At 34.5% G+C, this 113,502-nt stretch overlaps 8 protein-coding genes, 1 long non-coding RNA gene and 2 pseudogenes across 9 annotated transcripts; 8 read left to right on the top strand and 3 right to left on the bottom strand.

Annotated features, from left to right (window-relative positions):
* The first annotated feature begins 2,742 nt into the window (after positions 1-2,742).
* Positions 2,743-3,426, top strand: LOC120210292 (FCS-Like Zinc finger 17-like). Its single transcript, XM_039209055.1, has 2 exons — positions 2,743-3,066; positions 3,176-3,426. Exons 1-2 carry the CDS (start codon positions 2,780-2,782, stop codon positions 3,399-3,401), a joined length of 513 nt encoding a protein of 170 aa, XP_039064986.1. The 5' UTR covers positions 2,743-2,779; the 3' UTR covers positions 3,402-3,426.
* A 5,431-nt stretch (positions 3,427-8,857) lies between these two features.
* On the top strand, positions 8,858-11,248 carry LOC120210297 (annotated as a pseudogene).
* Positions 11,249-29,150: 17,902 nt separating this feature from the next.
* On the top strand, positions 29,151-31,454 carry LOC120210295 (ethylene-responsive transcription factor RAP2-12-like). The gene is made up of 2 exons (XM_039209056.1): positions 29,151-29,568; positions 30,558-31,454. The coding sequence occupies exons 1-2, from the start codon at positions 29,295-29,297 to the stop codon at positions 31,451-31,453; spliced, it is 1,170 nt and encodes a 389-aa protein (XP_039064987.1). The 5' UTR covers positions 29,151-29,294; the 3' UTR covers position 31,454.
* A 2,333-nt stretch (positions 31,455-33,787) lies between these two features.
* LOC120210380 (histone H3.2-like) lies at positions 33,788-36,408 on the bottom strand. The gene is made up of 2 exons (XM_039209132.1): positions 36,282-36,408; positions 33,788-34,191 (listed from the first exon to the last, which is right to left on the bottom strand). Exons 1-2 carry the CDS (start codon positions 36,406-36,408, stop codon positions 33,788-33,790), a joined length of 531 nt encoding a protein of 176 aa, XP_039065063.1.
* Positions 36,409-36,648: 240 nt separating this feature from the next.
* Positions 36,649-40,773, bottom strand: LOC120210379 (histone H3.2-like). Its single transcript, XM_039209131.1, has 2 exons — positions 40,764-40,773; positions 36,649-37,188 (listed from the first exon to the last, which is right to left on the bottom strand). The coding sequence occupies exons 1-2, from the start codon at positions 40,771-40,773 to the stop codon at positions 36,707-36,709; spliced, it is 492 nt and encodes a 163-aa protein (XP_039065062.1). The 3' UTR covers positions 36,649-36,706.
* Positions 40,774-42,145: 1,372 nt separating this feature from the next.
* On the top strand, positions 42,146-48,903 carry LOC120210294 (annotated as a pseudogene).
* A 2,720-nt stretch (positions 48,904-51,623) lies between these two features.
* LOC120210296 (40S ribosomal protein SA-like) lies at positions 51,624-53,381 on the bottom strand. Its single transcript, XM_039209057.1, has 5 exons — positions 53,158-53,381; positions 52,500-52,762; positions 52,212-52,409; positions 51,914-52,130; positions 51,624-51,825 (listed from the first exon to the last, which is right to left on the bottom strand). Exons 1-5 carry the CDS (start codon positions 53,303-53,305, stop codon positions 51,710-51,712), a joined length of 942 nt encoding a protein of 313 aa, XP_039064988.1. The 5' UTR covers positions 53,306-53,381; the 3' UTR covers positions 51,624-51,709.
* A 989-nt stretch (positions 53,382-54,370) lies between these two features.
* LOC120210378 (CCAAT/enhancer-binding protein zeta-like) lies at positions 54,371-71,801 on the top strand. Its single transcript, XM_039209130.1, is given in 22 exon segments — positions 54,371-54,815; positions 54,818-54,916; positions 54,919-55,044; positions 55,464-55,539; positions 55,917-56,036; positions 56,355-56,430; positions 56,806-56,874; positions 56,991-57,071; positions 57,373-57,444; positions 57,986-58,404; positions 58,533-58,995; positions 59,112-59,159; positions 59,244-59,265; positions 59,354-59,541; positions 59,638-59,721; positions 59,812-59,955; positions 69,342-69,431; positions 69,596-69,678; positions 69,778-70,137; positions 70,404-70,626; positions 70,727-70,893; positions 70,895-71,801. Coding segments are annotated over 22 exon segments (4,038 nt in total). The 3' UTR covers positions 71,478-71,801.
* Positions 71,802-74,478: 2,677 nt separating this feature from the next.
* Positions 74,479-74,950, top strand: LOC120210286 (auxin-responsive protein SAUR78-like). The gene has a single exon (XM_039209051.1). It carries the CDS (start codon positions 74,555-74,557, stop codon positions 74,921-74,923), a length of 369 nt encoding a protein of 122 aa, XP_039064982.1. The 5' UTR covers positions 74,479-74,554; the 3' UTR covers positions 74,924-74,950.
* Positions 74,951-104,414: 29,464 nt separating this feature from the next.
* LOC120210281 lies at positions 104,415-105,699 on the top strand. The gene is made up of 4 exons (XM_039209046.1): positions 104,415-104,530; positions 104,609-104,672; positions 104,794-104,847; positions 105,434-105,699. The coding sequence occupies exons 1-4, from the start codon at positions 104,430-104,432 to the stop codon at positions 105,641-105,643; spliced, it is 429 nt and encodes a 142-aa protein (XP_039064977.1). The 5' UTR covers positions 104,415-104,429; the 3' UTR covers positions 105,644-105,699.
* A 5,629-nt stretch (positions 105,700-111,328) lies between these two features.
* On the top strand, positions 111,329-112,468 carry LOC120210282. Its single transcript, XR_005524495.1, has 3 exons — positions 111,329-111,579; positions 112,096-112,262; positions 112,346-112,468. It is a non-coding gene; the product is annotated as an uncharacterized LOC120210282 (long non-coding RNA).
* Positions 112,469-113,502: the final 1,034 nt, after the last annotated feature.

Genomic DNA, 113,502 nt, shown 5'->3' with positions numbered 1-113,502 from the left:
CATAAACGGAGATTCGATCCATAATATACAACTAAAACAGTTTTGGGATCATATTTTATCATATCTCAATTAACATGTTAACGCCCAACTCAGACGATCACCAATATTTTAACGAAAAATGATGAATTTGAAACATATGAACAGTCGAGTGACCATTTTATAACTTTTAATAGTCAAGAGACTCAACAAAGATGCGCTCTATAGTCGAATGATCATTTGATAACTTTTGATAGTCATGAGGCTCAACAAAATAATACCCTATAGTAGGGGGACCATTTGTGTAGTTTACCCTTTGTAATGTTGATAATTTAATCAGAGCTGCATAATCTTCGTTTTCGTCTGGTTAAGGAAACAAGCTAGGAACCCACATATTCTAATGCTTGAAGTAAGGTTAATGTAACTTTTAATCCCTAATGTTTAGGTTAATATATAATTAATGATACTTGTAGTATGTCCCCGCAATATAATTCACCTCTATCCCTTAACTCTGTTAAGAATTCCAGCTGGGTTGTTCAACGAAGTTAGGGATTAGGGAGGATTGTATCTAGAAATATACTACAAGTACCAAATTATACATTTTTATACACCTGCCCCAATTGTATGTTTAGTTAACTTTGGGGACCAAACATGATATTAACAATTTAAATTTATTAATTTTATTATACTTAGGGGTGGTTATTTTACTCAAACTTGAAGGTTCATATTTAATTTTACATAATAGAGTTTTTTTAAAATTTGAGTTCATTTTGAATCGATTTTTTGAAGAATTAAGTCGGAATGGATTTAAGATAAAAAATATTTGACCTGATTCGGATAATAATATAACTATCCTCTATACTTTTAAGGATAATTACTATAATGACTCTCTCTCTATATTTTTTATTTTAATTAACTCTTTATTTTATTAAATAATTTTTTTATATTTATATTGAGATAACTTGAGGACAAATTTTAAATTTAGAAATTAAATCATATTTATTCTTTAAATATAAATCATATCAAATTCAAAATAAAGAAAATATAATTTTCAGATCATATTGGTCAAAGGCCTGATCCAAATTAACTTGTATCCATGGTATGCTGATAAGGCAAGGACGTGATGTGTATCTGTATTACTATTAAAATAATCACAAGCCTACGAACAATAAATATTACAGATGTAAACAATGAATAATAAAAATAATAATAATAATAAATAAATATATTGTTTATTTGAGCACGTTTCTCATGTTTTGCAAAATGAATGGTACGCAAAACAAAAGTCCAAAAGGTCTTATTCGTGGTGGGCCAGATACAGTTTAGAAAATAGAAAAAGTACCTAAAAAGCTTCCATCTCTCTGATTATTTAATTTTACTCACGTGTTATATTCTACTTTTTTTAGTTTTTTTTACCAACATGTTATATTTTTTAATAGATACTTTCATATTTTTGTATTAATTATATCATTGATACATTTATAAATTAAAAAAAATGATACTACACATTAAACATATAAAAATACTCTTTTTAAAATGTATTTTATAATTTTGATAATTAAGTATAACAATAAAAATGTAAGCGATCGAATCAACTCTCGTGCCACCAAATACAAGTATGTTACCATTGAATAATTAGTGATAATTAAAATAATGTCTAATTATGAATTTCATTAATATTTATATAAAATTGATAATTTGGTTTATCTATTTCAATAGATAGAAATTTCGTTTTTATGTTTTATGAAGAGATGAAAGGTATTTAAATTGAGGTGAAATGCAATATCATATATTACAAGATAATTTTTTTTCGTTTCTCTTTATTAACTAAATAAGTAAAATGAGTGGATATTTGGTGAATTTTATGTAAAATATAAGTTTATTCTTGAGAATAGTTTGAAGATGTAAATTATTATATTCATTAAGGTTGATATCAAACAAGAGAAAGGATTGTCGCCGATTGCATTTCACATTTCAATGTAGTAGAGACATACGTTTTCCCTTTGGTTGGTGAAGGTGAACACTAATACATGATGACAAATAAGCAACATTTTATGACGATGTCAAATCTAATTTTTTTTTAAAAATAAACTAAAATAACGGCCAAATGACTGAAAACTATAAAAAAAACAAAAAAAAACGTACTATAAAAACAGAGTAAAACATGTCGTGAAGACATAATTATTAAAAAATAAAGGAAAAATAAGAAAATAGATGAAAAAATTAATAGTGGCAGGGATCAACATTAAATTTGTGGATTTTTATTAAATTTTGTGGGGTTCGAGTAGGTGGGGTTTGATAAAATTTTGAGGTTAAATCGGGATCATTTTATGTTTTCATTAGGTTACATTAAACTAAATTAGATTAAAATTAAGATAAGATGGAGACTTTTAAGCTTCAATTAGGTTAAAAATTTGATTCACTTTATTTGGAATAAAAGAAATAAAAAAATAATGCAAATAAAATAATTTTAAATAATGATGATTTCTTTTAAAGGTAAAAGTATATAAATGATCATTGAAGTAATTTTTTTTCTTAAATTTCAAAAGTAACGCGGTAAACAGTAATAATTAATTCTCACGTTTAACATCAAGACATGTCCCTACATGGATCAATACATTATTTTTAAAATTATTTAATTTCCCTATATGCTCCAAAACAAATGTGCCTTTAAATATGCGTCACTCCTTCAATTCTCGAAATCTCTCAAATTCACTTCAATTTCCTCATCCACCTTCTTCTTCTTCTTCTTCTTCTTCCTCTTCCTTTTCTGTTCAAATCATTGAAATAAACAGCAGTAACTATGAAGCTGGAACAAGAACACAGCACTACAGAGGAAGAAACAAGCAATGACACTGAAAACCCTAGCAAGATCAGCTCACCAGTTGTTGTTGGGCTGAGAATCCTTACAGATACTTCACTGGGAAAATCTAACGTCCTTGTTAAACCTGCATTCAAAATAAGCCTACCCGGTTCTCGAAACCATCGCCGTCGAAGCCGGTCACCGCCAGCCGATGAATCTTTCTTCCTCAAATCTTGTCAATTGTGCCACAAGAAACTAAGCCTGGAAAAAGAAGTTTATATGTACAGGTAAACAGAATAATTTCAATGATTTTCTTAGGACATACATATATACACAGAAGGATTAAGTGTGGATTTTGTATGCTAATTTTCTGATAGAAAATTTTCATAAACGCAGGGGTGACCAAGGCTTTTGCAGCATAGACTGTAGAGAAAGGCAAATCGTTTTGGATGAAATGAGGGAACTCGAACTGTCTGCTAAAACAATGCTTGAATCTCCTAGGCATTGTAGCACCGTCGCCGACACCACCGACCGACAAGAGATTCGTCGCCTCATAGAGGATCTCCGCCGGAGAAATAAACCACCTCATCAAAACCAAAACCACCGGGCAATTGCCTCATAATTATTGAAGCTCATATAAACTCTAAAGTGATACTACTAAATTTACTTTTTAGTTAAGTTCTAAAATCTTTTTTTGTATGAGAAAATTGAAAGATATGAATTGATCTTTGATAATGGTAGATGGGATGTTTTTGTAAATTAATGTATCTTTATTAGAGACTATAGTGGATAAATTCCAACTCATTTTCTTCTATGTTTCCTTTCTTATGTCCACAATTTCATTATCTATAATTTTGAAGTAAATTGATTCTAATTGAAAAATTGGATGATAATTTGAAGTAGGCTTGTAAATGAATCTGACATATTCAAGAGATTATTCGTGAATTGTTCAATAAGAAGTTCGTTTATATTTGTTTATTTATCAAACGAACGAGTATGTATAAGAGTTTATGTTTGCTTAATTAAATGAACAAATATAAATAAACGGCTTGTTCGTTTATTTACGTTTGTGAACGTTCGATAATCTGTTCATTTATGTTCGTTCGTTTATATTTAGCTCAATCTCTAAACCCTTTTAAAATATTAAGACCTAATAAATTTTAACCAACTCATTAATATTTTAAAGCACAATTAATTTTAAACTCAAATAAAAAAAATACCCAAATCAATTAAAGGAAATATAAACCCTAAAATTATTTAGAAAGAGTTTTTTCTCAAATACAAAACCAATTAATTTATGTCCATTTACAATAATTCACGAACTTTTCTCAAATGCAAACCCAACTACAATTTTATTAATTGTTATTATTACAATGCTTATAAATAAATAGAGGTAATTTGCGTCAAAATTTATCATAATAAAAAGAAAAAAAATTAGTGATAAAATTTTTTATTTTCACAACAAATAACAAATAATAGTGACCGCTTTATATGTCGTCATTATCGTATTATTTCTCATCAAAAATAATAATTAGTGTCAATTTAAATATTTTAATGGTATCAAAATTTTAATAACAATGAAACTTGTATCACTATTATATACCTATAGGGATAATTTAATTATGAAAAAATTTAATAGTCACAATTACTACTATAATAATAACGAAATAAAATTACCTTACAACTATTTTTAATATTAACGTTATTTACAATTGCTTCAAATATGTCACTAAAAACCTTTATCCTTTCAGCGTGCAGTGTTTACCTATAATGAGAGATGCACAAAGTCGGATTTAAATTCGATTTAGATCGGATAAAAATTGATCCGGTTTTTCCACCTAGCCAAAAAATCAGATTTTAAAAAAATTGATTTGGAGGACCGGATGGTGTAACCGGTTTCAGTTTGAAAAAAAAAACTGTTTAAAAAAGATCGGTTTTTAATCTGATAAAAAAAACTGGTCGTCAAATTTTTCTCCAAACCGTTTATATTAACGACTAGATTTTAAACCCCATATCGGATTTTTTTCCAATAAAAAACCGGTTTTTTATCCGGATTTTTTCAAACCAGTTTTTATCCGGCTTTTTTCAAACCAGTTTTTAATCCGGTCAAAAAACCGGTCGTCCAATTTTTTCTAAACCCGATTATACTATCCTGTTTTAAAATATCCGATCCGGTTTAAAAAACCGGTTTTTCCCGAATCAAATTTCGAATATTTTTTACGAAAAATCAAATATTCGAATTTTTTGTGCACCTCTACCCACAACCCTCTTAAAATCATAGGCATAGCAATGGTTTACCTCTCTCAAACCATTTGATCTTAATAACTCCTTAGTAATTTTACTCGTTTGCATGTCAATATCATCGACATTATCAGTGGTGTGCACTTAACTTTATAAAATCACATTTTAGAAATATTTCTTAACAATATTTTGTAAAATAATTTTTGAAAAATAATATCAAATTCACCATTAGTGTTTCTCCTCTTCTAGTTTCTTAATTTCGATCCGTTAATGATCCCGACTGCTTTTTAATATTTTGGCCTTCTTTATTGTATGTAATTTTCAACACTTATCTCTATTGAAAATAATATATTTTAATGAAATTATTTATGCCTGAACAACATTTTATGCACATCATCACACTGTCTAACCTTGTTGTATATTATCTCTATCTTTTTAATATTTATATCTGACATGTGACACATAATCATTTTAAATATATAAATAAAATTTAAAAATATTTACATTAAAATAATAATCACTAGAACAAGCGATTAAAAGCTCTCAGATGACATTTCTTATCTCCTTTAGGTTATGGGAAAAATCACTTTATGGATGAAACTAGTCAACAAACAGTCGATACTCCAAAATATTAAAACTTTTATCCTAAAAATAAACGTTAGAGGCCAAAGTACTGAAAAAAATGGCTAAAATAATTATTTAATCGAATGTTTAATGATCTTTTATCCTAAAATAAAATGTTGAGAGTTAAAATACTAAAAATAAATAATAAAATAATTATTTAATCAAATATTATGGTGTTTTTAACATTATACATTTGTTAAACTATACTTTTGAACATAACTTTAATTGTAGTCGAGAAAACAATAATGGAAAAATACTTGTTAAGTGACTTCAATAGTCAGAAAATATTATACTCTCTAAAGGTTTGAATTTAAACAATTGAATTTACAAAATATATGTGTTGTCAATTATGAAGAAATATTATAATCATATATTATTTTATAATTCACATGAGATTATTTAAAAAAAATAACAAAGAATGTACGTTTGTAATTTTGGAGGCATAGAAGAGATACGCCATGGTTGAGATTTCCATAATTGTAAAGAGGGCAAAATTTTTACCACCGAAAAGGTGATATGGGGGGGGGGGGGGGGGGCTTATAATTCAAAGGTCCAACCACGCCATTGATGGCTCTTTGATCATTTGACAACTGTCCTTCATGCCATGCTTTTGTCAAATTGGTCCCCAGCAAGCTGGCTACTTAAGATCAATCTTTATAAAAGTTTTAAGTATTTCAATTCAAATTTTAGAGGTAAGAGATTGTTTATTTAACATTTTGATTTTCAAATACCTAAGTTATTATTACACTAAAAATTATTATGAGGCAAAGTCCCCCAACTCATGCTTATTTTAAGTGTGTTTATTTTTATTTATCTTTTCACAAGTTTATATAAATATTAAATAGAATAATAAAACAAATATAATAAGGAAAAGGTTAAAATTTTATATAAAATTTATTATATTTAAAATTTATATAAAACTATAAAAAGATAAAAATATATAATAAATACATTTTATAAATAACACAATAATCTAGTCAATTAAGATCATACAAAAATGACAAACTAAATCGTAATGCGATCGATAATTCGCAGCTAGATCTCCGGTATCGCAAATCAATTTCCAGGTTCGCAACGCGAACTTCGACTATCGCATTGCGATTTACATATTCGCATTGCGATAGTCCAAGTTCGCGTTGCGATTTATTCCAAGTTCGTTGCGATAGTCGAAGTTCGCGTTGCGATTTATTCCAAATTCGTTGCGATAGTCGAAGTTCGCGTTGCGATTTATTCCAAGTTCGTTGCGATAGTCCAAAATCGCAACGACGGTATTACATTTGTTTCTTAAGAATTTTCTCTAAAAAGATAGTATTCGCACGGACGTGTCGAAGACACGTATTACCACGACCACGACCCGACCCGACCCGAGACGGACCCAATACTATGTGGAATTGAGCCTTAAATAATTATATTATTTTTGAATGTTTTGCTTAAAATTGCAATAATCGCGATTGATTGTAGATTGACATTTAATTATGACATATTTAATCGTATAATACTAATGCAATTGGTTGCTGATTCAGTTGTTTTAAGGTGCATGAATGTTAATTGTTTCCTAAATAATCACATTGTATTTGAAACAAGTGTTGGTAATGCTCAATCCCACATAGTATTGGAAACAATATTGGGAATGGTATTTAAGGTTTGGCTTTCTCACTTCCTTGTTGAGTGATAGAGAACAAGGGGGACTCTCGCGTGCCGCCGCCGCCGCCGTCTGTCTCGTCTCGGGTCGTGGTCGTGGTAATACGTGTCTTCGACACCTCCGCGCGAATACTATCTTTTTAGAGAAAATTCTTAAAAAACAAATGCAAGACAACCAGTCGTTGCGATTTTGGACTATCGCAATGCGATAGTCGACTATCGCAATGCGAATATGTAAATCGCAATGCGATAGTCCAAGTTCGCATTGCGATAGTCGACTATCGCATTGCGATTTACACATTCGTATTGCGATAGCCGACTATCGCATTGCGATAGTCCAAGTTCGCATTGCGATAGTCCAAGTTCACATTGCGATAGTCGACTATCGCATTGCGATTTACATATTCGCATTGCGATAGCCGACTATCGCATTGCGATTTACATATTCGCATTGTGATAGTCCAAGTTCGCATTGCGATAGTCCAAGTTCGCATTGCGAATCTGGAAACTGATTTGCGATACCGGAGATCGCGTTGCGAATTTTCGATCGCATTTCGGTTTAGTTGGTCATTTTGGCAAATCCAAAATAAGTTGGTTAAAATCGTATATTATAAGGCATTTTTGGTCAATGAGGTTATTTTCTTTAATAAATAAGTGTTATATTTATTAGTCGTGACTATGTTAAATACAACTATGAGAAAAAAAAATAACAAAAACAACATACAAACGATAAAAAACGTATCAAAAGATAGAAGAAACCATGCCATATAAATAAAATTATTAAAAATTGAAAAGAAAAAAAATTAAAGATACGATATAATAAAATAAAAATAATAAATACTGACAATGGACGACCAATACTAAAATTAATATCATCGCATAAAGAGGTTTTTTTAAAAAAAAAAACTAGAAACAACACAAAGAAAGAAAGGAAGCTAGGATATAATGTAATCTTATTGTTTTATATTATATGAAAATTTTAGGTATATATATTATACAATCATTTGATTGTAATTTTAGATAATTATTCTCTCATATTTTTTAAGTCATAAATTTTAGATTTATTAAAAACACTTTCATTCTTTTCCTTTTAATCCTCTTTTTCTATCATTTAGATAAAATTAATATTAGATTTAAAATTTGTTTTATCAATCACAAGGTAAAAAATGAAAACACGCTACATGATGACATGTTAAATGGTCCAAAAGCAGCTTTAATAGTTGATCATTGCATTATCTATACTATATATAGTTATTGCAGTTTAATTACAATAAAAGTTTTAACCTTTGCCTAAGCTTTGAATAGTACAGATCTATAGTAATAATTACATTGCATTACGTCCAAATCCAGGCCAGGTTTTTTCAACTGTCAATAATAACAATAAAATCCAATTAACATATGTAATAGAATAAGAGGAGGTAGAATAATAGATTATCCCTAACGTCAAATTAAAAGTAACTTTCATAGAATAACTCCTGCATTCAAAAAATAAAAAATATAAATAAAATTCAAATATATCTCCTTTTTATGCACATTTCGATCCACACCCACCTGAGTAGTTAACTCCCAATACCTCCTTCAATGGCTTTCTTCCTCTTCTTCTTCCTTTCCTTACTCTCTTTAGCTTCATCCGCTTCAAGGGACCATCAGAAAACCTTCATAGTCAGAGTCCAAAACGACGCCAAGCCCTTCATTTTCACCACCCACAAGCACTGATACGAATCTTCTCTCTCATCCATCCTCTCCCCTTCCACACCAACACAAGTCCTCCACGTTTACGACACCGTTTTCCATGGATTCTCCGCTAAGCTCACCCCAACTGAAGCCGTCAAGCTCCAAACACTCCCCAATGTCGTTGCTGTAATCCCCGAACAAGTCCGCCGCCTTCACACCACGCGCTCTCCTCAGTTTCTGGGTCTCAAAACCGCTGACAGCGCCGGGCTTTTGAAGGAATCTAACTTCGGGTCGGATATTGTATCGGGGTGATCGATACGGGTATTTGGCAGGAGCGTCAAAGCTTCAACGACCGTGACTTGGGTCCTGTTCATTCTAAATGGAAAGGCCAATGTGTGACGACAAGAGATTTTACTTCTGGTTCTTGTAATAGAAAGCTGATCGGAGCGATGTTTTTCTGCAATGGGTACGAGGCAACGAACGGGAAAATGAACGAGACGTCGGAGTTTCGTTCCCCGCGAGATTCCGACGGTCACGGGACCCACACGGCTTCCATTGCTGCCGGAAGGTATGTGTTTCCCAGCTTCTACATTGGGTTATGCTAAAGGTGTGGCTGCCGGGATGGCGCCAAAAGCGATACTTGCCGCTTATAAAGTTTGCTGGAACGTCGGTTGCTTTGACTCTGATATCCTCGCCGCCTTTGACGCCGCCGTGGCTGATGGGGTTGATGTGATTTCATTGAGTGTCGGCGGTGTTGTGGGGCCGTATCACCTTGACGCCATTGCTATCGGTGCTTTCAGTGCTGCTGATATGGGAATATTTGTTTCTGCCTCCGCCGGAAATGGCGGTCCCGGTGGATTGACTGTCACCAATGTGGCTCCTTGGGTGGCTACGATCGGTGCTGGGACGATTGATAGGGATTTTCCCGCCGAGGTCAAGCTTGGAAACGGTAAGGTCTTGCCTGGAGTATCTACAATGGGCCGGCTTTACTTCGGGTCGGATGTACCCGTTAGTATATGCAGGACTTGGCGGCGGCGATGGGTATTCCTCTTCTTTGTGTTTGGAAGGTTCATTGGATCCTGAGTTTGTTAAGGGAAAATAGTTTTGTGTGATAGAGGGATTAATTCAAGAGCTGCTAAAGGCGAAGTTGTCAAAAAAGCCGGTGGCATTGGAATGATTTTGGCAAATGGTGCTTTTGACGGCGAAGGGTTGGTCGCCGATTGCCATGTCCTGCCGGCAACTTCCGTTGGCGCTTCAAATGGTGATGAGATTAGAGGCTACATTGATTCAGCATCTAAATCCAAGTCACCAGCCACTGCCACTATAGTCTTTAAAGGGAAGATAGGGGTCCAACCAGCTCCGGTTGTGGCATCATTTTCAGCTCGAGGGCCTAATCCGCAGCCACCCGAAATTCTGAACCGGACATAAACTCCTGGATTGAACATCCTCGCTGCCTGGCCGGACAAAGTCGGCCCATCCGGTGTTTCCTTAGACAATAGAAAGACAGAGTTCAACATTCTTTCAGGCACATCAATGGCTTGTCCCCATGTTTCAGGGTTGGCCGCATTGTTAAAAGCCGCTCACCCTGATTGGGCTGCCGTAAAATCCACCCTGATGACCACCGCTTACGCTGTCGACAACCGCAGCGAAACCATGATCGACTAATCCAACGGGAACACATCCACCGTATTGGATTTCGGATCCGGACATGTTCATCCCACGAAAGCCATGGATCCCGGCCTTGTTTACGACTACATCGATTTCCTATGCAATTCCAATTACACAATCAACAACATCAAAGTGCTCGCAAGAAAAACCGCGGATTGCAGCGGCGCCAAAAGGGCCGGACACGCCGGAAACCTTAATTACCCATTGTTTTCGGCTGTTTTTCAACAATACGGCAGACACAACATGTCTACACATCTCATCAGGCAAGTCACCAATGTTGGGGACCCAAATTCAGTTTACAAAGTCACAATCAACCCACCAAGTGACACAGTGGTAACAGTTGAACCACAAGAGCTTGTATTTAGAAGGGTTGGCCAAAAATTGAACTTTCTGGTGAGAGTTCAAGCCATGGCAGTGAAGCTATCTCCTGGTGGGAGTAGCATGAAAGGTGGTTCAATAGTGTGGTCTGATGGGAAGCATAATGTCACTAGTCCCTTAATCGTGACAATGCAGCAACCTTTGTGAACTTGTGTTTGTTAATTTATTTATGGATTTCGGATCACCTTTTTTTCCAAAGAAATGTCTCTTTTTTTGCTATGGGATTTTCTGTATCAGAAAGCTGGTGGAGTTTACTTGTTATGCAAGGTGAAGGGTAAGTGTAATTTTTTTAGTGTAAAAGCCGTGAATGTTTTGTAAATTGTGTTTTTGATAAGGTTATGTTACTCGAACTTGGAAGTGAATGTTTAACACAAATATATGACGGATAGGTCAAACGCATATAAATGAAGATTATAATCTTCTTGTCAGTAAGTGTATGTGTATGTGTGATTTTAACATATTAACAGCAATGGCATCACAATAAGGCAATGATTAGGACAAAATATCATGTGGTTTGGCTGATGAAGTAAAATTGGCAATTCCTGCACAAATTTAGGGATGTAATTGTGTCCTAAAGACCAGAGATGAGAAGACAGAGAGCAATGAATAAATCTCTTTTGAAGCACAGACTAACTGTAAGATTTTATATCAATGGGTGTACTATTAAAATTTTAAAATGGATTATCAATATAAAATATAAATAAAATATTTAAAATATATAATTTATTAAATTTTTTAAGAGAGGTTGAGGGTTCATCACTTAATATGATCATGTATGAATCAACACCTTATATTTGATTATGGATCGAGTTTGGAGATTAAACAATAAAATTGATTAATCTTAAGTTCATGTAAGATGAAATTGAGCTTTTATATTATTAGACAGAGAACATAGGTTCGAATCTTAAAACTAAAATTGGTAGAAGGGCAACCACAATTTCAAAAAGGATCGGTCTTCATAGATGTAAAACGAACATGAAAAATAACCCATTTCGAACAATAAAGGTTTTGACCATTCAATTGTAACTTATCCAACAATGTGCTTTTTCAAGATTTTTTTTATCAATTTGATAATTCAACTATATTTCACACGATATTATGACACTTGAATAATTTTTACCATTAATTTGGTATCTCAACTATTTAATAGTCTTACGTATCACCTATTGTTGTTACAATTGAATAACGTAGAGTAATGAATCAATAGATGAGTAACACGTGACACATGATTTAATTACAATTTACAAAAAAAAAATTCATTTTATCTTTTAAACTAATAAACCAATAAACTAACAGGAAGAAGAAGAAGAAAAAGCCAATAACATGTCAGCCCACATTTTTTTTTATTTGGTTACAAGTAAAACTGCTAAGCAGTAGAAACTTCAGCTTCGCCTATAGTCATGTGTCTGTAAAGAAGCCGCTGGAATCCATCTGGCGGCTGTCTCAAGATGGTCAGACCCAAGCTATATGATCTTCCGGACTGAGCAGGCGAATTGGCCACGTTGTTCACCTCACGACTGCCGTAAACGATATTGACTTTCCAATTGAGTTTAAGGAGCTCGCGAATCCTACGGATATTTGTAGCATCATGTGATTGGGAAGAAGTGTTGAGAATTCGCACAGCTTCACTGTTATGGACCTCCACTTCGATACATCTTACGTCACACTCCGAGGCTAACTTGAGTCCATCTAAAATCGCCCAAATTTCAGCGTGGAAAGCTGAGCACCGCCCAATGTTGCGAAAAAAGCGTCCTTGGGGATGCCGCATAGCATTGGTTTTGTTCCAGAGAGCCCTTTATCCAATCGACATCCCCAGCAATCTCACAATAACAGTTTGACGCATGTTTGGATCTATCGATTCATGAATTCGGTTGGAAAACCTAATGATATGGTATGTTCCGTGTCATGACCCATGAAGCAAAACTGAAAGCTAATGAGGAAGAAAGGGGAAACACGGGGGATTTAGGGATTTCAAATGAAAAGGGAATTGAGAAAATGAATGAGCAGAAGAATTGGGTGAAGAATTTACCTGATGGGCAGCTGGATCAGGCGTGGGAAATGGGTAAGGAAGCAAAGGATCAGATGAATGATGGGCCAGAACATGAAACAAGCCCAACAGCCTGAAATCACAAAAAATAATAAAACGGTTTAGGAATCAAATCTGTTAGAGAAGAGTACAGCTAGCAGTCTGTTATGAGCTATTTTCTATAAAAATCAGTGTAACCAATTGAAAACTTATCAATGAAAATGTTATGATTCTATTTCTTCAACCTAAAATTCTTTATTCCTTAAATCCTTTCTTATTTTTCTTGAGCAGTTCATCACAATTGGTATTCAGAGCAAGGCCATTTTGATCCAAAAATACTAAATTTTTTTTCTCCAAACTAGGTAAAGCACGGAAATTACAACAAATGGCTCACAATGATCAGCCGCCGGTCATTCCTGTTGATCCAGCAGAGTCTTCTGAGGTGGAGCCAGTTCCAATTTGGTGGCTTCATCAGCAGAGTGCTTTAGAGCAGAGGATGCAACTACTGGAGGCCACAACAACTGACACGAAGAACATGCTTCAGTAACTATTGGGGTTGATGTAGAAAGCTGAGAATGAATCTGGGCAATCTACTCCTGCAGAACGACCACAAAGCACCACCAACTCAGATTAAGGATGCAACTAAAATGCCATTACAGGTTACAGTCATTGATGATAAGGAGAAATACTCATTTCAACCAGGACAACCGGGAATCTTAGCATCTAAGCCTACCTTGCCACATGATGTTTTTAAGATGAAAGCAACAGCAAATACAATGGAATCCGGGGAGCAACCTATCATTAAAGGATATCCATTCATGGAAAAACATTCCAGTAACACTAACACTGGTATGTTTATTCTAAAACCGAAAATAGAGCTTCAGTTTTTTGATGGCACTAATCCTAGGAGTTGGATTAGAAAATGTGAGAAATATTTTTCTATCTTTGATGTTCCTGAATTACAGAAGTTAGAAATAGTTGCTATGTATTTCACTAGCAAGGCTGAGATATGGTTTGATGGGTATATCATGAAAAAGAGTAGAGTTACTTGGCATGAATTTGTTTCTGACATGTGTCATAGATTTGCTGATAAGGGTTATATTGACGTTATTGATGAATTTAACAAATTAACTCAATTATCTTCTGTTGAGGAGTATGAAGCTCAATTTGAAGAACTTCAACCCTACCTTCTTCAGATTAATCCTGAATTAGGAGAGGAGTATTTTGTTTCCAGTTTTTTAAGTGGTCTTAAAAAGGAATTGAAACATAAGGTAAAGGTTTTGGAACCAAAGACTGTAGCTGAAGCTGCTAGAAAATCAAAGTTATACGAGCTGTCCTTGGAAGTGGAAAGTAAAAGATTTAGAAGCATTCCACGACCAATACTACCAGGAAATACTACCAGTTCCAGAACATTTTCTTATTCAATAAGTCCAGCCTTGAAGAGCAATCCAGGGTTCAATCAAAATAGACAACAATTATTGGAGTATAGGAGGGCAAACAATTTGTGCTATAAATGTGGTGATAAATTTACTCCTGGTCATCATTGCAAACTGAAGCAATTGAATTCTATGGAGGAGATGGTTGAGCAAGAGGAACCAGAGGATTTACATGCAGTTCAGAATTCTGTTGATATAATGACAATGGAGGAAAATGATCCTGAAATTTCTGTCAATGCCATAACTGGAAGTTCAGGAGGAAGCACTTTGAGAATCCAAGGATTCATTAAAGGAAAACCACTCAGTATTCTGATTGATAGTGGCAGTACTCATAGTTTTGTCACTAGCAGGTGGGCTAAGGAAGGATTAGAGTTGAAGGAAACTAATCCATTAGTCATTACAGTTGCTAATGGTGATAAGCTTTATAGTACAGCAAAGAGTAAACAATTGAGTTGGGAAATGCAAGACTTCATTTTTATTCATGATTTCAGGGTGTTAAACCTTGGAGGTAGTGATATGGTCTTGGGAGTTGACTAGATGAAGAAATACAGTCCAGTTTTAATGAATTTTAACAGTATGACTCTCATTTTTAAGATGGATGATCAAGACATTATGTTGGAAGGAGGGTTAAACAATACTGCAATGAAGATAATTTCAAGCAACAAGATGCAGAAGTTGATGAATAAAAATCCTGATTTGGTAGGGGAAATGTATATGTTAAATGCTGAAGTTGGTGGCAATGTAATTCCTCCTACAATTCAAGCTGTAATAGCTGAATATAAGGATGTGTTTGAAGAACCTACTGGAATGCCTCCAATAAGGAAGCATGATCATTCTATTATTCTTAAGTCAGGTATTGACACAGTTAATGTCAGACCATACAAGATGCCTTATCATCAGAAAACAGAAGTTGAGAAACAAGTGGTTGAGATGTTAGCTGCCTCAATTATTCAAACTAGCAAGAGCCCTTTTGCTTCTCCTTGTTTATTGGTTAAAAAGAAAGATGACAGTTGGAGGATGTGCATTGATTATAGACAGTTAAATGCCCTAACTGTTAAAAATAAGTTTTCTATTCCTGTAGTGGATGATCTCTTGGATGAACTAGCTGGAGCTAAATTTTTTTCTAAGCTGGATTTAAGATCTGGTTATTGGCAGATTCGAATTAAACCTGAAGATATTCCTAAAACAGCATTTAGGACACATCATGGCCATTTTGAATTCAAGGTAATGCCCTTTGGATTAACTAATGCACCAGCTACTTTTCAAGCTCTTATGAATGATTTATTTGGACCTTACCTCAGGAAATTTGTTCTAGTTTTCTTTGATGATATCTTAATCTACAGTCCTGATTTGCATAGTCATGTAGAGCAATTACGAATTGTTTTGGAGATTTTAAGGAAAAATCAGCTTTTTGCTAAGAGAACTAAATGTTTTTTTGGCCAAGCTGAGGTGGAGTATCTTGGTCATACTATTTCACAACATGGAGTAGCTACAGATTCATCAAAAATTAAAGCTATTCAGGAGCGGTCTATTCCAAAGAATTTGAAATCTTTGCGAGGGTTTTTGGGTCTCACTGGTTATTATAGAAAGTTTATTAAGGGGTATGGTGAAATTAGCAAACCCCTCACTACAATGTTGAAGAAGGATCAGTTTGTTTGGACTGATGAGGCTAAGAAGGCATTTATCACCCTTAAGAATACTATGTGTACAGCTCCAGTGCTAGCTCTGCCAGATTTTACAAAACAGTTTTGTTTGGAAACTGATGCTAGTTACAAAGGCATAGGGGCAGTCCTATCTCAAGAGGGTATACCAATTGCTTACCTCAGTAAGGCTTTGGGACCAAAACATATTGATTTATCGATTTATGAGAAAGAGTATTTAGCTATTTTAATGGCTATTTCTAAATGGAGACATTATTTTGAAGACAGATCTTTTATAATTAAAACAGATCATGAGTCCTTGAAGCACTTGCTTGAACAGAAGCTAACTACTACAATTCAGAAGAAGGGTCTTACAAAATTGATGGGATTGAATTATTCTATTCAGTTTCGCAAAGGTAAACACAACAGAGTTGCTGATGCTTTATCAAGACAGTTTGAAGTTGATTCTGAATTTCAACAATTATCTGCTACAATAGTCATTCCTACTTGGGTCACTGAGGTGGAAAACAGTTATGAAACTGATTCTTTGGCTAAGGAATTAATTCCTAAATTGTTATTTGATCCTAATGGCATGACTGACTGGTCTTATACTAAAGGGATCCTAAGATATAAAGGCAGAGTGTATATTGGTGACACAGGAGGATTAAGGAATCAACTTCTTTATACACTTCATGATTCACCACAAGGTGGCCATTATGGCATACAGGCTACTTATCATCGACTAAAATTGTATTTTTATTGGAAGGGAATGAAGACACTGGTTAAGCAGTATATTCAGCAGTGTGATGTTTGTCAGAGAATTAAACAAGAACATGTTTTGCAACCTGGGCTACTACAACCATTACCTATTCCACAGCAAGCTTGGGAGTTCATTACCATGGACTTTATTGAAGGGTTGCCTCCTTCTAATAGATACAATTCTATTTTGGTGGTAATTGACAAGTTCACTAAGTATGGGCATTTTCTACCACTGATTCATCCTTTTACAGCTTCTGATGTTGCTAAAGTCTATTTAGAGCAAGTTTACAAACTCCATGGACAACCTAAAGTTGCTTTGTCTGATCGAGATAAGATTTTTACCAGTGTTTTTTGGAAGGAGTTATTGAAGTTATTAGGGATTACAACCCTATTTACAACTGCCTATCATCCTCAAACGGATGGTCAAACAGAAAGACTTAATCAATGTCTTGAACAGTACTTAAGAGGACTTTGTTTTTTAAAGCCTAGTTCATGGGCTAAGTGGATTTCTCATGCTGAATGGTGGTATAATACAAGTTTTCATACAGCATTGGGTACTACTCCCTTTATTGCTTTATATGGTTATATACCACCAACTATGACTTGGACTACTGACTCACAAGTAGCTAATGTGCAGCAGTTTATGAAAGACAGAGACAATATCAATAGTATACTGCTTGATCAACTTAGTAAAGCACAGCATCGAATGAAGTATTATGCAGATCAAAAAAAGAGTGATAGACAGTTTATGGAAGGTGATGAGGTTTACCTTAAGCTTCAACCTTATAAGCAGACCTCTTTGGCTCTACGCAGAAACTTGAAATTGTCTGCTCGTTATTATGGACCCTACAAAATCAAACGCATAATTGGATCAGTCGCATATGAATTGGAATTACCAAATCATTCTCGACTTCATCCTGTTTTTCATATCAGTCTTTTAAAAAGAAAGATTGGGGATAACAATGTTGCTACCAGAAACCCACCTAAACTTACTATTGATGGCCAGCTTCGTATTTATCATGCGATTGTTTTGGATAAACGAGTTATTAAGCGAAATAACAAGGCAGTTACACAGTTATTAATTCAATGGTCGAATCTAGGAGTCGAAAATGCTACCTGGGAGGATTTCACCGTATTGCATTCTCAGTTCCCTGATTTTAATCCTTGGGGACAAGGATCGATTGCTGCCGGGGGTACTGTCATGACCCATGAAGCAAAACTGGAAGCTAATGAGGAAGAAAGGGGAAACACGGGGGATTTAGGGATTTCAAATGAAAAGGGAATTGAGAAAATGAATGAGCAGAAGAATTGGGTGAAGAATTTACCTGATGGGCAGCTGGATCAGGCGTGGGAAATGGGTAAGGAAGCAAAGGATCAGATGAATGATGGGCCAGAACATGAAACAAGCCCAACAGCCTGAAATCACAAAAAAATAATAAAACGGTTTAGGAATCAAATCTGTTAGAGAAGAGTACAGTTGACAGTCTGTTATGAGCTATTTTCTATAAAAATCAGTGTAACCAATTGAAAACTTATCAATGAAAATGTTATGATTCTATTTCTTCAACCTAAAATTCTCTATTCCTTAAATCCTTTCTTATTTTTCTTGAGCAGTTCATCACATTCCGCTTCGATCTACCGTTACATCGCATTATTGGATTACGACATCATCGTCTCCAAAACTAGGAAAAGCCGATGGCCGGTTGCACTGTTTCGTTCATGCAGATACCTTACAAAAAATTAATACCTTCCTGGATTCTCAGAGCGACGATTCAATAGTTTCGGTAAAACTCTTATTTTAATCTTAGTGAGTTTAATCATTTGTTTATATTCCAATTTTATATCAAATGTGATTTAAAAACACAACAATTCATTATTAGAGCAACAACCTTCACTCTCATGAGTGGATGGCTAATAAATACTACTATTGAAACTATTTAATAGGTAAATCTACATTTTTTTATTAATCTAATCATTTTACAATAAGCATAAATATTTATGCTAACTTATATTCAAATCCGAAACCTTTAAGGATACAATCATTCTTTATATCAACATCTCTTTATATAGATTAAATATTATATTAGAGTTTTAAGTATTTATAATTTTATCTCTTATCAAATTATAACATATATAATCACTTTCTTTTTATCATATTTATGATAATATTATACATTATATATTTGACTCATAATATAATTTTAATCTAATATTTAGAATATAAATTATTTTTTTATTTATCGATATTTAATTCATGTAGAATACACATTTTCAAATAAGGTTAAACCGGATGAAATGTTGCCTTGAAAATATCTCTGATGCCAATGTGTACACATTTTCATGTCTTTGACATTAGCTAGGTGACAGCTATTTTGGAAGTCTAATCCGGTTCTGTCTTTGACCCAGACACTGACAATCTCTCGCACTCGTACTAACTCATGTGTACTACATTCATAGCTTTTATTTGGATGCTCAATTTTTATGAGCAAAGTTTTGAAGCCACTTGGCCAACTTGGATTTTAATTCATAAAATTATTAATTAATAAAATCTTGAGAGTGAAACGTGTAGACTAAACTTAAAATATATTTTTTCTTATCAAAGATAAAAAAAAACGTGTAGGCCGAGTACCCGACTTCAACCACCTTTCGCCAAATAAATCTCAATTTGATCACTAAAAAGTTTAATGGAACGGAGTAAAAGTAATTAATCAAAATTATAATAAATAAGTAGAAAGAGTAAGCTGCTCTCAACCTGACGTTAGGGGCAGTCTATTAGTTTATCTCCCCTCACCCCGTTATATATGGCAATAGGGTCATCTAATTTTTAAGTAAAAAGAGGAAGGTGAATTTTAGAAGTACAACAATGCATATTTAAATAACAATGGTTAAAATTAGTAATTAACATTTACTTGAATAATCATTTTAATCCATATTTATTTTCTTTGAAGTGTTTAATGTTTAATAATTAAAATTTTGGTTAAAATACTCATATTTGATAGAAATTATTAATTGACTAACAATCGATACATATTACTAATGTGATAATTTCAAATATGTGTTATTGTTGATGTTTCACATATCATATCATAATATTACATGACATAGCACCTGTCATGCTATCGTATTGAATAATGTGGCATGTATCATCTTATGTGATGTAGTATGTAACACATAAACAATGAAAACATTGTGTTAATAACATACATTTATGGTTAATCAACTAATTATTTTCATTTAACATGAATTATTTTGATCAAAAATTAAAACATTAGATATTAAGTACTAAAAAATAAAAATAAGAATATTTATTCATAGAAATATTAAAATCAATTATACCTAATAAAATTTAAATTTGAGCAAACAATACGAGAATTAACTCATGACTTTTTTTTTTCAAAATTGGTATCTTAAAGTTCTCACAGTCCCAACTTTATTAATGAGTTAAGATCTTGTTGAGAAAATGAAAAATACATTGAAAATATTTTAATTATTTTTTATTTTCTATAAAAATAAAAACGAAAATCTGAAGTTCATATTTCTCCCACGGTCAAATTCCTCCACGGACTCTTTGCAATTCTTGATACTAAATTGTAAACCGCACATGATCACGAGGACCTAAACCTTATATGAAATAAAATGGGCATAAGGTAAAAAAATAATATTTAATTAAATAATCATTTTATTTATTTATTTTAAGTAATTTTGCTTTCAATATTTTATTTAAAGCAAAAATATCACCCTATAATGAAAATGGTTAGTTAACAATTTGTTGACATTTTAAAAATATGAACATTTTTAACATTCTAAAAGTAAATATTTAATCAGATGTTAGAACAAATTTTGCTTTAAAATAAAAAATTAAAGAAATACTCTTAAAAAATAAATAAAATGATCATGTATCAAAATATTTGGCACTTAATTTTAGTATTATACCAATAAAATATAATTAATAAAAAAACTAACAGACTTATTAAAAGAATAAATGTCTAAATAATATCTCGAAAAACGTTTTAATTATAAATAAAATTTTGTTAAAAATAAGTGTTTAACGTTTTCTCAGTTATATTTTTAGATGTCTATCGTTATATTTTTAATTTTTTAATAATAAAAATATTATTTAAAAATCTTTTTAAAGAAACTTAATTTATTTATAAAAAACCCCTAATCTTTTAATAAAATTATAAAAAAACTCTAAAAACTAAAATATCTCATTTCAACCCCATTACCAACCGTCGCCGCCCATCTCTAGCCACCATCGTCCCGAACACTTGGATTTTGGTCGGAATTGCACGGCCCGTTCGAATGGTGGCGACGATGTGGCTTATGGACTTCGGGATCAACCGAAACCGACGAAAAATAATAACGGTGACTTAAAATCCGACGAACATTTAAACGATTCTCTACGACAAACGGTGACATTTTACGATAAAAAAATCAACGTGGGTCTGATCAGAGGTTGATGCCGGTGCCGATGAAGGTGGTGGTGATGATCACATTTGACCGACTGACAACCATGAAAAGGGAAAATAGAAAGGGGAGAGGGGAGAGGGGGGACGCAGGCAATTGTTTAGTTTTATTTTTATAATAATTTTTTTTAATAATTTAAATAAATTCTCAAAAAAATCAAAATGTAATATATGTCGCTTAACGATCAAATTTAACTGCCGTTATAATTCAGACATCAAAAAATCTCTTATGAAAACGTTATGCACCTATTTTTAAAGAAATTTTATTTAAACACTAAAATATTTTATTAAACAAAAATTAGACCCTTATTTGTGTATTAAGTTAAACTAATATAAAAGGGGAGGAAGTGATGACTGTATTGATTTGTTTGTTGGAGTAATAAAATAGAAAGATGGTTGGGTAGGGCCATCGGCGATTTGATCAAATTGACACATATTTACTGAATATTTACCTTTTTAGTACCGTTTGATATATATTTCTCGAAGTGGCACTCTTTCGGCTGAGTTGGCAAAAGGCGCGTCCCCGGGGACGCACTTTACCCGTATTTTCGCTGAGTTGGATGCCACGTGTGGAAGACGCAACCCCGGGGATGCGCCTTCCATTAAATGCCATAAATGCCCGCATCCATTTTCCCTAACTACCCCTCCTCCTCCCCTATATAAACCCCCTCAACCCTCCCTCATTCTTTACACCAAAATCATATTCTCTTCTCTTATATAACTCAAATTCTCCAACTATTTGAGTTTTAAATTTGTTATTAGTGGTAAGAAATTTATTTTTTATGTTAGTATTTTTTTAAAGAGTTATTATATTTTATATTAATATATTTATGTAAATATTATTTTTTTATTAAAATAATATTTATATAATTATTATTTATTTAGAATTATTAATTTTTTGTGTGCTAATTATATTGTTTTGTCTACAATTATAATGGAAAACGAAATGATGTTGCGATTGGATATTGATCATATCTCCAGACATTTTAGCGATATGGTAATATTTTTTTATAATTAATGTTAATATTTAAATTTATTTTTATTTTAAAGTTATTATGAATTTATATTAATTTTTATTTTTTTATAATGTATATTATTTAGGATACTGATCGTATTTTAGAGACTTTTATTAAAAATCCACGTATACCGACACCGGAACGTATTTTGCCATATTTGGCTTCTGCCGGGTTCGGGTATATTGCAACAATTATTGGCGGTTGCAAACTCGAACATGTCCTAATTTCTGCACTGATTGAGAGGTGGAGGCCCGAGACACACACTTTTCACCTTCCATGTGGAGATGCCACAATTACATTGGAGGATGTCTCTATGCATCTGGGGCTTCCCGTCGACGGAAATATGATGTGTGGTATGGCGGATGGTGATTGGCAGTCAATGTGCATTGATTATCTTGAAGCTGCTCCGCCAGAGTTTAATGGAGGTAGAATAGCTTTATCTTGGTTAAAAGCTAATTTTGAGGTTTTAAATGAAAATGATTCAGATGATCAAGCAAAGACATGTGGTCGGGCATATATTCTACGAATAATTGGAGAAATATTGATGCCCGACAAATCTCGCAACTAGGTGCATTGTATGTGGTTGCAGCATCTGATCGATTTTGATGAAGCTGGAAGATATAGTTGAGGCGCTGCAGTTTTGGCATATATCTTTAGAGAAATGTGTCGGACGATGAAATAATGGAAGGCGCGCCCCCGGGAACGCGCCTTCAAGTCCCCTGAGAAATAATAGGTACTGATATGAATAGTGTCTATGAGGGACATGAGTGACATAATAGGGCAATGATAACATATTCTCTGATAAAATAATGAAAGGCGCGCCCCCGGGAACGCGCCTTCAAGTCCCCATAGAAATAATAGGTACTGATATGAATAGTGTCCCCGAGGGACATGAATGACATAATAGGGCAATGATAACATATTCTCTGACAAAATAATGGAAGACGCGCCCCAGGAACGCGCCTTCATGTGAATAGTACTCCGATTATAGACACTATTATATGCAACATATTATAAACTTTCAAAACAAACTTCAGTACACAAGCTTTCAAATTCTCAAATTCTCTGAAAATGAGTCGTCTTTCTGCTGTTGTTTTTGTATGATGGAAAAATTAAGGAAGCTGAAGAGGGAGTTGTTTTTTAGTCAGATCATTTATATCCCCTTAACCTTGAAGAGAAACATCACAATTGAGGAGTTAATCACAAAAATTTCGTTAAAGATTCGTGTAGCAGGCCATAGAAGACTATCTTCACTTCAATACAGATTTCCTACTGAACTTTTTCCGCTCACATATACATCATTTCAGCTTTCAAACGATGATGATGTTTCTATGATGGTTGATGCTCATATGGGGAGTTCACAATCTCTTATTGAAATGTATGCCACTTTTATTGAGGTTCGTGCAACTCGTGGTCTCTCATATTCCTCTCACTTTGGCATTGCATATCAAGCTGATCAAGTTGATAGCCCAACACAACTGATCTGTAATGATTTCACATCATTAATGGCGGATCCAACGCCAGATACCATGCCATCAAGTTCAATAGGAAGGCATTCATCTGCAACTGCTTATAATCTCAACCCACGTGGCTTCACCAATAATCCATATGACAACATCTCTTATACTTCAAGGGGCAGACATTCATCTGCCAATGTTTTCGACTTAAATATGGAAATGCCAATGAGACGGTAGTCTATTCACATCCAACATGATACAATGGCCTCAAGTTCAAGGGGAGGACACGCAAGCGGGAACTTATTTGACCTCAACATTAGATTATCGGAGGAACCCTCATCTCAACTAGAATAACCTCTTCGGGAGCCAGGTGCAGATGGTGCTGAAACAAGATTATTCGTTGAACCTGACTCACCACAGTTTAACGTACATTCTGATGATGACGAGGATGACGTTCCGATAAATACAACACCAGTCGAACTTCGTGCACATATGTATGAGGCTGATTATGATACAATGTATGAGCCTGAATTTCCATATCTTCCTGATGTTGGCAACTATGGACTTCAATCATTAGTCAATGACGGTAATTTACATATTGGAATGGAGTTCGCATCAAAGGAGGAAGCAATGATGGCAATAAAGAGTTACAATATTCGTAACTCAGTTATGTCCCGAGTTGATCGATCTAAAACGGAGAAATATGTCTGCTACTGCGTCTAACGTGAAGTCCCGAGTTGATCGATCTAACACAGAGAAATATGTATGCTACTGCGTCCAACGTGACAACGGATGTCAATGGATGGTCCGTGTATCAAAGAGGAAGAACAACTTATGGGAACTAACCAGATACAACGGTCCTCATACATGTTGTGCAACAGGTATAAACCAGGATCATCCCAACTTGGACTCCAACATTATTTGCCAAGCAATCATGCCCATTGTGAAGCAAAGCTCTCATATAGCTGTTGCAGTGTTGATTTCTGCTATACAGTCACAATATGGGTACACTGTCTCATATAAAAAAGCGTTGTTGGCAAAACATAATGCCATTTGCAAACTTCATGGCGAATGGGATTCCTCTTGCAACGAGCTGCCCAGTTAGTTTCATGTTGTGCAAAGACTTAATCCCGGGACAATTGTTGAGTTCGAAACTCAACATCATTACGTGAATGATCGAATGGTTCGCGATCGCTGCCAATTTTACCGTGTCTTTTGGACTTACCCTCAGTGTATTAATGCAGTCAAGTACTGTAAACCAGTTGTCCAAATTGATGATACTTTCTTGTATGGGAAATACAAGCAAGTTTTATTATTGGTTGTGGTCCAAGATGGAAACCGCAATATTTTTCCTGTTGCGTTTGCCCTCGTTCAAGGAGAAGACACTGAGTCTTGGGTTTTTTTCCTTAAAAATTTATGTTTACATGTTGTCACCAGGGAACGAGTATGCATTATTTCAGATCGAGGAGCCGAAATAAAAGCATCAATGGACTCTTTGGGTATAATGTATAGACCTCCACATGTTCAACATCGTTATTGTGTCCGTCATATTGCTGCAAACTATTACGGAAAATACAAGAATAACGATGAACGCCAGTTAGTCGTGCAGATGGGTATGTTATTTTTTCCCAATTTTTCTATCAATTTCTTATTACTTATTTATACTTCATATTAACTATTACATATTCCTAATGGCTTAGGTTACGAACTCTTACCTCAAAGGTTTGAGTCGATGCTACAAGAGCTTTTTTGCAAAAATAATAAGGGGTGCGAGTACATTATGGACATCAGCAAAGAAATGTGGACAAATGCATATGATGGGGGGTATCGCTATGGTCATATGACAACAAACTTGGCTGAAGCAATAAATTCAACCTTAAAGGGGGCGCGTTATTTACCAGTCACGGCGTTGGTTAAAACGACTTATTTTCGTTTGGGTCAACTCTTTGCAAAGCTCGGTGGACAAGCTCTTACTTGGATGCAAAACGGTCATATTTACCACCCAAGACTAGTAGTTGATTTACAGAAAAAAGTGGCTGCATCAAATGGGATGTTAGTTACAAATTTTTCTCGCACCCGTGAATTGTTTCGTGTAACCGAAATGCCATGTCCGCTGCAAGGGATTGGAGCTAACTCTTTCAGAGTTAATCTGTAAGAGAGGTGGTGCGATTGTGGTTTCTTTCAAGCACTCAAATATCCATGCTCTCATGTCATTGCAGCTTGCTCACATTCGCATTTGGACTACAAAAGTTATGTTGTTCCCGTATACCAACTTTCACAAGTATTCAAGGTATATGAATTTGAGTTTCCGCCCATAGGAAACGAAAGAGACCCAAATGAGATTCAAACTTGGCTTACAATTGTACCAGATCCATTGCAATTGAGGGACTCAGGTCGTCCAAAATTTACTAGAATACATTGTGATATAGATATTCGGGAGAAGTCAACAGAACAAAAACGATGTGGGCATTGTAGAAACATCGGGCACAATAGAAAAAAATGTCCAGCTCTGTTATCATCATATAACCGTTAACTCTTATGTAATTAATATTGTATTTAAATGAATGTTTTTGTTTCTAATAATTTAATGTTATTGCATTTATATAATTTGTCAATGTATATACACCTAAATAATTTTTTTAACTTTTAAATACTTAAATATTTTCAATATATTTATTTAATATAATAATTAATATTATTAGTTATAAATTTTTTAAAATATAATAATAATTCCATCTTCTAAGTAGAGAAAAATATTAAATTAAACAAATTAAAAGTTATTAAAAAAATTTATGTATACGATGACACATTTCATGTTCTGATTGGAGGATTAAATTTATTAAATTAAATTTTCAATAAGACTAATTTCATAAAATATGTAAGTCTTGAAGATTAAATATGTAATTATATTAATTTATTAACTTATGCATCAACATTTTCGTTAAATATTGATAAGAGATGACTAGATTGATAACATTTAAATAATTAACTGATAAAATTAATAGATCGATAATCAAAATAAAAAATAATAATATAATCATATGTGTAATATTATAATTTCATACATTTTTCCTATAACTACAATAAAATAAAAAATGATTTTCATATATTGTTCTATCATATTAATGTAGATATTTCACTCTACCTTTAACACACATTAACAAAATACATTTAATAATTCTTACATTATAATCGAAACACTTTACATAATATATTACTAATTTATAATAAAAATAAAAATAAAATATTTATTATTAAACAAAATATCAGCGTGGCAGTCGAGTTGACGAAAGGCGCGTCCCCGAAGATACGCCTTCCACACGTGACATTTAACTCAACGAAAACACGGGTAAAACGTATTCCCAAAAACACACCTTTTACCAGCTCAATTGAAAAGATACTATTTTGATAAATATATATCTAATTATGCTAAAAAAAATAAATATTCAATAAATATATATCATCGTCAGGGTAGTACCCTTCGTAACTCAAGACCTTGTCTTTAGCAAGCCGTCCCTTTACCTTTTTTCCTCCTTGATATTTTAATTTGGAAATTTGTCGTTTTGCTTTCAAATTTTCAATTGTTCCATTGTTTACGCCATATTCCGGTGCATGCACCTCCTTTTTCCTTTTTTACAATTCGTGTTGGCCAATCGCGGTAAATTTTCTCTGAAGTATCCCGAATCATATCATCTTCCCCAACATACCCCTCCCATTTTCACCCTTGGTAATATTTTCTCCGCCTCTTTTTTATAGTTTATTGAAATAATAATTATCTTCACCCTCGGTAAATTTCTGACATTACTCTGTATGATAAAAAGTTTATCAGCAAGACTTGAACTATCTAAAACGATTTAAATTTAATATTTTATAAAGAATTAAACAAAGTAGATAAATATAACTCCAAATAAGATGCCGTATCTACCGATGGATTACATTCTAATAATAACATGTAATTAAGGCCATTAATTGAATAATCATTTGCTCACCTAAGAAGGTCACTATAATTCATCTACATACACTTATACATTGGATAATTATAAAATTATGGTGACAAATATATAATTAAATTTGGTCATACAACAGGGTGGCAATTTTGAAGAAGCAAGCTCTGTAGAAATTGTTGATCGGAAGGGACAAAAAAGAAGTGAGCAAATTTAAAACAAATGACAGGGTCGGCAGAGACATGAATCTCATCAATCAAGATTGTGCCACGTGCATTTGTTCTTATGTCCTTTTATTTTTATTTTACCTCAATAAATATCATTACTTAAATTTCATTGGGATTTTAATTGACTCACGGAGAATTTTTAGATTTTAGTTTTTAAAAAAAATATTTTAATATAAATATCATTGTATGTATACTATTTTTATATATATTTAGGGGTGTTTATTCTTCAATTAAAATCGATTTAATCGATAGAATATAAATTTAATTTAATTAATTAATGATTTATTTTTTTAATTTATTGTTAACAATTGATTTGATTTAAATCAAATAAGTAATCGAATTAATCGATAATATGAAATATTTTATTAAAAAATTATATTTTAACCATACTGGACTCATAACATTTTTAAGATCTATTTAAATTTTAATCTAAATAAAAAGTACATTTCTTAAACTTGAATTAATTTAACTGAAAAATTATAAAATACAATACAATAGATAGACGGAAAATATAAAAATTTTGATTCATCAAATTGAATATTAATTTTGTTAGAAGACTTAAATTCGAATAATTATCTTTGTAAGAAGTGTTCGTATACATATATTGTTAATAAGCTATTAAAAAAATTACATAAACTTTTTTTTTAAAAATCGCTTCAATGAAACACGTGAACACAAAATTGTAACATTTTAAAATTTCACACTATAGTTATATTTAAAACAAATTACTCACTATTTTTCCACTTGAAAAGGATTAATTTTCTGAAAATTCATGTTTTGTCATTATATTTTTATTTTCTCATTTTTAATTTTAAAATATAAGAAGAGAAAATAATATAAATTGATGATTTTAATAAAATTATTCTTATCTGTCAGCAATTTTATGAAAATATTTTTATTTACTGACAAATTTATTTATTATTATAACAGTCAACCTATTTTCTTAATCTTTTTTCAACTACACCATTTCACTAATTTAATATTCTCATTTCCAGTTTATACTTTACATGTAACTGTAAGGCTAGAAAAGAAAGCTATATGCATAAAATATATATGTAATTTCATTGATCAAACGAGGGTGAAATGGTAATAATGATGTTTGCGTAATTTCCTCCGAAAGCAATATAAAACGCACATTATTAGCCCGTTAATACCCTAAGAAAAACTATTTTTTCATTCGTCTATCCAACAACCAAACAACAAAAGTTGAAGGAATCCGTCTTCTCTAGCTCTGTTAGCAATTTGTCAATCATTTGTACGCTCAAATTTTCTCAGAATCTGTATTCCCAAGTGTTCGTCACTCTGATCAAACACCACCATGTGTGGCGGTGCTATTATCTCCGATTTCATACCGCCGGCACCGTCGTCGCGACGCCTGACGGCTGATTTCTTGTGGCCTGATCTGAAAAAATCTTCGTTTAAGAAGGGTTCCAGGAAAAGCTACTCGAAGACGGTGATCGATTTGGACGTTGATTTCGAGACTGACTTTCAGGAGTTTAAGGATGAAGAATCTGATGTAGATGATGCTTTGGCTGATATCAAGCCCTTTGCTTTTTCTGCTACAAAGAAATCATCTCCTACTGCCTCACATGGTAAAGAATAATAATTTCTTCTTTGGTTAATTTTTTGAGATTTTTTATTTTATTTTCTGGAAAAGAACATGTATTTTTTGGTAAAAAGTTTACTCTTGCTTTGCTGTTAATTCTCCTTTTTTGTTTACATTTTTTTTGAGGTTTGATCGGGTTAGATCATTGATTAATTGTTAGTGATATGTATTTTTTATTTAAAAAAAATATTGTTATTGAATTTTTATTGCTTGTTTGGTTATTTGGTATAATAGAACACGTACATTGAATAGTATTTTTTTTTGTTAAAAAGCTTGAGCTTGTTCTAGATGTTCATCTGGCCATGTATAAAAGCTTTTCCTTTTCTACCCTGCTGTAGTTCTTTGCTTTGTCTATGTTAGAAAGTTGGTTATTTCCCTTTCTACCCTTTAAGATTTGAACTTAAGATGAAAAATAGCCTGAAAGGGAAAACACTCAATTTTTGATCATAAAATCTTAGCAATTCAAAGCTTCATAGAATTCTGCATTTTTGGTTATTTGGGATCTTGCTAAAATTAAATTTTAATTTATATTGAAATCTTTGTTGCAGTTTGTTCAAAAAAAAATATGTATTAAAATTCAACTTTTTCTATTGTTTATCTAATAGTGTTAAAATAAACTTTTGCTTTTACTCAATATTAAAAAGGAAAATTTTAGTTGTTTCTATCAGACTAATCTGTATGGATTCTTGTTTTTCTACTTTCCTTTTGTGTACTGTTGCTTGAAATCTTGTTATGTATAGGATATATGATGTTTCCTATATTCGAAAGGATAAATATTTTTTTCCTTTTAATGGATTGGGAAGAAATTTTATTCGAGACGTAACGCGTCTGAGGAATAATTTCCCTATGTAGTCGTTAAAGATGTTTTTCTCATGATTAAGATCCTAATTTTTTCCCTTTTAATGGATTAGTATAATTTACTTACGGTTCATGTATCTGTATGATTACTAAAATTTTCCTTTGCAATCATTGAAGATTCGAGCTCTGGAACATCCGTACAGTTTAACGGTCAAGCTGAGAAATGTGTGAAAAGAAAGAGGAAGAATCAGTATCGTGGGATTCGACAGCGTCCATGGGGTAAATGGGCGGCTGAGATCCGAGACCCAAGGAAAGGGGTAAGGGTCTGGTTAGGAACTTTCAATACTGCTGAAGAAGCTGCGAGAGCTTATGACGCAGAGGCACGGATAATTCGAGGTAAGAAAGCTAAGGTGAACTTCCCTGAAGAGACTCCGCGTGCCTCTCCGAAATGCGCAGCGAAGACTAATTCTCAGAAACCAGTCTCCAAGTCAAACTTGAGCCCTGTTCAGCCTAATCTGAATCAGAATTTCAATTACCTGAACAATCCTGAGCAGGAATACTTTGATACCATGAGTTTTGTAGAAGAGAAGCCACTGATGAATCAGTTTGCAAGTGTGGACCCTGTTCCTACATCTATAGATACTGGATATAAACCGTTTAATCAATCTGATAATACCCATGTGTATTTCAATTCTGACCAGGGAAGTAACTCCATTGACTGTTCCGATTATGGCTGGGGTGAACAGGGTTCTAAAACTCCTGAAATATCATCCATTCTTGAAGCTACTATAGTGGGTGATGAGTTCTTGGAGGATGCAAACCCTAATAAGAGGCTGAAACCAAATTCTGATAATGTTATGCTTACTGAAGACAATTCGGCAAAGAGTTTATCTGATGAGCTATTGGCTTTGGACAATCCGATGAAGTACTTCCAAATTCCGCCACTCCTAGACGGGAACTGGGATGCCTCGATCGATGCCTTCCTCAACGGAGAGGCAACTCAGGATGGTGAAAACCCGATGGATTTCTGGAGCTTTGATGACTTCTCTTCCATTCCGGGGGCCGCTCTCTGAGTAAAATCTTTGGCCTACATTCTAGTTTTTGTAAATAAAGCAACATGTTAGTGAGTTTTCAGAAACCCTTCTGGCAGCTTGCTTTATTCTGTCTATTTTGGGAGAAAATTGTTGATTTATTTGTATATTGTGCTTCTGTTTTGTTGTTTTACTTTTCTCAGGAATTTGGTCAAAACTGTGTTGTGATGTTGAAGCAAAAGCAAGCTTCATTGCATGCTTAAAGCGCCCTCGTCTGCAGTGCTTTCAGAGGTTTATTTAAGTATGTTTTCTGTTTTTATGTCTATTTTGTAGACTTTTGGACTCGAAAACTTGTATTTTGACTACTGTATAAGTGGTTTATGCGAGTTTCTATGATGAAAATACTGAGAACATATGAATGTTTAAACTTTGCTCTGTTTCTCCCTTACCATTTCAGTTCTATATCATCCGTCTAATAATCATGATTTATTCTCTTGAAATTTACATCTTTTTATTATATTGTTGTTGTTAAAATCATAAAACAGGTTTTATATGTTATTTTCACAAAGTAAATGTCATTTGAAGATTTAGCTAACTATGATGAATCTGTTGCGAGTTGTATGGTTCAATTCTATGCAGTACTCAGATTTAAATTGGTTTTTTGGATTAAATCTTTCATTTAACATGGTAAGAGGACTTAAACAATAGTTAGAGCATTAAGTAAACATTTCGTTGGCAATGAGAGGGCAGTCTTATCTGATGGTATTTGCATATTATACTGCCGCGTATAATATGTATAGGCAGAGATGGGCTCAGTGGGAGTTGGTGTGGTAGCACAGGGCAGAGCCACGTGAAGTTATATCCCTCAGCATTCAGAAAATTATAGTAAAAAAGAATCAGCAATCTTCTGCTCTGCTCTGTGCTCTGTGCTCTGTGCAATGTTTTGCAGCTTGCAGGTGACGAGTGTGGAGAATGGCAAAATTAATTGTCGGCAAGGGGAAGTGGTCATACTCGTACCTTCTATTATGAGATTTGTTCGGTAATGATCAAGTGATATACCGCGGTGATGGTGGGCGTCGAACTCATAAATATTTAATTAATAAAATAAAACTATTGTTTCTATTATTGTATTTTAAATCTGAATTGACCAATCATTTCATTAAATAATGGGTGTTTATGAAAAAGGGTAAATTCACTTTTAGTACACCAACTTGCAATTTTATTCGGTTTTAGTCGCTTAATTATTTTTTATTCTAAAATCACACTTTTTGTTATGTCTTGGTTTCATTATAGTCATTTTCCTTCAAAAATTAACGGCGATGTTTACGTGTCACCATAAGAAAAATATCATATTATAATCGGAAAATTAAAAAAAAAATATTATGTCAGCTGTTAATTTTTTAACGTTGGATGATTAAAATGAAATTAGAATGTAACTGTAAATATAATTTATGAAAAAATAATAATTAAGAGATCAAAACAAAAATAAAACAATAATTGAGATACTAAACAGGTAGTTTATCCTAGAAAAACCAAGAAAAAAAAAACGAGTGAGATAACCCACCATTGTGGAGTTTGAATGGGGATTGGCAACCCGCAACCCACGGTGCTAAAGCAGTGAGAGAAATGACGATTGAAATGAAATCAAAATATATATTTTTTATATATATAAAGGGGGATATGGGGATTGTGTGTGTGCAAAAATCAACCCACCAGTGGCAGCAAAATCTTTAGAGGGGTCTGGTATAAGAAAACTCAATAATTGATTGTGTTTGGGGTCCCAATTATTGGTGGATTACTTTAACGTGTGTTGTGTATAGTTCAGTGTTTTCTGGGAAATCAACAACTCCTTGTACGGTATGACTTGCTGGATTACGTCAATGATAGCAAAACTAAGCCCGCTCCGTTTCTTTTTTCTTCAAACTTCCAATAACAACACATTCTCTAATACTATTGACTTCATTTCTATTTTTCTAAAATGTATTTTTAATATTATTGTTACTAAAATATAAAATTAGTCTCTGTTTCTTCAGCTTAGTTAGAATGAAGTCTAACATTGCAGTCACAGATTAGTCTCTGTTTCTTTACATAGCTGGGAAATGGATTTTTCACATGCAAATAGAAATAAACGTATATGGCTATGATAGTTTCCCGAGAAAATAAATGAACGCTTTATGGTTTCAAAACCAAATGTGGAATGGAAAAAACAATTTTCATAACGAGGGCAAACAATTTCATGGAAACATCACGAAAATACAAATCCATTAAAACTCGATCGGTTTACATCAAACATTTTCAGAGAAAGCAAATACAGCGAAATGAACAAAAGCTTAGATCTCTAATTCTAGAAATAAGACTAGTGACAAACAATCCAACCTAAGCTCTCTCACCTCTAATCCTCCTAGCAAGCTGAATATCCTTAGGCATAATGGTAACCCTCTTCGCATGAATGGCACATAAGTTAGTATCCTCAAACAGTCCGACGAGATAGGCCTCGGCAGCTTCTTGAAGAGCGGCCACGGCGCTGCTTTGGAACCTCAAATCTGTCCTGAAATCTTGAGCGATTTCCCCCACCAGCCTCTGGAAGGGAAGCTTTCGAATCAAGAGCTCAGTGCTCTTTTGGTACTTCCTGATTTCCCTAAGAGCAACGGTTCCCGGCCTGAAACGGTGAGGCTTCTTCACTCCTCCGGTGGCTAGAATGACTTCCTCGCAGCTTACGTGTAGCCTTGCCGCCGGTTGATTTCCTAGCTGTTTGCTTGGTACGAGCAATGTGTAAAGAGCTTGAAAAAGAAAACAAATAATGTTTGAATCGCCAAAAAGTGTTGATAATTTAAATTTATACTCTTTAAAATTTTTGGAACAATTGTGAGTGTTTGGAGGGAAAATATAAGGGGGATTTGCGAGGAGCGGGAATTAGAAGTTAAAGGAAATATTTTAAACAAGCCCAATATAAACCGTATATTGGAAAGGTTATCAACGGTTGATATGTTGTTGATTTCATAATCCAAGTGCGACGAAAACTGACCAATACGTTCCGTTTTTTATGCGGCACTGGTGTAGATTCTGTTTTTGGCATTGATTTAGATTATATATAAAATTTTTTTATTTTTTATTTTTCATTGATAATTTAATATTTTATCCTTTAAAATTTTATAATTTTATATTCATAAAAAAATTTAATATAAATATCGAAGATCTATCGGCAAAACTTTCGAGATAATGTTTTGAAAGAAATTAATTCACGAGCTAATGCACTCCCAAGATTAATTGCTCAAATAGAGTGAAATCCACAGTGTTAGCCGTAGGTCGCCATGCACTCCGGACGACCTTGTAGGTCGCCATGCACTCCGGGCGACCTTGTAAGTCGCCATGCACTCCGGGCGACCTACCCTTGCTCAAACAGAGAGAATGAAAGTGTTGCATGGCACATGCACGTCCCAACACATAGGTCGCCATGCACTCCGGGCGACCTACCCTCACTCGGCTTCCCTCAGATTCCCTCGCATAGCTCGCTCGGTTGCCCTCGCATAGCTCGTTCGGATGGCCTCGGATGCTCTCGGATGGCCTCAGATGCCCAACGTGTTGGGACGTGCATGGCACATGCAATCTCTTGTAGCTCACCGGGAAGACATGGCGACCTAGTAGGTCGCATCTAGTAGGTCGTCCGGAAGGCATGGCGACCTACGGCCAACACTGTGGATTTCACCTTATTTGAGCAATTAATCTTTGGAGTGCTTTATCTCGTGAATTAATTTTTTCCATAACATTATCTCGAAAGTTTTGCCAGATATATCCTTTAATAAGAAATTTTATGTCTTTTATCTTAAAAATATTTATTTTACTTTCTACATTCATTTATCTGCTCTTTTATTCCTTTTTAACTTTTTTTGTAATTCTTCTTCTTTAAAAAAAATAATATGTCGATCATCGTCTATCTTCCTCATTCAAATGTACGAATTTATAAACATTATATTAACCTTGAGGATAACGTCTATTTCACAATTACATCAATTGGAATAAAGTTACTTGTAATATAATAATTATCACAACATAATAAATTTATTTTATTTATTTACGCTTATAATTCAATTAACCTAAATAATATATCTGGTCCATGACACGTTAAAGTCTTCATCCTCAATAAAAATATTTTACAGTATTATTAGAAATTGGTGTTCATTCTCTTGTACCATCACCCTATAATATTCTTTCTTTTGTCGTTATCGCTAAACACATCATCCATCATACTCGAAAGTTTCATAATCATCCCACAAACTTTGAACAATTCATTGCCATCATTTCATCCTGTTTTCTATCATCTTCCTGTTGTGTAATAATTTCAGCTCAATTTCCTCGGATTATTATGTGCTTTCATGCAAAAGTTTCATGCTTAACAAAGTAAATCAGGGAACTTGGTGCTGAATTGTGATGAAAATGATAAAACAGACCCATCTTTAGCTATTCTTCGCCCTAGCAACGGCGAAAAGCCATTTTATCACCCTTTTAATCAGGGTCGGGATTAGGACGTTGGAGAAATTGTGTAAATTCTTAAAAAGAGACCCTTAAATCTCAATTTTTTTAAATATTGCAATGCTTGAATGCAATATATATAGGGATATTGGTGATATTACTAACTCAAATCCTATGGTGTGGGATAGAGAAATCATGAAAATGAACTCATTTATCGTAAAGTGAAGTTAGACAAAAAAAAAATAAGATTCTTATTGTAATAAATCTATTTTATTTGGGACATTTGCTATTTCGGGGCCTATTCCGTTGCTCAAGTTGTGCAGCCTCGAGCCCCACATCTGCTTTTAACCATCAAAATTTATCCTCCGTAGGACTCAATCTCAACCATCTCAAACCTTACATCTGTAAATCAATAAGAACTTGCTCACATCAACAATATTCCCAGCAAAAGAGGTGATTTCGTGACTTGTTCTTCCTCGGATTAATAATTGCAGGCAAACACCTCTTTCTTCATTCTGAGTATTCATGATACCAAATGGCTCATGGAAACAAATATATGTTTGTTTCAGAGGAAAATAAACTTCAATAAGTGAATGGAAAACTTTTTAAATAATCAAATGTGGAACCATACAAGCAATTCCCACAACGTTGGATGTCAGAAAGTGAACGAAGTTTTCGGATTTCATTAAGCAAATTTCATGCTAACATCATGCCATTACATTGAATTGCATTAATAATTAGCAGAGAAAGCAAATACACGCAAAATGGGAAAAAAAAAACTTGGATATATAATTCTAAACATCAGTGGACTAAAAACAAACCAATCTAAGCTCTCTCGCCTCTAATCCTCCTAGCAAGCTCAATATCCTTAGGCATAATCGTAACCCTCTTAGCATGAATAGCACATAAGTTAGTATCCTCAAACAACCCGACGAGATAAGCCTCGGCAGCTTCTTGAAGAGCGGCCACGGCGCTGCTTTGGAACCTCAAGTCGGTCTTGAAATCCTGAGCGATTTCTCTCACAAGCCTCTGGAATGGAAGCTTTCGAATAAAGAGCTCAGTGCTCTTTTGGTACTTCCTGTTTTCCCTGAGTGCCACGGTTCCCGGCCTGAAACGGTGAGGTTTCTTCACACCTCCGGTCGCCGGAGCTGACTTCCTAGCGGCCTTTGTGGCTAGCTGCTTACGTGGAGCCGTGCCGCCGGTTGAATTGAGGGGAGATATATATGGGAGAAGAGGGAATAAATTATCAAGCAAATGTTTTAAATCAGGCCAATACGAACCGTATATTTGAGGGATTATCGATGGCTCTTAGTTGTTTGAAGTACTAATCCGTTGGTGATCAATAGGATTCGTTCTTTTAAGCGGCATTGTGAGAACGAATCTTAGCCGTCCTTTGATTATATACAGATGGCAGTGAGAATCAGATAGCAGTCCATGAGATATCCAGTCAGCCAATGGAATTTATCCATTGCTCTATGCACTTCAAATAAAATTTCGGGAAAACTATACCATTATTCACCAATTATTATTATTTTTCTAATTTAATCAATAAATTATTAATCACTGATTATTGTATTGTATAAATTAATTATAATATAATATATATTTTAAAAAATAATTTTCTAATAATACATGTATCATATAGATGCAATTGTTCTAATTCAAAACTTTTAATAAGAACATCCTTTTTTAATTATTGAAATGGTTCCATCAATATAAATTTAAAGTTAAACTTAATGAATTGTTTGAACTTATAAACTTTTAAAAAAATAATATTTGCATTTACGTAGGACATATGTGGATCAAATGGGGGAAAAAATCATTCGTGTTGGTTAATACGGTAATTACGCGTGAAGGCTGGAGAGTGAAAGCAAAGACATGAAGTCAGTAAGCGTTGTGTGTAAAACATTAAATAATCCTTAGTTGTAGCTTTTACCTTATAAGCATTGACTAATACGACAAGAGTGAGCCACCAATAATCATTGCATCTCAGCAATGATTAGAGTCGGCTTATGAGCACCAAAATTTTCACACCAAATTTTTTTTAATGTATTTTAAAGAACTTTTTTAATAATTAGTAATACATACAAATTTTATAACTGTTTATCAGATTTAATTTTTTTTATTAAAATATGATATATTTATTTATTATTAAATCCATTTGATGAATTTTTTTTATATCTAATACCTTTTGTACGCACACTAATTCATATTCAATTTGATAATTAAATTATATGTGAATATAATTTATTATATAATAAAATTTAAATTTAACACTAAATTAAACTTAGAATGATTAGCAATTGTTGACAAATTCCCCAGCGTTAGGTTTCCGTATTATATTGATTTATTTTATTTTCTAGCTTTTCCTCAATTATTGCTACGACCTCAGAATTTCTCTCTCCGGAAGACTACAAGTTTGTCTAATACTGATGCAATTTGCATAGTCCAAAGTTAGTAAACTACTCGCTCGCTTCCTTATCTCAATTCTTACTGTTCTGTCCACTAGTTTGATTTAATCAAAATATGAAAAACATGTCAATTTTGTTATATAAAATCCCACATACATTGTATGAATGTTGAGACTAATATTCTAACTAATTTAAAATTATATATATATATATATTATACAAAATTAAGGGGTAAGCACCCTATCACCTATAACACAACTCTGACATTTAATGTAGTTTTTAAAAGTATATGATTAAATTGCTTGCATTAACAGTTTAATGATTAAATTATAATGTGTCAAAAGTATAGGAACTGGAAGCTAAATTATACCTTAAACTAAAAGCGAGTTTTGCAGTGCTGGCGGCTTGGAACACCCTCGAGAGCATCACGACCAAACACATGCTCATTCGGAATTTTGGATAACGTTTGGTTGATAGAATGTAAAATTATTAGGGAATATGATTACTGAGAATGTTGTATTTTGTGTTTAGTTGGTTTAGCAGGAATATAAGATTACCGTGTTTGGTTAAAGGAATAAAAGATTATTGGAATGTATATTTGACCAAATTGTCCTTATTATATATTTGTTTTTTAACAAGTTAAAAAATAGTTATATATTTTTAAAAAAAAATTAAATTCATAAAATTTATATAATTTTTTATAAAATTAAAAATATAAAAATGTTTAATGAAAAGATAAAATTTTATTTTAACCCCTTAATTTCATATAAAATTTTAATTATAATTTTTTTGTAAATTTAAAATAGTTTAAGGATAAATTTATAATTTAACATTTATATAATTTTTATTATTCAATGACAAAATAAGTATATTTTTGAAAAAAAAATTTAAGGGTATTTTAGTCCAACATTCATAAAATTTTTATTATTCAATGATAAAATAAGGATATTTTTAGAAAAAAAAAATAAAGGCATTTTAGTCCAAAACGTTGGTAATCCAACAATACTTAATAAAAGGGAGGTAATGACATTCCCGATAATATACCAAAAAAATCGACTATTGGTAATGTAAGATTATCGGGAATGACATTTTCAGCCAACCAAATGGAAAAATGTGGATTTTATTCTCATAGGAATCTCCCATTCCCTCAACCAAACACATCCTTGTAGTAATCTACTTTTGGACTACTAACCAATCACGTTTCAGACACGTGGCGTCACCGTATGCTCAAGGCCGCAAATTGGGAAAATGCTGGAAATAAACCCACACACATTTCACGTGCCCGGGTGTCGCAACACCCACGTTTTGCCACGTCATCCTGCCAGCTGTCTCCAACTACGACGGAGATCTTTGCCACGTTGAGTTGGCCATCAATCGTCCAATATTCATTATTTTTTTTCGCAGATAATTTCGTTATATATAATAAATTTAAATACATGATATGAAATTTATTTTCTAATGAAAACAAGGATTGTCTTTTCTGAAGAAAATAAAAGATGTGGTTGCAAAAGTGGTGACGAAACTATGGTTAAATATCGATAATGATTAATTTGTTTATATTTAAAAGAATATACATTTAAAGAAAATTTAAATCTAAAAATTAAAGGAAATTATGTATAGTTTATTCGATGTTTAAATTAATATAAAGTTAAAGTGTCATTTGACAAAAGAATTTGAGAGAGGCAAGAGCCCTTCTCTAGAATTATATAATTTCTATGAGATTCGAATATGATGAGTTTTGATATGATTTAATATAATAGGTTATCTTCTTTTTAAAAATTAGGTTCATATCAAATTTTTTTAAGAACAAAATCAAATTTGATTGAGTTTAAGGTGATTTTTTTATATGACTTGAGATAATAGTATAAATATTATTTATAAATTTAGAAATAATTGTATAATATCTTTATATTTTTAATTAGATATATGTTTTGTTAAATAAAATTTATATATTTGTGTCGGATTGAGTCAAGTCATATATGTTTTTATCCTAAACATTGAGTCAAGCAAATCTCTTTAAATTCATATTTAGTCAAATGAAGGAGTATAATATTTGGATTGAGTTTAAATAGATAAAAAACTAGACTCGACTCATGTATATTTCCTAAAGTAGACGAATAACTTAGAAATTTTAAAGTATATAAATACAAAATTTTAATAATATAAAAATAAATTATTAATAAAAGTATACAAATTTAGAGGTATCATCCTCCACGCACTTCTCCGGGAACAGCTAACCACATGTTAGGGGATCTTATAATTTTCGCAATTTCATGCACAGTCACGAGCCATTCGCTCATGATCGGTGGTTGGGTTGCAAGAGCTTAAAAAAGCATATACCAAAAATCCAGCGTGGATATCTGGTCTGTAAATTCCCATAATTAAAAGAAAGTATATTATATTATGCAATATAAAGTATCAAGTTGATCAACGAAGGTATATTAGTATATTCTTACTCACGATGAGATTACCAAACGTCATTTTTCTTCTTTATATTTTTCTGGTAAAAAATTAATTTCGTACGTCAAGAAGAAAATAAAAAGAAAATGGGAAATTTTGAAAATTAAATCACTAATATATAAATATACACATCAACCTGAGTTGGCTCGGAATCAGTTCGAGTGATTTTTGAGTATTCCGAAAGACGGGTTCATAGAATCACGCGGAAAGAGTAGAGTACACTAAACCGGCGTGGAATTAAACTGTTCTCTTCTTTTTCACATTTAAATTATATATTGATTTTATCAAATTTATTTAATTTAATTTTTTTAATAAATATAAATTTATCTAAAATTATATATTCTAAATTAATTCAACTTATCTTTTAATTCAATTTGTTATGATTGGGATGAATATTACCTTAAAATTGTCCGTGTATATATATATATATATATATGGTATTTTAAAAAAAATATGTTTAAATGTAGAAGAACACCCATACAAGTTATTGATTCTTACGTCTTACTTGTAGATTTAAAATACAACAGGTGCAAAGATAATGATAAAATATATACTTCAAATTAGATAAATTATTATTTTATTTAAATAATCCAATTTATTACCTTATCCTCTAATATTTGATTTTTCTAGATTTTTCTAGGAAAGAATGAGAGTTAGAATTTTAATAATTTTATATATTAAATATTAAATATATTTATTTATTATAATAGTCAGACTTTAATTTACTAATTAATTAATTTAAATAAAATAATGATTTTTTTTTACAAATTAACATTAAAATTTAAACTCTAATAATTATTTGTGAACTTAATTCAACTAGAATAAATGAGTGCAAGAGTTTTACTAAATAATAAACTGTTTTTAAAAATAATTTTTATAAAATTAATGATATTTGATATATTGATCTATAAGTTTTAAATTAAATATTTTGAAAAATATTATAATATAATCTTTGAAATTTAACTTTCATGTTGATTATGAGTCGATTAATCTTTTTAACTCGAAGTCAGATACACACTAGATTCCGCTCCCGCTACCGATTCAACCGAGTCAAAACGACTATGCATGTCCGAGTCATAAATAACTCGTGAAACCAATGATCAGTTGAAAAACAAAATCATAACCGAAGCTAAGTTACCGCGGAAAAACAGAAATTAATTAAAATTTAAAGCACGCCACTGCCTCGCAATTTGTTTTTTATTATCATTTTATTTTCGAAAAAATATTTATTTATAGTTTCCTATATATATTTTTAATTATTTTTAGTTTGTTTTTTGTGGTATCCATTTCTCCATTAGCTGTACGTTTCTCTTCCCTGCATCTTCTTCTCAATCTATACCTACTTTCCAGCAAGTCGCGCCGTTTTCTCGCAGATTAATACCATTTTTTTAATTTCAATTTATTTTTTATCTTCCTATTTTTCTTCAGGTCGAACTCTGTATCGTGAATTTGTGATTCGTGGCTTTATTTATTTTCCTCATTTTTATGTGTTTTTATCAGTACATGATATAGATTGAATTTTGTAAATCGAGAGAGATTTTTATAAAAAAAAAATCGTGGTTCTTCGTTGATCTGTATCTTGAGTGAACCCGAGCTTCGAGGCTCGGGATCTAAAAAAGTTAATGGCAGCCAAGAATAACAGTGATGGTGTACTCGATCCGAATCCTTGTTATTTGCAGAAATTCAGACTCTACGAGACTCGCTCGGTATTTTCCCTCTCCCACTCTTATATGATATTCGTTTTCTTTCATTTTTTCGTGTGTACGGCTGTTGGAGTTCGTTTTAGCTATTTGACTTCATCACGCTAAAACTCTTCTGATTGTTTTGGCTTTTTTAACCCCTTCGGCTGCTTAATCTTTTTGGAGATTTATTAACCAAATCTTTTTTTTGCTCGTGTATATAATTTGAGTTTTTATGATGATTTTCAGATTTAGCTGATAGCTGCTCTGTGATTTGCTAAATCTTGATTTACTTATCTCTGATATCGTATTTGTATGTTGATTTGAATTTTTTTGGCTTACGAAAGTGTATTGAACTGGTAATTTGCAGTAGGATGTTTAATTATGCAGTTTCACTTCTATCTTTAATTTCTTTTTGCTTGTTATTATAAGCCGTGGTTTGCTTGTACAATTCTCTTTTGCTGCAATCATTTCCTATGAAATGCTACGCTGTTCTTTTACATCATAAAGCGATTCATTGTTCTTGAGGTCATTGTAAGCGACTGCTAATGTGTTTCGAAGCTAGGCAAACCTTCGTTGTTCAACATAGAAATAGTTCCGTTTTTCTCTTTGATGCTGATAAGAATATTATTGCTCCTTTCGCTTTGAATCTCTGCCCTTTCCCAAAAAAATTCTTTGTACTGTAATTACGTGGCGTCCATTTCCATTACAAAAATATTAATGCAACATTTGTATATTCCTTGTGTAACAGCATTTTTATATGATTGGAAGAGACAAGAACACAACTGTTTGGAGGGTATTAAAGATTGATCGATTAGAACCTTCTGAACTTAATATTCTTCAAGATTCCACTAGATACTCAGAAATTGAATGCTCTGATCTCTTAAGACGGATACATGAAGGAAACAGGCCCACAGGTGGCCTTAAATTTGTTACAGCTTGCTATGGAATCATTGGTATGTAATATTTCTTAGGTTCTCCACCTTTTCCGTCTATCATTTTGGCATGATCTAATGAATCTCTCGTTACTTTAGGGTTTGTGAAATTTTTGGGACCTTATTACATGCTGCTAATCACGAAAAGAAGGAAGATTGGTGCAATTTGTGGCCACATTATCTATGCCATTACCAAGAGCGAGATGATAACAATTCCCAATACTTCTGTCCAGTCAAATATGGCTTATTCTAAGAATGAAAAAAGGTCTTTTGTCAATTCTTCATGTAAATGTAATTTGTCCTTGGTATTTATAAGAGAACCTATGAAATTAGCACTTAAAGTATTAATTGTCCATTTTTATTTAAATAGAATTGTGTTATGTTGTGGTTGTTTTATCTTCTTCCCAATTAGTTATGTTTTGTGGGAAATAATTTGAGTTCTGGATTTTATTTTTAAAGTAGAAGAGTAGTTCCTTCTAGTGGAGGTAATCTCTGTACTGTTTTTGTTGTATACCCTTCATGTTATTCATTGGTGTTGGTTGATGCAGTTGGAATTAAACACTTTTGTGTTTACATACCTCGCCCCCTTTTTTTATTTCCTGTTGAGCCAATAAGGTTGGCTCTGACCAGTTTATTGTAGCATCTTCTTTGTTAATACCATTTATTGAGGCTATTGCCAGTTCATTTCCTGCATATGCACAGGGGCTAACATCATTGCTTTGTGATGTTAGCATATCATGTTGAATGAGACAAGGTATCATCTGGGTTTTTTTTGGGGGGGGGAATTACTATCTTTCACTTTAATTTCCTGGTTATAACTTATAGTTCACAGTTTTTCATTGTTTAAAGTTCGTCTAGTAACTAACATTCATTAACGTGGAATACCTTTTCTTTCTTTCTTTCTTCTTTGTCATTTTTGTAATAGATACAAGAAGCTCCTGTGCACAGTGGATCTTACAAAGGACTTCTTTTTCAGCTACTCGTACAATATCATGCATAGCCTCCAAAGAAATTTATGTAAGAATGAGACAGGATTAGTACATTATGAAACAATGTTTGTCTGGAATGAGTTCTTAACTCGAGGAATCCGGAATAGTCTCAAGAATACTCTGTGGACTGTTGCACTGGTATATGGCTTTTTCAAGCAGGTATAATACACTTTAGTCTTCTTCCTGTTCATTAATTTTGCATGGTAGGTGAAAATGGAAGTATCTTCAAGGAGATTGTTAAGTTGAAGTAGTTAATATATTTTCATTCAGTTTTCTGTATTTGGTTTCTGCTTAAAAATTGTTGCTTTACAGGAATATAGACAACCTTGAACCCATTACTATGTTCAACAGTTCTGGAATCTATGATTATCAATACTAGGACCAACTGTCAGATTTGTAATTTCTTCTATTCTATTTTATTGAAGGATATATTGTAATTAATCTTAAGGATTATGAAAACTACCCCATTTACAGATCAGTTGTGGAACATGTTTAAAATGAAGTAACTTAAGCTGTTAAATATTGCAGGTTCATACTTTCAAATTATGCTGAACATTTTGCAAATATTGTTGTTTCCTTTGAGGCGTTGCTCAAAATTTTATCTGACATTTTTCCCACTTTGGTATCCAGGTCAAACTTTCTGTATCTGGCAGGGACATTAAATTAACTCTCATTGCAAGGCGTTCTCGACATTATGCTGGAACAAGGTTTAGATGCTTTACCAGCTATTGATTGAAATGTCTATCGCATTATTTGAACCTCCTTTTACCATTTATTTTGGTCCATAATCATTACAAAAATTTGCTTTATGATAGTTTTCATTGCAAATGCTTCATGGTTTGACCTACTTAATGTTTTCTTTGCCTATTTTTAGTTATAGTCTGTTTCTTCTTCCTTCATATGGTAGATGAACTTTTCTTCTACCTACTTTTGTTGCTGATCTTAGTCAGAGGTGGCTCACTTTCTTATTTCTTTTCTGTTGTGTAGATATTTAAAACGTGGTGTGAATGAGAAAGGTAGAGTAGCAAATGATGTTGAGACAGAACAAATTGTGTTTGATGATGTTCCTGAGGGATGCCCCACACAAATAAGTTCTGTTATCCAGAATAGAGGTTCTATTCCACTTTTCTGGTCCCAGGAAACTTCGCGCTTGAATTTGAAACCTGACATCATATGTATGAATTCTTTCTTATCTAATAACAAAATGAGAGCTAAATCTGTAGTTTTACGAGCTAAGAACAGTATATTTTCCTAATTTCACCTCTGGTTTCCAGTATCAAAGAAGGATCCAAATAATGAAGCCACAAAACTACATTTTGAAAATCTTGCAAGGAGATATGAAATCCAATAATCATATTGAATTTGATAAAGGTAGTCCTTGGCTGACTGGCAGTCTCCATAAGCTCTGTGATGTTCTTCTATCTGCAATGTTTCCTGATTTGTTCTGCTTTCTTTTCTGGTGATTGACAGAGGTGTGAGAAGAAACCTCGGGAAACTATTCTTCGTACGGAGTTTGCAAAGGCCATCAGATCTATCAATAAAAGTTTATCCAAGGAGAACCGTCTGAGGTTTCTTCACTGGGACTTAAGTAGACACTCCAGAAAGTACTCCTTTGTCCCTACTTGGCTTACTAACGCAAAATCCTTGCTTACCATCTTTTAAAAGATGATTGACTGAATAGATCTTTTATTTTTGCAGAGCTACAAATGTGTTGGAACTTCTAGGCAGAGTGGCTGATTATGCATTGAACTTAACAGGCATCTTTTACTGTCATGTAACACCAAATCGTATACCTCAGGGGTTGTTGAATTCATCTTGCTTGGTGTAAGTAATATGTTTTCTTCTTATTTTATGATGCTGTATTGCTTGTCTTTGTTATCAAGTCCTTTCTACTGTTGAAATATGAACATGTAAAATTCCTAATCTCTTTTGCTACTAGTTATTTGATCAAAGAAGATTTGTTTGTTCTGCCCTTTCTTTCATGAATTATCTCAACCTATAATTATTGCTAGAATGAACGTAATATTTGCATATGTAACTTATGGTGCAATTTGTTATTTTGCATTTGGGCTTTCCTTGAAAAATATAGCATTTTTTAATGTTTGTTTCACTAATGCTTTTTCTAATTATTTGCGTTTAATTATTTATCCAACTAATGCAGGCAAATGACGAGCATTTTGTTCAGACCCCTTCCAATAAAAGTGATGATATTGAGAAGTTGGAAACAAATGTTGCTAGTAATAAACAGAATTCTACCGAAATATAAAGTCCCCCATGTTCCAGGGGGAGTCCTTAGAACCAACTGCATTGATTGTCTAGATCGCACTAATGTTGCCCAATATTCTTACGGTTTGGTGGCTCTTGGACGCCAGCTCCATGCTATGGGGTTCACAGAATCCCAAACTATTGATCAAAATAGTCCTTTGGCTGAGGATTTAATGGTAGTTTATGAAAAAATGGGTGACACGCTTGCTCTACAGTATGGTGGATCTGCAGCCCACAACAAGGTGATTCTTCTGAGAGATTTAGGGAGCTTTCATAATCATTCCAAAAGAAATCGATGAAATAAAAAAATTTAAAGAACTTTATCAAATTTAATAAATGCTCCATCCATGGCCATCAAATTAGTTTTTAGGTTTTCAGATGGCATAGTAAACCCTGGAACTTTGGAGTAACATGGGAGTGACTTGCATTGTATTATGATAACAGAGCTTACTAGTTTGCTTCAGAGCAATATATCATTATCTGTCTTTACTTGCACTGAAACCCAAAAGTTCCGCCCCAAGTATGTTTCATTACTCTGCATTGGTTGTGTCAAACAGATATTTTGCCAAAGGAGAGGTCAATGGCAAGCAGCAACTCAGTCACAGGAGTTCTTTAGAACGTTGCAACGTTACTATAGCAATGCATACGTAGATGCAGAAAAGCAAAGTGCCATTAATTTGTAAGTTAAAAACAAGTTCTATAGCTCACAGAATGTAGTTTCATGCAAATTGCAGTCCCTGACAATTATGATACTGTGCTTGGTAGCACAGAGGATCCAGTGCAACGACTCACTCCCATGTTACCAAGTGCACTTTCAGTGCATAAGGATTGTGGTGTACAATAACACTTGTTGATCTTTGCATTGTCCTATGCAGGTTCTTGGGTCACTTTCAGCCTCACAGGGTAACCAGCACTCTGGGAGTTGGATTCAGACCAACACTATAGCGTTGGAAGGCATGGTCCTAACCCTCTTAACGAGGATGCTAGGTATATTGAAATTCCAAATTGCTATGAGATTTCATACCAGTCTCTAGTTCCAATGTTTTTTTTTTGAGACTACATGTTGTCAAATGATTCGATTTCCAGATACAATATGCAGGTCTAAGCAATATTCTTTCCTATTTTATACGGTAAATCAAACCTTCCTTGCAATAACCACTAAAGTGGTCACTTCCTAATATATGTAGGACATCTTTTAAAAGATCACTGTCTGATGGCAACATCCTTTCTCCCATGGGTGCATCAAATGTCGGACACCATCGGTCTCTGTCTGGAAATAGAGATAAAGCGGCTACCTATGATCTTTCAGAGTCCACTCCAGGAATGCCAAATCGTGACATTTCTTATTCCAGGTCTGTTTGAACTTTTCCCCATCTTGTTTCAAATTTCTGTTGAGTGTGTAGTTCTTCGATTGTATCAAGGAGCCATGATACCAAATCGCCTTAAATGTTTTAATTCATCAGCTGTCTCATATACCAAGAATTTTATGGTTTTCTAGGTTTACTCCAAGAATGTCTTGCAGGCAACTTTTCGGAGATATGCAGGATCAATTTCTTGAAAGTAATCGAGTATGTTATGAAAATGTGGATGAATGTAATTGCACCAATTTGATATGGACTGGCTTTCTTCATCAGGAAATTCATGTGATGATGATGTGTATGATAGGTAGTTAAAGTTCACAATATTTTTTTCATAGAAATAGCAAACACTTAAATTCTTGATTTTATATAACCCCTCTTGATTCTTTCTGCAGGTCTACCACGGGCCTATCCGCCGAAATTACTGAAATTATTGGTGCTGAACTAAGAATCGATTCAGCTACATCTCCAAGTGAATCTGGTTCTAGCATAAAGGTTAGTATTCTGTTTTCTTGTAACTAATTAACAAGAACTAAATTACTGCACCCTTCCATCATCCTTACACACACACATACGCACAGAGCACGTCTGCAGGCTGTATGTATATAAACATGGTATTTCTATATTAACTAGGGTTATAGTTGCTAGTATTTAATTTTCTCTAATACATTTGATTTTCCCATTCCTATTAGTTGAATGCAATCCCTTCTTTTCTCTTTATTTAGGGAGTCGACCGAACTGCATCCGATCTGACTTGTGATGGTATCATGGATGAATATTCTGAGAGCTTTATGGATTGGGTCATTAATGGAGATTTTCTTTTTCCACTGAACTTTAAGTTGAAGTAGGTAGTTGTAGTTTCATGATAGAATTCATTTCAACGAATCCATCCGAAGGATGTGATTCCATTTCGCAGTAATAAAAACAATAAATCGGCTGAAGATTCAGAAGAGGTGGGCTTTTGCCGAAGCGAAAGCAATTTTCTGCTCGTGTTATACCTGATACAATCGCATTAATCACGATGAGATCGTTAGGAGGGAAAAAAGGTGATAAAGATTTAGGTCGTGTAAATTGGTACCATAGCTAATTCATTTCGGAGCCGACTGCCTGCCTCGTATGTGCAGAAACGGGGTTTCAAGTTCAATGGCTGTAAATATTGATAAATAGATAGATGCCGTCTGATTGAGAGCCCTTCATGTACATTCACATTTATCTTTTCATGTTATGGATTTTTTTTTGGTATATTAATGTTAGCTTGAATATTGGAATTTTGTTTTGGTTCATTTCATGGTGTCGATCTCAGTTTCGTAGTTTTCAGAATCTGTCGAACTGTTGTCAGCCTTTAATTGAATTGCGAAGGAAATTTATCTTGGTTTTTTATTGTGTACATTACAAAGCTAAAAAAGAACCAAGTCGAATCACTTTACAAATTGATCATAATCTGAAGGCCAATTTTTTTCATTGGTCCTATTATATATAAAATTGGGAATCAGTCTCGCAAACAATATAACTATGATTAATTTGGAATAATAACTAAATTTATAATTTATGTATGTTATAGATTTAATAATAAATATTGGTTTAACATATCTAAAGATTACCTTGTAGAAGCACCTTGCAAGTGTTATATGACTTTACAACCGAATAATTAAATTAAATCCATAACAAATGGAATTAAAACGTTAAAACTATAAGTCACATATAAATACTAATAATATTTAATAATCTTTAGAGTATGTGATTAAAAATTTTCGGTTAACATTTTATCTCTTCTTAAATTTTTGTTACCTTTTAAGAAAGAGAATTTTTCTTTCCTCTCCTGATTATTAAAAAAATAATAATCAAATATAAATGTATTCGTTGCAAATGTATTTTTTTTTGAGTTAATCACTACTATTCGATTTATTGATCGATTAATTTAGATTTGGTACTGCCAAGGGAAGGGCGATCCTCCCAAAGAATCTAATACCTCATCACACTAGACCAAATGTAATTTGTCTATTAATCAACGAAAACCATATTTTTAAATAAATGAGCAAGGACTTCAATTCATATACACAATTGAAAAAATAAATTAATTTTAAAATCTTAAAATTAAACTTCAAGTATTTTTTTTAATTTTCGGTATCATTGTTGGAGGTTTTTTTAATTAGTTTACGTAAGAACAAAGATGTATATGTTCAAAGATAATTTTTAACTATAATATTAAATACTTACACCACTGACATTAATAATGCTTGAACCTGAAAACTCAAGAAATAAAAATAATTCTTTTAATATCGAAGTCGCTTGATTCGTGTCATTGTTTAGTCTCTTTAGCTCTTTTAAAGTATTTCTTTAGGTGGCAGTTTAGTGTCGTGGTCTCCCTCCTTTTTAAGGTTTTTTTTTTCTTTTGATTTAGATCTAAATAAAATATTATTTATGTTTTTTTTCTTTTTACATATCATTAGGGGACGTTTGGTTCACGGAATAAGATATCTTTGAGAATAACATTATGGAATGTAACATTACTATGGGAATATTGTATTACATTGTTTGGTTTGTTTAGCATGAATGTAAAATTACAGTATTTGATTGGAGGAATATAATACTAATTTTTTCATCCCATAAAATTGTAAATAGTAAAATATTGAATATTAAAAATATAAATATTTTAAATTCTCAAAATTATTATATTTTAGTAAATCAAACTCTTTGTATATTATTATTATTTTTATAATTTTGAGTAAAGTATAATGAATAAGAATTTAGAAAGATCATTATAAAAAGAATTCATTAGTCAAAGGGTATTTTTGTCCAAAGAGGTGAGAATATAAGATTACCTAAGAATTTGGAGGTAATGACATTCCCACCATTTTAACCAAAAAATGCTACTCTTGGGAAAAGAGTATATAAGATTCCGTGGACCAAACGTGGGAATACAATACCGGAAAAAAATTCCCCTTGATAATGTAAGATTCCACAAACCAAGCGCACTCTTAAAACGTTTATCTTTATTTGTCATTATGACATAATTATTTGTCTGGTTTTATGATACAACTTTTATCAATCTTTATAATTATTTGTCATTTCGTGTTTTTTTCATCGTAATGCATCTCTTGATCAGAAAATATGACAGTCTTGTATAGTCGATTTCTTTTTGTGATAGTTTATCAATGCACTTAATTATTCACAAAATAGTTTGTCACATTGATTCTTTCACTCCTCATGTCTTCCCCAAACTCCTAATTAAAGCTCTAAATCTCTAAATACCAAATTCCAAATTTCAAAGTCCCAATCGAATTGGAAAATCTGTTCACCGATGTTTATACAGGGAGGTGATGGTGGAGGATTAGACAACGCCACCCTGTTGGATTCACACTACGTGAATAGGGGCTTCTATAATTTGCGGTGTTGGATATCATCTTTGTTGATTGTATTGCATTATTATGACGAATCCGAGGGTAGTGAAAGAGAAGGAAATATATGGTTGAATTTCAGACTCTACTTTTCCATGTTAATTATTAGGTTGGGGGCAACACAGAGCATACTGTTCTAAACCTTCAGATAAACAACCAAGAAACCATTGCCGCATATAAATGTAAATTCATAACTTACGGTTCCAGCATTAAAATAACAAACATTCTAAAGCCATGAATGTTCCAGAAATTGAGCCAAAAACACACAATTCCATAGTTATCATAACAAAGTTCAAAATGGCTAGTTTTAAAAACAAACATTTTGTCAAAAACCTAACATAAATCCCTCTCATTCCCAACCTGTGGGAGCAGGGGCCGTGACATCACGGGTGCACCCGGGATTTGTGCTGGAGCAGCTGCAGCATCCCACCCGTCGGTTCCAACAGCAACTGCATTCGAAATTCAAAGTTATGCAAAGGAAACAATAAGATGTTGGATTAAATAATATAGACAGAAATATAGCATATATATTATTACCTTGGTCACCCCAGTTAACAGCAGCAGGGACACCAGAAATAGGTGCCTGAACCATATCAGCAGACCATTGATCACCTATTTGTGCTGGCCATTGGTCAGCTGCTAAAGCACCCATACCAAAATCTGCAGCAGGGAGTCCATAATCAGGGGCAGCAACAGCTTCTTCATCTTCTGGCTCTTTAGCTTCCTCAGGCTCCCTGTAGAAGAATAGGTCCACCTACATACAAATCATGCATCAGAACTCGTGAACTATAAAATGTACAAGTCATACGTGTTATGATAGTGTTGTATCTTTTACCATCACATCCCACTTCTGTCCAGGAGCAATTGTGCTGCGCATCTGAAGAACCATCCTTGCTAACAGCCAGAAAAGGCAACCAATGCTGTGCTTTCCCTTGTTGTTAGCAGGGATACCAATGTCAACATATCGCATTGGTGAGTCGGTATCACAAAAGGCAATGGTGGGAATGTTTCCTAGAGCAGCTTCCTTGATAGGCTGCAGAGAACAAACTCAAGTGTTCATTAATAAAAAATCATTCAGTACATGATAAAGCTCAAATCGATTCAGTTGTTGCATACAATTTACCTGGTGGTCAGTCCTCGGGTCTGTGAGGATAAGAAGACGAGGCTCACTGAAAGATGTTTGCATCTGGTTAGTGAATGTACCAGGAGTGTGCCTTCCAGCAATTGCATGACAACCAGTGTATTGTGCGAATTTCAGTACAGCTCTCTGACCATACGGCCTTGCGGATTGGACAATGATGTCCTGAGGATTCTCGATAGCAACGATTACGCGAGCAGCAAGTTGAAGCTTCTCCCAGGTCTTGCCAAGGTTAATGATGTAGATTCCTGTTGAAGTGAAAGACAATTCAATTGATAAAACAAATACTAAAACATAATTGCAAGAAACTTATAACCAAATAGACTATCATTCTCTAATTGCAAATTCAACTGGTAACATTTGCATTAAGCAAACATATCAATAACTATACATATACACTAAAATCAGATCATAGAACAGATTTCAGGTCTACAAATTGCACATGCTTTACTAATCCAATAAATCAAAGAATCCCAAAATTTATAACACTGAGAAACAACAACCCAAATCTTAATACACAATACACATTCAAAAAAAGAAACTGAGCTTAAATTTCAGCAGCCAGAACCCAACATGAAATGTATAGAAAACAGAAATAACAATAGTAATACTTAAAAATAACAATAATAAAACAAAAATTTACCGTCATTGCGACGCTTGAAAACGTAACGCTCCATTTGGAAATCACAGTTCTTGGTACCGAGATGGACCTCGGCGGCCAACATCATCTGGATGTCGGCTTCTTTAGGAGAAAGCTGCCTTGCAGATGTTGGGGCCATGGTGGTAGACATGTTGTTTCTGGGTTCCCCGCAGAGAAGAGTTTGCAAACGGGAAAAGGCAAGGAGGCACTGGCGAGAGAGAGCTTAAGCAAGTTTTCGGTTGTTTATAAACTAGGCTTTCGGAAACCCTAGTTAAAGGAAATGACACTTATAGGCTCATTGTTCTTTCGTATTTCCTATAAAAGGCAGAATAGTTATATGAATTTTGGTCAAATTCCCAAAGAAGTCCACATATTTATATATATGTATACCGTGGCGGATGTATGATTTGTTCAAGACGTGTCCACCTTAAAATCAATTTTTTTTATATATTAGTAATTTATTTTACCGAGTGTGTTTAACTTTAAATTTTACGTGTCTACCCCATATGAAAAATTGATGTTATTAATATGAATGTGTCCACCCTAAAAAATATTTCTAAATCTGTCGTTATATATATATCTAAGTTTTGTTTATGTTTAACAATAAAATCCATTAAAAATATTATTTTAAATATTTTGAGTTCGAATAATTAAATTTACAAAGATTATATTCATCTTTAATCCTCGGCAAATACTACCCTACAACAAATCGTTAACACTTAAATCATATATTAACATAGACAAAATTTATCAATATAACTATATGAATAATAAGAATAATATTATTTTAATTAAATAAAAATAATAATTCAAAGTAACATAATATTGATGACTTATAATCACCCACACCACTATCATTATTCTACCACCCAAACCTTCACTTCTCATTACTCACACCTCTAACTTGAATATTGAACTAGAAATAAAAATTTAACTTAGATTTTATTTATTATTTAGAAAGATTTTCTATTAAAAATTTATTTTAAAGGATTTATTTGATTGTGATTTTCAAAATCAATAATTGGGTCGATTTAACTGTGAAAATAAATCAAGCACATTAAATTTTTTGTTAAGTCGTTTAGTAGCGGGACTAAAAGAATAATTAGACCCAAAATCTTGCCCACAAGCACAAGGCATAATTGATCTTGTTGATTTTAAACCCTAAACGGCTAAATTCCATCCATATTGCTCTTTGAAGCCTAATGCAAAAGCAAAAATGTCGAACTCAAATGCCCCATAAGACGTTGAGCTCCTGAAATCCGATATAGCATCATTTGCTTCCTCTCTTGGCTTCACCGCCAATTCTTCCCTTCCTTATTCAGGCTTCAACGATGTTGATTTTCGAAAAGATGGTCCCCTTAAACCTCCAAAGCCTCCAAAAAACCCGAGCTCTCAACTTTAGAAGAAACCTACCGATACCCAAACCCTAAAAACTGATAAAAACACGAAAAACAACCAAAGACCAAAGCCCAATCCTCCAGTTCTGTCTCTTGAAGACGGAAACCAGAGTAATAGGTTCTCTAGAGAGCCTGATAAGTTCAAGAATTTGCCAGCTTTGCCTTTGGTGAAAGCGAGTGCTTTGAGTGCGTGGTACGAGGATGAATCGGAGTTGGAAAAGAAAGTGTTTGGAGAGGAGGGGAAAGGGAAAAAGGCTGTAGATGTTAGAACGTGGAGGAGCTGAAGAGGTTAGTCGAGAAGAAGAGGGAACTTGGGGGAAGATTGATGTGGCAGTACGCTAAAGATTATGAATCATCGAAAGGAATGTATGGGATATGAAAATGGTTTTGGCTAGTCAGAGGTCAGGGACTGCTGCTGATAAAGTTTCTGCCTTTTCATTCTTGGTTGCGGATAATCCTGTTGCTAATTTGAAGTCGCTTGATGGGCTTTTGGGTATGATTTTCCATGTTTTCGATGTTGTTAAGTTTTAAGGAGTTGGGAAAGTTATGATTGTTGAGCTTATGGTTTTAATAAATTTCATCTATGGTTGCGGTGTGTTTGACCCATCATCCATTACTGAATTTATGCTCATTTGATGTTCTTTTAGTTGCGTTCACTTGCAAAATAGGGGAACAGTTATGTTTTTTTCTTGCTGTTAATTTTTTTAAATAGTATGCTTGAATTTGATATGTGGCAATGGGTTAGTTTTACATGTTGAATGTTGTTTGTTCGAAAATATTTTCATGAGTTTATTTGAATAATGTACAAATGTCAAAATATGTTGATTTACTCAAATATTATTATATGCATTTTATTAAATTGTCCCTGGATATTTCCTCCTAGTTGCTGAACTGCTATTGTTCAAATTGCAGGGTTAGTAACATCAAAAGTAGGAAAGCGGTATGCATTTGCTGGATTCGAAGCTTTAAAAGAACTTTTTATTTCAAAGTGAGTACTCTCGCTCTCCCTCCCTTTCACTGGTTTTCTTTTTAAAGTATTTCTTTTTATTGAGTTTCTTTTCAATCTCATTCATTCATGTAGTTCATGTGCTACATTAGGATAGAACGAAAGTTATCGTTAAATAGTGGCTAAGGTAGGAGGTATAAGAGCTTTATGTGCCCAAGATTGGTAACCTCCCATCTATAGTAGCTGTCCTCTAGTGGGCGTTAAAGATTATGACATTAAAGACACGAATCCCTGCTATGCACTTCTAGAAGATATCTAGATTTAGTTGGTCCGGAGTTTTCCCAAAATCTAAGGTGTGAAGTGTATATTGACATAGTTTGATAGTTTGTGTCAATTGTTGCGCATTTCAAATTTTACAGGTTATTGCCTGATCGAAAGCTGAAAACACTCTTACAACGTCCTGTGAACGAGCTTCCAGAGACAAAAGATGGATATTCCCTTCTTCTTTTCTGGTATTGGGAGGACTGCTTGAAGCAGAGGTATGTTTGACCTTTTCCCCCTTGTGGCAGTTGTGTGGCATTTGTAAGCTTCCTAAGTTGGTCACTTTGTTAAATTTTAATGAGGATGGTCCTTGGAGCCCAGAATAAATTAGTTTAGGCATGTGTGTGATTTATGATTCAAAATGATCCAAACCAAACCATCCAAAGTATAGCTCAAAACTAATCTATTTTAATTTTCAAACTCAAAAGTTGTACCAATGACTGTAACAAACCTGAATAAATCTATTGCCGTACTGAAATGATTTGAAAAAAATAATCCAAAGGTAGTACAACTTGAGTTTTCTTCAATTTTTTCAGGTATGAGCGTTTTGTTAATGCAGTTGAGGAGGCATCGAGAGATATGTTACTGGCTTTGAAAGATAAGGCACTAAAGGTTAGTCTTATCTGCTAAGTGCTAACCTATGCATTACTTGTGAATTGTGATCATTAGCATATCTCACTTTTAGCGGAAGATTGACTACAAGGAGTCCTTGTATAAATTGTGCAATTATCAAAGCTTTTTGATCTTTTCGTTGAAGGTTTTTGTTGGAATTCCCATTTTACATGGTAGTTTAAGCTGAATTTAGTTGAATTGAAAATAGATCATAGGTCAATCTAGAGTATCTTGATCTGTGTTTTGCAAGGTCAAGGATTTGCTTTGGGGGATGGAATCTCATATCCTAAAATGAGTAATCAGAAATGTTTATTGTTCTTCAGTTCTTGTTTCCGTTAGGTTATATTACAAATGTCTTAACTTTATATTTTGCAGACCATGTATGCACTGCTAAAGAGAAAACCGGAGCAAGAACGTAAGCTGCTATCTTCTCTAATTAACAAAGTAAGTTGGTATTAAATTACTTGAACACTAGTTTTTTCCATCTATTGAAGCCTATTCACTGTAACAGCTTTTTAAGAGGTAATAATTTTGTTTCATCATATTCTGGTTATATACAGCTTGGAGATCCTCAAAGTAAGGGTGCATCAAATGCAGACTTTTATTTATCAAACCTTCTATCAGATCACCCTAATATGAAGGTATAATCACTGGTAGCTTTGTGTTTTTAAAGCATTTGTGCTTTATTTAGATGTTGCATTATGCATACCAAGTTATAGGTGAGACCTTTGCTTTGATTTGGGACATATTTCATATATTATGGCATATAAAATCAATTACCTTCCTGGCTAGAGAAGGTGATAGTATTCATAATTGAAGGACAAAAATTCAGGACTATTGAAATGAATGCAGAGGAATCATCATTGAGAAAAATTCAGATATTTTTGCACATGTTAATGTTGCATATAGCATTATGTTTTTGCTAAGAGTTTCCTGTTGCAGGCTGTGGTTATTGATGAAGTGGATACTTTCCTTTTTCGGCCTCATTTAAGACTACGTGCCAAGTACCATGCTGTATGTCCTTCCAGTTCTTGTATTACTATGATATTATAGATATTGTACTGTACAATCTTTTCTACCTTATCACTGTAGTGAATCGTGAAAGTTTGCTAATTAGCGAATGAGGTTTGCATGTTGCTTCAAGTCATTGAGGTAGAACATTTCATCTCTCCTTTGTAACCATAATAGGGTCTTCAGAAAGTAAAAGAATAAGCAAGTATTTTGTATTTATTAGCAATTATTAAGGATATTTCTTACCGTGAATAATTTGCTTTGACTTAATATGGTAGTTCTATTGCTGTCAATATATTTGGAATTGCTGTGATTGTTAGAACTTCATCGCTATATTTGATGACTTGTTTTGTTTTACCGATATAACAGTGTCTGAGCTGGTTGCATTCTTAAGAATTATCAATTGACTGTTTATTGTGGAAGGTCTTAATTTTAAGTTCTGCCAGTTACTCTTTTTAACTCCATTAGTCAAAGTTATGATGCAATTCATTTTTTTGGTTTGTTTTATCTGGGAACTCACTAATATGCCCTTTTCCATGTACAGGTCAATTTTTTGAGCCAAATTCGTTTGTCACACAGAGGAAACGGGCCAAGGGTAGCAAGTGGTGATGGGTTATTCTCAGTGAAATCGTGCAGGAAAGCTCTTGGTAAGGAAGTTGGGGGTATTGAGTTGTGGTCAAAAGGGGTGTGGTTGGGTTTGTCTCCGCCTCGCGTAGAAGCCTTCCTATGGCAGTTAGCTCATCAGAAGGTTGCAGTTAAAATGGAGTTAGTTAAAAGAGGAATGTCCTTAGAAGAAGATGTACTCTGTCCTTTTTGCAAGGAACATGAGGAAACTGTGCAACACTTATTCATTTCGTGTTTTGTAGTTTGGGAACTATGGAATAAACTAGCAAGCTTCTGGGACTTGTCTATTGTGCTACCACAGGACCCTCCTTCCTTATTTAATTCGTGGGGGAGTTTGAGGTTGAATTCATTGATTTGGAAGTTTATCCCGGGAGTCGTTTTTTGGTCTATTTGGAAAGCTAGGAATGCGATTGTGTTTGAAGGTTTAAACCTTGATAGCTGTCTCTCTTTTTCCTTGTGAGATTTAGGTTATCTAAATGGTTCCTAGCCAAGTATCCTAAATTCCCTATCCAGGAAGATCTGCTAATTGGGGATCCATCACTAGCTGATGGTATTTCTGTTCCTAAACCTAAAGATTATGATGTCATTAGCTGGCTTCCTCCACCTGTTGATTTCTTAAAGATGAATGTTGATGGAGCTGTTAGGTTAAAAGACTCGATTGGAGGTATTGGAGGCATTTTAAGGGACTGGAATTGCTGCACTCTACTGACTTTTTCTGAGAATATTGGTCAAGGTCCCCCACCAGTTGCAGAGTTAAAGGCTATTAAAAGAGGCATCGAAATTTTTTTAGCTTCAAGATGGTCTGCTGCTAGTAGATTGGTTGTTGAGAGTGATTGTAAGTCGGCAGTGGAGTGGATTCACACCCCGTCTTTGGCACCAGTTTTCATGTTGCCTCTGGTTAGAGAAATTCTGTTGATCCTTTCGGGAAAGGTGGTTTTAATTAGGTTAATTCCAAGGTCTTGTAATGGGGAGGCAGATAGTTTAGCAAAGCAGGGGATCGGTTGATTGTATTTTTTTAGTTATAGTTCATTTTCCTATAGCTGTAGGTTCTTGAAGTAGCAGAAGTGGTTAAGTCTTATGTAAAAGCATCTGCTGTATTGTTAAGTCTTATGTAATCTGGTTTGGTAATAAAATGAGGCACTCTTTTCCTCCCTCCACTACTTGATCCTTTCTATTAGGAAAGGGTCAACTATGAGGGAGGTTTTTAACGAGGCTTCCTATTCCTATCAAAAAAATATAGTATAAATATTTTTCTTTAAATGTGTGTAGTTGTAGTCTGATTAGTGAGTTTGGGGAAAGAAGAGATTTTATATTTTGCAATTTCAGGTACTGATTTCTGAGGCAGGAAAAAGTCAGCAACCAGAAAAAGAAAACAAAGCAGTAAAAAATTCTCATAGGTCAAAGGAGAACAAGAGAAAAGGTAGTGGAGAATCACATGTTGAATTGGATTCAAGGCTTCTGTCTGCTCTCCTTATGGTAAGTATTGTCTGTGTGAAAAGTTACTCTACATAATTTGAAAAAGATTTGCAACTGTTTCCAACTTCCATGATTTCCCCTTTTGCACAGCTACAGGGAGTTAATCGAGCATTTCCTTATGTTTCAAGCAACGAAGCTGATGACATAGTTGATATAGAAACGCCAATTCTCTTCCAACTGGTAGTCAGAATGACATTTTTTTTATTATTAGACAGCTAGACCATGTGGAAAGTTTACGTAATCTTGGATGTTAACATGGAGAATTTGCAGGTTCATTCCAAGAACTTTAATGTAGGAGTCCAAGCACTAATGCTTCTTGATAAGATATCTTCGAAGAATCAGGTTGTCAGTGACCGATTTTACCGTGCCTTGTACTCAAAACTCTTACTTCCTGCTGCTATGAATTCGTCTAAGGCAAGTGAAGCTGAATTTGGTTAATTTTTTTGTTTCAATGCAATATGTTTCTGATCTAATGCTTCTGGCATTTATTTTTTTTATTTTTTATTTTTTGATAAGAGTTGGAAGTCTCGTTAAAAACCTCCCTCATAATTGCCAATTAACCAAACGATAAACCGGCAAACAGCAAGAGGAAAAGAGTACCTCAAGTTTTATTAAATAAAAAAAATATAAGAGAACCCAGTTTAGTTCAACCAAGAACAGCCAAGCAATACAACCAAAACAAGATACAACAATCTTAACAAGCTTTAAGGATCCCTACATCACCCAATCCCCTTTTTAGCTAATTCATCCGCCTCCCAATTAGCACTTCTCTGAATAAGGCGAACCAGCTCCTCTTTAGAAGTAACATAAGTCAATTTCCTGAAGAATAGATTCAAAACGGGATGGACATGAATCAGAATTCTTAATCCACTCAATCATGTTCCTGCAGTCACTTTCCAAGATTAAACGGCCCTTAGACCCCCAAACTGACGAGCAGAAAAACAGTAGACCCTTTCTGATTGCCTTTAATTCAGCCAAAGCAGGAGGAACTGGACCACAAGTCAGCGAGAAGGACCCTAACTTCCTGCTGCACGTATCCCTCAGTAAACCTCCAATGCCACCCGCTTTCCAATCATTGCTCACCGCACCATCTACACTTAGTTTAAAATATCCTTCAGGAGGAGGAGACCAACCAGTAGGATCTGGCTTTCTCCTAATGAGGCTATCACACAGATGTACTAATGATGGATTACCAATAAGAGAATCCAGAGGCATCCTCATGTTTGGGTGCTTAGCCGAGAACCTCGAAGCCAGCCTGAATCTGGCAACGAAGAACAATTGAAAAGAGTCAAGCTTCTTTCCCTCGAAAACATCAGAATTCCTAGACTTCCATATTGTCCATAACACAACCCCTGAGATAAACCTCCAAATTGAAGAAAAAGGCACAAGATCAGCCCAGCCCTGTAGCAGGGAACTAGGAAGAAAGGGAACTGATTCCACAGTGTCCAAGCAAACCTGCAGTGTAGAAAAAGGTGCGCCACAGTTTTTGGATCATCATTGCACATTGGACAAATAGGCTCAACCACCCGCGGGAAACCCCGTTTAATTAATTCCATCCTAACTGCTAACTTCTGATGGGCCACTTGCCGTAAGAAGGTTTCAATCCTTGCTGAAACCAACCCCATCCATACACAATTTTGTCCAGGTATTATTTTCTCCCTCCAATTGTGACAATAATCCTCTACATGATTTTACCGAATAACAACCATTCCCATTCCCCTTCCAGATTAAACCATCAGTCTCTGCTGCATTGAGTTTAACATTGTTGAGCATAAACATTAATTCAACCCATTGTACAAGTTCCTAATCACATAGATTCCTTCTCATCAGGACATCCCATGACCATCTCGCCGACCCATAACTGCCAAACTCAGCAATCTTACCTTCTTTGTTAATTGAGAGAACGAACAGCCTAGGAATTTTCCTTTTAATAGGAGTTTCGCACAGCCATATGTCATTCCAAAAGGAAACAGACTTCCCATTTCCAACTCGGATTTGCAGGTGGTTACGGAAACACTCCCCAAAATTATCATTCTTCACACAATTGTTGATAACCCCCTTCCACATCCAGGAGGTTTGTGCAGACTGGATATTACCACAACCAGAGAATTAGTATCTAGATTATACTTGCTGCAAACAACCTTTTCCCACCATGACTCCCTTTCCATGTCAAACTTCCACATCAACTTTCCCATTAAAGCTTGGCTCAGCAAATTAAGATCGGTAACTCCCAGCACACTGTTCCTTTTCGATTGACAAATTAAGGACCATTTGATCTAATGAATACGATTTTTCTCTACACCCCCTCCCAACAAAAAAAAAATGAACCTTGCCATTGTGGAATTAAGTTTCTGTACACCGACATAGGAATCCTAAAGATTGAAAGATAATAAATCGGCAAGGCTGATAGAACCGATTTCAATAACACCAATATGCCCGCCATGGATAAGGATGCTGCTTTTTCCGGACCGTAGGATCCCACAAAGATGCAGAATTCCTCTTAGCTCCAAGAGGTAAACTGAGGTTCTCAGCAGGAAAGGCACCCACCGAACAATTAATTGTAGCAGCCTAGTTACTCAGCACTTCTTCTTCAATATTTAACCCAAATAACCTACTTTTAGAACAGTTCAGTTGAAGCCCCGACATTAACTCAAAAATACGTAAAATTCTCTTGACGTTCTTAATCTGACCAATTGAAGCGTTGCAAAAGATGATTAAGTCATCTGCAAATTGAAGGTGTGAGTTCATGAAAGTATTTTCAGATCTACTGATTGAAAATCCATTGAATAATCCCAGATTGACAGCCTTGGACAGCATTAGATTAACTCTCCAACAATATTAAACAGCACGGTGAAAGAGAATACCCTTGTCGAAGTCCTCTAGCCATCCTGAAACCCTCAGTTGGAGTTCTGTTAACAAAGACAGAAATTGTGGCCGATGAAACACATCTTAAGATGTAGTTAATATCACAAACTAGAAGAGGGAGGAAACATTTCCCCATGAGTGAGAGAAGTAGAGAGAGAAAGAGAGCGGGTGCGTTTGGTCGTTCATTCTCCGGTGAGGAATGGACTGTTTTTGTTGGAAATCTTAGTAAGAGAGTTACCAGAAGTGAGTTAAGAGAGATTTTCAACCATTATGGTAGAATAGTGAGGGTCTTTATCCCAAGTTTTATGGTTAAAACGAATTATAAGTCATCAACGTTTGCTTTTGTGCAATATGCGGTGGAGGAAGGTTGCAGAAGAGCAGTTATGAATGTAAATGGAACGTTGATTGATGGGAAGAGAGTCACTGTGGGGGTGGCTAAGTATAAGAGGGGCCGGAAGAGAGATGCAGAGGTTAAAAGATCTCAGCTGGAAGGAATTAAGCCATGTAGAGAAGCTAATGGCAGACAGCAGGTTGACTTGGAGTCACCGAGAAGTTTGAGAGATGGCAGAACGTATAAGGAGGTTGTGAATGTGGATAACAGTAGGAGTGTGGATCAACAAAGAAGGGTGAACAGGGAAGGTCAGAAGAAAGCAAAAGGAGTAAGAAATGTCTGGGATATGCACATCCCATCAGAAGATTTTTGCTGGGTGAAAAATTCCTTAACAGGGATTTTTAAAGATACATTTCAGCCTGTTATGGTGGTGCGAGCTTTGGCAAAAGAGGGGTTCCAGGTCAAGATAGTAAAGTGGGATATGTTAGGAACGCATGCATTATTATCTTCAATACAAATGAAGAGTTCCTGAAGGCGTGGTCGAGTCTTAGAGAGAAACTTTACTGCTGGTTTGATTGGGTAGATCCATTGTTGAGTGAAGAGGGAGTCCCTTTGGCTTATTGCTTGGTCGAGTTGGTTGGGTTACCGCTTCTTAGTTGGAGTATTCCTTTTCTAGAGAAGCTTGGAGGAAAGTGGGGAAAGGTTGTTTGTATCCCGGAGGGAACAAGAAACAGAGATGACCTCTCTTCGGCTAGAATGCTGCTAAGGGTGGCAAGTCCGTTCGATGTACAAGAATCTGTTATTGTAGGATCTTATGGCAGATCGTTTAAAGTTAAAGTTAATGTGGGATCCAGATCTAATGCTTTCTCTGAAGCTTATGGAGACGTGAGGCAGACTGTGTCATTTGGCAACTGCAATGACGAAGTGTCAAAGGAGGAAGATGGTAGAAACAAAGATAAGGTAGGAGACAACAGGGAGAACTCTGCGGAAGGTTTCTGGTCAAAAGTTGACACGTGGCTTCAGAAAAGTCAAGAAAGGAGGACGTTAGAAGAAGGTGGAGATCAGGATTTGGAAAATAAGTCAGACACTCTGCCCAATAGTAATGGGGTGTCAGACAAGTTTGAATTTGAATTAAATACCAGGGGGGAGTTTGCAGGCCTTGGGCTGAGAGAGGTTGCAGCCCAGAGTTCAGCCCATTCGGAGTCTAATTGGGAGGCTTATTCTCCTGTTACTAAAATTATTCCAGCTGGCCCTGCTGTGAAGTTGAATTGGGCTAGGCTAGCAAACAAGAATAAGGAGCAGAATCTGTCTGAATTTTTTGCAGAAGAAAGAAGTGTATCAATAGAAGAAGAAAAAAATGGGGATATGGAAGATGAAGATATTATGATAGGTTTGTCAATTAGGAGTGCTCCTGTTGGCAGAAGGGGAAGAGGACGTTATGCCCGAGTTTATAAAAGGTCAAGAGATAGAAGAATATGGTTGTGTCCAGCTATTGAAGATGATGTCTTCTGTCCCATGGCTTCTCCGAAGCTTAAGCAGAACAATTCTGTTCCAAGAAGTATAAAGCAGTTTCCTACGAATAGTATTGGAAAGGGACAAGATAAGGACTTCAATGGTTCTGCCGATTTTCAGAATACATCTACGGTCCCTACCATTTGTAATGATGGTGTTGAAAGGGTGGAAGCTATTTCTGTGAATGCTTCAGGGAAAGGAATGAAAAGAAGGAAGAGAAGGAAGAGGAGAGCCTTAATTTCTGAAGCTATTGACTTGGTTAATATTTCGACTGCTTCTTCTTCCTCTTTTGTGGAATTACTGAAGGAAGCAGTGGATACTTGGGAAGTGTGTGAGATGTTAGGTATTTCATTTAAGGAAGGGAATGAGGCTTTTATTGATAAATTATTATGTCTTGGTCAAGAGACAGATGCAGTTAGGGGTGGATGAAGGCTGCTCAGTTTTAGCTGAGTGTAGGGGGAGTAATTCTTTTTATGAATAATTTTAGTATTATTTCGTGGAACATTAGGGGTCTTGGGAGGAGGGAGAAGTGTGTAGCTGCAGCAAGGTTAGTCAAGAAGACGAAACCAGTTTTTCTTTTCATTCAAGAATCTAAGTTGGAAAGATGCCATGGGGCGATTTTTAGAAGGATTGGAGGTAACTTGTTAAAGGGGGTGTTGGTTTCTCCAGCACAAGGGTCATCGGGGGGATTGATTACATTGTGGAATGAGAACGTGGTTCAAGTCATTGATCAGTTTGTGCATGGTAGGTTTCTGGCGTTAGTAGGAAAATCTAAGCATGGTTCTATGGAGTTTGTAGCTATTAATGTTTATGGGCCTCCAGTCGAAGCTGAGAAGGAGGTTTTTTATGGGGAGTTGCTGAAGTATGTTAGAGCTCTAAATTTACCAGTGTGTTTAGGGGGAGACTTCAACGCGTATCTTGATTCAGAAGAAAAGATAGGCAAATCACAAAATTGGCATACTATGGATATTTTCAGGTCATTCGTACAAAAAGCCAATCTCATTAACTTGCCTATGTCAGGAGGTTCTTTCACTTGGTGCAGTAATAGAGAATCTTCAACATGGGTGAAATTGGATAGGTTCCTTATTTGCGCAAGATTCCTTAAGATTTTCCCTAACATTGTGCAGTCGATTTTACCGAAATCTATTTCAGACCATAATCCAGTCTTGCTGGAGGATAAATCTACAAATTGGGGTCCAAAACCTTTTAGGTTCTTTAATTTTCTATTAGAAGAACAAGGTTTTGATGATTTAGTTGCAGACTCACTGGAAGTAGAAGAGAAGAAGAACAATAGTGGAGGAATTTTCAGAATCCTGCAGGGTGCAAAAAATGAAATCAGAAACTGGTCTGGATTGGACATTTAGGGCTGTCAGAGTCAATTTCGTTGCTGGAAATTAAAATTAACAGTCTGGATTTAAAGTGTCAAGGTGGAAAGCAGTCTGCAGGGGATTGGGCACAATTGATTGAGTCTAAAAAGGAATTATGGAGACTGTTAAGGATTGAGGAGAGAATTTGGTTTCAAAAATCTAGAAACAGATGGATTAAAGTTGGCGACAGGAATACAAGGTTTTTTCATCTTAGTGCATTGAAAAGGAATAGATTCAACACTATTCATTCGATCAATTTTAAAGGCAAAGTTATTTCGGATCCAGAAAAGATAAAAGACAGTGTGTTTAAGTTTTTCAAGAATGCATATAATGAAAAAACTACACTGGAAGTTGAGGGCTTGAATTTTGATTTTAAACAGTTGTCTCAAGTTCAAAGTGATTCTCTAGAAGAGGTGTTTACAGAGCAAGAAGTGTGGCAAGCAATTTCATCTTCGGATAGTGCAAAAGCACCAGGGCCGGATGGTTTCACAATGGGTTTTTACAAGAAGTATTGGAATTTGTTGAAGGTGAAGATTATGGAGTTTTTTTTTCAGATTTCTACAATGGAAAGCGGTGGGTTCATGGAGTGAATCATGCTTTTATTACCTTGATTCCAAAGAAAGGTAATCCTGAGAGTATTGAAGATTATAGACCTATTAGTCTAGTGGGCAGCTTGTATAAGATTCTCTCTAAGGTTCTTTCGAAAAGACTTTCTTCTTGTGTTAAAGATATTGTTAGCCCTACACAGTTCGCGTTTATTCCGGGGAGGCAATTGTTGGATTGTGCCTGTTTAGCAAATGAAGGCATAGATTATTGGAGGAAACAAGGGCTGTAGGGGGTTGTTTTCAAAGTGGATTTTAGCAGAGCTTATGACACCGTGGATTGGCAGATTCTGTTAAGGCTTATGAAGGAGATGGGCTTCGGAGAAAGGTGGTGTTCTTGGATAAATCAGTGTATTTCTACAGCTTCTATATCTATTCTACTGAATGGGTCTCCTACAAAAGAGTTTCATATTGCTAAAGGTTTGCGACAAGGATGTAGTCTTTCTCCTCTTTTGTTTAATGTGGTTGGTGAACTCCTTCATATGATGTTAAATAAAGCTGTGGAATTAGGATTATTTCAAGGGTTTTCTTTTGGAAATGTGCAAAACAGTTTCAATTTGACCCATCTTCAGTTTGCGGATGACCTAATTATTTTTGTCGAGCCTCCATCACTCAAATTAAAAACGTTAGACGAGTGTTGATGATTTTTAGTTTTATGACGGGGCTTCATCTTAATTTAGTTAAGAGTAAATTGTATGGTATTAATGTGGAGGAGGACACACTGAGAAATTGGGCTAGGGACATTGGCTGCTCTATTGGTTCATTTCCGACAGTCTATTTAGGCCTTCCGCTAGGGGCTAAAAGAAACTGTGATAAACTGTGGGAGCCAGTCCTAGCTAACTTTGATAAGAAATTGGCGGGATGGAAAGCTTCTTCTTTGTCTATGGCCGGTAGATTGGTGCTTATTAAGTCGGTTTTATCCTCTTTACCTATCTTTTATCTCGCTATTTTCAAGATTCCAGCTAAAATCTGTCAAAAATTAAACTCTTTGATGGCGAATTTTTTATGGGGTGGAGGAGAAGAAAAGAAGAAAATGCATTGGGTGAGTTGGAATAAATTTGTAAACCGAAGTGTGGAGGTGGTCTAGGAGTTGTTGATTTGAAGCTTATTAATAGAGCACTATTGGGAAAGTGGGTGTGGAAGTTTGCCAACGAAAAAGAATCTTTGTGGAAAAAGTTCTTATGTTCTAAACATAGTGTTAGTTGTCTTTCTATGGATGTCAATAAAGTCTCCTCCCATAAGGACTCTTGGATTTGGAGAGGTATTGTGAATAGCTACATGAAGGATGATTTCTTTGGAGGATGCATTAGATCTCATGCGAGGTTACAAGTTGGGAATGGCAATTCGATTTTCTTTTGGAATGATACATGGTTGGGGGATTTTCCATTGAAAGTTCTTTTTCCTAGGATTTTTGCTCTGTCAACAAATCAAGGGGGTAAGGTTGCTGAATTTGGTAGTTTTGATTTGAATGGTTGGGAGTGGAATATTAAGACTAGGAGGAATCTATGCGATTGGGAAGTGGCTCAGCTGGTTGATCTATTGGACAAGCTCAATGTTATCAAATTAAATGAATCTTTGGAGGATTGCATGCTTTGGGTTGGTGCGGGCGAGGGTTTGTATTCCGTTAAAGCTTGCACGAAATCTTTCTACTCAGTGGATGAGGATAACTTTAGGTGGAACAAATGTGTTTGGCAAGGTCTGGTTCCTCCTAGAGTAGAGGTTTTCCTTTGGCAACTATCACTTAATAAAGTAGCGGTTAGAGGGGAATTGAAGAAAAGGGGGGTTCACTTAGGGGAGGACTCTCTATGCCCCTTTTGCAATCAAGCAGAGGAATCAGTTCAGCATCTGTTTATTTACTGCCAGTTTTCCTGGGTACTATGGAACAGAATCATAGCCTACTGGGGTATCAAGTTAGCCTTACCTAATGATCCTTCATCAATTCTAATTTCATGGTCTGTTCTTAGGCCATTTTCTAATATGTGGAAGTTTATTCCGGGGGCTGTTTTATGGTCGATTTGGAAGATGAGAAACGAAATTGTTTTTGAAAGAGGCAAGTTGGACACATCCTCATTGTTTTTCACAGTCAGGTTAAGGCTTGCGAAATGGTTCCTGGCTAAGTATCATATATCCTCTATTCAAGTGGACTCTCTAATTGGTGATCCTTCATTGGCTGATAATATTTCAGCTTCTTTTGATTCGAACAGGCCTGTGGTTTACTGGAGTCCTCCTCCAGTCGATTTTTTTAAGTTTAACGTGGATGGAGCAGTTAGTAGGGTTGGGTTGTTAGCAGGAATTGGGGGCATTCTTAGAGATTGGAATCGGATTAAATTGATGTCGTTTTCAGAAAAAATAGGGCCTACTCCTATTATTTAGCAGAGTTAAAAGCTATCAAAAGAGGAATAGACATCTTTGTGTCATCAGAATGGGTATTGAAGGGAAGGCTTATTATTGAATCTGATTGCAAGCTAGCTGTGGAGTGGTTGAAATATCAGGAGTCAGCTCCTCCTTTTCTTTTAAATTTTGTCAAGGATATTGCGGATGCGGTTTCTGAGTATGAGGTCATTGTGAGGTGGATTCCGAGAAGCTGTAATTGCGAGGCAGATTTGCTTGCAAAGGAGGGGATTGGGTAGTGGGTCATTTTTTTAGTACTGAGTTCGGAGGTTTTTAATCAAGGCGTTATAAGAGTGTGCTTAAGTTTTATGTATCTTAAAGGAGTGGTTCTAGTTTTATGTAATTTTTACATTATCAATATATTAAGGTTCTCTATTCCTCCTTCCCCTAGTAGGTTCTGACCTCATGGTAAGGGCTACTTAGAAGGAGGTTTTTATGAGACCTACTTTTCCTATCAAAAAAAAAAAAAAAACACATCTTAAGATCCACGAACGCCACTGCTTGCCAAACCCCATTTCTTTCATTATTCTTATCAAGATAGACCATTCAACAGAGTTATAGGCTCTTTTAAATTGTAATTGTGTTGAACATGATTGCAAAGTTTGTTTCTGATTATTGCTCCTTCTGAAATCATCACAATTTGCTTAGTGTAGTATATTAGCATACAGATGTTTTGTGGATTCTCTTTATTAAAAAAAAATCCCCTAAATTCACATTGGCATGTCTTTTCAGGCGGAAATGTTTATCGGACTTCTTTTGAGAGCCATGAAAAGCGACGTCAATTTGAAACGCGTGTCTGCCTTTTCAAAACGTATATTGCAGGTAAGCATTGCACTGCATTCTCTTTAACTCTAAGTAGGTGTATATCTACAAACTTTAACAATTTGAATATCTGTTGGATCTACAAATGAGCCGGTGCTGTTTGATTTCTTTAGTTTTTGGTTTCTGTACTATCTTTAACATTTAACAATTCAAACATCTGACAGGTTGCACTTCAACAACCTCCCCAGTATGCCTGTGGCTGCCTTTTCCTTATATCAGAAGTCCTCAAAGCAAGGCCACAATTATGGTAAATTACACCAGTTTCATTTAGATGTGTCATGCACCGAATTTTGTTTCGCGTAGAAGTTTTTTCTCTTCTGACCAGAAAGCTTCTTTACTTGTTCAGGAATTCCATGCTCCAGAATGAGTCAGTTGATGAAGATCTTGAACATTTTGAAGATATTGTAGAGGAAACTGTTACCAAACCTAGCTTGGCATCAAAGAAGGAAGAAAATAACATTGATATCCATGTTGGTGAAGCTGCCAATAGTGGTTCTTCAGATGATGAAGGTGTTTTGCCATCTTATTCTGATGACGATGTTTCGGAAGATGCAGATGAGTTGATTATTAAAGAGACTCCGAAGGATCTCCATGTACAGGAACTCAAGACAAAATCCGATCAAAACTCATCAAAACCTCCAAAACCCACTACCAAGTCTTTCTTGCCTGGGGGATATGATCCCAGGCACAGGGAACCTTCTTATAGGTATCTTTCAGCGTATATCTGAGGAAGCATGACTATGTTGTCTTTACATAATCGGCATCATTATCATTCTGATTATTAAGAAAGCTAGACTTTTTCTGAGTCGATGAAGAGAGGAACTGCAAAAAAATTACACTGTCTATGAGTTTTTTTCGTATTAATACTCATTCATATCCAACTGAACCAGAATTTTATCTTTGATCTTGTTCTTTATCTTGTTGGGTTTTCAGTAATGATTTTATTCCGTGACTGTATGCATATCTCAACAGCAATGCTGATCGTGCAAGCTGGTGGGAACTGATGGTACTTTCGACACATGCTCACCCTTCAGTTGCCACCATGGCTTCAACTCTTCTGTCCGGGGTCAATATTATTTACAATGGCAACCCATTGAATGACCTGTCACTTACCGCCTTTCTATACAAGTTCATGGAAAAGAAACCAAAAACAAGCTCATGGCATGGTGGATCCCAAATCGAGCCTGCCAAAAAGGTTAGTTATCTTCTGATTCAAAGTCCTTTTGCTTTGAAGTTTCAGTACTTGCTGCCATGCCGATAACTTCAAAATTTTGCTTATTTTTCTGTTTTCTTAGCTTGATATGAACAACCATTTGATTGGGCAAGAGATTCTGTCGTTAGAGGAAACAGATGTTCCTCCAGAAGATCTCGTCTTCCACAAATTTTATTTGAACAAAATGCATTCCTCAAAAAAACCAAAGAAGAAGAAGAAGAAAGCTGCAGGGGAAGAAGCTGCTGAAGAATTTTGATGTTGGTGGCAATGAAATGGATGATGATTATGTGGATGGTGATGATGAAAGTGACAATGAAGAGATCGAAAATTTGTTGGACGCAACCAATCCTTCTGTAGATTCAGATGGGGACTATGACTATGATGATCTAGACCGTGTTGCTGATGAAGATGATCAGTTGATAGGCGATGACAGTGATGCAGAGATGGATCTACCCTCGGACTATGCTGATGGAAAGGATTTCGATGCTGATGCCGGAAGTGAGCAGATCGATGATGGTGGTGATGATCTCATCGCTCTTGGAGACACAGATGATCTTAGTGATGATGAGGGTGAGTTTCATCAAAGAAAAAGGAAACGGAAGTCTGGTAAAAAGACTTCAGCTTCTCCCTTTGCTAGTCTTGAAGACTATGAGCATTTGCTAAATGAGGACAGTCTCACCGAGGAAGAACCGATGAAGACAAAAAAGTCCAAACCCGGGAAAAAGAAGTCCGAGAAAGAATCCATGAGTACGGAAAAGTACAAACCCAGGAAAAAGAGGTCCGAGAAAGAATCCGCAAGTGCAAAAAGGTCCAAACCTGGGAAAAATAAGTAATCTAAGTAACTCCTGCCTTACCCCGCTTATTCGAAATCTCACGGTATAACATTGTGAATGTTTGTTTAATTTTGCGCATGCCTCGGAACTCATAGGCATGCCTCACACCGGACAGATTAATGAACAAATATTCTCACCTTTTTAGTATCGGAATTGAAGCTAAATCCGGTAAATGATTCCATATTCCAGTATTTGTGGCATCTTCTGGAGGCAAATATCAGTGAATTGAAGGATGGGAATTGTTCAAGTTACAAAATTTTGTTTTATTGTCTTCTACAATGAAATACTTTTATTGTTTTCTCATACTTGAACATGTCTTGATGGAAATTTTTGGTGTCAATGTGGTAGCTTTTGTGATTTGGCGATTGAAAATTTCTTAAACAACATAACAAAATGGATAAATTGCTTCGTTGAAATCTTCACTACTGTGTGCATGTTAGGGCTGTAAACGAGCTCAGTCGAACTCGAGTATTGCTGAGCTTTGATCGGGTCGATCTCGAGTAGCTCGCAAATCGGCTCGTCTCATTTATAGTCCTAGTGCATGTATTTAGGTCAAATTTTGTTATTAGTCACTGTGCTATCCATAAGTTATGAATTTAGCTTCTACTTTAATTTGATCAATCTTAGTTCAAAAAATGTGGAGCTTGTTGTCATTCAACTCTACATTCATCTTTAGATACATGTAGTACCTTTCTCGTGAATTGCATCTCAGCTACTTATTCTTTACCTGACGTCTTTTTTAGAGTTGTAAGAAATCTCTCAAATTTAATATCTTTCGGACGGTACAATATCACTAATAAGCTCATATGATCTGTAATAATAAAATTTGTTATTTGACGGTCATATCTATTTGTTTTATCAATCTATGGATAACCATGTTCTAAGCTAAAATTAACACAAAAGTTCAATATATAAGTAACTATGTATGACTGGAGAACTTGAACTTGCATCTTTTTCATGCACTCCTTCTATATCTTTTTTGAAACTATCAACAATGATTCTTCGTCCAAAACAAAAATGAATTATAAATAATCGTCACAACTATAATTTTAACGATGCCTTTTGTTTCATTTATTATTAATAGATGCTGAAATATTACATGATAAAGTATAATTAAAAATAGAAAAATGAAGGTAATCAATGATTAGTAGCAGCTGATATCAAGCTTGGCACATGGCATGAAATCTCTTGAAATCTACAACATGAAACGTTTCTTCTAAACCACACTAATCCAAATATTGAGATTTTGTTGGAGGTTTAACCTAGAGATTTCCTACCTACCCAACTGCCTGCCCCCATTTCGAAACCCAAAACCCAAATAAACAATTAAATAATAAAATAAAAAAGTGGGTAAATAGTGTTTGGAAATGGTGACTGCTTACCCACCAGCAAGCTAGATTTTGTTGCTTTTAATCATACATGAACAAGAACATTGAAATCACCATTTGCCCTACTATACTATTATTATAATAATAAAACTGAGTGATAAAAAATTTAATGTATTTTATATAAAATTTCATATTTGAATCTTATAAGTAGGGATGGATCGAGGGGTGGTGGGGTGTAGTTGCATCCCTAAAAATTTAAATTCTCTTATATTTTAGGTTTGTTCTTTGTTTTTTTTATTTATTATCTAATTTCGTACCCTTTTAAAATTTTTAATATAATTTTTTAAGTTTGTACATTTGATATAAATTTATGCGTTTGTCTCTACGTATGAGTGGAAGAAAAATAACATTAGGGGAATTTCTCAATATCTAAAAATTTAATTTAATTCAACTTAAAATATAATCAAAATTCAACATTAAAGATTTATTTAATTACTTTGAATTATGACCAAACCGAGTGTCAAATTATGTAAGTTTTAAGGATTAAAATTATTATTATATTATACCATATTATCAAAAACCTAACATGGATAAATGAAATGTATAGCTGGGTAAGATTAGAGATGGGTCCGAGTAGGTTTTTGATCCACCTAAACCGAGTGTCAAATTATCTAATCCAAAACTCGACTCAATACAATATATATATATATTCATTTTCATTAAGTAAAATATGAATTTAATTGATAATGTAGAGAGATATATTATTGTCATTATTCTTATATAATTGACAGAAAATTATATTATTACCTCGATTGTGTTAAGTTTGATATTTTTCACCCTAAACTTGAATCCAACCTCATCCTTAAAAAAATCAAATTGACCAAGTCCATTTTTTGAAAAAAAAAATTAGACCCTATAAGATCAAGTCATAATCCATCAAGTTCGGGTCAAATGTTCATTTTATAATATATAATATACGTATATCATGTAGAGTTAAGGGACTCGACTTGTACTTCAAAAATTATTTCATTAATTACTAAAAAATTTAAGTTATTCGGATTTTATTTATAATTTAACTCAAATTTAAATTTATTTTGAATCAAATCAAATTTATATAATTACTATTTTAATTTTTTAATATCGAAAGGAGTCAAAAAAATAATTAATTTTTTTAATTAAATATAGTTCTGTTCAGCCCTACGAAATGTCCCCACCAAATGGTCAAACAGAGGGCACTGGTTTCTTGGATTTTTGCACCCCATATATCTCTTCGTAGCTGGTATATATCTTCTTAACTGGTATATATCAAACAGTGGGCCGTAATCTCGTATTTCCCGTTTGCAATTATATTTCACTCAAATTCTATAATAGGTCCCTCTACTATATATTTTTGACAGATCTAATCCACTACTGTAATTTCATCATTTCTACCTTTTTGTTTTGTTATATGTATTTCCAATTGTGAGGCCAACTTTTCATTAATTCCATCAAATACAAAAATTGTAACAAAAACGTCAAACTATTTGATGAAAATAATTCAGGGACCTTTAATAGAATTTGACCTATTATTTATCTCCATCAATGTCTGCCTTTCTGTCTAACAATGGTCCCGCTCCATTCTTTTATATACGAAGCTTCCTCTATTTTTCTCTGCACTTCAACTCAAACACAAAGCTCCTCCCTCTTCTTCAACAGTCTCCTCAATCTCTATATTCAAAAGACTTGAATTTCAAAGCAATATATATATATATGGCGAAAATTGGCAAGCTAATAAAGCTCAAGTCTGCAATAAAAAGATGGCCGTCTCTAACCAAACTGACCCGCACCGGCAGCGCCATAGCGGCATCGGATTCCGAAGATAAGTCGAGTATCCCGACGGATCTTCACGCAGTTTACGTTGGCAAGTCGCGACGGAGATACCTCGTGAGGTCGGAGATCATCTGCCACCCTCTGTTCCAAGAGCTGATCGATCGGTCCGTCGGCAATTCCGGCGGTGAAGACGGTGAAGTCGTGGTTTCTTGCGAGGTCGTTTTGTTCGAGCACTTGCTTTGGATGCTCGAGAACGATGGAGCTCAATTGGGAGCCATGGAAGAGCTGGCCGAGTTCTACACTTGCTAACCAAAAGGAAAAAAGAAATGGAAATGATGACGCCTTTGTTGAATTTGTAAAAAGATGAAGGGCATGAATGCAAAATAATGGGATTCTAAATAGTGCTAGGAATGTCCTTTGGGGTACTGATGAGAAGATTAACCAAAAATTTGGTTTTTAACATTCGGGTCTTTTTTGCTGTGAATCTTGGGATTAAATGCTTGTAAGAATATCTCTGTCATTTATTTACAACCAAATTTGGTTGAGAAATGGAAATTTGGCTGCTTTGATCCTTTTTATTTTCATTGTTTTATATGTTCGATACATAATTATAACGAATTAACTCAAAATTTAATTCAATGATAATATGTAAAATTATTAAAAATTAATAAATTAATTATTAAATTCAAAATAATCGAGCTAAATTCTTCCTAACCAAACCGAAATAACCGGTTAAACTGCATTGATAATTTCCTTTTTCACTCTTTAAAGTTATTTATAAAAAAATTATCATTATAAATTTAAACATTTATATATAATTAATTAAACTAGTGAAAATAAGAATTATTTCTTTTAATTCATTAGATAATAACATTATCAAAATATTAGTTTACTAATAAAATAAGCCCTCGATATTTTTAAAAAATAATAAGCCTCTCGTAATCTTTTACGCCCAATTGAATCCTTCAATTATAACTATGGGGTTTAATTAACTTTTTTTAAAGTTCAACGACCATATTACTAGTTGCCATGGTATATAACACAGTGGCCAGGTCAACAATTTATCATCTATTGATTATCACGTCAATATATATAACGGTAAAATGACATTTGATTACATTTTATAATCATTCTTGATTATTAAAGGGGAAAAAAACTCACATGAATGATAGCATCAAGCTCTGGTGAGCATGATGGCATGTCAACAATTTGAGTCGATATAAGCATTAAAAGCTTTGGCAGACGATGTTGATGGTGAAGACACAAAGTCTTTGCCATTTTACTTCACGTTTGGTCCCTTTCAGATTTTACTCATACAATCCCTCAGGAGTTATCTCAACAACAGCTCAATGTGTCATCGTTATCCATGCTCTTTTATGCAATTTATTCAGCTACTTTTCAGGTGCCTCTATAAATTTAATTTTTTTTTTAAAAAAAAGAAGCTAAAATATAAAAAAAATATATGTGGGGTGCCAATATCAATATACTATGTAATCATGTATGATCTTATTCTTATTTGAGTTAAAATATCTAGAATCATATTAATTTAAGCATGGAAATATGTTTTTAAATGAAATTTGAAATATAGTTATTTTTCATATACGAAAGATATTAATAGATTTCATCTTCAATTATTTACCTTAATCGCACAGAAAAGACAAAAGTTGGGTTCGGTCGGCATGCATTATTGCAAATTAATAAGAGAAATTTCATGAGTTCGTTACGTCACCAAAAGTAATTAAAACATGTTCGACATAAATACCTTTAGTTTTTGTTTCAAATTAAATTAGTTAAGGAATGATTATTGTTTTAAGGTGCAAATGATTGAGTAGTTGGAGATGCTTCTGCAACATCCACGCATTAACACTTTGCAATAATCCACACTTTTACTTTTCCTTTCTTTTTTTCCAATTTTAATCGAGTTTGCAAAAGTATTATGTTTTTATGAGTTCTAGAAATTAAATATTTTTTATTCTTAAACCAAAAGATAATACGTTCAAGTTATATCTTTGTGATATTATAATAATAATCATAATAAAATAAAAGACTAAAAGATTACACATTTTGACACACACATATATACATATATATATGTATATAATAGTCAATTCCAAATATCATCTTAGTCTCGATTGATATTAGAGTTCGATCTAAAATAATCTTTGATTTTTTATCTTTGAATGAAAAAATAATACGTATTGAACATGATCTTATATGTTATATTAACGATGTCTACCAAACTAAATTCAATTAACTATTTAATCTAAAAGCAGTTAAGTCCAACTTTTGAAGCTACAAATGAGTGATCCTCGTCCAACCCTATAAGTATAACCAAATGATTGTAACAGCAAACTTTCATTGTCTCAAAAGCTTATTGTTCGCTTCTAAGCAAATGTTACTGTTTTGAAGAAATAATTAGCTATGGCTGAAAATGGGATAAAATAGTATCTAGTCCCTGAAATTTATAATTTTATACAGGAAAGAAGATCGGACGTCTATTACAACTTCTGTCAAAGTTTTCTTGCTATTGCATGTACTTACTCAAAGGTGAAGTCACAGTTTCATTTGGGGGAGCAAAAAAATTATAGTTCGTAGATGGTCAAGGGAATAATTTCCCATAAAAGCACTGAAATTGAAGTGAAATTCTTTTAGAATGAGTAAAACGACAATTTACCCATTTGAATTAAGGGGTCAATGCCCACTTCTAGATTCGTGCTTACTGTTTGCCTCTAAAATTATATAATCATATCGGATTAAAACTAAATCAATATAATATTAATTATAGTTTTTAAATAATATGATAATATTATAAAAAATATTATAGAAATATAAAAAATGATTTTTTATTACAGTGCACTTAAAATAAATTGATATTAATATTATGTAATATAATCCAAATTCAAGAAATTTAATTTAAAGTAATTGAGGTGGACAGAAAGCAGCGGAGTTGATTTGATTGGGGAGCGGCCGCGTATTGATGGATCAGTGTGCTCATACAATGGGCTAACAACAAGACGTTATGGCCGTAAAGGTTTTCGGTCGCCTACCAGAGAGACATAATAAATTGGGTAATGTATACAAATGGTCCCCTGACTATTAATATGTTATAAATTCATTATTTTCTGTTAAAAAAATAACAACCGTCTGAGTTGGATGTTAATATACTGATTAGGGATACAATAAATCATATTTAATGATGTTCATTGACACTGTTGTTGCTTTCAAATACTAATTCAATGATATAATGTTTCAAGCATTGACTCGACGACATAATGTAAACAAAGAGTTCATCCACAAAATACAACTCAAACAATTCTTATATCATATCCCAATGAGCATTTTAACGTCGATGACCACCAATTTTTTGACGAAAAATGACGAGTTTGAAACATATGAACAGTCGAGTGACTATTTTATAATTTTTAATAATCATGAGATTCAATAAACGACGTCTTATAATCGAAAGATTATTTTATAACTTTTAATAGTCAAATGAATCAACAAAACAATATCATTTAGTCATGGAACATTGCTTTACCTTAATAAATAATACTCCCAACTAATTAAATTATTGTAGTTCGATATAACAATTAATCGGGTCAAGTTAATTTTAAATTAGTTAAATTGAATTCTCAAATTATTGTAAAATAGAATGATTTTAATTGATTAGTTTCTTTTAGTTTATTCGATTGTATAGTTAATTATTTTAAGAATTTAGCATAATAAAAGTTAAAAATTCAAATCGTACGACATTTTCTATTTTTCCTAGACCGCTATCATATTTAGACGAGAGAAATGTCTCGTCCTATGTGATTACAATCACATGTGCCCCAACATTATCTTTTGGGCTCTCTACTGTTCCCCAAATTGAATTTGATGGACTCACCCATACGAAACAGCTCAACATATTTAATGATATTATATTATAAAAATATATTAAACTTATATATATATAATAACACATGAAGTATACACTATACGCATACATATTTTACGATATTTATAGTATAATATTATGCATTATTATAAAATTATTTTTTATATAATATATTAAAATAAAAAATTTACTATAAATTTAGGTAAAAAAAACATTCATCATCGTATGATTAATAAATGATTACCAACAATTTCGAGTTTACATATTTACAAATTTTAGAGTTAGTTTCACCCTGGTGAGTAGGGTTGTAAATAAGTCAGATCAAGTTTGGGTATTATTGAGTTTAACTCATGTTGAGTTCGACTCAACTTGAAAAGTATAAAATTGAACTCGACACGAAATCTCGCGAGTTTAAATTTTTCAAGCTCGACTCGAAAAAATTAAACTCAAAATATTCTCAAACTTAGTTCAATTGAAGCTCAAAGTAGAGCTCAAACATGAATTTTAAGTACATGAAATCCTTAAATTTTATTTTATTTTATTTAAAAAACAACAACATACATGTGTTAACATTTCAAGTTGCTCGCTGTCGCAACCGTCTTTCCGTTGAGCCCCGGAATTGGGCTTCGACTTGAAAAATGTGGATTGGAGTCGCCACCGACCACTTTAAAACGAATTTAGGTGGGTCGGACACCATCTTACCTGATCTGCGTCTTACCGGAAATATGTCGGGCTCGGGAATCGATTACAGCCAAGGAAGGATTAGCACCCTTGAACTGCCCTTTCGGTACTATGTAATTTCCAGTTGTCTTTAATTAAGAGAATTGAAAGTTAAACTAAAAGGTAAAACATCGATCTGAACTACTTACCCTTGATTGATTGAAATTCCCTTAACAATACAGACGTTAAAGAACGAAAATAAAAAAAATGAAAAAAATAAGGGAAACAAGAATGAAGATAAAAATAGTTGTTTAAAAAAAAAAAAAAGGGTTAATAAGCAGAGTAAAATAAATAAATGAAACATTGATAATCTACATACAACCAACGAATAAATAAATTACAATGAATAAAAAGATGATCATCAAAGAATAAAAACAAAGTAAAGAAAAAGGTAATCGAATAAAATGTTTGAAATGTACACATAATATAATAGATATATAAATAAACTATTACAAGTATATACATAGATATACATATATATACATATATATTAAAATATAACATTAAGCAAAATAATCAATGAAGAAAAAAAAGTATACATATATAATAATAACGCAAATATATATATATAAATTAGTAAAAAGAAGATAATAGTAATAGTTAAATTAAAAATATATATACGAATATAATAATTTGTGAAACACAACAAAAAGTATTAATAGAAAAGAAAAAAAAATATAAAAATATAAATAGATAGGTAAAAATATACATCCATAAAAATATAAAAACAAAGAAATAAAGAAAAGCAAATATGAGTATATATATAATAAATAGCATATAAAAGAAAAATAAGTAATGTATATATAAACTAATAGGAATATAATATATTATAGTGTAAATAAATAAAAATCCAAATATCTATGTATAAAGAGTAAATACGAGATATAATAAAATATATAAGTATAAAGGGGGTAAAATGAAACAAAATAAAGTTAGATTTGGGGACCAAATTAAACGTTTTTTAAAATAGAGGGAGCCAAATGAAGTTTACCCCCGGTTTGGGGACCAAATTGAATGTTTTTCAAACAGAGGGAGCCAAAATGAAGTTTACCCCTTTTAACAAAACACGCGGATCCTTCCCCGGGTCGGGTTGACGCGCGGGTCACCGCACGGGCTATGTATAAAGCCCAAAAACCTTTTTTTCTCTTCATTTCTCCCTTCCTCGCCCGAGAGCTCTCCTCTCTTTCTCTCGTTTCCTTCATCTGTTCATGCGTGTTCTTCAGAAATGAAGAACACGCCGCCGTAAAATCCCAGAAATGGCCATACGCCGCCTCGCCGGCCGCCGTTGGTCGGCGCCGGCCACCGATCATCGGCGGCAAACCCATAAAAAATTGGTTTTTCTGAAAGCCTTTCTCTCCTTTGACTCAAATCTCAAACCTTTTTTTTGAAATAGGCCTCGGGTTTTCGTAGATCTATACAAACGATCTCGAACGAAAACACCTTTTCATCGACCAAAAGATTTTTTTTTTTAAACAACACGATGGACGATAAATTTGACGTGCAAAGGATCAAGCGAACCAAAAGGTAAACAACTAATATACCTCGCTTTTATTTCTTGTTTCGAAATGTTGTACAAGTGTTCTGACTTTCTTTGTGCTTGCTATGGTGACTTTCTGTGTGTATTCGCAGTAATCCCTCTCTCTAAACTTGTGTGCTTTACATAATATTTATAGCCCAAAAAAAATGGCTATTTTTAGAGTTTAAATTAAAGTAAAACACTGATGTTGTTTGTTGTTTATTTCTTTGCGTGGCCGAGAGTCCCGGTCGTTGAAGGCGAGACGTGCGGTGATGGGAGTCTTGCCGTGAAACTCGGTGTTGGCCGCGTGAAAAGGTAGCTGAAGCGGCGCTGACGAGGCTAGGGTTTGAGAGCATATGTTTAGGGTTTCTGAAAACCCCACACGTTTGGACTCCTACGTTTGGGTTGTGTACAGCTGGGCCTCGTGTAGCAGGCCTGCAAATGTAACAGATTTGTGTGTAAATATGTATGCACCATATGTAAAATATATATATATATATATATATATATATATATATATATATATATATATATATATATAAATTATAATGTAAATATATTATATAATGTTAAAGGATAAAATTTGGTGTCTTCAGCTGCCCCTCTTTGCTCATTATCGTGTAACGAAAATAGAGCAAAGATTAAAAGACACAAATTTTGTCTATATCGAACATTTTCTGTCGTAGAGTTGAAATTGTCGAAATGACTCCCTCTCCGTGAGGTTAAGTTTAAACTGAAAATGCTGAGCACGAAATCCCTCGTCGTGAAGTTGAAAACGAGCTCAAGCTTTTGACAATTGGCCTCTGAATCGTCTCCTGGCTCAAGATACTTCGTCGTGAAGGTGGAACTTGACCTGAAAGCTTCGGTGTTTGCAGATGACTCCTTCGTCTTGAAATTGAGTCAACCTGTTTGTGAAGTTGGAAATGGCTATGGAATTGAGAAATTATTCGTTGACAGTCAGTCGTCCCTTCGTTGTGAAGTCGAGCTTGTGCTGTCTTGAGTCCAATATCCTTTGCTGTGAAGTTGAAATTGGCTCTGACATTGAGAGATGTTTGTTGACAACCAGCGGTCCCTTCGTCGTGAAGTTGAACTTGCGTTGTCTGGAGTCCAATATCCTTCGTTGCAAAGTTGAAATTGGCTCTGAAATTGAGAGGTGTTTATTGACAACCAGCGGTCCCTTCGTCGTGAAGTTGAACTTGCGTTGTCGGGAGTCCAATATCCTTCGCTGTGAAGTTGAAATTGGCTCTGAATTTGAGAAATGTTTGTTGACAACCAGCGGTCCCTTCGTCGTGAAGTTGAACTTGCGTTGTCTGGAGTCCAATATCCTTCGTTGTGAAGTTGAAATTGGCTCTGAATTGGAGAAATGTTTGGTGACAACCAGCGGTCCCTTCGTCGTGAAGTTGAACTTGCGTTGTCTGGAGTCCAATATCCTTCGTTGTGAAGTTGAAATTGGCTCTGAATTTGAGAAATGTTTGTTGACAACCAGCGGTCCCTTCGTCGTGAAGTTGAACTTGCGTTGTCTGGAGTCCAATATCCTTCGTTGTGAAGTTGAAATTGGCTCTGAATTGGAGAAATGTTTGGTGACAACCAGCGGTTCCTTCGTCGTGAAGTTGAACTTGCGTTGTCTGGAGTCCAATATCCTTCGTTGTGAAGTTGAAATTGGCTCTGAATTTGAGAAATGTTTGTTGACAACCAGCGGTCCCTTCGTCGTGAAGTTGAACTTGCGTTGTCTGGAGTCCAATATCCTTCGTTGTGAAGTTGAAATTGGCTCTGGGTAAAACCTGCAAAGATATGCATATATGCGATGGTATGGATGTCATGCTCTTAGGTATGCCTAAAATGTATGGGCAACATATGTTATTACGGGCTCTGGAGAGAAATCTTGATTTCCGGTGGCCTGTCGTTGTTGACTCTTGACTTTGAAAGTTTGAAGTTCCGATCTCTGATCTTGAATTCTTCAAATATTTGATGATGATTTTTTTTTTTTGAAGATGCTCCTCAACCATCTCAAGCATGTGCATGAGCCTTGATCGGCTTCTGGGTACCTGTACTTTTCAATGAATCTTTGTACAGTAATATGCGATTATCTTTCATAAAATAAATAAATCATTAGGTTTAAATCTAATTCAAGATGCCCAAAAGGAATTGGAGGAAAGATGGTCTTTATTCATAAGGGAGAAGAAGAACAAATAATACATGGCAAACATTCTAGAAAACGAATACACAATGATGTGTAAATGAATGTCTTAGATCTTGATAACGTGGGCACTTCTGAGTTGAAAAGCCGTTTGGTGACTTTGAATGCAGCCTTTGCCAAAGGATCTTTGAAAATGCGACAACGTTTGGGAGGGTGCGACATTTCTCCGATTTGTTGGGTTCGTAGAAGATTCATGTGCCGGGATGTTTCCACCGTTGATATCCAAATTGCCCTTTCCGGGTTTTCAACTTGGACCCATCCTTAGTTGCAAGACGCCCTTTGCGGTTTTCATCTTGAACCCACCTTATTTTCTCTTCTTTTTCCTTTTTCTTTTTTGATTTAGGGCGCCCTTTCGGGTTTTCACCCTAAACGTTTTTTTTTTTTTTTTTTTCAACTTAGGACGCCCTCTCGGGTTTTCATCCTAAGCGAAGTATTTCTTGACTGCGTCCGAGTTAATGGGATGTGGCAGCTCAGGTCCGTCCATTTCAGCCAGGATAAGGGCTCCTCCGGAGAAAGCCTTTTTCACGACATAAGGACCTTCCAATTTGGCGTCCATTTTCCTCGGAAATCTTTCTGGACTGGCCAAATTCTTTTTAGCACTAGATCCCCTTCACGGAATATTCTCGGGCGCACCTTTTTGTCGTGTGCTCTGATCATTCGTTTCTGATAGATTTGACCATGATGAATGGCTTTCAGTCTTTTTTCATCTATCAGATTAAGCTGATCATATCTGGATTGTGCCCACTCTGCATCATCTAGTTTGACTTCTGACAAGACCCTGAGAGACGGAATCTCGACTTCAATGGGTAGCACTGCTTCCATTCCGTAGGCTAGTGAAAATGGAGTTGCCCCAGTCGATGTACGTACCGAGGTTCGATAAGCGAACAAAGCAAAAGGCAACTTCTCATGCCAGTCTTTGTAGGTTTCAGTTGTTTTCTCCACTATCTTCTTGATATTTTTGTTTGCTGCTTCTACTGCTCCGTTCATCTTTGGTCTGTAAGCAGTGGAATTGTGATGTTTTATGTTGAACTGTTCGCAAGCAGCACTCATCATCTTGTTGTTCAAGTTTGTTGCGTTATCGGTGATAATCCTTTCAGGTAGACCATACCGACATATAATTTCTTTCTTCAGAAACTTGCAAATAGTGGATTGAGTGACACTGGCGTATGACGCAGCCTCTACCATTTCGTGAAATAATCAATTGCTACGAGAATGAAACGGTGACCATTCGAAGCCTTTGGATGGATTTGCCCGATAACGTCCATGCCCCACACAGAAAAAGGCCATGGTGACGTCATTACATGAAGTGGATAGGGTGGAACATTTATCTTGTCTCCATAAATCTGACATTTATGACATCTCCTAGCATAGTTGATGCAATCACTTTCCAGTGTGGACCAAAAATATCCGCATCTCATTATTTGTCTTGACATCATATGCCCATTTGCATGTGCTCCACAAACCCCATCATGTACTTCTTCCACTATCATTTTTGCCTCTTCAGCATCGACGCACCTTAACAAAACTTGGTTATGGCTTTTCTTGTATAAAACCTCTCCGTCAAGGACATATCCAGCTGCCAACCTTCTAAGGGTTCTCTTCTCGATTTCAGTTTTTTTCTAGATAACTCCGATGTTTGATATACTGCAGAATGTCGTAGTACCAAGGCCTAGTATCTTTCACTTCTTCAATTTGGTAACAATGAGCTGGATACTCATACGACTGCATGTTAATTGACATCATTTCAGACTCCCCGCCAGCCTTGAATGTGGCAGCCAAGGTAGCTAAAGCGTCAGCCATTTGATTTTCTTCTCTAGGCACGTAGTGGAAGGTGACTTCGTCGAACTCTTCGAGCAGATCCAACACTAGTTTTCGGTACTCTAACAGCTTTATATCCTTGGTTTCCCACTCTCCTCGGAGTTGATAGATTACTAAGGCTGAGTCTCCATATACCCGCAAAGTCTTTATATTTTGCCCCAGTGCAGCCCGAATTCCCAAGACACAGGCTTCATATTCTGCCATGTTATTGGTACAATCAAAGTTCAGTCTGCTGGTAAATGGGTAGTGACTCCCTTCTGGGGAGACTAGAATTGCCCCAATGCCATGTCCTAGTGCATTTGATGCCCCATCGAAGTGCATTCTCCAGGAACCGTCCGTTGAAATGCTTGCTTCCTCTAAAGATATGGCCATTAAGTCCTCGTCTGGGAAATCAAAGTCCAGCGGCTCATAGCTCTCATCAGTTCTGCTTGCCAAAAAATCGGATATGGCGCTGCCTTTTACCGCTTTTTGGCTCACGTATTCAATGTCAAATTCAGACAAAAGAATCTGCCATCGGGCTAACCTTCCGGATAGAGCAGGTACACCTATCATGTATTTTAGTGGGTCTAACTTGGAAATCAGCCAAGTGGTGTGATACAACATGTATTGTCGAAGTCTTTTTGTAGCCCATATCAGGGCACAACAAACCTTCTCAATAGGAGGATACCGGACCTCGCAATCGGTGAACTTTTTGCTTAAGTAGTAGATGGCTCTTTCCTTCTTCCCAGACTCGTCGTGTTGACCCAGAACACACCCATGGAGTTCTCGAATATGGAGAGATACAAAAACAGAGGTTTTCCTGGGATAGGGGACATCAGGACAGGAGTGTGAGACAAGTACTCTTTTACATTCTCAAATGCAATCTGACAATTTTATCCCATGCTCCAGGGCTATTCTTTCGGAGGAGACGAAAGATGGGGTCACATTTGTCGGTTAACTGAGAGATGAACCGAGCTATGTAGTTTAGTCTGCCCAGAAAACCTCGGACTTCTTTTTGGGTTCGTGGTGGATGTAGATTCTGGATAGCCTTAACCTTATCAGGATCGACCTGTATGCCTCTCCTGCTGACTATAAAGCCTAATAGTTTTCCAGATGTTACCCCGAAGGTACATTTGCTAGGGTTTAGTCTCAGTTGGAACTTTCTCAATCTCTGGAAGAGCTTCTTCAGATTCTTGACATGTTCATTCTCGGTTTGTGCCTTAACAATCATGTCGTCGACATAAACCTCGATTTCTTTGTGCATCATGTCGTGGAACAGGGTCACCATAGCTCTCTGATATGTTGCCCCAGCATTCTTTAATCCGAAAGGCATCACTTTGTAACAGAAAGTTCCCCACATTGTGACGAAAGTGGTCTTCTCCATGTCTTCGAGATGCATCTTGATCTGATTATACCCCGAAAATCCATCCATGAATGAAAAGTAGGCGTTCCCAGCCGTATTGTCCACCAGAGTGTCTATGTGTGGCAGAGGAAAGTTATCCTTGGGACTGGCCTTATTAAGGTCCCGGTAATCGACACACATGCGTACTTTCCCGTCCTTCTTCGGCACAGGCACTATGTTGGCCACCCACTCAGGGTATTTGGCCACTTGGAGAAAACCGGCATCAAATTGCTTCTTGACTTCTTCCTTGATCTTAAGGAGCATTTCTGGTCGCATTCTTCTCAGTTTTTGCTGCACTGGTTTGAATTCTGGTTTGATTGGTAGTTTGTGAACTACCATATCTGTGTCTAGTCCCGGCATGTCTTGATACGACCAAGCAAACATCTTCGTACTCCTGAAGTAAGACTATCAGGTTTTTTCTTGCTTCAGTCGAAAGAGTTGTGCCGATTTTAACCTCCTTTCGATCTTCCTCAGTGCCCAGATTTAAGATTTCGATCGCCTCCTCATGCGGCAGTATTTGCTTTTCTTCTTTTTCTATCATTCTCAACAATTCGGTAGGTAAGTTGTACTCTTCTTCATTATCGCATTCTTCAAATTCCCCAAGACAAATGGTTGATTCAAAATCCACCTCCGGATCAGGGTCATTAGTGCCCACATTATCGTTATCTGGGAACCTGAAAGGAGGAAGATGTGTATGTGTGAGAGGATAATATCCCACACGGAATGGTCAAGAACTAACTTTGAGAGTAACTGGAAATGAAATACTGAAGGAGATAGATAATGAAAAAGAAAACTTTGTTTGCCATGGAAAAGAAAAAAAAACGCATCCTTTATTAAACTTAAACAAAACATTTATTCACCCTTACAAAAGATCACCTATTGCCCCGGGTATAGGCAAATAGGGATAGTTCGAATATTACTCTGAAAGATTCTTGTAAACCACAGGTAGTTCTTCCACCGACCAACTGCTAGGCACGAACCCATGTGGCAGAAGGCATATCCCGGATCTATCTCCGTTGTCAACATCTTCTGTGGTCACGGCATTAACGTTCAGATCTTCCAGAGCCGTTTCTAACTCGGATGTGGTGGTCTTAAACACATAACCACCTGACTTGAATGTTCTGAAGAGCGGCGGGAATGTCATAGGCTTCCATTGGAGTTCGTTTCCGGTTAATCTGGCTAACCTTCTCTCCCGGTTCTTTTGGATTTCCTTTCTCTTTTCATGATAACCGGCTGAAATCCGAGCCCAATTGGTCTAATTTTGGGATAGGACGGACATATTTGATCATTCCTTGCAAATATTTCCCAAAACCTCTCCCGGTTCTGGCGCCTCGGCCTAGGGTTTGCTTGATCTCCATCCTTGTGCATTTGGAGAGTCGAGGTCTTGGGATTCTCTTTCCTTCCGCCACAAATGTGGCATTCACAAACTCTAAGGAGCGGAACGAACATTCTACCGCTTCTTCGTCTACTTCGATGTATGGAGCCTCCGTGGTCACGCTTGCCACGATATCTTCCTCAGCGTTGATAGTTACTAAGGCTCCGTCGACAACAAATTTAACTTTCTGGTGCAACGTGGAGGGTACTGCACCTGCTTGATGAATCCATGGCCTTCCCAAAAGACAGCTATAGGACGGCATGATATCCATCACCAGGAACTCAACCTCATAGGTGGCTGGTCCAATGGTCAATGGTATCTCGATCTTTCCGATTACCTCTCTTTTGGTCCCATCAAATGCTCGGACCACATTCTGACAAGCTCTCATATGAGAGGTATCTATTGGTAGCCTCTTCAATGTAATCAAAGGCATCACGTTTAGGGCTGAACCATTATCGATTAAGACACTTGGTAAAGCGTGCCCTTTACAGTAGGTAGTAATGTGTAACGCCTTCGTTCGGCCTCTTCCTCCTGATGGAATCTCATCATCTGAAAACGAGATGAGATTATCAACTTGAATATTGTTCACCAGTCGATCCATTTTGCTGACTGGTATGTCTTGTGGCACGAACGTTTGATTAAGGACATTCAACAACGCTTCTCGGTGTGCTTCCGAGTTTAAAAATAGTGCTAGCATTGAAGTACGTGTAGGTAAGTTGTGGAGCTGTTCTGCAATGTTGTATTCGCTGTGCTTTGAGGAACTCCTTAGCTTCTTCCTCCTTTATAGGTTCATTGACGACTAGCACATCTTCTTTGAATGGCTCCAGTGGTCTTTGCCCCACTTTACTATTACCTCCCCCGGAAGTGCTCACCTGACACTCGTATTTCCATGGCACTTGCCGATTGTCCTTATATTGAAAAGGCCGCGGTGCGGAGATTACCACCTTGGCTGGTGTTGTCACTGTCATGCTTGCCTTAGGGGTAATTATCAAAGGACTACCCCTACCAAATTTTCTATCTGATGATTCTCCGGTGGCACAAACATCTGCTTCCCAAGAATCTTGAATTTCCTCGTAGAATTCCAACTCCTTTCGATCCATCATGAGCTGGACTAACAATCTGAACTCTGGGCAATCTTGCACTTTATGCCCTTCTTTGTTGTGGTAACAACAATGGTTACCATCTTCATTTTCTATCGTATCTGAACATGGTGCAAGAAATCCTGCTTTTACCATTTGGCTCCATACCCAAACCAAAGGAGATTCAATTTCCGAAACCCTTGATTTAATTCTCCTTCCCCCTTCAGTAGTAATGGCATTATTCCTGTCTCCTGATGATTGGGCAAGGGATTCTGGGCGACGTTTGGTGCCCCGGAATTGAAAGTGATCCAATTCTTGTTTCTCATTCGTTGCACAAGTCTCTTGAATGCGAGACAGCTTTCAATCGAATGCCCCTGCACACCGCCATGGTATTCACAGTGAGCGCTCTCGTCATACCATTTTGGGTAAGGAGGATTTATTGGATTCATAGGATAAGGCGACACTGCATGAGTGTCGAAGAGCTGTTGGTATAATTCTTTATACGTCATGGGAATGGGGTCAAACTGTTCCCTTTCCCTTTCTCTTCTTGGTTCTCTCTGGTTCTGTCTAGAAGTACCGGATGGTACAGCTGCTGTGGAATTTGAGCTTGAGATCGTAACCCCCTTGTTGACGTTGTAGGTGTTCACATTGTTGATCTCTCGCTCCTTGTTTTTCGTGGAAGGCTTTTTACTGGAGTCTCCTCCCTCAATCTTTCCTTGTTTAATGGCCAACTCGATCATTTCACCGGCCATGACTAAATCTGAAAAACTCCCCGACGTGATTGCTACCAAATGCCCGAAGTAAGGTGCCCTCAGGGTCTGTACAAACAGCTTTCTAGTTTCCTTTTCATCCAAAGGTGGATGAACTTGCACAGATAAATCCCTCCATCTCTGTGCGTATTGTCGGAAACTCTCATTGTGTTTCTTCTCCAGGCTTTGTAACATGACCCGGTCTGGTCTCATATCGTTGATATGCTTATACTGCTCCAGGAAAGACTTGGCTAAGTCTTTCCACGTCTTGATATGAGTTCGGCTAAGCTGGTTGTACCACCGAATAGCTGAACCGGACAGGCTCTCCTGAAAACAATGGATCAGGAGTTGATCATTCCCTCCATATCCTGTCATTTCGACAGAACATAGTGATATGGGCTGAAGGGCAGCTGTTCCCGTCGAACTTCTCAAACTCAGGAATTTTAAACTTTGGTGGAAGCACTAAGTCTGGAACTAGGCTTAGCTCCAATGCGTCCACTCCATAATAATCATGGTCTCCCTGGACCATCTTTATTTGATCTTCTAATATTTTTATCTTTTCTTCCATCTTTTTGGCTTTATCTTCCTCGTCAAAGTCTGGGACATTATAATCATCCGGATGATCATCAGGGATGATTGTAGAAGTTTGTATCTTTACAGCAGGTGCAACTTTCGCTTTGGTAGCGAATGAGTCCCCGGGTAGTGCTGCTTTCCCTTTAGTAGCAGATGCGTCCCCGGGTAATATTCCGGGTGAGAGAACCACTTGCGGGGTTGGTGGTATGGCCACCCCCTCGGAAGAGATGCCCCCTGACGCACTAGCTTGCTGTAGACCTGACAACTTGGCTACGATTTGGTCGACCAAGGACTCCTGATTTTTCTTGATGGACTCAAGAGTACTTTCACTGTTCCGAGCCATCTTATCTTCTAGCTCCTTTTGAAGTCTTGCCATGTGTTCTTCGATCTTCTCTATTCTGGCTTCCATTTGTCTCTTTTTGCTCGAGTATTGTGCGGGTGATGTGTATCTGATGCTTGCGGTGGTAAGCTCGGTGTCTGAGACATGTTCTGTTAGTTAATATGAATGTAAAAACATGGAAAATATAAAATAAACAAACATGAAATATAAAATGCAAGAAATGCAATGTATGATGTATGCAATTGGAGGCATTGATCCAGAAAAGTGTTCATTATTATAAATAATCCTTATTCAGACAAAAATGTTTTATCTTTTTAGAGACATAAAAACATATTAAAGGTACATTCGGACTAAATCCTCTAGACCCCGAACCGCCTCCAGTAGGTTGACAAGTCTTCTGCCTTCATCTGTCACTGGTTGAATGCCTTGTCGAACCACACCAGCTTCCCTTGCTAGGCCGTGAAGGTGACGGGCTGCTTTTTGCACTTGATCCAGGAAATCTCGTATGGTTGCGTCTCGGGCCCTCACCCTTCGTTGTGCTTGTTCCCAACGGAAACGCCATTGTAATCCTCCGTCGAAAGGCACTATCTGAAGCTCGTTTGCTTCCCTCTTGAACCCATCTACAATAGCTTCTAACTCAGCTATTGTCTTGCCATCTTTCTCATGTTGTTTTTCTAAGTCAGCTACCCGAACTCTCAAGCGTTGGTTCTGATATTGACTATCTGCCAAGCGTCTTTGGGCAGTCTTTGTTTGTTCTTTCCAAGCTCTCTCATCAGGCCCCTCGAACTTCCTTTTCAGGCTATGAGCTTCGTCTTTCCAGTATTCAGAGGTTACCTTCAACTTGGAGTTATCCTTGACCTTATCTTGATACCCCTTTCTCAAGTCTTCGAGCTCAAAACAGACTCTTTTTTGTTCTTTTTCCAGTTTTTCTGCCCGATCTTTCTGAGAGTCAGCATCAAGCTTCCACTGATAACGTTCAGCTTCAAGTTCCTTTATCCTTTGCTTCAGCTCCTTATTCACGGCTTCAAACTCGGTCCTGGCTATTTCGAGTTCAGAAGGGACATGCCTGAGATGTTCCTCCATGGTCCGGGTGTCATCACAGTTGGCACAGGGATGTTGTCATTTTTTCTCAATCTTCGCCACTCCACATAATCCGGAGTGAGCATGCTTCTGGCAGCTACAACATCCATCCGGAATACTTTCCTCCACGAATCGGCTGCTTCTTTGATCATCTTTTTATAGCTGTCGCCATGATACTCAAATTCTGACCTAGCTAACCCGCATGTTGCTGGGACAAACTGACGCGCTCCATACTGTCTAAGTGCTAATAACGGAGCGTACCCGACTGCTCCCCAAAGTCCAAGTAAGGTCACAGTGTCAGAGTCACCACATCGAAAAAGAACATCACTGAGGAATAACCAAGGGGCTCTCCAGACAATATCTCGGTCTTGAAGATGCGTAAAGACCTTCATCCATTTTTCTTTCGAAGCGCCTTCATGCCATTTTAAGGTAATAAATTCACCTAGAGGTGAATAGGTGGTGCTGAAACGGCGATAGGCAACCCCGCCAGTCTTCCAGAAGTGGCTGTGAATCCAGACCTGAAGGAGCTGAATGCACCCGGTGAATCTTCCTCCGCCAGTTCTTCGGCAATGGTTGAGCGATCGAAAGGTCTCGGCCAAGATGGCTGGTGATGGGTTAACTCGTTTAGAAAGTTGCTCAAATAGTTCCACCACGGCAGCGTCAATGCACCCCAAACCTTCAGAAATATGATCAAACCGTACAGACCCAGTGCAAAAAGGTCTATAGTCTTCCACTCATCAGGGTGGTTTTTCATTAGTTGCTTTATATGGATCCACTCGATTCCTTCCCCGCTACCTTTGTGCCGGAGTCGATCAGTCACCCACTTTTCATCAACCCCTGCAATCTTGGCCAGTCCGTTCTTGAAGGGCTGACTCTTGATATGTTTAATATATGCCCTCTCTAGTTTGATGCTTTCGCAGTGCAGTAGAGTAGTATACTCTTCGATAGTAGGCACCATGTCTTCCTGGTTAAAGGTGAAACAACTATATCCAGGGTTCCAGAATTGAATTAATGCTCGGAGTAAGGGCTCATCAGTCTTGACATGGAGCAAGAGGGCGATATCACCATACCGTTGGCTGAACTTCTGCTTTCTGTCATTCTTCCAACTGTCCCAAATGTTTCGCAGCTCTTGGACATTATTCTGTTTCAGGCTGACAGCGGCATAACTAACCAGTTCTGACACATAGTTTCCCTGAAGACTGTCTCCCTTCTCTTTCTGAGCCTTCTCGGACCATAGTCGTGCCTCAGCGTTTTCAATCTCTTGTATTACAACACCTTTGTCCATTAATTCGAATTATTTTGTGTATAACAAACGCTTTTTAGGGATCAATAGCCTCTTGTAATGATGCAAATGCTAGAAAACAAACACAAAGGAAAAAACGTTAGTAAAATAAAAATACAAATAAAAAAAATGACGGAAGGAAAAAAAACGTAACAAAAACATGGTTAGGGTAAAAATATCCTAAGTTTTGGAACGTGGTTTCGGGGTAGGCTCTAATTCTTCATGGTCTCCCGGTTTAGGTTTTAAAAAAACGGTACCCGAGTTCTCCTTGTCGGTGCCCCCTTGGGCTTTCCAGACCCTTAGTCCTAAACCCATCACAGGCTTGTATGGACTAAGTTAAACTCGAGGGGACACATTCCCTTATGCCCGCACGGTGAATAAATTCACACGAAGACATAAGGTATATGAATCCCGAAGGCTACTTGCTAGGCCCGCACGGTGAATAAATTCACACGAAGGCGTCGCTTTCACCCCCACTTAAAATAGGGTTTGGAGCTCGGGTATAGAGCCTTAGATGAAAAAAACTTTGAAGGCTGAAATCATGAGAAAACGATTAGTCCAACTATTTACTTGAAAATTATAATCAAAAGTAAGTAAAAATGATCGAAATATTACCTTAAAATTTAAACTTACCATTTTCGTTAAAAAGACAACTGGAAATTACCTTAGCCTGACTCACTTACCTGTCCCCAGTGGAGTCGCCAAGCTGTCGCAACCGTCTTTCCGTTGAGCCCCGGAATTGGGCTTCGACTTGAAAAATGTGGATTGGAGTCGCCACCGACCACTTTAAAACGAATTTAGGTGGGTCGGACACCATCTTACCTGATCTGCGTCTTACCGGAAATATGTCGGGCTCGGGAATCGATTACAGCCAAGGAAGGATTAGCACCCTTGAACTGCCCTTTCGGTACTATGTAATTTCCAGTTGTCTTTAATTAAGAGAATTGAAAGTTAAACTAAAAGGTAAAACATCGATCTGAACTACTTACCCTTGATTGATTGAAATTCCCTTAACAATACAGACGTTAAAGAACGAAAATAAAAAAAAATGAAAAATAAGGGAAACAAGAATGAAGATAAAAATAGTTGTTAAAAAAAAAAAGGGTTAATAAGCAGAGTAAAATAAATAAATGAAACATTGATAATCTACATACAACCAACGAATAAATAAATTACAATGAATAAAAAGATGATCATCAAAGAAATAAAACAAAGTAAAGAAAAAGGTAATCGAATAAAATGTTTGAAAACACATAATAATAATAGATATATAAATAAACTATTACAAGTATATACATAGATATATACATATATATATATATATTAAAATATAACATTAAGCAAAAATAATCAATGAAGAAAAAAAAGTATACATATAATAATAATAACGCAAAAATATATATATAAATTAGTAAAAAGAAGATAATAGTAATAGTTAAATTAAAAAATATATACGAATATAATAATTTGTGAAACACAACAAAAAGTATTAATAGAAAAGAAAAAAAAATATAAAAATATAAATAGATAGGTAAAAAATATACATCCATAAAAAATATAAAAACAAAGAAAATAAAGAAAAGCAAATATGAGTAATATATATATAATAAATAGCATATAATAAAAGAAAAATAAGTAATGTATATATATAAACTAATAGGAATAATATATTATAGTGTAAATAAATAAAAATCCAAATATCTATGTATAAAAGAGTAAATACGAGATATAATAAAATATATATAAGTATAAAGGGGTAAAATGAAACAAAATAAAGTTAGATGGCAGAATCAGAATATAACCAAGGGAATTAAACCAATTTGGGGACCAAATTAAACGTTTTTTAAAACAGAGGGAGCCAAAATGAAGTTTACCCAACCGGTTTGGGGACCAAATTGAATGTTTTTCAAATAGAGGGAGCCAAAATGAAGTTTACCCTTTTAACAAAACACGCGGATCCTTCCCCGGGTCGGGTTGACGCGCGGGTCACCGCACGGGCTATGTATAAAGCCCAAAAAAACCTTTTTTTCTCTTCATTTCTCCCTTCCTCGCCCGAGAGCTCTCCTCTTTCTCTCGTTTCCTTCATCTGTTCATGCGTGTTCTTCAGAAATGAAGAACACGCCGCCGTAAAATCCCAGAAATGGCCATACGCCGCCTCGCCGGCCGCCGTTGGTCGGCGCCGGCCACCGATCATCGGCGGCAAACCCATAAAAAATTGGTTTTTCTGAAAGCCTTTCTCTCCTTTGACTCAAATCTCAAACCTTTTTTTTGAAATAGGCCTCGGGTTTTCGTAGATCTATACAAACGATCTCGAACGAAAACACCTTTTCATCGGCCAAAAGATTTTTTTTTTTTAAACAACACGATGGATGATAAATTTGACGTGCAAAGGATCAAGCGAACCAAAAGGTAAACAACTAATATACCTCGCTTTTATTTCTTGTTTCGAAATGTTGTACAAGTGTTCTGACTTTCTTTGTGCTTGCTATGGTGACTTTCTGTGTGTATTCGCAGTAATCCCTCTCTCTAAACTTGTGCTTTACATAATATTTATAGCCCAAAAAAATGGCTATTTTTAGAGTTTAAATTAAAGTAAAACACTGATGTTGTTTGTTGTTTATTTCTTTGCGTGGCCGAGAGTCCCGGTCGTTGAAGGCGAGACGTGCGGTGATGGGAGTCTTGCCGTGAAACTCGGTGTTGGCCGCGTGAAAAGGTAGCTGAAGCGGCGCTGACGAGGCTAGGGTTTGAGAGCATATGTTTAGGGTTTCTGAAAACCCCACACGTTTGGACTCCTACGTTTGGGTTGTGTACAGCTGGGCCTCGTGTAGCAGGCCTGCAAATGTAACAGATTTGTGTGTAAATATGTATGCACCATATGTAAAATATATATATATATATATATATATATATATTATAATGTAAATATATTATATAATGTTAAAGGATAAAATTTGGTGTCTTCACTCGCAAACTTTTTTGAGTCGAGTATGAAGTAGATCATTTCGGCTTGTTAAGAATTTGAGTTTAATTCAAGTCGAGACCATTTAATTTGAGAATTTGCAGAACTTTGGAAAAACGATTTTGAATAACTTGTGATCTTTCAAAGTTATTATTGTTTGGGTTGTCGTATGCAGGATAAATCATTTGGTATACGAGGATACAACGTTAAATTTTTTAAATAACGTCAAGAGTTCTGAATCTCGTATCGTGAATTGAATAAATCGAATTGAGATAAGCGTTCTCATAATAGATTTATGTAATATCCTATTTAAATTAATTGATCAATAATCAAATATCAATAATTAAATAAAAAAATATTTTATTAATATCGGTCTCATTGCTATTGTCTATAATATCTAAGAATGACAATTTTACTCATACTCGAATGATTTCGACATGATCTATTTTATTTTGAAATTAGGGGTCAAGTTTTGACGTTTTGTGAATGATGATGTCAAATCAAAGTTGGATATAGGTAAAAAATTCCTTATCTGATCTGACACAAGATAGTAATATAGATATTATCTATTTTTTTAAAGATAATTGTTATAATATCACTCTATATTCTTTTCGATTAACTACCTATTTTATTGTATAAACAAATATTTATATGAAAGTCGAATAATATAAAAAAGTATAATATTCTGATTAAGTTTGAGTCGATTAAAATTTCAACCCGATCCAGTCGATTATCATCCCTATAAGATGTTCATTATCAAATTAATATATACTTTCAAATTCTTAATATAAAAGTTGGATATAAACTAGTATTATACAATGACCGTGTTTGCCAATCTGTTGGGTTCACCGTAACAAAATTACTGGGGCCATTGCAAGCCCCAAGTGGAAGACAAAACCCATACTCAATAGCCTTTTCATGGAGGTCAACCTCACTTTGGTCAAAATATGACTTGGGTCGAATTTTATTGTTATACTTCAATTTATATCACATTCTATTTTATTTTATAATATCAATTAATTAGTTTCATTATGTTGACGTTAATTTTTCTAATACTTGTTATCAGGAATTGACATAAGATTTTATGTTAGAATAACAAATTTTTAAAATTTAGAAGATGACGACCTATAAATTTAACGAAATTAAACATATTATCAATTGAAAATATTAAAAAAAAATATTATCTACAATTTTTATGGAACAACTATCCCCTCCCACTACCTTGAGTCCATTCTACTTGTTTAAACTCGTCATGTTAATGTAATTTTCTAAACCCTCAACTTTAATCTTTAACATTAAACCTCAAATATGAATCTCTAAACATATATTAAACATATTTTCTCTTAAATATTTTTAAAAATAAATAATAGAACAACGTGGATAAAACCTGATTTCCTCGAGTTTCCCCTTCAAGACTGGATCCTTCAAAATCTCGGGTCCACCACTCTCCTTACATATACTGTTATTTCTTGGAATCTCATGTTCTCTTCTATTCTTTGGCAGGTATGGAAGCGACGAAACTCGAAGATCTTCTCGGATAGCTATCTCTCCAGCAATGCCATCATTCAATACAATAAAACTTGGGCTTCTTACTATTGCTCTTCAGTTCCATCTACCTGGAGCCACTAGATGCCTACTTAGCCAAAAGAAATCCGGTGGCAAGCGGGATTTAAATAGCGGTTCGCAACCGTAATAACATCTTCATATAGCGGTAGTAATCCTCTCCGCGACCATTATTGTATAACAACGATACTTGCAATCACCGCAATAGCATCCGTTACGTCTACAATTACGGTAAACGCGACACGACAAAAAAAGACGACCACAACCGCAACAATTTGAATCCTTATGGCAGGATAGCCCCATAGGATGGATCGCTTTAAATATCGATGGTGCTCTCAACCCCAATGACTCTCATGGTGTAGTAGGGTTTCCTTCGCAACGCTGATGGTGAGTGGCTCGCTAGTTTCCACATGTACATTGGGATTTCTCAACCTCTCCATACAGAACTCCGGGGCATTTTTGTTGGCCTCAACTTTGCTTGGGATATTGGTTTGAACGTGTTTAATGTCAAACTGACTATTGATTCCCATGCTAGCCCGATAGTCACTGTGCGAGCAATCTCAAGCATGGCCTCTAACCTATGGATGGTGGACTTTACAAATATGTCCCCTAACCAGTTGAACATTCCCTCGATCAGCGGCTGAATATCCCCCCGGCGCTGTCCCCGTTCTGGAGGCTGAACATCCCCCCTGGAAATTGTGGATTCCATTGAAATTTAAACCAGTTTTTTACATACTGTTCGCCGACTATTCTTCCTCAGTGACTTGGCAATAGCTTGGTTCCACACGGGCAAAGAAGGCAGTGAATAATGTTTAAATACCCCCTCAAAGCATGGATCATAATATATGAGATATGACAATTCTAGGATTTGCTTAGCACAAAACTCTTGTTTCCGATGAAGGTAGCAGTGGCCTGCACGGGGAGGGGGGGTGGATTTGGAGATTGTTATGTGAATTGGGTGGAGGGAAATTGCTATGCAAATGATGGGGAGAGGAATTTCTACTCCGTTTGGCCTTTGGTTGTTTGGTCAATGGCGGTGACAACGACGGTGATGACGCCGATAATAAGAGGAGAAGGTTAGGGTTTTTAGATGTTTGGGTATTAGGGTAATTTTAGAAAAAATGAGTTTTTTTAAATAAAATAATAATATTTATTTTTAAAAAATATACAAATCGACATATATCAATAATAATTTTTTAATGAAAGTTACAGTATAATTGTATAAGCACCTAAAACATTTAAAATGTTAAATAATTTTTAAAGAAAAAAATTATTTAAACATATAAAATTAATTTAAATAGTTTGACATCTTTAAAAATCTTGAAAGAACTGCAAATTTGTTGACTGAATTGCTATGTAGTCTTCAAAATAAGAGATGGCCAGATTGTTGCAGCGCAAACACCTACTTGCCTTTATATGGGGTAAACTATGTATTTAGCCATTTAGCTATTATTTTGATTTCATTTTGATTACTTAACTATTTTTTAAAAGTCATAACTATGTATTTACCCTTATATCTTATGGGTACATTTTTTTTATAAATCTATGGTAAATATAAGGTAATATTTATTCAAATATCTTAATTTTTAACAATGGTCGTTCATAATCCTTCATACGTGGTGGTCGAACTCAAGATCTCAATGAATAATAACAAGTCTCTTATCCACTGAAGTCACTAAGTTCGTGCTATGGGTACCTTCTTTGTATATTGTATTCCTCAAATTTTAAAATTTAAATTGTATTGGCCTAAAGAATAAAAATAAAAATTAAATAATTAATTATTAAGATTTATTGAATCCAACGTTATAAAAAATGGGATAATCAAATTTGTTAACCATTAATTTTCACTTTAACCGTTTTAACAAAGGTTAAATAAAAAGGTTTTTAATATAAATTTAACTTTAAGTGTGCACAGTTGGAATTGGTTAAATTTTTAAAATTATCTGTGGATGTTTAATAAAGTCATCCAACTATCGATTTTAGTGTCAAATTCAATGATTTGTAGAACATTTTAATTAAAACTAATGTTTCATTTATTGGAATAAGTTCTGTATCAGATAGTATTAATGAAAAAAAATAAGGTTTAGTGAAAAAAATCATTAACTTTTAAAAGTTAATTTGTACCATAGTCACTGTTCAATTTTATCATTTTTTTCTCATATCTCGCTTTGATTTGTTATTTTATTTAGTTTTTATTTAATTTTAATAAAAAAAATTATTTAATTTAATTTTTACTTTTCGTATATTTTACGCATGCTCGTTTTCTTTTTGGTACGTTTCAATTCAGCTATTGTTGAATGCTTTACAATGTTATTGTGGTACGTTTTATTTGTCCTATGACACATTGTTCGTCTACCTCTATAGATATGCGATCGTGTAGACATTCTCATGTCGCTCGTATCTGATTTATGATTATCAATGGCTTTTAAGTGGTTATATTCTTTCTTGATTGTTATCGATGTATTTAGATCTATTTTACGAAACAATATGTAAATTTATTTTTATTTATTTGTCACTCCTTCATTATCTCTAAAACGTCGACAAAATGATTGAATAGTCGTTTTGGCAAAATGATCCGTTATTATGGATGACGGATATCGGATTCAAAAGAATGTTGCAATTATTATCGTGTCTTTGAGTTTATTTTATTTTATGTATGTATTTCTCTGTGACCATAATCCCTAAAATTCCCTTTGTAATTGGTTGTTTTGTTAAAGGCTGTATATTCTTTGGTTTCAATAAAATTTAATAGTTTATGGATTAAAAAAACTATTTTGAATGGTCAACTTTGATGTGATCAATTTGTATTTGAAAACTCATTTTTAATGAAATTAAACCAACGTCTTCGTTAGATCGAAAATTTCGTGTCTTTGATTACTTTTAGTTTTTGATTTATTAGGATAAAAATAATTGACTAACAACCTTCCAGGCCACATAAATAGTAATATTTCAAATTTAGTCCCTTCAATATCTAACATTTTTATAAATAATGCATGATATTAAATCAGCCGGTCGATTAAATGTAATAATTAAAATTTTTAAATTATAATAAATCAAAGAATATATTGTGTCACTTAAAATATAATATTATATTTTGAATTAACATCTTATTATTAGTCTAGTTTCCTCTCATAAAATTAACCTTTTCAAGGCAAATGTCAGCAGTTTTTTCAATTATTTCCAAATTTATATTTAATTTTTATTAGTATTTGTCATGTAACTTTGAAGTAGAGAGAATAAAAATCACTTTTTATTACTGTATACAGTACGATTACAGTATTTATACCACAAGTTTTGGACACTTATTAATGGATGTCCCTTGTTCCCATATGTAATGGGGTAAGGGGAAAGTAAGATAGTAGGCTACTACCAACATCAGATTAAGAGCAGCTTCCGTAGAAGACCTCCGAATTATGAAATGCCCTCCGTAAGACTCGATCCCACGACCTCAAGATTAAAAATTGTGCTCTACCAACTGAGCTGGATAATCATCTCTTTTAAACACTTATTGCATACATAAATAGGATAAAAAAAACTAAATAATTGAGTAATTAAATATTGCCAAAAGTTGCCGTCAAGAAGGGTCTTTTATTCTCTTCTTCAGAAGGTTCTGGACCAGAAATCTGCAAAATAAACCATTTCCCTCAAATCCCACCGTCCATGAATCCCTTATCTGTCACCGGTCCACAGCATAATAAATTAATTAAAACACAATTATTTATTTATTTATTTATATTCCATTCTTTGTATTAATATTTCTTTGATCTTTCATTTGTATTTTATTTTACATTTAAAAAACAAATCAAACTAATATTTTATTAAGGTATTGATTTTAAAAAGTAAGTTTAACTTTCATTCTTATTGTAACACTCAACCCGTAACCGATCCGGATACGAGTATGAGGTCACATTAACCTTTCAAAATTTGACTCTTAAAGAAAACCAAAGAAATTTTAAACTTCATTGAAATAATATTGTTACTTTACATATGTTGACCAAAACAAAACAAAATCGATCAGAACATTCGTAACACATTACTTACATGCCAACACAATATACACAACAAAATACATACTTATCAGTTACTTCTGATCTGATCTTCTAGGTATGATGTTGTTCTTGCCATCCCTATTTCTGCTATTCTAGATTCTTGGTACCTACGTGTAAATCACTTACACGCTAAGTCACAGACTTAGTGAGGCTAAAATAACCATATAACAATAATATCATGAACATACACTACTATCAATCTACTAGGGATTGCAATGCACATATAGATACCACACCATGATATGAGTATGATATGCATGAATGAACAATTATGTTTCATAAAAAAATCTTTTAGTTATCTTTGGATGCCCATGTACATTATTGAGAACATGAGGTACGTGAGTACATTGAGGTTGTGCAATATTGTCACCACAACTCGAATAAAATCCCACTAGGGGCACAGAATATTTGTCCGAAGGACCACTGATTATCTCTCGACTCTCGGCATGCCAATTATACCTACAACTCTCATATTAGATAACATGGGCTTAAATATAATTACATTTCTTATACTTATATCACTTTATCACTCCATGTAAACACAATTCACTTCATATGATCATTTTCATTATTCCACATACCTGGAAGGATTCTCTTATAATGGCATTCATTCATATAATATCATATTAAAGCATGAATGAATTATACATGAAATCACTATAACGTTAACACATATATATATGTATGCATGTGCATGAATATGGAATCACAAATTCAACTATAAGGGATAGACTCATCGTAAGTCTTATCTCAATACAATTCTATCTAGGATATGCACTCACCTTAGCCTTATTTGATTTGGCTCGATCCTAATCCTTCGATTGTTTCGGAACATGATTACGCTCTAAATCTACATAGTAATACATTGATACATATCAGTATACTAATTGATATATTCCAAGCTATCACTTTTTACACTAAAAGAAAGGTTATTTTCATCTCTTAATGAATGTATGTATCGATGCACTATACAGCGTATCGATGCATCCCTTAACGTGTGCATCGATGCACTATCTATGCATCGGTACACAAATAACATTCGATGTTTCATTTTAAAGGCATGCATCGATGTACTGCATTCGATGTTTATTTATTTGAGAGTGCATCGGTACACATTGAATGTGTACCGATGCACCAACCCATAAATTACATTTTGAGCACGAAAATCCCTTCATTTTCAGCTCAACACTTCATATTGCACCTCCTTTTATATTCCTAACTTTCATACACAACTCATTTTTACTCCATAATCATTTCTTTAAACTCAAAATCCTATCCTTTATGGCATTCAAGAATCACACTCAATTTCCAACATGTTCCAATTCTTATTCTAACACCTCCTTTTTAATCCTTCCTAACTCATCATCTTGTTGTTTTAAAAAAATTAAGCTTTCCTTAAGCTTAATTAACATAATAATCAAAACCAAACTTAAATTCAGCTAATAATTAGCTCATGAGAAAACTCACCTTTGCTTTGAGACTTCACGTATGAAGTGAAGAAAAGAAGAAGATACTCTGGAAGCTTATATTCTTCTCCACCCATTCCACGAGGAACATATATATACCCATACAATTAAATTATTCCCTTGCCAATGACCATTTTGTCCTTCTATTCTTTCTCCTTTTCAATTTGATCATACACCACATTTTCATATAAGTCCTTAACTATCCAATTATTATATTTTAATCACCAAATTTGTAACTTTACAATTTAGTCACTAACTCGTATTGAGGATGTTACACTTATTCTATTTATAAATAAAATAAAAATATTTTAATCGAGCTAGCTATATTTTATCATCAATTAGTTGTAATTTATTTACCTTCTAAATTTTCTCCACTAAATTGATCTAGTATATTAGTTACTCAAAAAAACATCTCCTCTAAAAATAATGATTTATATATTCGGACATAAATATTTTATTGTATATAGCATTTGATTAATTTATATGACCTATTAAAATTAAATTTATTGTATATAGATCGTATTTACTGAATTTATCAATTACAATTAATTATAATGACTATAAACTAAACACTAATACTAAAAAACTTACTATAAATATTTTGATCAAAATCGACCGAAAGGCTCAAACTCATTCTCTTCTTATTTAGTCTTTTTATCTATTCAAGAAGGAGATGTCTAAAAAAATAACCTAATAAGGTTAAAAAAATGGCGTTATCGATTTTTTTCTTTTACATTTTCGGTAGAGCGCTATTTAAAATGTTATTTTTTCTACTAGAAATGTTAATATCGAAATATTCATTTTAGGTAGCGAAATTAATATTTCTGGTAGAAAAAATAGCATTTAGGAAGCACTCCACCGAAAATATTAAAAATATATTAACATTTACAGTAACATATTTCTTTAATATTATATTATGTTGTCGTACAGTAGAATTACCCATTTAAAGACTTTGATATTTATTAATGATTGTCTAGTAATTATATTTTGTATTTAAATTAAAAGATAAGTTATTTATAATTATTGTGGCCCAATTAATTTCATATTAATCAAGAAGTATGATAAGTTATACGTAAATTAGTTATGATTATACTTAAAATCATTCAATAATTAAAATGATTAATAAAAGAAAAAAAAACACAACCTAAACCCACAAAAACTTACGTATAAAATCACCGGTTTCTGAAGAGTTCTGGGGATTTGCAGGGAGAGAAGGGAAAACTATTTCCTTTTCTTTTGATTTCCTTATCTTGGGTCTTTTTCTCTTAAACCCGTTCCTTCAAGGAAACATTCACTGGAAAAGGGTTCCCCCAAGATGTAGTCTCTAAGTATGTTTATAAAAATTCTAGTCCTTTTGTCATGTTTATATCATAGGAGGGTTCGTCGTCTTCGTTTAGTAGTTCTTAGTTTGTAGCTGTAGGTTTTGGTATCCATATTTGTCGAATTCAAAGGATTTTCTGGGTTTTGTTTTCGAATAAGAATGGCGAATGGGGAGAGAAAACAGTGATTTTATGCGGTTTTGGGGTTGGATAAAGAATGCACTCCAACAGAGCTGAGGGCTGCTTATAAGAACTTGCCCTGGTTAGACGCGAACCCAAGATTTCTTATCTTTGTGAATTCATGCCATACATTTTTATTCAAGTTCATGAACCAATGCTTTAGATTTCTGGGTTTCACGGGAACAGTAAATGATGGGATTTCCCCCCGGGAAAATCCTGTGAATGCATTGAACATTTTTTAGTGAAAAGAAAAGGCAAACTTATTTAATTTCATTTGTTGTTGGGAACAGAGATGGCACCCCGATCGTTGCTCAGCCTCTGGGAATTCAAAGTTCGTGGAGAACCAAGAAAAAATTCCAGGCTATTCAACAAGCTTATTCTGGTTAATTTTCTCTTATTAAAATTATTAATTTTATTAATTTAAACTTGGAATTATTGACCTTCACGAGATGCTCTGTCTGTATGCCACAGGTCTGACGCAAATAAGAGGTTCTTGTACGATGTTGGAGCTTATGACAGTGATGATGACGAAAATGTATCATTTTTTCCTTCCAAAAATCCTTACATTAGTTTTAAGCTGGTAAGATTAAGGTTTAAACCAAACCATACTTGAAGACAACGGTGAATAATGTTTTTTTCCCCTTTTAATTTCACAGGGCATGGGAGACTTCTTGAACGAAATGGCAGTGATGATGAGCCAACAAAATCTGTGTGTAAGCATATCCTTTCCTTCTTTCATTTAGGTTGTTTTTTCTTAGTCTAAATTCAAGTCGAGTCGGATCAAATTGATTTTCGTTCATAATACTCAAAAGTCTAAATGGGTAAGTGTTGCTTTTGCAAATCCAGGTATTAACTGTTTTTAACCATTTATCTCATAAGGCATGGACCAAAACAGAACTTTATCATTATTATTTTATATATTTGTTGGGTTGATAATGATCGATTATCTACTTGGAATCCCATGAAATCCGTTGAAGATGGCCCCATTATCCACCTGGAAATGACATTTGAGTGAACGGCTCTGTGGGTCCTTGGAAAGTGCATTTTAGGTATATTTGCCACTTGATTGATAATGAAGAAATGATAATCAATGTTTGAGTTTTCAGTTCAGGTGTTACTTTGGTTATGTTTCACTGTGTGTGAATTATGTTCCGTTCGGTCGTGCGGATTAATGGGAAAATGATCGGTTTAGTTAAGTTTGAGCTTCATTCGGTCTACATTCCAAGATGCTTTGAGTTGAAACATCATAGAATCATTCACAAATTGAGGGGGTGTTAGTGACAAAGTTTTACCCTTATGAAAATGCGGAGGAAAGCTTTGAGGAATTACAGGAACTGTTTGAAGAGATGTTCCAAGTGGACATTGATTCATTCGGGTCGTATGGTCAGCAGACTGCGTCTAGTCCTTCTTCATCTCCGTTCTCATCTATCGGTGAAAGTTCTGGCTCCAACAAGCAGAAATCTGCGATATGAGTTCCAGCGGGATGATGCGGGAGAGTATATCTAGCTTTGATGCACAATTCCACGGCTTCTGTCTGGGGTAAGTTAAATGCTAGGAACATTCGTTGTGTGATTCGGTGCATCAGAACTAGTCATATATTGCTTCATTTGTAACGCAGTAGTAAATGTAAAATTCAAATGAATGCTATTGTTTCTTCTGATTGATGTTCTGAAGTCAGGTGGAACGCAAGGCAGGTATGAGCATCGGAGAGGAGCCAAAGGAGGAATAACAGTCGGTGAAGCCGGCGGTAGTAGACGAAAAAATGGCAGGAAACAAAAGGTTTCATCCAACCATGATTATGGCATCTCCGGTTCATGATCAACACCATTTGTACTAATCGATGTATTGATTCGAACATTCGAACCAAATAGGGAGACGAAGATGGAACCACTAAGCGAGATCACTGCTACGGAAGCCGAAGCGGAGTTTGAGAAGCAAATCTAGTTGTAATTTTGTTTCCATGGCTGGTTGACCATGCCAATGAATTTCATTAATAGCTTGTTACTCTATTTTACCTTGAACTACTCTACATTTGCTAATCAAACGGATTCCATTTAGCTTATGCTGAATTGTTACATCCTTCAATTAATCCTGCTCCATTTCTGCATTTATATTCACTATAATCACAGGTTTTTACATTATATTAAGAATATAATAAATATAAATAATTAATTTAGTGAGATGAGATATTAAAAATTTTAAATGAATATCCTGAGTTTAATCGTTACTGGATCTCACATCATAGAAAACAATGTGGGGGTATGGGTCCAAATTCATTTGGGTTTAGGGACCCAAAACAGGGTTTTAGCCAAGATGCAGGATTATGTCCAGGCAGGAGGGGGCATGGCAGCACAACCAACCAGACCGGTTTCTTTGGTCTGGGTTTTGTGTTTGATGGCAAGTCAGATTGTCCACGTCAACCTTAAAATATCCAGCACCACTTTTTGATTTCATCATGCTAAAAAGTCATGGTGCCCCACTGCACTAATAACGTCCAACTCCAACCTGCAACTTGCCGTTAATGTTCCAATCCCATTATTTTCATTTTGGACCAAACATTTCCCGTGATAATAATATTAGTCACGATTCACGATTTAATCCATATAATCTTATTTTTCTTACTCAATCATCATTTTAGTCTCGATCTTTCTTTTTAAAAAGTAAAAACATGTTATAAATCTTATTTTTATTTGATGTCATTTTAAGATAAAACAATAATTTAAATGGTAAAAAAGAAAGAAAGAAGATGTGTATAATTTAAAGGTTAAAATCGTGAATAAAATCGTAAAATTGTTATATTCTCTACATGTTTCTTGCCATACAATACAAGTTGGGCAACTTGCATGGTTTTTGTGTCTGTGAATTGAGGGGTCTGTTTGATTCCATTTTAATGTGAAAAAATGTGGGGTGAAATAAGTGGAATGTTCATGAAGCACACTAAATATCTAATTTAAGTAGTGGTGGGAAATTTTTTAATTTGTTTAATGATTCAATTGGTTTGCCTTTTTGTTATACTTTTTAGATTTATATATTAACCAAATCATCACGTTATTCATGTTTAAGTTTATATAGATGAATATTATTTCTATTTTATGAAAATTTTATTTAATTTATCCGATATTGATTTTTGTACTTTATAAAAACTAGTGTTGTCATAATTGAATTAGAAATATTAATTGCCGAAAATTGATTGTTCAACAAACTGAATTAAAAATTGATGAATCAATGAGTGGCATAAAATTAAAATCAAAATAAATTATTACGGACCGAGAAACAACAAAAATAATAAGAGCAAGTGATTTAAAATATGTTTCGGTTTTATGTTTATTTAGTTTATGTTTAATACCTTGGGGGACCAAATTCATCTCACGATTACAGTGGCGGAACACATGGATGGGAAGGAGGACATGGTCCATCTCAATTTTATGGTTTAATTATATTTTAAGTCCCTAAAATTTTTGAAACCATCAAAATTTAGTAATGTTCCTTTAAAAAAATTTAGTTTAATTATTTTTTAAGATATTATCATTTTTAAGCTAAATAAAATTAAGTTTTGCTTCTAAATTTTTCGGTATAATTACTTTTTAAGATATGACAATTTTGAAATTAGTGAATTAAATCTCGATCCTATTTTTCTTGGTTTAATTTATCTTTTAGAGCCTTGTTAATTTGAAAGGTAAGCAACTTGACTCCTGTTATAATTTTATCCTACTTCCGCCCTTGCCCACGAATGTTTGCAGCATTGGCCATGATAATGACAGGGAAGTAGAAGAGCTAGGTGTTGTAGGAATATGACAAAGTGAACAAGTTGAGGACTAGTTGGGATACAACGATATGCTTGAAACAGAACTACAAGCTGGTGATGTCAACCCTTTTGATTTTAGGCCTTACAAGTTAAGCATTTACAAAGATAATATTTCCAACTTGGAAATTTAAATTAATGTTAATATAATCTACAAATCTTTTTTCATTATTAAACTTTTCATATAATTATACCAACACTAATTTTTTTATTTAAAATAAATATTTTTAATTAACGATCCAGAATAAAACCATGAATAAACACAACTGGGCTTCGATGGAAGAGCATCAGGCAAGGCATACGTTGTCTTTGTGGAACTATAAAGAATCGAATTGTTAGGTCCAGACCTAATCCAAGCAGCCCAACCACCCGATTAAATACTCAATTTGAATCTCAGCCTTAACAGTATAAGTGAATACGACAAAATTAGTCGGTTTAAGGTTTTTTAAACAATTATATCATCTACATAACTGTAATTTTTTGAATAGATTTAAAAATATTTGTTCATAATTAATCACGAATCTTTATCTTTTTTAATATATTTTTTAAATTATAAAATATCATTCGTAAAAAAAAATCGTCTCTTAGATCGATTTTAGAGCACTACTCATACAAATTTAAGAAAATCTAAAAATTTAATACATCTAAAATCATAGACGAACGCAGAATTTTATGTTAGAGTGTGAATATATAAAATTTTAGGAAGATGAAAACATATTTTTAATTAAAATACAAGAAAAAATATAATATATATATTAGAGAATAAAATTATAAATTTTTAATAAATGAAAGAAATTACTTAACTTAAGGAGACACAAACATATTTTTAATAAAAGTATAAAGGATATCTAAAATGTATATAAATTTAATTTTTTTTAGGAGATTATCGTCCGTAGGTAATCCGTCCCTATATAAAACTATGAAGTTAAACCATTTATAGGTACAAAATCTCTCAACTTAATCACTAATTTAATTATATTAAAGAATCAATTAATGATTAGTCATGATTAACTTGGTATAAATAAATACTAAATTCCCTCATGGTCATGATTAAATCTTAAATATATTTGATTATCTCGGTTCAATCTCAAATTAATTATTATAATATAGTTAAAACGGTAAATAATCAAACCGTATATCTTCTGAAAATCCAGTACTTAAAAGGGTAAACTACATTCTTGTTACTTAAACTGCCTTTATTTTGTTTTGGTCACTCAATTTAGAAAAGCTTCTGGTTTTATCACCCAACAGTTAGGGGTCTATTGCTAGGGGTGTTCAAATAACCGAAACTAATTCGGTTAATAGATCGAACCGAATTAGTTCGGTTAATTTGATTCGGTTACCGAATTAGTTCGGTCGGTTAACGGTTAAGAAGATTTTTAGAATTCGGTTAACGGTTAATTCAGTTTGAATTCAGTTAATTAACGAAATTAAATTTTAAATTTAAATATATATATATAACATATGGGCTTAAAACCCAATTAATAATTTAAGATCAAATAACTTTTAAAATTAAATCAAATATAATTAATTAACAATATAAAATTTTTATTTTATAATTATATATTATTTTAAATTAATTGTAAACTGTTTTTTTAATTAAAAATATTAAATATATTATATATAACATATGGTATAAACCCAAACCATTTAAAACCCAATTAATAATTTAAGATCTAATAACTTTTAAACCTAAATCAATATTAATTAATTCAAAAATTTATCTGAAATTTTATTTTATAATTATATATTATTTAAATTAATTATAAACTTTTTTTTTTGAATTAAAAATATTTAATTTTTATATAAATTAGAAAATTTTAAAAAATTCGGTTAATTCAAAATTAACCGAATTAACCGAAATTTATTCGGTTCGATTAATATTTTCGAAAAAAAGATCGATTCGGTTAACGGTTAAAAAAAGTTCGATTAATTTAGTTATGGTTAATTCGGCTCGATTCGGTTTGATTTTACCGAATGAACAACCCTATCTATTGCCATTTATATCTCTTAGATAATTTTACACAAAAGCCTCTAAACTTTTCTTTGAAACTTATATTTTTGGACTTCATTCATTCAGTGACACTAAAGTATTTTCTTCGAAATGTGAATGAACGAGAGATCAAAAGGAGAAAGAATAATATATAATAATTTCGTAATAATCAGACGATGAAGTTTATAGATCAAAATAATAATGTCAAAACTTTGATTTAAATTTTGTTATTTTCTAAAAAAAAACAATACGAGGATAAAAAAGATGAAAGAAAGGAGAACGTTTTGTCGTTTTGATACCAATTATATGGTTATCAATGATCGGCAACAGTCAAATGAGGATGAAAAATATATTAATCTTGGAAAAGAATAATATAAACTATTAAAGAATTTCTAATGATTTTTTATAAAGTCGAAAAGAAAAATCCACGTGTCACCAACTATGAAAGTGTTGGTTTTTTTTTGTTGGGGGGGGGGGTAATAATAAAATTTTGAAAGCTAAGGTCGTTGGGCGGTAGGGATGATATAAAGTGAACGTTCATGATTCATCAGGACCCTCCATTTTGCAAGTGTGTAGAATTAGGCCTACCCTTCACCGTCGTTTCATGTCGACCTCACCTCACCAATCCATCGCTTTTTAATTCGTTAGTGAATCCCAATCAGATTTTACTTGTCTTATCAACCCTTAAATCTAACCAATTTATTTATTATTTAAATTATATTTATTATGGAGTATTAAGCATTATTATATGTATATTGTTTTATTATGGGTAAACTACACATACAGTACTAAACTATTATTTTTGTTTTGTTTTGGTATTTTTTTTTTCAAAACCATACTTAGTATTTAGTTTAGATTTCAATTTGATACCCAACATTAAAAAATTAACGATAATGTTGACGTATCACTATATTGTAATATCGTATCATCATTAAAAAACATCACGTCAGCCGTTATTTAATTTTGTAATGACATGTATCAAATTAAAACATAAACTAAATGTTGAATATTATTTAAAAAATAAATTCTAGACACTAAATAGAATAAAAGTAATAGTTTAAATCTCATTAAATATTTGATAAATTTTTTTATCGTTTCTATAATTTAATCTAACTCTATAAATTAATATTTATAAAGACCGTAATCGCATCAAAAATAGAAGTTTAAATATTGAAATAGCCACTATTCAAAAAATATTGAAAAGGGTAAAGGAGAATATGGTAACTTCAAATAAAAAAGCCAAAAAATAGACATTTGTAGCGAATAGCCGATCCATGTTTGAAAAAAACCACGAAATACAAGGAATACAACAAAGAACTTGTCCGAAAGAAAACGTTAGTATATATATTTTTCATTTTCCCTCTACTGTATAATTTTGGACAGAGAGTGCCCTAGAGAGGGGAAGCATAGTCATCGTCCATAGAAAAAGATTTTCCACTTGACAAGGAAAGCAGAAGAACCATCTTGTCATTCTTAGGGTTCTTTCTTCAATCTTAATAAATAAATAAATAAAGATTCCATCAAGTTGAACTCTTTAACTTCCTCAGTAATACAACCCAAATTCAGGTACCCATTTGAGAGTTGATTATCAGATCCAATTCCCCACTCCAAGATCTCACCTTTCCCCTCCATTTTTAACTTCAGTAAGTTCATTAATTTGTGCATTTCAGATTTTGTCAAGTTGGTGTTTTTTCTTCTTTGATATCGAGTTTTGTTGAAATGGTTTAGATTCATTTCAGTCCTTGAAGTTGGGCCTTTTGGGTGGAATCGGATCTGGGAGTAGCTGATTGACATCTGTGAATAATGGGTTCTATTTTTGTGCAAGAGTTGCTTTTCTATGTGCATTTTTTTTTTGTTTTCAATCCGATTATCTTTTAGACTGAGATCCATATGTTTTTTTGGTAAGCTTTATGGTCCGAAGTTAGTAGTTTTTTTCTCCTTCAACTTTTGGGCTTATGAGTTATCAATATGATGTCATATTTTGTTTGAAACATGAATTATAAAGGCATTGTTTCCTTGTTTGATTTGCACATGTTGGGTTTAGTTAACTTATAATTCCATTTGTGAGTGAAACTGTTAGATACTATAGTTATTGGCATTTCTTAGTTCACTGTTTTTTCTTCTTGCTTCTTATTCTAGAATCTGCTTTATTATTACTTTGAGGTCTATGAATGAAGTTTTGCTGATTTTGACACCGGCAGCAGGTTGTACTTGTGCTAAGAAGTATACGTAAAGGGCTAACCTAGGGAAGTTTGTAATATTAGAGAGAAGATGAAAACCGACACACATCTTGATTACGCCATATTCCAATTGTCACCAAAACTCTCACGGTGAGATATCATTCTATGACTTTGTATGTTGTTACAAATTTTCTTTATATCTATACTCATTGTTATTATTTTCCTATGGGAAGATGTGAATTGTTTGTTTCGAGCAATGGAACACAGAAACGCTTGCTTCTGGGTTGGTGAAGCCATTTGTTACTCATTTAAAGTTGGCAGAAGAGCAGTTGCACTGTCACTTCAATCAATTAAGCTTGAAGTTGAAAAACATGATTCCGAGACTTGGTTCAAAAAGGAACACTTGAGAGGTTTCACATAGTCGACAATTGGGGATCTTGTTATTATTTCATGCAAGGATTTCTGTTTTCGTATTCTGACATCATTCCTGATTGTTTCCAGGTTGTCCGGTTTGTTAGTACACCAAGATTTTGGAGTTGGTGAACACATTTGATGCAGAGATGTCTCAGTTGGAAGCAGCTCGAAGGATATATCTCAGGTAGTAATGGCCTTCTTTTCTAACCTCTAGCAGAAGCATTGCTTTATTGATTTAGTGTAGTTTAGTTTTACACTTAAATTGAATATTAGAATCCTTTTGTTTCAGGGGATTGGAGAGCAGCCTTCTGGCACATCAGTTAGATTTTCTTATAACATGGTAATAGAGCTAAGGTTTGACATGATTGAATGTCCAAGAGTTTATTTTATTGTAACGTTGTATTAGAGCTAAGATTTTGTTCTTGTTCTCTTATGTACACACGACGAGGGCTTTTTAAGCGGTGCTTTTACCTCTTTGATAATCCTATATATAGAGTCATGTGTTCTTGTCTTGCTTCTGCAACATTTTTTTTTCAATTTAGATTTTCTTGCAATGTGTTTGTCAAGTCACATTTTCTAGCAACGACCTCTACTTGTTGTTGGAAATCTTTAAAAGGTCGTTAAGGGTTATGCTTTATTTTCTTTATTGATTGATGGATAAGCTTCTCATTTCGTCTATTTTTTCTTCTTTTATAGCTCGACAGAATTTGATTGATAAAGAGTTTTTGGTTGTTGGGTGATTTAGGAGCCTTTAGTATCGTTGGTTCTCGGGTTGCTATACTGCCATCTTGTTAACTTTGCAATTTATTTTGGTTCATCATTCTGCATCCTGTTGCCTTCTAATTTGGTTTGAGATGATACTTTACAATTTGAATGATTTAATTGTTATTGATGATCATGATTCTTTCCGTTAATCACTCTCTTGTGCTTACTCATACATATGTAGATTAATTAAGTAGGGCCTATAAAAAGTAAT

This window comes from Hibiscus syriacus, unplaced genomic scaffold (genome assembly GCF_006381635.1).
Source record: "Hibiscus syriacus cultivar Baekdansim isolate YM2019G1 unplaced genomic scaffold, ASM638163v2 tig00109923_pilon, whole genome shotgun sequence".
In the NCBI taxonomy this organism is placed as follows: Eukaryota; Viridiplantae; Streptophyta; class Magnoliopsida; order Malvales; family Malvaceae; genus Hibiscus; species Hibiscus syriacus.
The sequence above is the reverse complement of the archived record's forward strand: the minus strand, read 5'-3'. Positions and strand labels throughout refer to the sequence as shown.

Excerpts from the sequence above, each read along its gene's own strand:
- LOC120210292 (XM_039209055.1), top strand. The coding sequence starts at position 2,780 with ATGAAGCTGGAACAAGAACACAGCACTACAGAGGAAGAAACAAGCAAT. Across the intron at positions 3,067-3,175 it reads AAAGAAGTTTATATGTACAG|GGGTGACCAAGGCTTTTGCA; the intron begins GTAAACAGAATA and ends TCATAAACGCAG.
- LOC120210295 (XM_039209056.1), top strand. The coding sequence starts at position 29,295 with ATGTGTGGCGGTGCTATTATCTCCGATTTCATACCGCCGGCACCGTCG. Across the intron at positions 29,569-30,557 it reads ATCTCCTACTGCCTCACATG|ATTCGAGCTCTGGAACATCC; the intron begins GTAAAGAATAAT and ends CAATCATTGAAG.
- LOC120210380 (XM_039209132.1), bottom strand. The coding sequence starts at position 36,408 with ATGAATACTCAGAATGAAGAAAGAGGTGTTTGCCTGCAATTATTAATC. Across the intron at positions 34,192-36,281 it reads GTTCTTATTGATTTACAGAT|CTCTTTACACATTGCTCGTA; the intron begins GTAAGGTTTGAG and ends TTCTTTTTCAAG.
- LOC120210296 (XM_039209057.1), bottom strand. The coding sequence starts at position 53,305 with ATGTCTACCACCATGGCCCCAACATCTGCAAGGCAGCTTTCTCCTAAA. Across the intron at positions 52,763-53,157 it reads TTTCAAGCGTCGCAATGACG|GAATCTACATCATTAACCTT; the intron begins GTAAATTTTTGT and ends TCACTTCAACAG. Across the intron at positions 51,826-51,913 it reads TGTTAACTGGGGTGACCAAG|TTGCTGTTGGAACCGACGGG; the intron begins GTAATAATATAT and ends TTTCGAATGCAG.
- LOC120210286 (XM_039209051.1), top strand. The coding sequence starts at position 74,555 with ATGGCGAAAATTGGCAAGCTAATAAAGCTCAAGTCTGCAATAAAAAGA.
- LOC120210281 (XM_039209046.1), top strand. The coding sequence starts at position 104,430 with ATGGCACCCCGATCGTTGCTCAGCCTCTGGGAATTCAAAGTTCGTGGA. Across the intron at positions 104,531-104,608 it reads CTTATTCTGGTTAATTTTCT|GTCTGACGCAAATAAGAGGT; the intron begins CTTATTAAAATT and ends TGTATGCCACAG. Across the intron at positions 104,673-104,793 it reads ACAGTGATGATGACGAAAAT|GGCATGGGAGACTTCTTGAA; the intron begins GTATCATTTTTT and ends TTAATTTCACAG.